Source organism: Ixodes scapularis, unplaced genomic scaffold (assembly GCF_016920785.2).
Source record: "Ixodes scapularis isolate PalLabHiFi unplaced genomic scaffold, ASM1692078v2 PGA_scaffold3__209_contigs__length_174095766, whole genome shotgun sequence".
NCBI classification, from domain to species: Eukaryota; Metazoa; Arthropoda; class Arachnida; order Ixodida; family Ixodidae; genus Ixodes; species Ixodes scapularis.
This window is the reverse complement of record NW_024609868.1, coordinates 107401446-107545624: the sequence shown is the minus strand read 5'-3', so window position 1 is coordinate 107545624 and position 144179 is coordinate 107401446. Positions and strand designations below refer to the sequence as shown.

Sequence of the window (144179 nt, the reverse complement as noted above, 5' to 3'; positions counted from 1 at the left end):
GCACAAGCTATAGAAATGATATCAGAAAAGACCTTCGTCATCACACACTTTGTTAAGGCTGATTCACAGGATTGTTAACTTTTTGTCACTTTCTAGTTTTTGAAAAAAAAGAAAAAAGAAACGTGATACAATCGCGACATAACTAATAAAAAACAGGAGAAAAGGATTTATGCACACGATCGACATCAAACAGAAGGGTCCGAATATCCTTGACAGATAATTTCTCCCAATCGAAGTTTTGTTCGGGAAATAAATTTAATAATAATTTCGGAATAGTGTATCTGAGCATTTGTGTTCCGTAGTTCGTTCTGGGAGTGACCACCTCCCAACAGCTCGCAGAACGAGTGGGATAAGGATGAACATATTGGGAAAGGCGTCCAAGGCTCACTAGAAAGCTAGTATTTCTAATTTCTTCCACTTTTAGAGTAGTGGAAAGTCTGTAGTCGTAGAGAGAATATATACTAATAATGTGGAACTTCTTGAATAGATTGGCTGTAGGATGATCAAAATCTACATTCGCGATTGCCCTCACGGCTTTTTTTCGCAAAAAATGTATTTTATCAAGATTTGTTAATGTCGTCTTACCCCAGACTAGGTGGCCGTAAATTATATGGGAATAGAACAAGGAGTTATATATTAATAATTTAACATTTGTTGGCAGTACATAGCGGTTGCGGTTTAGGATACCGACTATCTGTGATAACTTCGAGGTAACATAATTGATGTGATCGTCCCAAGACATATTCTCGGAAAAAGTGACACCAAGCAGTTTAAAAGCATTGACGATCTCAATCCTGGTTGAGTTTATTACGATATGTTTGGTGATATTTACAAGTTTGCTCTTGGGACGAAAAAGCACGGCTTTTGTCTTTGCAACGTTTATTTGTAGCGAATTGATGCGGCTCCAGACGTTCAACTTAGAAAGCGCCAAGTTTGCCGATTCGAACAGCAGATCAACGTTTTCCGCAGTGAAAAGTAAAGTGGTGTCGTCGGCGTAGTTTACAAACTTTGCTTCGGAAGTAATGTTAACAATATCATTTACAAATATATTAAAAAGAAAAGGACCCAATATACTACCTTGTGGGACACCAGAATTGATCGGTTTTGTAGTTGAGGAGTGCCCATCAATACAAACAAAGTGCATTCGGTGTGCCAGGTAAGATTTTATTAACTTCAGTGCGTGCCCTCGAATACCGTAGGTGTCTAGTTTTTCAATTAAAATTTTATAACTTAGGCAATCAAATGCCTTTGTGAAGTCTACGAAGATACCAAGAACCATTTTCTTTTCCTCGAAGCTTTGAAGTATGTGTTCTTTCTGAACAAGCAGAGCAGATTCCGTTGACTTTTGTTTTATGAAACCAAACTGTGAAGCTGTTATTAAGTTATACTTATTAGAAAAGTTAATTAGTCTTATATGAAGCAGTTTCTCGAGTATCTTCGAAAACACAGGTAGTATCGAAATTGGCCTATAGTTTCCCATATCGTTAACACTCCCTTTTTTATGTAGGACGGACACCTTTGCTATCTGCATACGTTTAGGAAATACACCTGTGGTAATACAAAGGTTAAATATATGGGTTAGTACTGGCGCCAACGCATGAACAATATGCTTCACTGGCCTTACCTGTATGCCATCCGCATCACAACTACCACTATTTTTAAGTTGCAAAACTACAGAAATTAATTCGGCGTCAACTACTGGCTCTAAAAATATTGAGTTATTTTTTCTGGTGTCACGAAACAAGGAAGAATTTACGGTGTTAGTTTTATCTGCAATGCTTATGAAATGTTCATTAAAGGCGTTCGCTAACGCATGCCCAGTTAGTTCAGCACCGTCATTGACAATCTTTACAATAGAGCCGCGGGAGCGATTTCGACCTAAGAGGGCGTTCAGTTCTTTCCATATGACATCGGCATGACCCTGCGCTGCTTTGAACACGTTAAAATGATAGCTTTGTCTAGCTCGCCGCAGGTTTTTTGTCAAGCTGTTGCGATATGTTTTGAAGACTCTTAGATCGTTTTGATCTCTGGACTTCGCAAATCTGGCATATAACGCATTTTTCGTACGAATTTTACAATGCAGTTCGGGCGTAACCCACGGTTTTTTAATGCGTTTAGAAGTTTTCATAGATTTGAAGGGAAAGTGTGTCAAATATTGCTCAGAAAACAATTCCATAAAAATATTGTAGGCCTCTTCGGCGGTATCCTGGTTGAGTACGCTATCCCAATTTATATCTGATAGAGCGGTTAAAAAATGGTCTAGTCCATCAAGTGTTATTTTTTGAAACATTGTACACTGCTTCTTATTTGCCTCACGTTTCATATATTTGTCAGAAATAAATATTGGGAGGTGGTCCCTAAGATCGCCACATACAACACCAGCTTTTATATGCTCTGTCGAGCGATTTGATATGAACACGTCTATTAGTGTTTTGGACTGGCAGGTAACTCGCATGGGGCTGTTGATAACGTTTCTGCATCCGCCAGTATTAATTAAAGTCGTAAATGTGCGTTTAACAGTAGTGTCCGTACACATATCAATGTTAAAGTCTCCACCACAAGTAACAATATACTTTCCTTCGTTGACAAATATTAAGAAGGATTCAAAGAACTCAAAGAAGATTTCAAGACTGCCACTAGGGGGTCGGTATATAACAGCAAAAATATTATCTTTACTACGAACACAAAGCATCTCGTAATCCTGTGTGGCGCAGCTGAAATCTTTTATTAATTCACAGCGAGAGTCTTTAGTCAGGATGGCCACACCGCCACCACGCTTCTCTGAGCGATTGACGTAAAAAGAACAATACGACGGCAGTTTCAAAACATTAGCTTCATCCGTGTACCAAGTTTCGGTAAGCATTATAACATCAAAATAAAAACCAAAAACCAATAACACCACGTGTATAACCTGTCATTGCCTTCCAAATTAAACAAAATTTGTGCCTTTATCATGTACGAGTACTGAGAAATATATTATGAAACAGAGAAGGTTTTCACTTTTTGTTCAATATATATAGCGTGCGACGTATTTGCCGCTACGTCGCACGCTATGTATAAAAAAAAATTAAAATTTTTTTTTGCGTTGCGCTTTTTTTTACATTCTTCTTTTACCCAGAATACACTACGTTAGAGGTATATGCACTGGTTTTGAGTTTTAAGCCTCTAAATGTGCTAAAAATGATTCTGCTCTGTTATCAACATGAATTTCGCATTAAAAATATAAAATTTCGCATTTAAAGATCTAGGTTTCAAATAGGAAGGGTATTTTACTCTAATATTTTACATTATTATTCTTTGATATTTCTAACGTAGTATAGATTATGTAGCGCATAGGGTTTAGGCTTCAGGCCTCTCCAATCATGGCACCGGCGGAAATTGTGAGAAAACCCGCTTTTGGCAGTTGCGATTTTATAGTGTTTAGACGTTTGGAATTTCAAACTGGTTATTATACGCCTAAATGCATCAATGTGTTTTACATGATTATTTATTAAACGTCCCTAAATTATTATAATAAAGAATAAAATATACAGCTATAACCAATATACCCACCATCAGCATTTGCTCTTTTTAGCATATTTAGAGGCCTTAAAGCACAAAACTAGTGCATATACCTCTAACGGAATATATGCTGGCTATTAGCTCCGTGCGCGACCGAAAGCGTCGCTGTGGTCATCCTTCTACGATTGGCCGAACGCTGACTATGACGTCGGAAAGGGGATTTATCATCGACGGATATAGGAGGAATGAAAGAACTTTAATTTTGACGGTTTTGGTGTGCCTTTGAGAACGCAATGATTTCAAGCTTCCACCATGCTAATAACAAAACCATCGAACTTGTTGTTCGCAAGGTGATGACGTCACAAGGGGGAACCGTAGGAGGGCGCCACCAAAACATCTCGCCGCTAATAAGAAGGGTGTGAAAAAAACGCGACGCTGAAATTGAACGAAAAGTGAAAACCTTCTCGGTTTCATAATCTATTTCTGTGTACTCGAGAGTATTTAAGACACATACTTTGCATAATGTTCAAGGCAATGAAAGGTTCTACACGTGGCATTATTTTAAAACGATATTAAACATAATCGACTAAAAAAAAAAGAAAAACAAATCCTCAATTTAGGTCAAAGTTTTTCGCGGAGGCATGTTTGGGGATTTTTACGAAAATTGGAGTGACGAATAATAAGTAGTAGTTATAATGTCGTTTTACTTACTTGCATATATATCACGCTACACAAATATAGACGCTCTCTTTTAAATACTTTAAGAATGAGAGTGATTCAAAAACGCCACGCGCGACAATCGTCAAAACCTCGTCGTTCTTTCCCATATCTTTGAGATTTTTTCTCAGAAACTAAACGTGTTAAGACATTAAAATAAAAATGATTGTTCTTCTTGGAACATGTGCCTCAAAATATAAAAATTTGAAGGAAAATAAAAAAAAATATGACTGCATCTCGTTACTTGAATCCAAATGAAACCGTCCATATATATGTAATACTTACATTCAGTTTGCGTTACACTGGGAGAGGTTGTCACGGTAGGCCTCACAAAAAATGTATAGAGCAAACGAGCATATAATAAAATGCTCCATCTAATTTCGTGTAGTCGGTATACGTATATTAAGACCTTTAAAAAATGCTAATTTCGAGGTTTGTCGAGTTCGATATGCAAGTATGTGGTGGACATGAATACGTTTACTGTTTTAAAAACAACAATATTGGTCACAACAATTAAAAAATACTAAATGAAGGAGCTTGTCCAAAATGACAAGTCCTGCTGTAAGGCTGATCACCGCAGGTCTCGAGATGTTCGGTCGGAGCTCGTGTCTCTGTTCTTGAGCGCCGCGCATGGCACGCGGTGACGCGCCACACTCGGGTGACTTGCCGCGCAAGGTTTCAAGCTGCCTAGCGCTTTGACGTAACAAGAGCTCCCCCCCTTGAGAAGTTTCTAGGGTGACGTTGGGCCCAAGAGACGGAGCGATGGTACTGGCGCTCGTTGGTTGGCAACGGCGATGCTTGGTGGGGCTATAGGGGGCCAACTTAGGGGCTGGAGGCTGGGTACTGTCGACAGTTCAAAGTGGTCAGGCTTAGGAGGTCGATGGAGATGGTACCCCGCCGTCGGTTCAAATCCAGCAGAAAGAACTTATCACGTCTTTCCAACACCTTCAACGGGCCGTCGTATTGTTGATCGAGCGGTTTCTTGACCGCGTCTCGACTTACAAAGACATGTAGGGCCGAGGTTAGCTCGCCGCATTCGTACGTTGCGTGTCGGCCGTGATGCCGCGTTGATGTGGCCCGAAGGCTACTCATAACTTCTCGAAACTGGGTGACGCAGCTGAGAGGATCTGGCACGGTGGGCGGATGTGATGTCGCGAACGTTTCAGGTGAGACGCGAGGCGCCTCCCCATAGACTATGTCCACGGAAGTGCATCCCAAGTTTGACTAAAGGCTGGTTCGTGGGCCTAGTAGCACGATGGGAAGTAGTGTCCACCAGTTGTTGGAGTCGTTGTGCGCTTTTAGTGCGGCCTTCGATGTCCGCTAAAACTTTTTCACCAGGCCGTTGGCTGATGAAAGATACGCTGTGGTACGAATGCGAGATGTTCGGACGAGTACTATGAGTTTTTAAAACAGCTTCGACTGGAATTGTGCAGCTCGGTTTTTAAAAATGGATAATGGGACACGGAAGCGCGATATCCAACCGTTGACGAGAGTCATCGCAATGGTCATGGCGCAGATGTCTACGATGGGGAAGGCCTTCGGTCAGCGCGTGAATTCTGTCAGTGCACGTAAGCTTACATGGCTCCGTGAGATGTTGGTAAAAAGCCGACAATATCCACGTGAATATTGTCAAAAGAAGCGGTGGCGGTGTGCATTGTAGCGAAAGCTGCAAAACTGTGTCGTTGAACCTTAAATCGCAGGCACGGCAGGCACGTTGCACGTACCGGCCCACCCTATGTAAAAAAAAACAGCTAGAAAACCAAGCTGGTCAAGCTGGTTTAGCTGGTTTTTAAGCTGTTTCGAGCTGATCTACGTGGTAATCAAGCTGGTTCAAGCTGGCACTGCAGCTGGGCAAGCTGGTACTTGAGCTGGTTCCAGCTGGTACTGAAGCTGGTTCAAGCTTGTCAAGCTGGTTCGAGCTGGTCAAGCTGGTTCGAGCTGGCGCTGCAGCTACTCTCCGAAGAGACCATCTGGTTCGAGGTAGGTACCGTGCGCAAATGCTGAGGTCTAACTGCCCTCTACCGGGACTAACCGAAAGGCGCGCAAGCAGCCGCGGCAGCAAAAGTGCGGGAGCAAAAGAAGCGAGAGGCGCGCGGGTGCAAGAACGCGGGAGCAAAAGACGCGTGGACAAGATGGCCGATGGCCATTTTGTCCACGCCGATGGCCAGCGTTAGCGACACACTTACTGTTTCGGAACGCAGGGGGAGGTCTCCACAGAGAATTGTAGCGTGAAAAATTACAGGAGGGCGTATGTTTAAGGGTTGGAGCTCACTTTATAACGATCGTAGCCTCTGTTCCAGCACGTCGGGGGGATCGGTGGCGATTCTTTTTTCGAGCGCCGAGGCGCGCGGTCAAGGAATCATGAGCTCCAGCGGAGCGCGTTCGACGGCTTACCCTAGCCGGGTTCCAACAGGTATTTCGGAATATTTGACTCCCCAGGACTACCGTATCATCCTGCGTACGCTGCCAACAGGCCGTTATTCTTTTAATTCAGTCTTCCTACATGGCGACCAATCAGCGAGACCATATCACATCGACGACTTTCGCGACGTTCTGAATGACGTCGTTGACATGAATGACGTGGCCGGCTTCGGTGCTTTCCAGTACAACCACGTTTGGATGCTCACCCTGCACAACGCGGCAGCGAAGGAGAAGCTGCTACATCCGGCAGTGCTCAACGTCAAGGGCAAGACCTGCCTGGTCATCGATCCGAATGTGAGTGAGAAATCATTCAAAGTTCCTTGGGTTCCCGTCTGCGTTCCCGACGAAGCTGTGCAAAAGACGTTCGAGTCGCACGGTAAAGTGAAATCAATCGTGCACGAGAGGTGGAGGCAACCAGGCTTTGAGAATGTGGAGACAACAACGCGAACAGTCACGATGGTGCTCAAGGAAGGCATCACAGTGGAAGCTATCCCGCATCAAATCAACATCCTCGGTATGCCAGCGTTGGTGTCCATCTCAGGCCGCCCACCTCAGTGCTTACGGTGCAAGAAGGTAGGACACATGCGCAAGCAGTGTCACACTCCGTGGTGCAGGACATGCCGCACTTACGGACATGAGGAGGACAACTGTATCCAGGCGTACGCGGCAAAAACGAGGCCTCCAACTGAACTGCAGGACTTCGATAACCTGATAGACCAAGATGAAATGGAGGAGACCATTGCCGCGACTCCGACAGGGAAGGTGTCTGAATTGTCGACTGACGTCGTCGGAGCAGCCGACTCAGCACCACCAGCAAGCAGCGTCGCAGAAGTCAAGATGACAGAGACGCCGTCGCCGAAGGCGGGAGAGAACTCGCCAGCAGGACAAGTCACACCAGAATCGGTTGAGATGAAAGACGAGGAAAACAGAAAGGCCAGCGGGGCAGATGGCAACCCGGATCAAGAAGTCACCGGAGTGCAAGCGCCAATTAAAAGGAAGGGAGAGCGATCAACGGAAAAAATTGCAACGCGTGCGACTGCGGGTAACCAACGATTTACTCTTGTGATCTGCAAGCGCTGGAAGAAAGGCACCGAACCTCAAGGACAACCATGGTAGACAGAGCGGGGTGCTTCAGCACTTGAAGAAACAGCCTTCGAAGATTGACAACGTTCTGCCAAACGTGTAAGCCGTCCCAACTCCAACACTTTATTGAATGACTAAAAACTCGAATCCTCTGAATATTGCAAACTTTAACGCTGTTAGTACTGTTGCAAGGAAACGTAAGAAATGGCTACTCAGTCTGCTGCTAGAAAAACGCATAGATATTGCTTTCATTCAGGAAACAAGAATCTCCACGCATAAGCAGGCAAAAGTCTTCGTGCAGTACTTTGGACACGTGTTTTGGTGTTTTCACACATTGACTCTTGGCAATCTGTCTGGAGGAACGGCGGTGCTTGTCAAAAAAAAAAAGTGTTTTTTCGTTGTTGATTGTGAGCTTGGCGCGGACGGTCGCGTAAGCAAAGTTGACTGCCTCGTTAAAAATAAACTAGTTCGTCTAGTGTCGGTTTATGCACCGAATGATGCTGCTGAACGCTGTCTTTTTTTTCAAGTCTTTGATACGAATCTTGGACACGCCTGGAAAAGTCATTCTAGGCGGAGACTTTAACTGCGTGTTTTCTAACCGTGACCGCTCTAATTACGCTACAATAAGCGACTCGAGTGCAACTAAGCTGAAGAGCGTGTTAGAGCAGTTTGACCTGGTTGACGTCACAAGCCCGCTGAAAGGTTTTTGTCCTCGCTTTACGCATTGGCAGGGAGCATCTCACGCTCGCCTTGACAGACTTTACCTGTCAAGCGAGATGCCGAATCAGGTGGAGGAGTACAGGGCTGACGCGGTCTCGTTCTCTTATCATGCGCTGGTTTCCTTTTCTCTCAAGTCTGGAGCAAACACTCGCAGCAAGGCTCGTAATGGAAGCTGGAAAATGAACATGAGCATTTTACAAGACGAAGAATTTGCTTCGATGGTGAAAGAAAAGATTGAGGGACTTAGCAATGAAGCTCCGCTAGATGCCTGCATGGGGGAGAACTTCAAATTGGAGTTGGAGGAACTCGCAACTGACTTTTCGCAGAAACGACAGCTCGAGCGCGAGTGAGAGAAAAGGGCGTTGGTCCAGTTCCTCAAGACACTAATTGTCGAAGAAGAACAAAGCCCTGAAGTTTTTCAGGATGATATAAAAAAAATGTAAAGCACAACTTCTCAAGTTACTGGAAGAAAAGCTAAAAGGTGCTGCAGTCCGGAGCCGAACTCGAATGTTAAACGAAGAAAGGGTACAGAACTTGAAAGAATAAAACAGAGAGGACGAGGACGGGACCAGGACATCTTTCATTTAGCAACAACATAGAATGGCACAACGATAAAACCGCCCCCCAAGCGTCTCAACGTTCTCAAAGAGGGAAAGGAGGTACTAGTTATAAAGGAAAGGGAATACACTAAAAGAAAAGTTTGAAAAGCGCATCAGTAATCTAGTTATTTTTGATTACTTAGAATTCAACCTTTGTCATTGTCAGTGATAATCAGAATTATTATTGTTTGCAGTCCAAAAAGGGAATTGTACTATAAATATAGGAGTTTAAAAGCTGTAGCGTCACGACGATACTGTCAATATTCTAGTCATCTCTGGTGTTAAGAATTCGACCTCTGTCTTTGTCAATGGTAATGAAGGAGCAGAAATGTTGTTGTTAACAGTCCCCATGGCAAATGATTCGATGATTTCTCTCCCAAATCTGTTGTTGTGCCCGCCCAGTATTTTAGTATCAGAAAAATGAGGAGTACAGTCATCGCATGTGCGGCTGTGAACGACAATGGGGTGATACGACTCAGTTGAAGCCTTTGATGATTCCAAGTTATGTTCTCTGAGTCGGTGGTTGACGCATCTCCCAGTCTGTCCAATGTACTGACTGCCACAGCTTAGAGGAATCGAATAAATCTTCCTTTCTTCGCATTCCACGAACTTTTTGGCATGTTTAACATTGCACCCTCGGGGACTGTCGCTCCCATTAACCTTTTTGCACATCTGTTTGAGGCGCATACGACAAGAAAAAACCACACTCGTGTCGAACTTGGACGCGATAAACCTTAAACGGTGCGCGTAATTGTGCATGTAGGGAATCACAGCGAAACGACCTTTCTTTTTTGAAACAACTTGCGGAAGTTGTGGCTTGATAATGAACGTCTCAAGGGTGGAGCGAAGTAGGTCAGCAGGAAAGCCTGCTTTCCTGCTGACCTACTTCGAAGAAAAGGTGGCGACAAAAATTTTCGCAATGCTGGAAAGAACAAGAGGGTAAAAAATACAATTCTGAAAGTAAGAAACGGTGATGTCATGGCGGAAGGACAAACAGAAGTTTGTCCTTCCGCCAATCTTTGTCCTGCAGCCGTCTACAGTGAGTTATTTCGAAGAGAAGATATCGACAATGACATCACCGATAGTTTTCTCAACGATCTGCCGCAAGTGTCAGAGGAGCATTAGGACCGCATGGATCAACCAGTCAGTACAGCAGAAGTCAACTGGGCAATCAAGAATCTGCCAGCAAGGCCCCGGGCCCGGACGGAATAGGCTCCGAGTTTTATAAGATGTTTATAATCCTCCTCTGCCCCGCTCTGCTGACAGTGTTTCAAGACATACAAGAAAGACAGCTACTTCCCCCATCGGTGAAAAAGAGCTTCACTGTTTTGATTCCAAAAGTACAAACCTGCGGAAAAATCCCCGCAGTAACGAACTTCCGTCCTATAAGATTGTTAGGCACAGACTACAAGATAATGGCAAAAATATTGGCACGGCGTCTGGACATTGGACTGAAAAACGTCATCGGAGAGCACCAAACCTATGGCTTGAAAGGACGGTCCATTTATCGCAACCTTCACGTCATGCGTTTTGTCTGTGAAGCGACAGCCGAAGACCATCAACCATTAGCGGTGCTGCAGACGGATCTCAGTCAAGCGTTTGATCGAGTGTCCCACGAGTTTCTCATGAAGGTTTTGGAACGATGTGGGGTGGGGCGAAGTGATGAGAGATTCGATAGCGCTGTGCTATAAAAGCATCACCACACGGCTTTTAATAAATGGGAAGAAAGGAAAGCCAGTTTCGGTTCAGCGTTCTGTCCGGCAAGGCTGCCTCATGTCACAAATCTTGTTCGCTCTACAGCTGGAGCCACTGTGCCTCAAGGTGCAGCGCAACAAGTCAATCTCCGGTCTCAACCTGGAGGAAGCATCTGTAAAACTCCTGGCGTACGCAGACAATGTTTCTTTTGTATGCTCTTCAAAGCAAGAAATCGAAACAGTCTTGGATGAACTAGAAAGCTACGGTCGGTGTTCCGGAGCAAGAATCAATAAGAACAAATCGAAAGGGAGCTGGCTCGGAGAGTGGGCCACAAAGCCATCGGAGTTCATGGGCGTCAAATGGTCTACAGGCGGGGAAAAGTACCTCGGCGTGCCCATGGATCTGTCAGTACCTACGTCACAACAATGGAAGCAGAAACTGGCGACCATACCAGTAAAACTTTTTTCTTGGACAGCAAGACGTTTGTCAATGTTCTCCAGAAGCTATGTCTGCAACGCAGTGTCATATCCTGTGATCCTGTATGTGGCGCAAGCGGTTTGTTGCGGCGCAGAAACGGTGAACGCCATCATCCACAGACATTGGGCCACGTTGATTTGGCAATCGCGAATGGAAAAGATGCGAAGGAGCAACCTGTTTTGGAGTCTGGAAAGCGGTGGCTTCGGGCTCGTGAATGTGACCCTCAAACTTTCTGTGCAGCGCTTGCTATTCTTTAGAGATCAAAGAGATCCAATTTTTACGACCGCATTCCACTGCTTAAGATATGGAAACCTGCAACAATGGATGGTGAGCACCACGAGTCGGGCGACCACGTCGAGGCATCTCAGATTTTACAAGGAAGTTGCTGACTCAATCAGGTTCTTCTTGGTTCACTTCTCTTGGGAGCATGTTTTGACGGTGAAACGGAAGAGACTTTACTGGGACAGTGTCTTAGCAGTTTTGCCAGTGCCGTTGTACCAACAGTACGTCAACGCTCCCAACTCATCTGATGTCTTTAAGCAGCTGATAAAGCTGCCTGTGCCTACAAGCAGCAAAGATTTCTTTGTTCGTTTTTATGCTGAAGTGCTCCCTGTGAAAGTGTGGCTAAATAAGAAAGGATTCTTTGTTCCGTGGTTGCTAAACTGCGCTTTGTGCGGGGCGACTGAAACCTTACATCACGTGTTTGTGGAGTGTAGCAACGCTTACCTTTTTTGGGCGGAACTAAGGTGCCTCTTTACTGTAGAGTTTGAAATTGTCTGGAACGTGTTCAAATGGTTATGTCTTGAGAGCGAGGAGCATTCTCCAACTGTGCTGCGTGTTTTAGTAGTGCTCGGTCTGCACGCGATTTGGCGATCCCGAACTGCGTATCTCGAGTGCGACATCCGTGCCAAGCGAACATGTGGTATTTTGCGGCCAAGTTGCGATGGAGTCTCAGTGTTGCGGCAAAAAGATTTCCAGAGGACAAGGAGCAGTGGGACTTAATCGAAACACGTCTCCAGAAATGGTGTATCTGAAGTGTTAGCGTATAATGACACAACGTTCAGGCTGTTCATAGTCTAACGCAAAAACAGCCGGCGTGTCGGCTGTCTGGTTTTGTTTGAAATAAGTTACCAAACGCTCAATAAACTTGATGTTTAAAAGGGGGGATCGGTGACCGAGTGGTCTAGCGCACACCAGCTCGGAGCACGTGGAGCGAAAGCTCGCGCTGCAGAACCCAAGGATATAATATAATAATAATACTTTATTTCCTCTCCAGGGAGCGGAGGGGCAAGGACAAAAAGCTGCATACAGCAACTTGACGAGGTCCCTGCACCGATACAAACGGCAGAAAGAAATGATGACATGTTCTATAATCACTAATTTACAAAAATAATGAAACAAGAAAAACAAAACTACACATATACAATGAAAATTAAGCAGTGGTCGACCAAAAAACGTTTGGGTTAAAATTTGTTAGTCAGAGCTAGTGAAAGACATAAACAGGGACATTATATGGGACTTGGTGACAGCTTCAGGTACAACGTGATATTGAATCAATTCGTTTAGTAAGTGAGGTAGATTGTAGCTTGTTGATTGATGTCCATATGATGTACGAAATGTCGGCACAAACCATGGTTCTGCATGTCGTGTATTATAACTTGTGAGATGCTTGTTTAAATTAAAAAATTCAATTATAAAGGTGTTGTTTGCGAGTAGGGCAGATCTGTAAAGGCGTGTGAGTCTGAGTTTATAAAGGAAAGATGTATTTAGAATGTTTAACTACTGAAAATAATTAGCAGTGCTCTCATTCCATGCGAGATTTGCTATTAATCCAATTGATTTTTTTTTCTGTGCACGAATGAAACTAAGCATGTTATGTTTCGTAGTTGTACCCCGTATAAGATGACAATATGTTAGATGAGGAACAAAAAGAGCATTGTATAACATCTTCTTATTATTGCATGGTAGGCTGTATCTATGTTTATTTATCAGCGCATTTATTCTGTTTATCTTTGTAAGGTTGTGATTTATATGAATGTCCCATGTGAGGTGCTCGGTAAAATAGACGCCCGAAGATTGTTTCACTTAAAACTTCTATTTTCTGGTTGTCTCGATGAAGATATGTTGGCCTACAAATTAATTTATTTCTGGGAATAAAGAAAATCGTTTTAGTTTTATTAGGGTTTATTTGCAGACAATTTGGGTCCATGTATCTTTGCAAATTTCTAAAAGCTATTTGCTTCTGAAACCATGCCAGTCGGGTAAGTACCAGTAATAAGAAAAGTCACATAATCGGCATAGGCTATTATTTTTGCTGTTTTCATTATGTTAAAAACGTTATTAATGTAAAGTATAAAGAGAAGAGGGCCTAATATGCTGTCCTGGGGCACACCTGTTGTAATAGTATCAAGTGGAGAAAAAGAAGAGTTTATACAGACGCATTGAGAGCGATGCTGCAAATAAGATTGAATTCATAATCCTGCACTTCCTTAATACAATAAGCGTGAAGTTTAAGGTTTAGTATATTATGGTTTATGTGGTCAAACGCTTTAGTCAGGTCAATAAATATACCAAGTACGAGTTTTTTTGTCTCAAATGCTTCAAAAATGAGTTCCTTTTGTGTTAACAGTGCGGTTTCCGCTGATCTCTGTTTACGAAAACCAAATTGTGAGTTAGAATACCGTGTTTGTTAAGAAAGTTAATTAGTCTTGAATGAATTATTTTCTCAAGATCCTTAGACAGTACCGGCAAAATTGATATTGGTCTATAATTAGTGAGGTTGTTTTTGTCACCTCCTTTGTGCAGCACCGTTACTTTTGCCTTTTGCATTTTTTTTGGAAAAACACTGGTCGTTAAAACGAGGTTAAAAATGTACGTGAGAGGAGGAGCAACTATATCAATGACATATTTGATGGGTTTAATTTGCGATCCATTAATGTCCTGGGATCGGCTATTTTTAAGATTTAGGAACGTGCTAATCACTTCCCTTACTGTAGTAGAAAACAAGAACATAGATTCATTAAGAACATATCGCAATGTTACCGACAGATTCATGGTATAATTTGCTGGTTGTACCAAATTTACGAAGTAATTATTAAAAGTGGTAGCAAGCCGGGTTCAATCCCCACCCCTGCCCGTTTCGATCTGAATGAGCATCGTACCGGCTTGCGGTCGTGTGTCATTACTGTGTGGTGCACGTTAAAGACCCCAGGCTAGTGGTTGTACTGCACTGGCTAAATTGCACACCTACAGCTGGGAGACTCGTCGCCCGCTGAGGCAGACCAAGTTCTAGGCTGTATAAACATACACACAACCCATTTTTTTCCAGCACGTCGTGGAAGCCAGCGCTGACTCGAGCGCCGCCATTTTTGATGCACTGGCCATGCGGCTTTTGACCGTTGTCCTGACGTCCTTCACCTTTGCATGCTTAGAAACGTGGTTTGAAAGCGATTATATTTTCTTTTTTGGTTTAACTGGGATGAAAATAGCCGCGCAGAACGTTTTAAAAACGTTTCCAAAGACAAAAAAAAAAAAAAAGGTTCATTCTGTTTTCTTTTATCTTTGTATTCTGTACAACCTGTGTTGTTGTTTTCTTTTTCAAAAGAGACGATGCCGTTGCCACAGAGACGCGTATGCGCAAAGTGGGTCAGTCTATGCGGGGAAGCGAGAACATGGCTGCTGGGAGCCTATGGAGACGCTTTTTACTACACCAACTCATGTTTACAAACAAACCGGAGCGCCCCTAGCAGAGGCCACCGGCGCCGCGCATGCGCGATGGAGTGTGGGCAAAAAGTTCGCCGTCGCCCATAAAAAAAACTATTGAAATGCGATGTTGTCGGCGTCGGAGCGAGTCCCCCTGCCCTTTTTCGCCTTCGAATTGTTGATTCTACGTCTTCCTGGATAATGCCTGACTACTTGAGCGGCCTCAGTGAAATTACCGAGGCTCGTTACACCGCAAAACTTCGCGTGAATAATGTGGGATGCGGCGATTCATTCCGCGTGGACGCCACAGAATGTACGCTAAAGCCTGATTCGCATGATGAGACTTCGCTGGCAATTTTCAGTCGCGACGTCGCTCGGGCTGCAAAAGTGTGAACCGTAGCTGAGATGGTTGACGTCGATACTGAAAATCGCAAGCAGAATCGGACCAAGTGAATCAGGCATAACAAGTCGGTGATGGCCACTGGTAACGATGATCAACATCTCTTTGTATCTAGTGTTTACATCGAGCCTGCTTACCAACCTTCACACTAAAGTCTTTTGAGGCCTGCACTACGCGGCGTAGACTTCCCATTTTCCCGGGGGGGGGGGGGGGGGGAGGGGGAGGGGGGCAGGCTGAGAAATTTCCCGGGGGGGGGGGGGGGGGGGAGGAGGTGCTTTTTCGACCAATTTTTTTTTCAACGGCAATTATCAGTAGTTTATTTTATAGGGGACATTTCACAGCGAAGGTATATCATCTTCAGCTATCATTGTAACAGCAGAGCTCTTGGTCCCTTACTTTTTCTAATTTTTACAAACGATTTGCCAACTAATATCTCTTCGCGGACGACTGAATCATCCATCGCTTCGTTGGGTGCGTTAAGTTGTGACAGCTCCGGATGGAGTGGACGCCCTCTATACAAACTTCCGGTTGTTTTATTTATCCTTTTCTTTTCTGGTGGGACATCGCAGAATTGGCAGGCTGCTGTGAAAGCAGACCGAGCGGACGTAAATGTGATCGATGCCGCGTTACCTTCTCGCCAGGACTGGAAATTGAAGCTAACGAAAGCACGCTGGGATTTCATTTCCCATGTATTTTGTCAATAAAGGCAACATGGGCGTTATTTTGTTTACATGTCACTACTAGAAGCTCGTTACATGGCACGTAAACAGCGTTTCTGTAAGGATCATGGCCCGGGAAGGGGTGGGGGGGCTCTGCCCCTCTGGATCTCACCAGGGCGGGGGGGGGGGGGGGGGGGGGGGGGGAAGGGGGCACGAGCCCTGATGCCCCCCCGTAGTCTACGCCTATGCCTGTACTTACTTCTTATCGCAAGTACCGGGTAACCATTTGGTCTGCGGCCGGTGTCGTCTAAAAGAGCAGACGACAAGCAGAAGCGTTTGAAATAGCAGACGACAGTTCGAACGATCAGGCTGCCGTTCGAACTTGAAGGTGCACTGAACTAGTCCGCAGGTAGTCCATACAACTTGACAGTTTTCCGACGTTCATGTTGGAACAAAACAAATAAATCTGATGCCCACAAGTATCCGCGAATTCAACCCGAAGTGCTTCCCGTCCAAGCAATCGTGGTCCGACGGCGTCTGGTTTTCCATTTTCACGGTTCATGTCCACGTTCTCGGACGAACCAAGCACACGAAAACTGATTTTCAAACCTTTCTCGACTCTTTTGGCACAGTCCCAGTCGCGACGTTTTGACGATAAGGTAGGTTTTCGTCAGGTTCCTTTCAAAACAACGCAGGAATACACAGCTCACTTGGGGCCTTCCGCCCACAGCCCCGGACCGGAAATGCGCCCGACGCGCCACCACCGCGCCGTGACGTAACGGAGATGAGTTCGTGTACAGACTGTCCAAAATAATTACTGTGTGTACCGTTACTTCTTAGTAAGAGATACACTCCTTGGAAAGTTTAGCAACAATATTGGAAAACAATATTGGTGCGAAAGCAGCACCATATTTGTAACATCACTCACGCTTGAGATGGTCACTGACCAAACGACTCCTTTCATATGATCAGTATAAAAGGCACATGAGCGGACTTTGGGGATGGCGATTCAATTACCGTGTGACAATAAAAAAAATTTCAATTAGTGTGTTATCGTCTGTTCGTTGTGCGTGCGTCATCGGTGTTCTAATTCCTTGTCTATGCTAAAAGGTATAATACGTGTGCAAATGCGAAATAAGCGATGTTCATTTGTGAATGTAATGAGCGTGGAAAAGATCTACCCCAGCGATAAGATATATTTACCAATTTTCAATTTGACGTTGACTAGCGCCACTTAGGTGTGCAAGGCGGAATTTAGTAATAAATAAGATAAGGACGCAATTCAGTGCCAGTGGCATAAATGCAAGGGCGCAAAAGTTAGTCCAGGGGGTTCTACTTTGAGGGACTAAGGGTAGGGAAGAAAATGTTGCTCCCGTTACCATTTCTCCCCTAGGGAAAACATTGTTGTGTCAGCGTATTTTCTCCCTTGAGGGAAATATCACGCTTCCTTTTTTCTTAGAGTGTAGCGACAGTAGTCACAAACGGTGAGACGACGACGGCGGTTCTGACGCGGGAAACGGCGATAACGGCGAGGCGGCCGGAAGGCTTCCAGGAAGAGCGCTGCGCATGCCCGTTACGCCAATCACATGGACACCGCCAAGCGCAAAGAAAAAACGTTGCTGGCGTCACCCGTGACGTTTCCCCGGACAAGTGAACACAAACAAAAGAGGGCAAATAGCCAGAGCTGAAGGTTGGAAACCCGATATTGGATAATACATTAATTAAACTTGGATGTCAATATTGGTTGTAGGACCCAGAACCAACAGTGGTCTAATGATGGCTTAGGTATTGGCTAAACTGTGGCCCACACTTGGCTTGAATGTTGGTTCAAAGACGGTCCAACAATGGCATGAAAATGGTCCAATGTCGCTTTAAATATTGGTTGAATTGCAGTCCAACATTGGCATTAGTGCATGGTACAATATTGGATCGGGTAGCGATTTCGAAAACAACCAACGTCACGCCAATCATGGAGCCAATTTTTGCCAGTGGTGGGCCGATGTTAGTCCAATAATTGTGTGCTGCTTGGATGGTCAGTGTTAAGCAGATTCAAATAGAAACATTACACGAAGCACTGTGATAGTTAAAAAGTTGTGATGTGGTAGACACGGTGTGATGAATGTTATTGAGGTGACGCAGCGCATAAAACAATTAAGGGCACAAAATCTTATACATCTTCGTGCTCTCCGTGACGTTTGAACTGCGGTACAAGAGCAATTACCCAAATCATGATGTAGTTTAGTGTCCAACGAGTGCTTACATAAAAGCTACAAGCCCATCAATCAGAACATAACAACATAATGGTGGAATGCGCTTAAGCTAAAAATAATTTATGTCAAATTGCTAGGAAATTGTGTTGCATACGTAAAAAGATCTAACATCAAAAACATTTACACTGAGTTTCTGGACGCCAAACGCCTACGTTCACGGAGCTTTTCATCCAAATGTTTAACACGTACCATTCGAGGAACAACTTGATAGTTGTTCCTAGAGTGAAGCGATACAACCGCTAAGCAGGCTGATAAACGTGGCGACCTTCCAGCCCTTATAAAAAAATGAATTGACTTTCAATTCAAAGTGTAAAGGACTCACTCAATAGACCGCAGTCAGTCTCATTTGAAACTTAATTTACTTTTTCTATTGAGTCGCTATTGATCCGTCCCAGGGTATTGGCCACTGAGTCTTAATTGAATTTTTAGCAATTGCATTTCAATGGAATTTTGGCTATACTGTATCAATAGAACTTTTGCTATCGAGTTTTAATAAAGATATTGCAATTGACTTTCAATTGAATTTTTGCAACGTGCTTCAATATAATTTATTGCAACTGCGTTTAAAAAATTGCTCTAGTTGAGAATTTTTTTGTATAATTCTTTAAAGGATGCAACATGAAGAAAACAAAGCACATGGAGGTAACGAACACAAACATCGTAACTAAGAGCCCTCACAACCCACTAATCGTACTCCCCTTGACTACCCCACCGCCTTATATACCCTATATAACAAAGGTATTCATTTGGCCGGTGACCACCTCAGCATCTACTAAGGTTCCCATTTTGCTATTTTCTCCTTGGAAGTCTCATAAATGATAAACAGTATTTCGACGTCATTGGGAGGGCCCTTAATAAAAAAAACATTGGTACAAGCAATAATCGTTCGGTGCACACGGGTGCAGCAATCCACAAACGACCAAACTCAATTGCATTCCTAATGAGTAAATTCAATAGAATCGATATTGACTTTCTTATGACCAAACTCAATTGCATTCCTAATGAGTAAATTTGATAGGATCGATATTGAGTTTATTATGAGCAAACTCAACTGCATTCCTAATGAGTAAATTCAAAAGAATGCATATTGTATTTCTAATGAGCAAACCCAATTTCATTCTTAATGAGAAATTTCAAAAGAATATATATTCAGATGTTAATGACCAAACTCAATTGGATTTATAATGAGTAAATTCGATAGAATCGATATTGAGTTTCGTATTGCCAAACTCAATTGCATTCCTAATGAGTAAACTCAATAGGATCGATATTGAGTTTCTTATGACCAAACTCAATTGCATTCCTAATGAGTAAATTTTATAAAACGATATTGAGTTTCTCATGACGAAACTCAATTGCCTCTCTAATGAGTAAATTCAATTGAATCGATATTGAGTTCTTAATGACCACACTCAATTGCATTCCTAATGAGTAAATTCAACTGAATCGATATTGACTTTCTTATGACAAAACTCTATGGCATCCCTAATGAGTAAAATCATTAGAATTGATATTGAGTTTCTAATGGTCAAACTCAATTGCATTCTTAGTGAGTACAGTCAATAGAATCGATTTTGAGTTTCTTATGATCAGTCTCAATTTCATTCCTAATGAGTAAATTCAATAGAATCAAAATTGAGTTTCTAATGATCAAACTCATTAGACACTGAGTTTATATTGAGTTTCAATTGACTCTATAGGAACACAGTAGAAAGTCATTTGAAACTCATTGATCATTTTTGTAAGGGAGGGCCTTTTATAATCCCGAGCTCCTCTCCGTCATTGCGCACAGGTGGTCAAGCTCCTCTTCGCCTACCTTACTCCCCTCGCCTATCCCTCGGGCTACATTACCCCTCCCCCCCCCCCACCCCCCCCCCCCCCCCCCCCCCCACGGCAACCAACCAGCATCGAGCACCTAACTCCTCCTCTCAAATCTCTCAAACAATCAATGTCCAGTCTCGCGGCCATGCTTTTATCGAGACTTCGCAAAATGCCAGACTTCCCTGATTGCTCTAAGTAAAGACTCACATAACTAAACGATGTTTCAAAATAGACCAAGTTGTGATGTGGCGCCACGACATTATGAAAGAATATCGCCTGGAATTAAAACCAAGACCAGATATAACGACTAATGAGCCGTAACAGATGGGTTGTTATTTTTGCTAAAAAAATATACACTATCAATAATGCACCTGAAATTTGAAGGAAGTGTGCGTCGTCCTAATATGGCTAGCTCATGTACTGTTGTAGTGGCGATGGTGCACCATCGCAACTGCAACAGTAGACGAGCTAGCCATATTAGAACGACGCACACTTCTGTACCACAATTACATAGTTATTATTCATGCTCTCGAAGCCGCGCAGATGGTTCCACTTGAATATAGTTGAGGTAACACATCACAAGCTCACCAAAACAAGCCACTTTTGGCTAAAATACCGGTTCTGTTTTTAAATGTTGTTGTGAAAAAAGTGCTGCGACAGTGTCGTGTCAATATATTTTACATTCTTGGTCATCGACTTATTAGACAAACCTTTGATGATCACGTGCGCAAGTCGATCACGACGATACCCGAAGTTGTGAAAAAATATCCTTTCTCCTAGGCATTTCCCACAGGCATCCTAAATAAATAGCATTAAGAATTCCTGCACCCTTCCTATAGGGGGCAAAACAAGGAGGCCACTGAAGGGCACATTGCGAGGGTCTTGTGGGCACATAAGGCGTCGCAACGTCATCTGACACTGTGATGTCCCGTGTCATTGTGGTCCCACGTGATGTCACCTTACGGTCTCACCATTCATCACGGTGTCATGTGACGTTACGTCACAATGTGTGGGAACCACATGTTTCCCGCATCTCTATCTAGGTCTAGCGCAGGCAGGCGGTGGGGTGTCGCCATGTCGGGGCACGTCCTGGATGCGAGGCGAGGCCATATTTCCTTGTGGACGGCTCTCCTTCGCCCTTCTCGGGTGATCTGCCGAAGGGACACCCTTCGGAATCTTGATACTTGTACGCGTCTGCCATTTAGGGGATCGAACCGACATTCAACCTCCCAAGGCGCGTCCATTCTCGCAGGCTATCTAAGACGGCCAAAACCAACAGCCAGGAACGAGTCTCGCTGGGGGAGGCTCTGCTCGACGGAGCCCTCTTTTTTTTTTTTTTTCTTCTGACCTTTCCTTTTCCGTGGTATTTCCAATAGTGGCAGCGCCGACTCCGAGTGGTGATAGTGTCAAAAGAGACAGCGCCGTTATCACGGAATTTGTTGGCCCTCGGGCAAACGTGTAGCGTTTCGTCAATAAAAACGTCATTTTCAAGACCCATGGAACTTGCTGTGTTTCAACGTGGTACCCGCCAAGGAAAAATCCACATCTGGCACCCCAACGTGAGGCCTGTCCGGCGACTGCAGACAAAGGAGCACCTTCGCAATGACAGCGAACCAGACAAACTTCCGGCCTTGGACTTCGTGGACGGATGAAGACGCAAATGCCTGAATTTCGACGCCACTCAACGGCTCTGTGGCCACGTGAGCCACGCACGGACAGAATGGGCAAGTGTCCTTTCCCTTCTCGGGGCGCGCCAGCTTTCATTGCTGAGTCAAGTCCATCCGTGACTTTCAAAGTCAACTCGGAGCTGGTCGGACAAGAGACTTTAGGGAGTTTTCGTAGATCGTTTTCGCCGTCCCTCAACATTCTCCGCAACCCGCTACGATACCCGGAACTCTACAGTCAAGGCCATCGGCGCGCACGCGCAGTAGCGGCTTCGTAGACTGTGTTTCCCTCTCCACTAAGCGCTCCGTAATGAAGAAGCCGCTACTGCGCCCGCGCGCCGATAGGCTTGACTGTAGCGTTTCGGGTATCGTAGCGGGTTGCGGAGAACGTGGCAGGACGGCAGAAACAATCTACAAAACTCCCTTGGAACGGCAGGCAAATGCAGCCCTCACAGCGTCAATCTCTTGACCTCAGACTGGCCGTCAGCTTCTCCCCACAGAGATAACACCGACGCCGTCCACGAGCTACTAGACAGCACAGCCTGCTACAAGCGCAGCACACCACTCGGCTGGCCCACACAGAGGAAACAGCCCGCCAGCCGCACAGGCGGAAAGCGATTCTCACCACAGAGAAATCACGCTCGGCCATATCACCCCCAGCTAGAAAATGCAGCTCGGGTGATCGAGAGACTGACGGGCGCACCACAAACAGCAGTTAAGCCTTCGCCACCGACACGGTGAGCGGTTAAAATTCGTGCCCCGACATACCGAGGGTACGGAGACCGAGTGAGTGCGACAGACTTCCTAGAGGACCTGGAAAAGTACCAACAGGCCATGGGAATGTCGGGCAACGAAATACTTGAACACATCTTGCCAACCTATAGTTGGTGGCCCAAGCGGCGCGGTGGCTCCGCCTAGTCGGAAGCCAGCTCTCGCCGATCGAGTAGTTCCGCAAGGCATTTCGCCAGAACTTCTTTCTTGCGAAATACAAAGGCGGGATGATATGAGCTGACAAAACCCCCAGCGCCCAATGCAGAGTGGGTAAAGCGAGTCATTCGACAATCGAACCCAAGTTTTGGGGCGTAAATCCGAAGCACTCGCCTTCGCGACTTGAAGGAACTGGTGCCGTAAGCTAAACGGTCGCCGCGAACGTCGGCGATATTTTCTAGCGTTTGGCCAATCGTGGCGGTCAGAAATCTCGCCGATTTTCTTGCCGACTCTCCAGATTAGAGCCCCTGGCCTCAGAGGCTTAGTGGGCTCAGCGATACTTTTTGGCTGCTCGAGCACATCGTCCCCCAATGCCAGCGTCAGCGGCAGAGCAGCGGTATAGAACCGCGCTGCGCGTGGATCGAGAACGCGGCGTCCCGAAACAGAAGACACGAAGTCGCCAGCTACACAGACAAGCCAAGTCGAAACACGCACATCTCAGATAGTGCGCTCGACCCGTACTCCTATGAACGACGGGCAGCAGAGACTGGGCCGGAGTTCAACAGGAGAGATCGGACCACAGAGTTACCGACGCCACGGGAGGAGACGCTGCCAAAGTGTCCAGGCACACAGGACGATAGGCGCGGCGCTCATCAAAACTGTGCGACAGGACTCAAAAAGGCTCCCGCAACAACGCTGCTTTCGCTGCAACAGCGCCAACCACCTGGTTCGCCAATGCCACAAACGGCAGAACCTCAGTTTCGAAGAGTCGGGAACCGAGCAACGTCGCCGATAACGAACCCGGTGGCTTAAAACGGCACGGAGCACGATACTAGCGAGTTTTAGCGAGTCGTTTCCACTCGAACGGTGCGTCCTCGAACGCATCGCCAACGCCACTGTGCATGCACAAGCGTGTCGTTGCGGGCTTCTGGGGGTCCTCCTCGTTGGTTTCTCCCACTCTGCCGCTGAAGTAGTCACTGTAACGCAGCCAGTATACATTCACCACTCGGGTCAAAAACGATGACAGGCGGTTTGTTCGCTGACCCAGCCGAGCGTTAGGCTTAGGACAGCGGGAAATGAATAGTCATCCTGTTACTCTGCTTCAATTGAGATGTTGAACCAAATCATGTCGAGGACTGCTCACAATGGTAAGCGATCGCCATTGTTATACACTACGCGTGCTAGTAGCATTTTGCGATCTGCGCGCTGACTAACTGCTGTGGCAACAGCGAGAGTACGAAGTGATTTGGTTTGACGGCGCGCAACGTGAGCGATCGTTCAATTTCAAGATGATGGAGACATCACCCAGCTTTGTGGTCATTCACACGTTTTACTCTATCTTGCTTCGCTGGTCTAAAATTTCGGCTGCTAAATGTTACGTCGGTCATCTTGTTTACATAAGTTGTCTACCAAAATAAACACTAGCCACGGATTTCCACGCTTCAAAATGTTTCACATGTTTACCAAAAGATGGCGCAGCCGGTTAAACGCAATCATCATCATTGTTTACATGGTTGCACCAGTTTTACGATTCGCTAAAATACGTCAAATTTCCCGTACGGTTTCAAGGATAGGATATACTTCACCGTTTATGATTTCGGAACCGTGTGCTTCAAGAACGGCACTCTAAAATTCCCTACTCTTTTGCCGTCAGCCTTCAGAACAGGCTCTCCGACCGGCACGCCAGGGCCATTCATAGCCATGACGATTGTCGGTCGGACGTCCAAGGCGCTCGACAAAGGAGCCAGCCCCTCGCTTTTCGGCGACGAATTGTTGACCCACCTCCGGCAAAACTCAGTGCGTCGGAGGGAAGGCAACATGGCCTTTCGGCTCGTGTGTCGTACCGCCCATTCAAGCGGTACTGTGCGGGTGGTTGAAAGATAAGAGAATCTAGTTAGGAAAAATACACACACACTTCCTTTGAGTCGGACCGAGTGCGAGGGTTGCTATGGCAACAACTCCGTCTGCTCCAGCAAAGCCGGTTTTTACACTGTTTTGTTGGAGAGCCGACGCAGCTGTTAAAACCGCAACCCTCGCGCTCTGTCAGACCCAACGCAAGTGTGTGAATCACCTTTTGGACGGCAGCGCGTCGTTCATCTCCCCAGCGTTTCTGTTCCGATCATCCTGGGCAGAGATTTTCTCGCCAAAACAGGGATCGTGATCAACGTGTGTAGCGGCAGCTACCGAGAGGGCACTTAAGCACCTCTGAAACCCGTCTGCGAACCCTCAACGCCAGAAAAAGCACCGGTTAATGAGGCAGGCAGCACACGCTCAGACGAGGCTGCAAAGTCCCAAAACTTGGGTATCAACCCTTCGATCTGACGCGGTTGCAAACAAGGGCCGTAGCGTCAAAGGTGAACCCCCCCCCCCCCCCCCCCCCCCCGGCTGACTGAGTCATCCAGCGGGTCAGGGCAAGAAAGAATCTGTCTATCGACATTCATGCGACGCTATGACGCAATGTTCACAGAAAGAAACGAGTGCTCATACAAAGTGTGGCACCGGATCGACACGGGCAACATGCTTCCTTAAAGGCAAAACGCACGACCAGTCAGTCTGACTATACCAATAGCCATCGACGTCTGATTGACACCGGAGTTATCCGGCGGTCAAGCAGTTCCTGGGAACTCCCCCGTTCTGTTGGTCCCAAGAAAAGACGGCAGCTCATGTCTCTGCGTAGACTATCGCCGTTCGAATGACGTAACGCGGAAAGACGCATATCCGCGACCGAGCAATGCCTCGATTTTTTCTAACCTCGGCAGCGCACGGTATTTCTTCACCCTCAACGCCAGCCGAGGCTACCATCAAGTTCAAATGCAGACTGGTGACGAGGCAAAAACAGCCTCTGTGTGTCACCGCGGGCTTTTCAAATTCTCAAGAATGCCCTCTAATCTGTGCGGAGCGCCAATGAGGTTTCAGAGCTTGATTGGCCGAGTACTGGGACAAGCCAGATGAAAGCATGCAATGGCCTATCTCGACTACATTGTCGTCTACTCCAACACCTTCGAAGATCACCTACGAGATCTGAAGGATGTGTTCGACAAGCTAAAGGCCGCAGGTATCACATTGAACAATTAAAATACAAAGATAGCCGAGACCCGCAGGTTTACGCTCAATTGCCAGTGCTATGCGCCGAATTCCGAGAAGTTAAATGCTATCCAGGAGTTCCTTGCGCCGACGGACGTCAGTTTGTTCTGTCATTATCTGGCAGCGGTGATCTTTTACCGCCAATTCATTCCAAACTGCGCATCACTCCAAGCCCCACTAATGCGGCTTCCGAGAAAGTCTGTGAGTTGAAGTTGGGGTCCCGAGCAAGAGGCGGCATTCCGCTGCACCTCTAAAGTGCTCGCGGACACAGCTGAACTAAAACCACTCGACTTGAACACGCCTTTCGTGATCCAAACGGCCGCGAGCAAACTGGGCTTGGGAGCGGTCCTGCTCAAGAGCACGAGGGTGTGTCTGGTCTGTTAGCTTTTTGCTAGCCTCTCGCTGACACCAGCTGAGGTGAACTGCGGCACATGTGAGCAAGAGCGCTTGGCCACTCTTTTCGCTCTGAAGCGTGTCGTGACTGGCATTGCGAGCGACCGCCGACTGTAGCGCCGCGACGCGCTTACGCACTCTCGCTCCGGGAGGCCAGCGGACGGGGAAACCGGCGTTTTTTGCTGGGAGGTTGTCATCTTCGTGCCGGTTGGCGAGGTCCTTTGTCCGAGGACGTACTTTGGCAACGAGGCCTAACGTTTTTTTCCCGCGCTACTGCTTGCACACTTCTGCGGCTCGTACGGCCTACCTGGAGCGGTTGCTCGCTGACTTCGTGTTGTGGACGGATCCCACCGCTGCCACCATGTCGTAGCCGTTGTTCGGGTATAACAAGAACGGTTTATTGCGGGTTAAAGGCAATACGTGTGGTCAGCGACATACAGCCCTGTCCTCGCATGGTTGCGCCGTTCTCCCCGTCTGCTGGCCCCCCAGAGCGAGAGTACTCCGTGCGTAGGCGCGTCGCGGCGCTGCAGTCGGCGGTCGCTCGCAATGCCACTCACGACACCCCCCATTCTTAGGAGTAGGGAGCCGCGCTACAAGTCCAAGCTGTCCGGTGGTCTGCTTGGTCGTCCGCTTCTAGTGACCGCCGTTTGCTGCATGTGACTCCCGGTGCGTCGTGTTAGTCCTGTCGATGTGCTTACAATGTAGGACCTTGGTTGGGCTGCTGGCCGTGCCACTGTACTGCAGGATGCCGGACCACTCAGTATGCGCACCATTGTCTTTGGCGGCAGGCGTTCACGACTTCTCACTCTGTGGCGCACGTTGTAGGTCTGCTTCGCTCGCGCCCTGTACGCTTCATTCCTGCGCCTGAAGTCGCCGACGTCCCACTAAGGTGCAAGCATCTTGGTTGTGGTTGGCACAGGCTTATTAAGGCGGCGACCCATTAGCAGTTCGCTGGGTGAAAAACCTTCGACTCCTGGCGTAGCTCTGTGCGATAGAAGAGCCAGGTTTATGTCCTTCGACTTCTTCAGGAGTTGTTTCGCTGTTTGGACCGCACGCCCTGCCACGCCGTTTCTCCGGGCGTAGTATGGACTTGAGGTTACATGGTCTGCCCCCCAACGTTCCACCAGGTTCCTGAATTCGGCTGAGGCAAACTGTGGGCCATTGTCTGTCCGCACAGTTCTTGGCGCTCCAAATCGTGCGAAGATTGGTTTCAAGAATCGAGCGATGTCTTTAGTTGCTCCACCTCCAGGAACCTGGAGTAGTAGTCCATAACCACAACGTAGTCTCTCCCTTCGAGTTTGAAGAGGTCAATGCCGATAGTATCCCATGGGTTTTCAGGCAAAGGAGTCAGCAGCAGTGGCTCAGTTGGTGGCTTTCGATGTCGTAGGCAGACAGAGCATCTTTCTACAAAGTCTTGTACTTGCGTTCCGATGCTAGGCCACCACACCGACTGTCTTGCTCTTGCGCGACATCTGCTCGTGCCCATGTGGCCGGCATGAAGTCTTTCTAGCACCTAAAGCCTCAGGTTTGGTGGGATGAGGAGTCTGTCACCCTTAAATAGCAGACCGACTACAATAAAAAGTTCACTCGCCACCTCTGCATAGCTCTTTAGTTCACGGGGCAAGTACATGTACGGTCGGCCATGACGAGGTGCACAAAGTAGCCACTCTGGCGAGTGTAGGGTCTGCTTGGATGCCTGCCTTGATTCTGTCCAACATTTGGTTTGACGCCGGCAGCTGTTCAAGTGTCAACTCCTCGTACTCTTGCACTGCGCTCTCAAGGTCTCTTTTTTCGTCCTTGGCTGGCTCTGGTTGCGGCTTTCGGGACAGTAAATCAGCAGTGTACAACTTGTTTCCAGGAGTGTGTGACACTGAATAGTCGTACTCTAGCAAGCGCATTCGAAAGCGTTGGAGACGAGGACTGAGCTCGTCTAGTCGCTTGGCTGTGAGCAGCGGCACAAGAGGCTTGTGATCCGTTTCTACATGAAATGGGGATCCCAGGAGGTACTTGCGGAAGTGTTCACACGCCCATGTGATGGCTAACGCCTCCTTTTCAATTTGGGCGTATCGTTGCTCTGTTTCAGAAAGTGAGCGCGATGCATACGCCGCTGGTGACTGCCTGTCACCTGCCTGCGGCAGAAGAACGGCTCCCAGCCAGTAAGATGAAGCATCGATTGAGACTGTATGCGACTGCTGGGAGTCGTAGTGGACGAGAACTGGTGTTGCGCAGAGTGCCTGTTTGAACCGGTCGAAGCTTTGTTGTTGAACCGGACCCCAAAGCCACTCTGCATCTTGGTGCATCAGGTCCCTAAGTGGCTTTGTAATCTCTGCCAGACCGGGAACGGACTTCGCCAAGTGATTTGTCGAACCCAGGAAGGACCTCACTTCGGACACGTCTGACGGTGGGTCAAGTTGAGCGATGGCTTCCAGCTTGCTTGGATCAGCACTTACTCCTTCTGCAGATACCACGTGTCCTAAGAACTTGACCTTGCTTTGACGAATGATTCATTTGTTGACGTTGAGGGTCACTCCTGATTGTTGCATTCGGCTCAACACCTTGTGTAGATTCTTGTAGTGTTTCCCTCATTGTCCGTTCGGAAACTATGATGTCGTCCTGCAAACACGCCAGACCGTCCAGCCCCTCCAGCACGCGGAGCATCTTTCGTTGGTAGAACTCAGGTGCTGTCGATATTCCAAAAGGCAGTCTGAGGAACTGGAACCGTCCAACAGGTGTGATGAAAGTTGTGTACTCGCGTGAGTCTTCTGCGAGAGGCACCTGCCAGTACCCGGCTCGAGCATCTAGGCGGCTGAACACTGTTGCACCGGCTAGCCTTGCGAGACACTCATCAATTGTCGGCATCAACATGCGCTCGCGGACTATCTGCTGGTTCAGTTAACCGTAGTCCACGCAAATTCTCAGTTCATTGTTCTTTTTCTTGGCAACAACCATCGGGAAGCACCACTCCGTTGCTTTTCCCACCTTCTTGATGACTGCAATTTCTTTCATTCTTTCAAATTCGTTCTCCACTTGTGAGAGCAGTGGAAGAGGAACTCGCCTTGGGTATGTAACGGCATAGGGCGTGGCGTCATCCTTCACTTCGATGTGGTATTCGGTCTTCATTAGTCCAAGTCCAGACGTCAACATGGGGTACTGTGCCAGAAGATCGGAGATATCGCTTGGTTTCGCACACGTCTCCCCAAGCGCGAGTGGTCGCCGTTAATGCCAAGAGACTCGACTGCTGGTCGGCTTAGCAATGCCTCTTTCAGTCCTTTGATGACAAAGACCTTGTCCTGTGTGCTTGTACACGCCGGTTAATTGTGGCTTCGAAGTACAGCTGCAACAGAAAAAGAGTAACACAAGTGACCGACGACCGGAGCGGCAAAATCGCGACACGCGGCGCTATTGTTCCCGAGCGCGCCGATAGCGAGAGTGCCAGTCACGTCCCATGTCTCAACGGGGGGGGGGGGGGGGGGGCCGGCCGGCAGAAAGCAGCCCATCCTAAAGCCCTCATTTCAACAGCTATCTTATCTCTCAATTTTCTGCCGGCCACCCCCGCGTTGAGACATGCAACGTGACTGGCACTCTCGCTATCGGCACGCTTGGGAACAAGAGCGCCGCGTGTCGCGATTTTGCCGCTCCGGTCATCGGTCACTTGTGCTACTCTTTTTCCGTTGAGGCTGTACCCCGCTGTCGTTATAGGCGTTTGACCTGGGCCAGTCAGTGTCTGCGCTGAGGTCTTCAGGGATCCCATGGTCTTCTTGTTGTAGTCGTTGAGTGATATAGCTGTTACATCTGCACCTGTGTCGACTTTGAACGTGAGAGACGAGCCGTTGACCATGAGAGTAACTCTCCATGGTTCCGAGATTGACCGGGTTTTGACCTCACCGAGGTAAACTTCCTCGACGCCCTCGCTGCGCTCCGAGACACGTGTCAGTTTTTCATGCTTGTCCTTTCGTGACAGGCACACTGATGCGTAGTGGCCCTTTTTTCCACAGTGGTTGCACGTCTTGTTTGAAGCCGGGCACTGCAGGTGGTGCACGACCGCACCACCTGCAGTGTCCTGCTTCTGTCTTGTTCCTGTGCTGATAGGATGCTTGGATGGGCGGTTTTCTTGTTTCCTTGCGGCGATTCTTTCTGACCTCGTCGATGGCCGGGGTCGCTTGCTCACCTCCGCGAATCTCTCTCTGTTGCTGCTTGACCACCTCGGAATTCCGCGCCTTCGTGATGGCGGTCTCAAATGTCAGTTCCGAGTCCAGTAGAAGTCTTTCACTCAGCTTAACGTCGATCAGTCCAACGACGAGACGATCTCTAACCAATTCTTCTTTCAGGTTCCCGTATTCGCGGGTTTCGGTCGCCTTTTAAAGATCCGTAACTAAGGCGTCAACAGTTTCGTGTGGCTCTTGCTTACGGCTGTTGAATTTCGCCTGCTCGTATATCACGTTCGTCCTTGGCACGAAGTGCTTTCCAAACGCTCTTGGCACCGCTCCGTAGTCTTGCTTCTCGGCGTCTGTTAGTTTCAGCGAGGCCAAGATGTCCTCGGCCTCCCGGCCCATGGCGTACACCAGTGTGTTCACTTGTGTCTCGTTTTCTTGTTTTTTCAAGGCCGAGATCACTCGATATCGTTCCCACCTTGTGAACCTTCGTTTCCAACCTTCCGGTCGTCGGAAGTAAAGTTTTTCCGGTAACTCGACCACGAACGGCTTGCTCGCTGACTTCGTGTTGTGGACGGATCCCGCAGCTACCACCATGTCGTAGCCGTTGCTCGGGTATAACAAGAGCGGTTTATTGCGGGTTAAAGGCAATACGTGTGGTCAGCGACATACAGCCGTGTCGTCGCATGGTTGCGCCGTTCTCCCCGTCCGCTGGCCCCCCGGAGCGAGAGTACTCCGTGCGTAGGCGCGTCGCGGCGCTGCAGTCGGCGGTCGTTCGCAATGCCACTCACGACAAAGCGCTTCGGCATTTATGTCGACGGGACCACGTTCACGATCGAAACAGATCACCATAGCCTATCATGGCTGTCCGGGCTTCGGGAAACCACAGAATGGTTAGCTAAATGGGCCTTGCTGCTGCATAAATAGGTATATGTCGCGCGGTACAGAAAAGACAGCACAAACGTCGTGGCAGACGGGCTGTCATGAGTCCCCGTAAACTGTACAAATCTTTCCACGAGGACCCAGGCCGAGCCAACGGCAGACTCCATGGCATGCGAAGCCCAAATTCAGTCTCAGGGGGAGAGGGGGGAAGCGGCACCACCGACCTCCTAGGAGGAGAACGTGAACCACACAGACGCAGTGAGCGCGGTGGGGATCGTGTTCAGCAAAGAAGAGCTGCTTAGAGCTCAGCCGAATGATCCATTTTGTTGAAAGGTGACCGACGGACTCTCTCTCGAGAGGGATTCCGAAGAGACGGGCTGTGCGGGCGTGCCGGAAGTACGACTGCTGGTATTGCAGTGAACGCGTAGTGTCGGGATGTATCTGGTACTGATAGTGACACGCTGGATCGATTTCTGTTGAACGCCGTCTGGATTCTGCTGAAGTATTTCCTATCTGAGAAGGCCGCAGCTGATGTGTTCAAGGCGGTAGGGCCAAAAAGTCTGAGGTGCGCTGTAATGCGTTACCATCACGACTCTCACTTTGCCCGACACGTGAGCGGCTCTAAGACAAAAGTTATGTCGCCTCGCAACCTGGCCGGGCATGAAAAGGGAGGTATTCCGCTACGCCCTCACGTGCCACACTTTCCAAGCTTTCAACCAAGAGGCGGCAAACCTCAAGGCCAAATGCAACCGATGCACAGTTCAGGAACCCACAGGAAACCAGTATCTGTTGGTTGTCGCTGACCACTTCAGCAAATGGCTAGAACTTTTCCCACTTAGAAAGCTAATTGGGAATGCTTTTGTGGACGCTTGCAAAGCTCTGGGAATCAAGCATATAACAACCAAACCCTACCACCTACAGGCGAACATCACCGAACGTTGAAACAGAAACATCAAACACACGCTGGCAGCATTTGCCGAAAAGTACCGCGACTGGGACGCAAAAATCCCTGAAATTAGATTCGATTTCGTTTCCCTGTCAGTCGTTCGACAGGCTTCACCCCCGCGCCTTCCTTACATTCGGAAGAGAATTGCGGGATCCAATGGACCGCGTCCTCAAGGGAAACGCCGGGGTGAGCGACGCACTGTCGAAACTGACTGGATATGCGCGCAAGCTACAAACCCGGATGACGGAAGCATTCTCGGAGGCCCTTCGCAATCTCAGGGTAGCGGAAGCTAAGCAAAAGGCTCAGTGCGACCGCTCTCATCGAGATCTCCGCTACGAAGATGGCGATCCTTTTGCTCAGACGAAAGCACGCTCTGAGCTATGCCAGCAAAGGCTTTTCTGCTTCACGAGCACCAAAGTGGTTGGGCCCGTACCGAGTGCACAAAGTACTTTCACCACTCGTGTACAACTTGCCTGAGAAAGACTCAAGAAAAGTCGGCATGCCGGCGTATGTCTACGATCTTAAAGGGGCAATGAAATGACCTTTTTACTTTTGGAAAATAACTTTTGCAATAAACCTTTAACGCTCACTGAACGCCGAACAGACATTCGTTTTTGTTTCCGGTTTTTTAACTTCTACACGAATAATTCATACAATACCGAATTTTTCTGTCTCCCACTCACCGAAAAACAAGCCGCGGCGGAATTTTGACGGTCGTGACGTAGTGTTGGCACCGGAACCGGAAGTTCTCTTGTCAGTTGAAGAATGGGAACGTTAGCGGCGAGTTGGCGGTGAGCCGGTTTGTTGTACCCCAGGGTTTTACTGCGATGATGGCGCCGATGCCGCCGACATATTATCGTGGGCACATCGCAGCTGAGCGAAATTCAATTAGATATGTTGCGCTACAGTGACAGAATGGGACTGGTTCCATACGCCGGCACGCCTGTTGGACAATGCGGCGAGTCTTCCGACAATGACTCCAACTCCTCGTCGGAATGGGACGAGAAGAAGTGGTGACTCCGATTTACGGAATGTTCCGATCATACACGGATGACCTTCGAACTGGGATCCCCCTCAACCCGATGAGCTTGCATCAAGTGCTTCGACGTGGTTCCTCGAGTGGCAAGCGGTGAAACTGCAGCCATTTAATTTTTTAAGCTCCGGACTGCACAAAGTGTAATTAGGGCACTTGCAACGAGCGCGTTAGCTAGGACTGCGTCCGTTGTGACCGCAGCGACCGGAACAACCGCTCTGCACCGCGCGTACACTCCTGCAGCCCCTGCAACAAGCACAACAGGTCGTCAGCACGGTGGCCGCATCTCCGCCACCGTCAGCTGTTTCCGCAGTGCCTGGAGCGCGCTACCGCTCACTGGCGTAGCAGAAAATGGAAAGACTTTTCTATGGGCTGAAGCTTTATTAATTTTTATTTTGTCAGGGTAGGCTCGCAGGGCAGAGTGGATGAAAAAAGATGCAGTACGCCGTCTTGGACGATCACGACTTCAAATAACGACTTTACCGATAATACAAATTTCGCCACATGTTTCTTCTACGTTTGCAAAAGACTTTGTAATCTTAGCAGCGATATAGCAACGTAGAAATTGATTTCGTGATCACATAGACGTTGCGAGATTTGAAGAATGCTAGCACTAATAACTTTTCTTGGGTTATAAAATCACGTCAAAATTCGCATCCTTCATACACGCCTCTAAACACATTACGCACCAGTAATGCCTTGAACTTGACCACACGGATCGAACACGCAAAATACATCCGGGTGATGTTCGAGTAGACAAATGCTAAGAATGCGCCACTGTAGTCGAAGTAAACAAACACGACGACACGAGCGTTTCTGCTGTCTTGAGGATGATGCCGCAACGTCGCCGCACGAGCACATGGATCTTCCCTTCTAGGCCGCATTGGGTTATCATCGCGACATGTCACGAGGAGAATTCAGTCAAGGATAGCGCTCTACGCGGAACGCCGAGCTTCGACCACGACGACCACGTCGAACATCACCACCGACGCTATGCTTTCTAGCCGAAAGCAGGAACCGTGCCCGGCGCAAGCGCAGTCTGATCTTTCTCTTGCTTTGTTTACCACAGGATAGATGTCGCATGGCTCCGAGCATTCTAAAATTCGGTAATTTTCGTCCCATCGCAAGTTATGCTACAAAAGTTGGATCAGGATCAGGCCATGGTAAAGAGCGTCGCCGACCAGCACCGCTCCCTGCGGCAGTCCGACGTCGTTCCTCTCTTCGTTGCTTCCGTGTTTGCCCAATCTGAGCACGTAGTGCCGGCCTTTCAGGAAGGCCTTGACAAAGTTTACAGGTAGGCTTCGTACGATATGCCGGCACATTGTGTCCAGGACTGAGGCGTGCGGCAGCGTGTCAAACGCATGTTTGATGTCCACCACCACTAGCATCCGTCGTTGCTTTTATAAAGTCTTCGCTCGTTCCTGATTCAGGTGCGTGCCCAGAATGTGTTCAAGCAGCAGGGCCAGGCTATCTTGAGTTCCGAGATGCTTCCCAAAGCCTGACTGGGTCGTGTGGTATACTCGTTCTTGCCTGTGAGCCACTCGATGCGTGCGAGAAGTACAATCTTTTCCGCTAGCTTGCACAGGACCGACGCCAGGGAAATTGGTTGAGTGCTCTGGGCTCTGTCCGGCTTCTTCCCGGGTTTGGTGATCGGGCACACCCAGGTGGGCTTCCATTCATCCGGGATGCGTCCGGTCCTCCAGATCCGCTTGATTTGTTTCAGTAGCTTGTCTTTACTTCCGTTGTCCAGGTTCTTCAGCATGGCATTGTTAAACCCCGTCTGGACCTTCAGCGCTCCGCTTGTTGCCCCTTTCGGTAGCCGTCTCCAGTTCCTAGGCGGTGAAGTCCGTCTCATATTCAGCTTCGGAGCTATGTTCTGGTTCGTACACGCTGTTGTCCGTTCGCTTCGTGGGTTGCGGGAAGAACACGTCTTTGGCCACCTTGATCACCTGTCACACGCTCTTGCTGGTACCCAGCACCAAGTTAGGTGCCGTGCTGCCGTCTTTTCGCTTGCCCTTCATCGCGTTGCATACCGTCCACATGCGTCTGAGGGTCGTGTGTTCGTTAAAAGACTCGCAAGTGCGTAGTCAGCTCACACTGCTGAGGTTGGCCGCGCATACCTTTGGGCATTCTTGGCCGGGTTGTTTGCCTTCTTGGTGTGGCATCGACGTTGATGCGGACTCTATTTCCTAAAGCATTTGACATTACGTCTTCACAGTGCCAGCAATCTCCTCTCCGGCGACGTAGCGTCTTCGTCCACTGTGGTGCGTACCGTCGCTTTGGAAGCAGCTTCGGTCATTGCTCTGGCAAGCTCTGAGATGGCCTCCTTTTCGCTGCCCTCTATTCTTGCTCTAAAGTTGTCCTAGGATATGGTTTTGGCTTCACGTTTTCGTAAAGAGCCGATCTCCGCTCCGCTCTCTTCGATCTCGGTCGGGTGATGGTCGCTGCCCCATGTGTCCGGGACGAGATAGCTCGTCACCCATGTCAGGTCCGGGGTCGTGCCTTGTTGCTTAGCGTTTGGAGCCGCTCGCGCCTTAGCATCCTGCTTGTTGAGGAGTACAAGACCGGGAGAAGTAGCACTCTGCAGCAGTTCTTCGCCTATGCTTGTCGACTTGTGTAGTCCCATTCCGTGCTCGTGGCGTTCAAATCGCCTCAGATCAGCATCGGAAGGCTCTTGTATTTCATGATCAAGTACTCGATCCAGCCGCGATCGTAGTTTATGTTCATGCGTGGCCTGTATACGTAGACAGAGACCAGAATTGCCGTCCGTTGTCCAACGTTCGTGATCACCGCCACTACCTTTTGCGCATCGTTGCACCACCGTCTCGTGTCAACTTGCAGTTGCGGGAGTCCTCGTGGGACGAGGATCACAACTTGCAGCATGACCTTGGTCTTGCCGCGCGCCGTGTACTTAATTCTCTGATGGTCGTACTTGACGTAGCTCAGCTGCAAGTCCTTGTCGTGTTGCCTACAGAATTATTGCGTTCGTAATACGGCCTTCTCTCCGTCGGCAGTCGACGTTCAGTCTGAGTCTTAGCTCCGTTTTCTTGCCCTTATGCTCCTGTAGTTTCATTGTAGAACGTTGCATGTCGTTGTCTTTTTTCGCCGCTGTCGCCGCGGCGATAGCAGCTGTTGGTCCTGCCAACACCTTCGCAGCGCGCGCGGCGTAGGCTCTGTGACTATTGCGGCCGCTGCTGGCAATACTGCTGTTGGGTCTCTGCTGCCTCTGCCGCTGTAGTCATTCCTATGCCGTGTTAAGCCAGAGTCTGCACCAGCGGTTGGAACTGCCACGTTATCTGAGTTCGCTGCTGCTGCTATTGCTGTTGCAATTATTGTTGTTGTTGAATTTCCTGCCGTATGACTTGGGTTGGGTCCTCCCTGGTCTCGCCGTTCTTTTCGGCGTGGTTTGACTCAGGCTTTTGCGACGGTGCATTGTTGTTCCCTACCGTGAAGACCACCGGGGCGTAGCTTCTGCGCTGCTGCTACTGCACGACTAGCTGCTTCTTTTTTCACTCTCCTTCCTCATGCTTCCTTTTAGCTTTCGCCGCTGCCTTGGCCTCGGCTTGAATTTTACGTTGCTCCTCTTCAGATCTTTGTTCCAGTTCGTATTCGTATTCGAGTTGGCGCAGGTGTTCGGTGACTCTCTCTAAGTCGGCCTTGGCTTGGAGAATTGCCGCGGTTTTGTCGCTTCAGAAGCATCTCGGTGAGGATTTTGGCAAATCGATCTTATTCCTACTACCGTATCGCGCCTTCAAGGCTGGGCTGCACTAGATTTCTCGTCTAGCGTACACTGTCGCCAGCCCATGGAGTGGCGGGAAGTCGTGTTTGATCACCGTATCGTATATATCAAGTCAAAGCGCTTCGCTGTCGCTGTTCTCTGTTGTTTCTGCCGTTCAGAAAGCAGTTGCTGACATGATGCGAGTGATACCCCCACCCCCGCCGCGTGCGCCGAGGGACGGCCTTCCTATTCCTCTCTCTACTCCACGAAGAGTGTTTTTTTTGGGTGAATTGATTTGACATCTTATGCAATCTAGTGCGCAGCAAGGACGAGGACAGAAGGGAGAACAGGGCTCAACGAGGCGCAACTCTCAACTGGTTTTTATTGAATACGTGCTCCGGTATTTTTAGTCTGAATCGTCGTCACAAATCAAAAAAATAAAAGATGACATTAAACTAAACAACCATCACAGAGCATGACTGAAAAAAAACAACACTATCTCGTTCTCAGGAAACCCAGTTCCTTCTCCGATAACGCAATCGACGGCATAGCAGCACACGCGTCTCCTAAATTATGACTGTGTTCGGCTTCTACGATTTAGCGTGTTAACGTTGACTTGCATTTTCCGATTTTTACGCATCCATACAACAGTGGGTACAATCGCAAGTCCTGCAATGAAAGCCAAAAGAGCCCACTTTTTTTTTTTTTTTTTAAGTTACTGTGTGTGCGATGCCGATCATTTAGGCAACGCCCCGTCTGCCCGACGTAGTGCCTCGCACAGGACAACGGAATGCGATAAACAACACCATCTGTACAGTCAACAAATTTCGTTCTGTGCTTTTGTTCACATCCGTGTTTGGGACGCACGCTAGGTTTTGATAGTTTACCTTCACGTACGATGCAATGCGATTAAATATAAAGGTAGTGTTTTCTGCGCCCAATAAGCTTATGGACCTGTGGAGACCATCAAAGCCTGGCGTGCGTGCCAAACAGGGATATGAAAGAAGCACAGAACGAAAGTTGTCGACTGTACAGATGCTGTTGTTTACCGCATGTCGTTGTCCTGTGGCAGACACTACGTCGGGCAGACGGGGGCAGCCTAAATGATCGGGTTCGCAAGCACAGTAGCAAAGAGAAAAAAAAAAAGAAACGGGAGCCTTCTTGACTTGTATTGCAGGACTTGCGGTTGTACCCCACTGTTGGATGGATGCGTAAAAAGATGAAAAATGCAGTCAACGTTAACACCTGAAATTGCAGAAGCCGAACGCATTGGTAATTTAGGAGACACGTGTGTTGCTATGCCGTCGATTGCGTTATCGGAGAAGGAACTGGTTTTCCTGAAAACGATATAGTGTTTTTTTTCCCAATCATGCCCCGGTGATGTTTTTCTTTTTTTTGCTTTTGTCGTTTTGTTTGTTGTCACTTTTTTTTTTTGTTTTACAACGATGATTCCGACTACAGATACCGGTAAACGTATTTAATAAACATCAGTTGAGAGTTGCGCCTCGTTGTGTCCTGTCCTCCCTTTTGTCCTTGTCCTTGCTACGCACAAGATTGCATAAGATCTCTACTCCACCTGTAGGTCCTTTTCTCGATGGTGGCGCCACCGCTCGGTCGGCAGCGGCTGTTTTGCGTAATTGGTCGTCCCCTTTCGCTCTGGACTGGCATCCATAGAGAAATATAGTACTGCCTAAAGAGTGGCCACTCAAGTCCTTTCCCGGCCCAGGAGTTAGGGACTCTACTGGCCGTTAGTAGGCGCAACAGTGCCACTTATCCTGAAAATTTGACAAATATATAATATTAATAAATAATGTTGTTGTATAGAGTAAACTTTTACAATTAATACGAACTTTGAAAACTTTCAAGAACGACTTCAACGGCTGTGGCTATGGCTGCAGCACGACGGTTGGCTTCGGTGTCGTACACTCGACGGAGGGCGGATACTTCGGCTGCTTGGTCTGTGTCTCTTGCCTCGATGTGTGGGTTGAGTTGGTTCCGCGGCTTGTTGTCTAGTGCGGGTTTCTAGTCATTCTTCCGTTGCGGTCATGGTATAAGGTATACGTATTGTGACTGTAGTTTTTTTGTTGACGGACATTTGCATTCGGTCGCAGAATATAGAAGCCGCTAGGCCAGATTGTTCTTCTATCGTTGCTGTATTAGTCGCATGGTCATATGTGCAAGCGCTTTTCATGGAACTTGGACTTTAATTTTTTTAAATGCCCTCCGTCATATTGCATTTGTCGCTGTAAGTCTCGCTGTAATACAGCACTTCTTTTTCAATGTCGCACTGTCGACGCGTTATTCATATATTTTGCATTAGCATGAGCATACCAACCCGGGGGGAGGGGGGGGGGGGCGGGGTATGGTTTGCCCCCCCCCCCCCCCCCCCCCCCCTCAGAAACAAGTTGGCACGCCACTGTGCATGTGTATTCTTATTTTTGTAATGTATGAATAACATATATCACTCATTGCCTTCAGAGCTGATGTTTATTTTGCTCGTCATAGTTACAAAAACAAATATATTTGTGTGTCAATCCCTGGTGTCGTCCCATGTCGCCCCTTCAAGAGAGTTAGCACAATTGTGAAAATATCCTTTTCGGTGTGCGGTCAGTTTGAATTATATGTAGCGCCGGATGGACGTTTCTTCTGCATAACAATTAAGGTATACTTATAAAGCAATCGAATCCTAAACAAAAAACATGCTAGTTACAATATGACTGACTTGTTAAACTAGAGGGCGAATGTTACTTTCCGATACAAAAATACCACCAGAATTTGCCTTGAATACATTCATTCATCTGGCCAGAGGCTACTGCGTGTGTCCATCCATTCAACACTCAACGAGGCACTATACTGGCCGCTGTGTGCACTCGTTGACACTGAACTGGGCCGCTGGGGCCTGTGGAAGTGTCCGCTCTTTACGTAGTACTATATTTCTCTATGTGGCATCTGTCTTCCAGGGCTTGTGTCCGGTAACTCGGCATTTCGGCAGTCAGGGCAGTACTTTACACGTCATCGTTCGGTGTCCGGGCGCGCCTCACCGCACTGCTTACGTCGTTGTCTGCGTGTGCAGACGGTAGCCTTGTGTCAGAGGCCGTGGTACTGGAGGCAGACTACAGCCGTCAGCTTGTATGGAAAAACGTTGAGGTGTCTTTCGTAGTATTGCACTCTTCTCGAGATGCCTTGCCCCCCAAGCGTTAACAACTACGTGCTGTTGCGGCCGATGGGACGTTAGTGGACGACCTCATGGAAGTTTGCCTCGGTGTGACTGCCGACATCCTCGGCTGTGACGTCCGACGAAATGCCGTGAATTAGGCCGCTGGATAGGGAACTGGTGGTGTACCCGTACGGGTTGACCTGAACCGTCTTGCTCGGGCCCCGCTCGTAGATTGGGATCTCCTTGATACCGAGGATGCCTTGCGCGTGTTTCTCTTCATACACTGTGATGGAGATGGTGTTACTCTTGCTGTTGCAGTTGTACGGAGGGTTTCCCTCCCCGCACGGCGAGGATATGTGTTCCGTGATGGCCTTCCACAGTAGCCTGGACTCTATATTGGGAATCTTGACTTGGGATGCCGGTTTCACGACGACCGTAATGCAAGGTAAGTGTCTGTCGACTCTCGTACCTTTTTCAGTCTTCGGCGTCCTGCGCCAGGTCTGCGGGTGCCACACGCCTACAGTGTTGTTATCATCTTCGCCGTTACCATCGCCGCCGCCGCCGCCGCTGCCGCCGCTGCCGCCGCCGCGATCGTCCACGCCGTTCCTGTTGTTTTGCCTTTTTTTCTTGTGTTCCTTCGAACCTAGCTCAGCTTCCCCGGCGTCCTGCCTCTTCTCGAGTCCTCGTTTCTTCGGCCATGCTCTCGCCCTAGGTCCTTCGGTTGCCTCCATCGCGGATTTTTTTTATGTCCGCAGCGTTCCGCATGCTCACTTGCTCGTCCACGTGCGCCGCCATAAACGGCGATGGCGAAGCAGGCGCCGCGGTCCCGGCGCCGCCGGAACGGCCCGGCGTGCTATAGGCCTAGCGGATAGTTCTAGCACCGTTGGTAAAAATAGCGTTCCGGCGTCGCTCGCCGTTTCTCCCCCGATTAGCGAAATTCGCTCATCGGTCCTTTCGTCAAAGCCTGTCCTGGAGGTCATTGGCCCCGTGAAGTTGTCCGTATAAGCATTTGGGCGCATAAAATGTTCCACAAAATGGCCAAAACAGTCGATTTTTGCAGAGCTCCAGCGAAGGCGAACTCTCACCATCACTGCGGCTCCTCGTGGGACCCGATGCTAATAGCACGCGCTTACGATGAAAATACGAAGTAATCCTCGAAAACAAAATGTCGACGAGGACAGTCCGTGCCACAAGCGCGTGCAGGGACACGCTCTTTCACGCACTTCGGAGCAAAAAATAATAATAAGCGTTGAAAAAAAAAAAAAAAGGCCGAATGTCATCACCCTAACGGCTGGTTCACACATCTGCGTTGCTTGTGTTCACATGCAACCGAAACGCCCGTAACGACAAAGTCACCGGGACAGGTGTTTGCCATACTCGATCAGCATGGCAAGCGATGCAAGAAGTAGCTTCGCGATGTAATCCATGAGTGAGGGTTGTTGCGGTGTTTTGGTCATTACGGTTGTTTCGGCTGCATGCGAACGTAACTGTTGCAAATGTGTGAACCAGCCTTAAGCAAAGCGCACATGAAGGCAACCTACTTGCGACTGGGCCAGTCCTACGTTTTGCGGTACCGCAACACGAACTTTTCCTCACACGATGGCCATGCAGCTGATCCCAAGGGTTTCCATTGCACTCTATCCGGTAGGTTCGGTTTCGCCGTAGACCCCCGAAATAAAACTTTGAGATAAGATATCTACAAAACTACATAAGGCATCAAACAAAATGTGACGCCTTGTAATTCAGGGACACTTCCACCAGAGTAAACCTCAGCAACCCTAAAATCTAGAAAATGTTCTGGAGTTATACATTTAAAATGAATGCCTCAATTTACACAATATGACGCAATGTGAGAATTTTTCGGAAACTGACATATGTCGGCTAATATCAACCGGCCGCGGTTATTAATGTTCGGAACCATAGAATTATCATACTCTCGAACAGCGTGTTGCATCCGATGAACTAGTCAGTCCCCGGCCCTGAGCTTTTCGATCTGGATGAGCATCGTACCGGCGTGGGACCGGGTATTAATACTGCGTGATGCACGTTGAAGACCCCAGGCTAGCAGTCGTACCGCACCCTCATCTACAGCGGGCGCCACAGACGCCCATTGCGGATGACTACTTACCCGCTGTCTAAAAGCACACACAAAAACTTAATAAGTGGTCTGGCCTGGTAGTCTACGATCATCACCATATTGTCACGAATGAAGGGGACAAGAAGATGAACAGTGAAACGAAAAATAAAGGTTGAATAGGCAAACTTGTGCCAAACAAAATAAGTAAATAAAGAGCGTCAAGGCAGCGAAAAAGCGGGCGGCGATTGGGTGGCGTAACAGAGAGTGAGAGCGAGACTAACTCGACAAGGTCGCGGGCAGCTGCTTATCTACAGTGCGTCACTATTTCAAAAGTTCGGCAAAGAATGTTCCAACGTCGTGCGCTCGGGGCGAGGATGAAGTGGCACTTTCGAGAACAAGAAAGCAGGGGGAAAGCTACGTCTGGTGCGACAACGAACGCGAATCTTCCGAAAGTCCGCGTCCGAGCGCAGCTTTCTCGGCCCTGCGGGTGGCAATATTCGTTTCATTCGAGTTTTATTTTATGGGTTGGCCGACTCCAGTAGCTTACAGCCATTTAGCTGTTTGTCAGTATGTATACCCGCAGGCTATATGAAGGTGAACGCCGGACCGTGCTATCAGCACCATGAAGCGGCTGCCGTGGCGGCTCGCTTTCTTATCGCGCTCTTCACCGAGGTTAATCGAGCGCTCTACTCAGCTTCGCAGCTCTGCTGCTACTCCCCGCAGAAAGCGCGAGGATTGCGGAAGGAGCCTTTCAGACGCTATCGGTATACAATGTGATTTAGTAATGTTTTTTTTGGTGATTTGTGCTAAACCGGAAAGCTGCGGAACAAATCAAAATGTAACTTATCCTTTCCGTTCCTTAAGAAGAACAGTTATTATTAGCATTCGCAGTTATTATACTTCGTTTCAGCTTAAGTCCGAGCGCGGCCGATGTAATAAGCCGAAGGGCCAATCAAACAGCGAAAGAGGCACAACGTCATGGCGTGCTTTCTGCAGTTGATAGGACCAGCCGGTATTCGCCGTTTCTCTGTGCGTGCTCCACTGCCGGCTAGTTTTATAAAGCGCAAAGAGCACGCCATGAGGCAGCGCTTTTTACGCTGTATGATTGGCCCTTCGTCTCATAACATAGGCCGCGGTCGGATCTAAGCTGAAACGAAGTATAGCGTTCTCTCATGAATCAAAAAAGCGGTTGACTCACTAATAAACCATGCCAAACAACGTCCGCTCTAGTTCCCGTGCAATGTGCAAGTCATTTGCCGGCAATGACGGGGGCCCAGCGCACACAAAAGGCGATGCCGAAATCGAAACCCACTTCCAGATTTTCTGCAGGGAATAGCATCAGAGCTGAGAACGGCGCTCAATCTAAGCGCTCGGCGAAGCGAGCGATAAGAAAGCGAGCCGCCACGGCAGCCGCATCATGGCGCTGATAGCACGCACCGGTCGCCGGTCCGCCGTTTACCTTCATATCGCCTGCGAGTGTACAGTACAGCGATACGCCGATGAACATCTGCGGCGCGCACTAAACTCAGGACGCTGACATGGTTTGCTCCTGCAGGGCAGTGTGCAAAATATGACTTTTGATTTAGCACTTACATATTTCTGTTTGAGACGATAGTTATAATACCGATAATTTACATATCAGCAGTTTGTTCCTCTTCACTGAGTGCAAAAACGATCCGATTCGGAGTACATGGAAATTAAACGTATACCGTAATAAGACTGCTGTTTTATATGATTACTAACAGCAAGCCTAGCAGCACCTTCCCGCTGGTTATGAGCCTACATCTAAGACCTTAGAGGTAAATGAAGAATTTACTTTCAGGGTGAGTTCAATTTTAGATATTCGTAGTTCAATAGCAATGATGTATTGAACGAATGAACGTTGATAGCTTTCACTTAAACAGCCTCTCTTGCAGAAGACAGCGTAAGATTTGGTTCAAATCTGAAGATCTTTATTAATTTATCACGCTTACGCAAAAAGTTCCGCGAGTATTTTTGAAGAACGTACGATCTTAGGGAACAAAACTATAAACCTATACATTTAATCGCCTTTGCTCAAATGGCTTTCTGCAGAAGTCGCAGAAGCTTGCGAGATCAAGCCAAGACCGGCTAGGCCACGTCGACGTTGTCACTGTGTGCCGGCATGTTTTCCAAAAATTTCTCTTGCAAAAGGTGAGCCACAAGAAGCAATAGGGATTTCTTCTTAGCTGTTGGGTGCAGTCGACTGCGTTTCGAATTGACTGCATGTACAAGCTTTGCGCGAACGAACTCCGCAACGTTCGGCATCATGTAATTCGAGGCTGCGTTCGAAGTTTTCCCACAACCGCTTGCGATGATTTATTGTACAACAAGCAGGTATAGAAATCGGACTATTGTTCCTACAAATATGGTTTACTGCTCTGATTAATTACACAACTAACTTGACTGGGGACCAATTTTGCGACCGCTTCGGCCGATAATCCCCCAGATCGTCTCTTCTCTCTCCATCTCCGGCGGGGCCCCCTGGGGGGCTGCGATGTTACTTCTGCCACGCAGCCGGGGCTCTCGAATGGTGTCGGGTAACGTTTTTTTAAACGGCAAGGGACACTCGCTATGGAAACGCCGGTCGTTCCGGATTGGCTGCTGCTCGAAATGGACGCTGAGTGGTCACATGCAGCAACGCCGGCAGGCGTTACGCGTGTTCGGATATCAGCGGTGCTTGCGTGGCAGAGACTCCTTGCGCCACGACTCCGGCTTGCAGCTGGTTTCGTGGAAATAAGGACGCGATTACAGATGTAAATTCCACACCTGGTTAATACGCAGGTGTGCACATTCTATAAAAGCGCTCCCCTTCTCTTGTGGACGAACGGTGCCAGAGCGTTGTGGTGAGTGGCGTGTTTCTCTTTGCACTACGTAGTTCTTCGCAAGAGAAGAGCCCGCCCGTGGAGTTCTTTCGTAAACGTCGTTACAAGGCTATAGTGTCACTTTTTACAACAAACGCCACCGCCTAACTTGCATTTTCTCATTGTATTGCGTTTCTGTGCAAAAACGTACCTGTTTTAAACTAGAAACCACACTGAACAACTGAGCAACTAGATTCTTAATTATGTTCGAATCCCGACCGAGGTGCCCGCAATATGACGGAGGCTTATTGCGGAGAAGGCGCCGTGTAACCGAGCTTTCGGTTGCACGTCAAAAGATCCCCAGGTGGTCGAAATTAATCCTCAGTCCTCCGCTGGGGCGTGCCAGATGCCCGTCGTTGGTTTGGCACGTAAAACCCCCAAATTTGACTTTAAATTTGATTTAGATTCTTAATTATGTTATTCCATCGCAGTAGAATCATGAAGATAGGTTCTATAATTCCACTGCTTCTGCCCTAGTGAGCAATAAAGCCAATGACATTGTATTCTCTGTCATGTTTCTAGAAAAATATGTTCTAATGCCCCCATTTTGTACTTTTAGAAAACAAAAACCGCTAGGTATGGCCGCTCGAATTGTGAACCGAGTAATACACTCGCCTTTTCCGGACATCGAAATTGGAAACAGCTGCGCTCCCGAACTCATAGAGCAACGCTTGAGAACATTATCGAACAAGACAATCATTGTGAGTATTGGTTTCAATCTATACATTAGTGTGGGGTTCGAAACAAATTGCATACTTGTAGGGGCACAAAATGGTTAAAATGTCTGCTGTACATGGTGGTGATGCAAGAGTATCCGCTGATGTCAAAAGTGCTTCATGAGTAGGCTACTTACATTTTTTTAAATTCACCTGCTGTTTGACTTGGGGGTCAGCACTACCATGCTCAGTCTAACCATTCTCAGCTGCTGTCTGCAGCGCATTTTTCAGACAATATCTATATATACAATCAGGACCTCAGGCCGGGCTGCTATGTTAACATAACTCTTCGTTTAGAAGTAAGTTACTGAAATGCCGATGGCATTTAGCAACCTCGGATTTTTTTTATTTGGACCGCTAAACAGAAAAGGAGCAGCCAGCTCATAGGAATGAAAATATAAAAGAACTGCAATAAGCTCAAACTAAATTAAGGTTAAGAGGTCTGCAAAAAGAGGAAAGCATTCTGCGCTATATTGTTAAGCAAATACACACACATCGAGCGCTTTGAAATAATTAGCAAACTGGGGGTAGGGTAAAAAAAAAAACGGGTTTACTATATTTGTATAAGGCCGTATCTTTCTTTTTTTGTCCGGCTCTTGCGAAAGCGTGGCTCTGTCCGTGTAGAAATAAGAACAGGATGTTTGGGCACCCGACAGGAGCCTGTTCTAAACGTGCTCCGTTCCTCTGAACTGAGCTCCGTTCAGCCCTAAGCCGAAAGTACGGAGAATGGTAGACGCTCGCCGGGCAAATCAACAGTCCCCCTTTCGTCACCTCACTCCGCTCTTTGCTTGGGTATCAGCGACAGCGCGACCACGTGGCGAAAGCGAAATCGGCCTCCACCAACGTTACTAGAACAACTCAGTTGGGAAACTGCCATATAGCCTGCTCTGAGAAAGTGGCACCGATCCGTACTCGAGAACCGAGCTAATGGAGATCGCAACGCCGCCATTTCTTCCGCAGCGGACACTCGGGGAACTGCACGGCTGCTTACATTGGTACGGGGGTATCACATTCAATAGCTTCCCTCCCCTGTTACTGTTCTATTTTGGCTTTAATCGGCGATTTTGGCGCCAAAACACATATGGTGGATTGGGTTGCAGGGATGCCATCCGCGTCTTCCAAGCGGACGCGCCGCGAATTACTACCGAAGTTAGGACGCGCCCAGGTCAGGACGCGCTACCTGAAATCACCGGTGAGACATGGTTGTACGAAAATAATATTAATCGTGCCACAAAACCTTTCAAACTAAAGATTTTAAAAGGTATCACGCGCCTGACATTATGTACTAATCTCAAATCAAATCACATCAACTTTTTTTTTTATTTCATCACATGATGGGGGATACCAAGGGAAAAAGCTGCTTATATGCAGCTTGACGAGCCCCAATGAGAGTTCCCACAAAAAGAGCTTTTTCCGTCTGTTTTTATGCAAAAACATGCTTTCTAAAAGCTTATGGTGACCACAGTAAAGATAAAAAAATTGTGCCGCTATCTTGGCACCTCAAGCCTGGGAGTTTCTGTGCTCTGGGAACATTCTGTCACTCTTGCAGTAGGCATATAAAGCAACTTTCTTGTTTCAACTCGTCGCTAAAGGATGGCGCTGTTAGCGTATTTAGCTCGGTCTCGGTGGACGCCAGAGGTCAAGATTTCAAGGGTAAGTTTCCCAACTGAGTTTTCTAGTAACGTTGTCCTCCACGTACATACCTTCCACCGCACTGCCAGCTGATGGGTGAATGCACTATAGCGTTGATTCATGTATCCCAAGGGTGACATCATATATCAGTTAAATTGACAAAAATACCTGTCCGGAAAATTCCACTAGGTCGTTAAACATTTTTTTTTTATTTGTGGGGCCGCTCAATGTACGCTCGGGTCGGCCCAGTGTTGCCGAATCGCGGGAAATGTCCAACTTTGTATGGAAAGCCTAACGTCAAAGTGTAAACGTAAACTTAATTTGAACGGATGTAACATATAAATTTTAAAAAATAAAAGCATATCTTCTTTTACGAGCATTCAAGTTTAGTTCCCCGTTGTCCCCTGGAGCAATGTTAGAGAGAAACTTCCCGCGGTTCGGCAACACTGTCGTCGAGCCTTCGCTACTTTACTTACATGCTGAAAGCCGCATCTTTTCTTCTTACTTAAAACAATGAGTTCGCAACAAACAGGTAATAGAACGAACATATAACGAAGCCGATACGTACAGCATTTTATTAGCGTCCTGTTTTTTCGTGCGTTCCTAGATTCAAGATTTGTTAAAGGTTATGCTAAATTAGGGCTCACATATGAGAAAGCCGAAGGAATGAGATTTAACTATGGTCCCTAGATAAACTATTTGTTGGTCCGGAATCTCGGGCGGTTTCCGCCCGAGTAAATATTGTCACAAAAAAGAAGACAATTCAAATAGAAAAAAAAATTTAAAATCTTTAAACTTTTTTTAGTTTTGGAAGCAGCTAGTTGAATTCTTTGTTTTGTGTTTAATTTATTCCGAAACGACATGACGCATAGGTTTCAAGTATATAGGTGGCGTTATCCATCGTTCATATTTTCGACGGGTCTGTGGTTATAGTGGTGTTCTATTAAAGAGCAGACGCGTCCAATAACGTCTTTCCAGGTTGGCTTCCCGGAACATACGTCCATTCGTCAGGACTCTGCGAGCGATCTAATTGCTTGACTCCTAACGTCGGCAGCGTACCCATAGTGCTTCGATTTGTACTTCGGATAACTTTTCCGTAGCGTTATTAAAAGATTCCAGACAGGGTAATCTAAGGACTATGACGATACCCCCTGTTTTGTTTTATGCGATCAGGCAAGGTTAGAGAAACTTTTTTTTTAAACACCTGTCTTTTACCTTTTCTTCTAGGTTGACAACTATAAAACCTTGAGTGCGTGTCAGCTGTTGGAAAAAATACGCAGATACGCTGTAGGTTTCAAACAACACGGTGTGAAACCAGGGTCCAGGGTGTGTGCTCACATTGGCAACGGAGTTGAAAATGTAGCGGCAGCTTTTGGGGTTGTGTTCGCGGGCGGGACCCTCGTCATGGCAAAGCCAAGCTCTGTGGCAAGTGAGTGCTCATTAGACACCTCCGTTTCGGTAGAAGATAAGGTGCAGCCTTTTTGAAATCAAAGAATTTCCTAATGTAAGAGCGTTTTTACAGGGGAGCTGGTCTATATAATTGAAGACTCTCACTGCACTTTCCTACTTGTCGATCAACAAACGGCACCGAATGTTGCGAAGTATATAATACCCACGTGCGTTAAGGTAAGCAGATCATGCTTTATTTATTCAGAATAAGTATTGACGAGACAAAATTAAAAAAAAAACTCTTCTCTGGCATTTATTCGTTACATTAAAGTGCAACAACTAAAGTAATTTTTAAGTCCCACGAAAGAAAATGGTTGGCGCTGTTATCGTTTATTATCCCGAAGTCGACATATTATCACTCCATTTAGGTTTAGGAAATTTCACCTATATTGTCACGAGAAATATGTGGCCATCAGTTTGTTCTGCCTGGCAACAACCACAACAGGTAAGAGCATTTTGTATTACTTCGCAGGCGGTGTTCGCCGTCGGAAGCGTGCCCAGTTTCATTGATGTTCTCCAGTTTGAAGAACTGTCGGATGCCTCATTCAAGCCCCACGTGCCTTCTGACAACGAGGAAGAGGTTGTGGTGGTACTGTACACGTCAGGATCGACGGGACTTCCAAAGGGCGTGGAACTATCACACAAGGCGTTCTGTGCCGCGTTTCATGGATTCAGGTATGCCGATCGGAGTGGAAGAAAGCGACTTATTTTTAGAAGACTAGATCAAAGTTGTGTGGTACCTGGAGACTCCCTTCTGTTATGCTTCCGTATATATGTACGAAGACAGACAAATTCTGCCTGCCACATATATAAGGTCCAAGAAGAACGAAAATGCATTTAGTACGTCTCGCGTAAAATAGTCAGATATTCAAAAAAGTGTTCGACATGCAAACACTGAGAGCTATTTTGTTACAAGCCCTACATTATAAAAAGGTTTACATTAAAAAAAACGAAAAAAAAACCGCTCACTTTCTTAAAGTATACGAGGGGGGTCGCAAGTGACCCCCTCGTACAAAAAGTCACAAGTGACGTCACGAGTGACGTCACGAAGGTCTTCACTCGTGAAGGTTACGACCTTCACGAGGCCTCCACGAGTGACGTCACGAGGGAGGAGAGAGGGACGGGGAGGGGGAAGGGAGGAGCCTAATAAGGTACTAATTCAGAATGTTGGAAAACAAACAAAAACTTAGGTAACTCTTGGGTAGGGTGGAGTCTCCCGGCAGCCGGCAGAATTATTTCCCCGAAATTCTACGAGCAGTCGTCACTCATTGGCGGTCAAATCAGTTCATCGAACGACGTGTCATCGACAGATCGTTTCATCGGCACGCGATGTAATCGCATGAAATAGATTTTCTTCCGTTAGAGGTATATGCACATTAAACATTTGCACACCTTTATACATGTAAGTGGGGTGTCCCATAACTAACACCCCTAATAAGTGTGGCAAGAGACCTTATAAAAAAATGTAAACGTCACACCTTTAAAAATGTGTGATCTTTTAAACATGTTTTAAAAATGTGTGATAATGCACTACACGTTTTTATAAAGATGTAAAACTACAATAGCCCTCCTCGTCAGGCACGTAGCCGGGAAGGGGGGGGGGGGAATAAGGCCTGCCCCCCCCCCCCCCCCCCCGAAATCTTCAATTTTGCTGGGCCTCCTCTCCCCCCTCGCCCTCATAAAGCACATTGTCATGGGCGCCCCCCCCCCCCCCCCCCCCCCCCCCCACCCTCGAAACAAAATCCCGGCTACGTGCCTGCTTCTCGTCAAGGTGTAATTACCACACGACATTTCTTTTTTGGGGTGTACACAGTGGCCCGGGACCCAATAAAATGACTGAAAAAAAGAAATTACACACACGAGTCGCCGAAACAGCACGTTGCTTCTTGGCGAGTGTCGAGGCAATTTCAGCCGAAAACCGGCTTCAATATTGGCCGGATGTACGGTTTTGCGCCTCGTCCCGACATCCGGCAGGCATGGGTGTACCGATGCAAATAAACGATTTGTCTAATAGCACTGGCACCACTGATTCCTTAGGAGGCTAGATCGCGGATAGAGGCCTGTGTTGCTGGGGTCGAGCGGCACCACCGGCAGTCATCACTTGACACGATATAATGCATGCTATAGGAGAAACGGGAAATCTTAATTTTATTACGTTAGTAAGTTGTTCTCGATAATAAAATTTCTATCGTGTTTCCGCAAATAACAGTTATTATTGTGGGTTCCCGGAAATAACAGTTAATATTATGTATTAAACGCGTTAGAATATCAACCTTGTTTAAATGAATGTTGTGTGGTTGAAGGTCGAGGGCGACTTTGTTGGGCGTTAACTGTGATGTGTTTATGAGAGAAGGGCTACCGAGAATTATTGTGGAGTCATCCATGATCTCGGAGTCATCAGAGCTCAGCAAACGATAAGTTAGAAGGCCTTTACGGGGGACATTCGCATCGTTTTAACCGCGCGTACATAGTACTTCATGGTGAAAGCTTTTTCTTTGAACTGAAACTGAAACTCGGAGCATGCCGTTCAGTCGCTGAAAGTGCCATTTATTTAGCAACCGAAGCAAGCGACATCGGTAAAGCCGGTGGTGCTCAGGCCCATTTTTTCATTTTTTTAAATCGATGTTCGAACGTTTGACGAATGTCTATTTGATCTCCAAGCACCTGATATAATCATCGCAGCACGTCATAAAAGCTCGCCCTCGAGCACCGCGCACAAGCTTCTTATTCTTGCGTGTTTCTCCCTTAGACTTGCGTGTATTGCCTCATAATGTAATACGTCAAAACAACAAGGACGAAAACGAAGGGAGGACTAGACAGCTAGGACGCGGCGTATTGCCTGTTGTCAAGCTATGGCCGCCGGTGAGGCCAGTGACGGGCTCCCGATCCGCGATCCAGACTTGCACTGTGAGAGTTCTAATGCGTTGCACCCGCGGACTGCTGCACGGAGAACCGGCCCCGAACGAACTTGCCGAATGCACCGAGTGCAGACTGATGCTGTCGCCATAGGTGTTGTAGAAAAGTACCGACCTCAAACCAAAACTAGCGCCTTTTTGTTCGGCGTGATGGGTGGGAATGCGAGAGCGCCCAGTCGTTGCCATCGTTTATCTATAAACGTTGGTTGCTGCAACGTGTAACTTATATTGCGATGACTTCCAATTAAGGAACTCGGCTGTCAGAGATATCTACGGACGGCCTAAGTTTCTGAAACCAGCTGACTACAAAATAGCATACACTTGAGAAAATTGATGGCACTGTACGCGCAAGAACTTGCTTCGTTTTAAGCATAGTATTATGAGGGAACCATTGCAAGGATACGGCTTAAATCCAGTTCTTTGGAACATCTAGCAATGCGTTTTGTAAGACTTTTTATTTCCCTGGTGAGGGCATTGAGAACGAGAGCTTTCTCAGACAAAATACAACGGGGCAAGATAGCTGCCGTTCAAATATGACTTTGCTTGAGCCTCGGGCAACGTCTCCGTGTTTAGCCTTCCCGGACGCTGAGTGAATGCGTCACAGGTTTCTGTTGTGGGAGCTATGTCGAAAGATGTTCCACTTTTCACCCATACAGAAGTGATGCTAGATCTCGCGGCCTCTGTGGTTGTCCTTCGACTTTCATTACACACTGGTAGGTTTCAGCGTTTGTACGGCAACAACGCGACTCAAATTTTGCAAATAAAACACGGGTCGTCGATTCCTCCCATCGTGAAATATAAGACGCTTACAATTCAAGCTCGCTTTTGAGTTTGTGGCCCGCGGGACGCGATTTCGAGCAGAAAACTCGCTTTTTCTTTCAGTTCCGCTGTGCGAATGCCGCATCGTAGCAGACGAATTCTCGTCGTCCGCTCTCGCTCCTCGCCTGGGCGAGGCATGACGGGATTGTCGGCACTATACTCTGTTTCATACTTAGCGTGCAACGCCGTCAAAGCTACTGGCGCGAGCGCGTGGCTTCATCTATGCTTTTGTTTGCGCGAGAACGCGTGCAAATGATCAACGAGATCAAGCCTCACGCTCGCGCCAGTAACTTTGACAGCGTTGCACGCTAAGTATGAAACAGAGTATAGAGAGCTCAAAGACAACGTACAGCGAGCGGCGTGAACGCTCGCCTCCCCGCGCTGTCTCGTGCTCTCGTGCTCTCGTGCACCGCTTAGGGATCGCGGGGGATTTTTCGTCAAAAGTTGCGAAGTTAAGCGCGCGCAGGGAGGAGGAAACTTTGCGGCATTCTTTTGGTCACTCCCCCCGCTACGTCAGAAAGCGAAGAATGTTTTGCTCCGCAAGTTTAGCTACCTTGGAAGCCACGATTAGATCCTATTTTCTCACCCTTCATGCGATTCGTCAAAGGTATAGGCCCATTGCTCTCCGCCAGGGGGCGCGAGCGCATAAGACGCGACCATGTATTGCTTGCATCAAACATAAAGCGACACTGCAGCGTTCGATAGTGCACGTAACACGGTCGTTTAGAAGCGTACGTCAGCACCTTTCTAAGCGTGGTAACAGAGAATAGGAAATATTTAAAAAAAGTTTAAACAAGCAAAAGAGAGCTCGCGTTTTCACTGTCATATCCAAACAATACAAATATCTTCCCGTAGTTTTTTTCTTGTTATTTTTTACAAAGATAACAACGGTCGCGAGCACCGTGAAAATGTGTAATAAAATTCAATCTTAAAACGCGACTAAAAAAAAATATTCGATTTTGATCGCTAGAGGCGCTGCCAAAATTTTAGAATTACATGGCTATTGTCGCACCTGCATCTGTCTAGTACTTTACGTTGTGACAGTGGAAGTGTGCCACTCAGTGTTGTCAGCATTTGCGCGACAATTTGTTCGTCGCCGGAGCTGGTCGCCTGTGGGCCGAAGGCACAATGGACAACCAACAAGAAGAAAAACTTATCTTGGTAATCACAATCGCCACTAAAAAAACAAAAAAAAACCTGTAACGGGCACGCAGCAGTTTTCAAAAAAAAAAAAAAAATGACCGCCTTTCTATGTGGTCAGTGATGTTGATTGGGGCAAAGCTCTGGTGGTGCTGATGATACTGTCACGAATGACAATTGACGAGGCGATAAAGACTGACGAAACTAAACGTTTAATGGGGGCGAACTTGTGCCCAAAAATAAAAGGGTGCAAAAAATAATAACAGAGCGTCGCGGGCGTCGAAGTGACAGCAGAGTCAAACGCTGGGGCGAAACTGACTCCTGCTTGCCACGCGGAGCCGCTTTTGTACACGCGTTGGCTTCTGGAGAATTCGATGTAGAAGGTTTGACGCGTAGAACATTCTAACCTCGAATCATCCCCTAGACGGTTCTCGAATTCACCAGAACATCACATTAAAGTGTAATCAAAAATGCGAAGCCGCGGCCAGGAATCGAACCCTGGCCCTTCGCGTGGGAGGCAAGCGCGATAACCGTTAGGCTACGGCCGCGCTGCCTACTTGGCGCGCGGCATTACTCCCCCCTTAAAAAGTGCATCGCCCCGATCCAACACAAAACAAAACGAAGCACATAAAAAGAACGGCAAACTAAAGAGTCATTTGAAACACATTAGATCCACAGTCCTATCGAGCGTAGTACGGCTTCAGGCGCACGACGTGGACGACTTCAGGTCGTGGTGGGCGGCGTGATGATGTTCTTGTTCCGTCCGGCATCACCTCGTAGTTCAGCTCGCCGAGGCGACGAAGTACCTTGTATGGTCCAAAGTACCGTTTCAGCAGTTTCTCACTGAGGCCGCGGCGACGGATGGGCGTCCACACCCACACCCTGTCTCCGGGCTGGAAGTAAACGTCCCTGCGACGAAGCTTGTAGCGGCCCGCGTCGACGCGTTGCTGGTCCTGAATCATGAGTCGGGCGAGCTGGCGGACTTCTTCGGCGCGTTGAGCAACCGTCTGGGCGTCGTCGCTCTCATTGTCAGATGGCTCATGGGGCAGCATTGCGTCCAACATGGTCGTTACCTTCCGACCATGTACCAGCTGGATAGGGGTGAATCCAGTAGTCTCCTGAACCGCCGTATTGTAGGCGAACGTGACGTAGGGCAACACCTCGTCCCACGTCTTGTGCTCTACGTCGACGTACATAGAGATCATATCGGTGATTGTCTTGTTGAGTCGCTCGGTCAGCTCGTTGGTCTGCGGGTGGTATGCAGTGGTTCGACGATGGCCGGTGCCACTGAGACGAAGCATCTCTTGCGTCAGCTGGGCCATGAACCCGCGTGCCGCGCGCCAAGTAGGCAGCGCGGCCGGGTGGTCGATGGTACTGGCTGGCTCGGGCTTGCAGGGCACGCTCGATGTTCGTCGCCTCAGTGACAAAATCTTCGACTGTTGTCGGAGGGCTAAGAACAAGGCCGCCGAAGATGCTGTCTCTCACGCCCCTCATGAGGATTCGAACCTTCTTTTCTTCCGTAGCCTGAGGGTCGGCGCAGGCGCTCAGGCGCTGAACGTCCTCCACGAAGCCGGTGACGCTCTCGTTGGGGCCCTGGGTTCGGGTTCGAAGCAGGTCTTCGGCTCTCTCTCGGCGGTGTTGGTTGAGAAATGTTGCCTTCAGCTGGCTCTTGAACACATCCCACGATGTCAAAGAAGGCTCGTGATTTTCGTACCAGTACCTGGCAGTCCCAATTCGAGCGAAAAATACGCATTTTGCAGACTCTGCTCGTCGGTCCAGCCATTGTGGCGAGCGACACGTTCGTACGGGTCAATACAATCCTCGACGTCTTCGTAGAGTTCACCGTGGAAAGGGGCAGCCGTCCGCGGTGCGACGGGCATGAAGATGACGGGAGAAGCGGTGGGGGCTTGTGACTGGTTGGCCATCGTCGTCTTCTTCGGTTTGGGCATGTCTAGCAGCAAACCGTACTCAGGATCCTCTCCCTTGGTGTGGCAGCTGGTCCGAGTTTCAGGTTCCGCGGTGAGTGGTCTTCTCACCGAGCCGGGAATCGGACTTGCACTGCGGGCCCTTGGAGGGGAACGCTGCACGGGCATGCGGTACCCCGCACCTCCACCAAAATGTCACGAATGACAATTGATGAGGCGATAAAGACAGAAGAAACTAAACGTTTAATGGGGCGAACTTGTGCCCAAAAATAAAAGGGTACAAAAAATAATAACAGAGCGTCGCGGGCGTCGAAGTCGGCGTGACAGCAGAGTCAAACGCTGGGGCGAAACTTACTCCTGCTTGCCACGCGGAGCCGCTTTTGTACACGCGTTGGCTTCTGGAGCATTCGATGTAGAAGGTTCGACGCGTAGAACATTCTAACCTCGAATCATCCCCTAGACGGTTCTCGAATTCACCAGAACATCACATGAAAGTATAATAAAAAATGCGTAGCCGCGGCCAGGAATCGAACCCTGGCCCTTTGCGTGGGAGGCAAGCGCGATAACCGTTAGGCTACGGTTGCTTTTTTTTTTTTTTTTTGCCGATTTTGACAGTGAACACAAACTCAACAATCAATGATAATTACAATGATAAAAACACGTGCACAACACATAAGGCTCGAGCATGAATGTTAAAATTCTTTCAGGTTCTCTAGAGCGTCCAATATTGGCACCCAGTCGGGCGGACACTCTAACGTGGCGTACACAGATTTCAGGCGGCTAACAGATTCCGTAAAATACAATCGAACGGGACGCGCGTCCACATCAGCATGCCTTACAGCCATTCTGCTGCACCATATTGCATGCAGGCCCAGAAGCATAACAAGGTCAACCGGAATTTCGCTGTCTTTGTGAACAGGAAGGAACCTGATACCATACGGTGTTAAAGTAAAATCTTTTTTAATAGTTCTCTGAAGAACATCCCAAAAAAGGAAGGCGTCCCAGCAGTCTAAAAATACATGTTCTGTAGTTTCGGGCTTTTTGCACAGTAGACAGTCAACGCCCCAAGGGTCGAACAGTTTTTTCTCATGAAGCCAAGTTTTTACTGGGAGAGTGTTTGTATGTAACTTAAAGAAGGTTTTAACAGAAGGTGGGATAGACATTTTCTTAACTCTTGATAACACGTCCTGCCCTGGGCCAGCATGAAACATAGAACGGTAGACAGGAACAGGAAAGACAGCATCTATAATGTCTCGCGTAAGGCGTTTTCGGGTGACAGCTGACAAGTATTCAAAAGAGAACCGTACAGTCAAAAACCGGCAAGCGTCAATCACCTCGCGAAGAAAACTACCAATTCGCCTTTGCCTTTCGTAACATGTGGAAACAACGAACGAAGGAATTTCCTCCGCGAGTCTAGTCTGAATGACAGCACGAAGAAAAGGATTAGTTTGCTCTCTAAAAAACAAAAACCGCGATACAACTTGCTTAACGAATATATGTGATAGGGACAGCCCGCCTTTCTTGACGCAGCGAAACAGATTATCGCGATATACTCTTTCCCACCCAGACCGCCAAATGAATACAGCAAAAACACGGTATAATTTTTGTACATTTACTCTAGCGCAAGCCAAAACTTGAAGTACATACCAAAATTTTGCAATTAAGAAAATGTTGCAGACAGTGGCACGCGTAAAAATTGACATATCCCACCCACCCCATTTACCCGCTTTCTCTCGCGTCTCTTGAATCACCGTTGACCAGTATTCATTCGATCGTTTATAATGTTGCAATGGAACACCAATATACTCAGTTGGCGTTGACATAAAACAGATATCTTCAAAGACTTCGGGCTTCGTGGCCCATGTCCCATGCCAGAGGCCGCAGCATTTCTGCCAATTAACGGCAGCGCCGGTTAACTCGCAGTAGGACTTTACTTCACGCACCGCTTCGACAATACTTTTCTTATCTTTGCAAAAAACAGCAACATCATCGGCATAAGCTAGGAGTTTTACTTCTATATCTTGGAGAGAAAAACCATTTATAAGTCTATTTTTAATTATGTTTCTACAAAAGGGCTCGAGAAATAAACTGAATAGCAACGGGGACAGTGGGCAACCTTGCTTGACGGATGACTCTACACTAATACGCGTTGTAAGCTTCCCGCTAATTATTAGCTGGGTAGTACATCCTGTATATGCCAAGCGAACGAAATTCAATATTATTTTGCCTACTCTAACGTGATGTAATATTTTATACAATACACTGTGCTGTACACGATCGAAGGCCTTCTCTAGGTCGATCTGAATCATGGCAACTTGATCTAATTCCTCGTCACATACCTCTAATATACTTCTTGCAATGTGAACAATTGTCAGAATTGAACGACCTTTGATACCACAAGTCTGATGCTCACCCACAATCTTACAAATAACGTTCTGCAACCGCCGGGCTAAAACTTTCATTAGAAACTCAACATTACCAAGGGCTATTCGCCTGTAATTTTTTATATTTTTTAAATTCTCTTCATCATCAACTTTGGGTATGAGAACAGTGTGTGTGTTTAAGAAAGACGGTGGTATCGTATTTGTGTCACAAGCTTCAATTATTACAGCATGAAGGGGGCCTGAAATTACGTCTTTGTACTTTTTATAAAAAGCCGCCGTCACACCGTCGGGTCCAGGAGACTTTTTCGACGGAAGGTCATCGATTGCACGCACGATTTCTTCCACACTTATCGGAGCTTCCAGCCATTCCTTTATCTCATCGCTTAGACGGGGCATCGCCGCTAGATAATCTTTAAGCTGCGAGTCACTGCCGTGCTGCCGTCGCCGAAACAGACTGCTATAATATTCGATAAAAGACTTTTCAATAACTGCAGGGCGATTAGTCGATAGGCCATTGTATTCTATCATTGTGATATTTTTTGTTTTTGCATATTTGGCTTCTGCACTTAGTGCCCGTTTGGTTGGCTGTTCACCCAGAGTGTATTTCTCCGCTCGAGCTCTTACGAGTGCTCCTTTGTACTTTTCTGTTTCAAATTCAGCTATTTTTTGTTTCACATAACTCAGCTGATCTGTAAATTGTCCGGGATGTTCACATTCTAGTTTAGAAATGCGGTGAAGATCATCTAGCAGCAGCTTTTCTTCTGCTTTCTTCCAGTACGCGAGCGTACTAGCGCGTTCTATAGCAGTTAGCTTGACCTCCCGTTTAAACCATTCCCACTTCGTACTGGGGCTCTCTGTACGGTCATGCAGCATCACTAGTAATGCATCTATAGACTCATTAATCACGTCATCCTTGAGCAGGCTATTATTAAGTTTCCACAATTCCCATTGGAAGCCGGTATTTTTCTGTTTTCCCCCGACAAAGAAAGAAACCAGCGCATGGTCGGAGAAATAAACGGGTGACACACTGTAGTCATCGTAATCAGTTAAAAGTTCAATCGACACGTACGCTCTGTCGAGACGGGCATGACTTGTGCCCTGAAAATGCGTGTACCGCAACGCCAGGTCATTTCTTTGGTAATTCGCAACATCATATAAAGTGAATTCGGAAATCATCTCATTTAAAATACCCGTGCTAATATCACGTTGCCGTGTTTTACAAGAGCGATCTCTTACGTCACAAACGCAATTAAAATCACCCAACATAATGATGTTCCTTTGGCAGTCTAGATACGTATAAATCCTTTCAAAAAATATTTTCCTAGAATTAACATTGTTTGGCGCGTACAAATTTATTATTCTGTATTCAACATTGCTCAAGCTGCAATCACAAATAACAAATCTGCCCTCGCTATCAACAGTGAGGGAGAGGTCACGCGCGTTTAAAGACTTCTTTAAAAACAACATACATCCTCCGGACAGTCCGTTGGCACGAGAGACGCAAACCTCAAAGTAATGTAAAAAAGGGGCCAACAGGGAAGCGGTTGCCTCATCGCTTTCAACCTTTGTCTCCTGAATCGCTAGGACGTCTATGCCATTATCGATTTGCAGCCTTCTAACCTGGTACTGCTTGCGACGCGAGGCAAACCCGCGAACATTTAACGTCGCTACTTTCAGACTGTCGCTAAGGCTAGACGTCCCCGCGTGTCAGTGACTTGCGTATCCTCACCAGGAGCTGGCCCGGGGACGCTTCAACCGACCTGTTTGTCCGGTTCCCTGGGTTCGGGTGCAGGTTTCGGAGAGGGTCGAAGCGGTTTCCTTTTAGGCGGTGCCGCCTTCACCGGTGCCTCCGCCAGGGTCGGTCTGCCGTCAACTTGCTTAGAGTCGGAGTCTTCGGGATGCGGGTGTTTCGTAGCCAGTCCGCTGGCGTCGACCATGTGAACCTCGTTAACCGGTGGGACCGCAGTGTTTAACTCAGGCCCTTCATTCTTCGACGTCGATGGTTTATTTCCTGTCGCTGTCTCGTCTTTATTGGTCGACGCCTCTTCCCGGTTTCCCGTAGGTGTGTCGACCGATGAAGCAGCGACGACCTTCAGCGAATGCTCAGACGCGGCCCGGTCGACCTGCGTGCCTGTGCTCCCCGGTGACTTGGTGGCGGGGCCCGTCCCTTCCAGTGCTTCCTGGGCGTCTGCTTCATCCATGACATGCTCGGCGTTGGCGTCTTGTCCACTCGAACATGTGGCCGTAGCGTAGGTCTTGATGCAGTGATGCGCGTCATGGCCGAACCGGTGGCAGGTTGCGCACTTCGGCACACGGCAGTCCCGGCGGATGTGCCCGGTCCGCTGACAGCGCAGGCAAAGCGGGGGTCTGCCCGGCACCACGACGAGAGCCGGTCCTCCGGCTATACGCAGCTGGTGGGGCAGGTCTTCCAACCCTATCCCTGGCTTGAGCCGGATAACAGCGGTGCGTGTCATCAACCCGCAGCCCATGACTCCTTCAACCCGCCACTTCTCAGTTCCAACGTCAAACACCTGGCCATACGGTGCAAGTGCCACCCTCACCTCGTCGTCGGGAACGTAATGAAGCAGCCAATGCATCTTGACTCGGACGTCCCTATTCGCCGGGTCCACGACGACGCATCGCCGTCCCTTGACAACAAGGTCGCCCGCAGCGATGATTTTCCGTTTACCCTCGGGTGACCTGAAGAGCCCAGACGTGGTTCATCTGGTATGCCCCTAAGGTAAGAACCTCGGGGAGCAGTGCCAGACGATTCAGGGTGTCGCGGAAGTCCTCCACACGGTACGGGCGTCCCCGGACATCGGCGTGAAGAAACACGGTGTTGAGCACCGTAGGTCCAGTTGGCAGAGGCGGCAAAATTATCTGATACTCCGAAGACGCAGAGTCATTCCTGTCACCGCGGCCCGACTGGGCCGCTATCGCTACTCCGGCGGAGCCTGCCATCCCACGTCCGCACTCGGTGAAAGCCAGAAGTGGAATGCGTTAGGCTACGGCTGCGCTGCCTACTAGGCGCGCCAATACTGATTTTATTGTTCATAGGTAGTGCTGATGGTGCTGATTTGTTTTTATTGGTCATAGGTAGTGCCGAGTTCCGGGTTTCGTTTCGACTTCATTATTACTGCTTTATGTTCGGTGAAATGCAGAGCCAGTGGTTCTTCTAGCGGATCAGCTTGGATCCGCTAGAAGCCGTGGAAACGCATCTCCACCGCTTAAGTCAACGGTCCATGTCAGAAAGAGAATGTGTGGTATGGATCGTGGTTAAATACGCAGTGGAGCATTTGACCACAGCGCCCTCTCGTCTTTAAACGTTGAGCCAATGCATGCAAAGTTTAACGCGATTATATACGCATTTGACCGCAGCGCCCTCTCCTGTATAGACGTTGAGCGGCTACATGCAACGTTTCATCCATGACAGCCCCAGCTCTTGAGTTACTACCGCATCCCAGAGCCCCATACTCGTCCCGCAGTCGTGGCCGAGTGGTTAAGGCGATGGACTAGAAATCCATCGGGGTCTCCCCGCACAGGTTCGAATCTTATCGACTGCGCAAACCTTTTTTCTTTTTTTACGAAGACAGATGGGATGACAATCGATGTGAGCACGGATGCCGGACGAACAAGGCTAGACCATAAGGAGCTTCGCCCCTAAAAAAAGAATTCCGATGAAGCGAGCGATGCCGGAAAGTCCAGCGGATCGAAACGTGGTTGGGAAGCAAGGAGGCTAAATGCCGAAGCAGCTCAAGCGCTAAAAAACCGTGTCCGCAAAAAGACGAAAGAAAATAAAGGAAAGGTTGGTGTGTCGCTTTCATGAGCACTGGGATATGCGCAAAGAAACTGTGTGGACTACGCCACCAACATTTCACATGTGGCGATATCATGAATGGGTGGTTGCGTGGGTCCCGCAATTGATATATTCATGTTGCTAACGCGTCGTTTACAAAACAGTTATAGCAAATATGGACTTCAATTTACTGCTATAGCTGTTATGGGATCTTTTTAACACTACAAGTGACGTCCGTTGTTGATGTTGTAGTTATTGTCGTGGTTGATGTTGTGGTTGGCGTACAAGAGCGTGGGATGTCTGTCGTCGATGTCGCTTCACCCTCGAGAAAGATCTCTCGCCGCCCGCGGGAGTCGAATCTGGGCCCGCTGCGTGCGAAGCGGAGATGTTACCACTGAGCTACCCCACAGCATTACAAAAGCCCGCGTTATATACTCTGGGGGTTCTTAGTACACGATGCCCACTGCACGTGTTCTCTGGAAAATTAAAACAAGCAAACAAAAATAAACAGCCTTTCAACATTGGTGAAGATGGCAGACCAGCGAAGCTGTACTATTGTGGGTATGAAGTAATGGCCGGCCGCAAGTCGGCAAGCCAGAGGGGAAAGGAACTAGAGTCTCCCTATGAAAAGGCTGGAAAGAGTGCGGCATCTATGAGCGACGGCGACAACCAGACAACCGGCGAGCCGATTGTCTGGTTGCTGCCGTCGCTCATAGATGGCGGCAGCTGTCCACAGTTTCGTGCCATCATTTGTTTGCTCACGGGCACGATACTGGGGAAGATAGCCCTTAACAGCTCCGCTGTAAAATAGCTGATAAGAAAATATTTGCGTAGCACTGCCAAGGTCAAAAGCTCGTGCCGTGAGAACGCGCTATCACTCGCTCCGGAACAAAAAAAGAAACAAAAAAGGTTGAAACAAAATGGTCAGATGGCTATTTTCTTCCGAACGCTTTTGTTCACGCGTACGTGAACGCGTCGCCGATGCACAGCAGTCGATCTGACTTTGCTGTGGATTAACACAGCAATGCTCAATTTTTTCCGTGTGCCGTCCTCTTGTAGGATGTGTAAAATATTTAGGGTGCTTCGTTAGGAAAAAGTCGCGTCTGCAAAGAGGCAAGATAGTCTAAGAGTTTAAGGTGGAAGTAATTGGGAGGAAGGCATATTTGGATAATTTTTCTTTGAGCAAGCATCTTTTTTTTATTATTGTCCTAGCATTTATGGTATTTCTCCCGTATTTCGACTCCAGATCTACTGGAAGTTGCACTGAAGACGATGTTTTCCTTGCCTGGAATCCCATCACCCACGCTTCGGGCTTGGCATATGACATGAATTGTATGCTGATGGGCGCGAAGGCCGTCATCGCAGAACCCTGGATTTCATATGAAGAGTTTAAGGACATCCTCGAAACATTTCAGGTGATACATTTGGGGCGATATTATAACATATATTCAAAATCGCTCGACATACTGAACTGCCTAATGCCATGCAAATTTACTGCACAGGTGGACGCAGTGACAAACTACCATGGAACATTTTTAAGCAAACTGTTTTTTTTTATCGGACACATCTTCAATTGAGTTATATTCTTTCCTTAAGCCGCTGGGATTTCTGTTGCTGAGGCGTTTTCTTCTTTTCTTTTTTTGCAATCTAGAAAAACGAGGCCCAACTAAGAAATTCCTTTAAACAAAAAAAAAAAAAAAAAGAAAAGGTTCCAGTGAAACCTTGGCGGAACTCTCGTGTCCTTACTTCCGGCAAACGGTGAAGCAACACTGATGTGCAATCCTATACCCTGTCCTCGGTTAGGTTACCTAAACAAAATTCAACGCTATATCGGCATTTAACACATCACCATCATTACCGTATAGCTATTTTTCCTCGCTTGCTCTCTAAATTTTAGTCGAGTAGATTTGAGTTCAACCCGATAGTCAAATTACATCTTAAAGCATAGCGGAGGTCAGCGAAAGGCATAGATTAGTAACCAATCTGACGTCAGTCGTTGGGCTGAGATACGATCAACGAGAACACGCGTTCCAGCGGAACGCTGACACAGCACTCGTGTGACGGTCTTCCGGCAGGGGAGTGCGAAAGCGGAAACAGTTAGGTGCTAGGCATTTTGCCAAACGGTTAGCTGCCAGGCAATACTTTAACACGTTATGTGTTGAAGTTTTAAGGAACGAGCCACTTCGATGAGCCAGTACAATTCAGTGAAGACAAGTGACTAAACCTTTAAGAGGACAGCTTGTTTCTAGGGTTGACGCCTTATTTGCCTCACGCTGATTAGGGCAATCTGGAAAGGCGCTGCCGGCAAACAATTGCTTACGAACTTACGAGTTTCTCATTTTTGCGACGGGATATAATTGTAATAATCAAATTACGGAGGCTAACTTAACTAATCCAACCACCAATGGAACAACTCCCCCCCCCTCCCCCCCATCCCCCTTCCTTCTCAGACTCAACCCCTGTTTGATCACTGCTCATTTCTGTTGTGCTAGTTCAGCTGTTTTGTGTTTTTTATTGTAAAAATGCACTTCGATATTTTAGACACATGTTCCAGGGGATAAACACCGGCTGCCGGGTGGACAAATAAACACGAGTTTTGAGTCATAATCGTATTAGGTGCTGGAGAAAATCATACATATCTGTAAAGTCCTTATATCAAAGAGTGTTTTCTTAAAAACAAACAGCCGATACGAGCAACTAATCTCACCACACCGCCGTCTCTTTCTGTCCACACGATTAAGTCAGTCTGCCATGCTCGTCAGCGAAAAAAAAAAACACAAAAAACAGAGCGTCTGCTGACTAGGAAGGAGCACACGAGGAAGACAGCAGCTAGTGCCATTTTCAGAATACCGTCTGCTAATCCACATCAAAGCGACAACGCTAGCTTGGGGCTCCAAACTAGGCCTCCAAAATAGTTCGCGCAATGCCTCGCTCCATTTAGTTAGGTGAAAAAAACATTATTATCCAAGGCTCGAGCTTTCGCAAAATCTCGTTGGAGCCGTTGAGGGTTCGGCAGGCGACCGCTTTCAGCTCTCAGCGTCGACCCCCGCACCGGCACGTTCGGCTCTGGGTAGCGTCGCCCCAGTGACTTCGCAGATGGCATTAGGAAAGCGACATCGGTAGTTGCTTGCCTCATGCGCATCGTTCGCGTATGCGTTCATTTAGCAGACGATTTGTTGCCATAGTGACGGTGACTATTGGAAACGAATTTTATCTCGCGGAAGGACACGAATATGTTGCGAGGCGATGGGGTTCCTTGGGCTTCTGCCCGCGCTTTTCGATGGGTTGAAAGTGAACGCGAGTTAAAAAGAATAACCTAATTCACATGGCCTCTTTTTTTCAGCACCCATTATTCTGACGAGCCTTATTTAAGAAGCACCTTTTTAACTCGGAGTTTGAAATAAGCTTTTTTTTTCGGCAACACAGGACTAAAATAAACTACCGATGTGCGGAAAAAATCCTATCTACTTGCAGGACTCCTGCGGCACAGTAGCAAATTATGAATTCTGCAAGCATTATATACAAAGTGCTAAACTGTTTTTACATTTTGCAGGTGTCTCTTTTACTTGTCCATTGTGCTCGGATGCAACATGTCGTGAATGAAGCCAGAAAAAACAAGGATAGTGAATTTCCTGTAAAAAAAGTAATCGTGGGTGGATCAATGGTAACGAAATCGCTTGGAAGGGGCATTCGTGAAATATTCAACGCGGAATCAATTGCCAATTGCTACGGCTTAACTGAAACGTTTGGTGTCCTGAGCATCTCGCCTGTGGGACACCTCACTTTCGACGATTGCGGATTTCCTGTCGCCGGGAGCAAAGTCAAGGTATGCCTAAAATGCCTCAAATGGCATAAGTTATATACTTATATCTTTGTTTGGCACCGATCAAAAATTGCCCTAACCATCAAGTGTTCACTGTAGTACTTACTACAATAGAGTTAAAAATCGAATTTTTTTACGAGGACCGTCCAAGGTTTGTTCATAAGGAATCGCTGAGCAAGTGCTGCATTATGAAATTTTCGAAGGACGTTAACGCAATTATTCTTGATTACGTATTTGACGCATGTGCAGCAGTTCCAGCTATTATGAACGGCGAACATTGCGCCTGTAGCTCTGGAGCAGCGGTGCATGCGTTGTCAGATTTCTGATGAAGAATACAGGTAGACGGGCTGGGAAGTTTGAGAAGATTGTAAACAAAATGTGGGGAACAAACGATATCACCGAAAAGAGTGTAGAAATGTTGTCAACGGTTAGGCGAAGGTCGATAGCCGGTGACAAAGTAACTGCACAGACATGCTCGCCCGACTACACTTAAAAAAAAAAAAGGTGTAGTAGGTACACCTACAGGGGGTGTAAGTGCTGCTGATACACCCGACTACACCCGTTTTTTCTTAGAGTGTACAGTATATTTCCACGCCAAACAAAATCGAGAAAGTACCGAAACGACGGCACAGGTGCCTCGACGTGCACGGGGGATGCTTTGGAGGATTTACATGGTTTTGTGCTTGTCGAATTTTTCATTTGCACCGTAGAAATAATAGGTCCGGTGAACTTTCAGCGACCCATGTATATGCCGCTACGGTCGTTGTGGCAATGAATTATACTCTTTAAACCGACAGCAAAACTCCGTTTCTTACCCTATTGTATTCCGATTTTGTATAGCGTTGGCCAAAGGTGGTGCATTATCTTTATGAAATTCGCAAAGAGCGAGCTTACCTGAGGAAAACGAAAAAAAGAAAAAGGCTTAACTCCTATGGAAACGCAGCGAAGCCACATTTCTTCAAACCATACGGCGCCCTTTGGTTCGAAGACCGGTGGCTTTGCTGCGTTTTCGTAGGAGTTAAGCCTTTCTCTTCTTTTTTTTTTTAATTTTTACTCATGTAAGCTCGCTTTTTGCGAATTTTATAGAAAAAAATGCACCGCCTGTGGCCAACGCTGTAGATAATCGGTACTCGATAGGGTAAGAAATTGATTTCTGCGGTCGATTTCAAGAACCTAGCCGCTATTTGGGACACGCGGTAGTATGGTACATCGAGGATAATGTCGATTGGAATGTCTAGTTAAACCTTTTATACAATTAGAAGCTCGAGAATCGGAGAAGTGTGCGCCCTAATATGTAATAGAACTTACAGACGTCGCGTTTAACATCGTAACACCGGTCAACTCAGAGTTTCGAGCACAGTGTATTATACAACTTAGGTGGATTAGTCGTTTAACTTTCTTCCGCATTTCCCGCATAAACCACAAGATGGTGCCCCAGTCATCGAGGCTAGAGAGCTTAGATTGAAGAGTGGGTCCGTTTCAAACCATCGTTTGCAATTTAATGGCGGTTGCCTTCCGCTTCGATGGTTCGCGAGTGCGCATGCACTGAATTGTCGCGTGGCAAGAAGGAAAGCAGGCGGAAAGGAAAGTACGCTCGCAGATGATCAACGCGTTCGTCACCTCCTCGCAGCTCGTATTGCTAACGAGGCTTAAAAACCACGTGACCCCGATCGAGCAGTTGGGAAATGTTCATAATACAGGCTCTCTAAGGCCTATGCGATGCCGTCTGCTACGTGGAGAGTGAAACGTTCAGCGTCTGCACCGAAGCGTTATAAACACCCCCCAAGAAAGTTTTGTAATATTTTGCCTGGCTATCTATTATGGTGTCAGAAGTCTACCCAATTAACATTTTGCTACGGCGTCACCTATACTGCTAATAAAATGAGAAAAAAAAAAACGAAACTGCTCGAAACTGAAACTGGACTGGTCAGGAAGAAGGAATATAGAGGAGAAAGTTATCGGAAGTTACGTGACTTAGCAAATTCTTTTTAAAAACAAATATATACATATTTGCAGTTTTTTAGAAGCCACAAAAAAAGTGTATCAAATTTTGTGTCTATTTTAGTGTTGTGAGTCTGCCCTCAATGACCCACGACTTCGACTATCTTTCATGGTTGTGTCTACAGTCTAAACCATAGAAAAAGCCACGTGAGCACGGAGAAGGCAGTGAGCGCGACTCAAACCTGCCAGTTCTTGATCGGCGGTTATCGGAGCCAAAGAAAACGAATTTCGAGCCAAAAAATCGGCTTCTTGGTAGTTGTGGTCTCATATATGTCACGTACAAATAAAACCCTTGGCAAGTATAAATACCCTGTCAGTGTCCCTTTAAACCGAGTGTGTTATTCCTCAGTTCTAAAACCCGCCTTCAAAAAAAAAAAAAAAAATGGCTTCCAGGCATCAAACCTGGTGTGCGAAAGGAAAAATGTAAAAGTTTTAATATGAGAATCAATCAGCACAGATAGTCATACACCTGCATTTTCGGGAATGGTACCGCCAGTTGTCTACATGAGTGAACACTATTCTGAACACTATACAACTGGTAACCAAAAATTATTTCCCAGGTTATAGACCTAACCAGCGGAAACTCACTCGGCCCACATCAGAAAGGCGAGATTATGGTTCACAGCCAAAGCGTCATGAAAGGCTACATCGGGCATCCAGAAGCTACTGCTGAAGCATTGGGCGATGATGGCTGGTTGCGCACGGGTAAAAGGCCAAATCAAATTTATATTTGCAGTTATCACAGCGAGCTCTGAGTTATGCTAGACTGGAATATCTCTTTTGTACTCGGCTAATGCCGTAACTTCGAATGCAAATACTTTTATGATTGTTATTAACACGAAAGCCTTATATGTCTCATCGTTCAGTCGAACTTCAAAGTTCTTGAGCGAAAACACGTAGGCTACAGGAAAGGTACCAAACCGTTTACGTGACCACTCAGGCGAATTAGAGGCGATGAAATTCAGAAGGATGACAAAGCGAATTAAGAAGAATCAAAGTGAGTTACGAGGAAATAAAGTGCATTAACCGTAATGAAAGAGAAGCAAGAGTAATCAATGGGAATTAAGAAGGAGTATAAAGCGAATAATGTAAAAAAGAGAATGTGAAAAAAGAGAACGTGAAACAAAGTAAATCATGTGTCTGTCTGTAATGCATCGGCGCTTGGGCTCCCGCCTTCAAGTCGTCTTTGATATAACATAAGAGACCCTTTGAATTTTTTCCGCGTGCATAAACCGCGTTCGAAAGATACCTAGAGGCCCAGATAATAACTTCGACTTCCAGGCTTCGTGTATTAAATAACGATGATTAAAACCGTGGTAAATATTCTCGACAACACCCTTCCAACACTTGTGTAAGTTGTCACCGTTATGAAACCAAAGGAAGCACTTTCCAGCAATCACAAGTATTCTATTTTGAAATATACTTTATAGTCTCTCTATCTTATCACATTGAGAGTGCGCTTTCCTGGTGATAAAAGGCTCCTGGATGTGAAATAAATAGAATGATGTAAAGTATTCATTTTCTCCAGCGGGCTATGACGCATAAAAGGAAGTCAAGCTTAGGCACATGCAACGCTAGTACCTAAACTTTTTTTTACAGATGTTAAGAAAACATATTGAAAGACTTCGAAAACAGACGTATTCATCCGAGCGTTTTTATTGTATACAAGAGAATTTGCTCTGAGAATAAACATCGCTCGCACACATGCATAGAATACTTCATCAGCCCACACGTTCTTGCACCCGAAAGCACACTGCCAAAAAAGTACGCAGTAAAAAGAAAAAAAAAAAAAACTCGTGTCTCGTCTCTTGATCTCTAGCGAACGTCTATGCCGCACATTCGTGTCTTGCTTTTCATTGCTTCCGACCCGGCTGTCGTCTAAAACGTTGTAATGCCAACTCCTGTCATTTGTATAATTTTCTTTTTTCTTATATGCACTCGGTACAATTAACGATACACTTATAGCGCGTTCGATGTTGAGGACGGAAGAGATGTTGCGACCGACACCGAGCTTAGGTGAAAACGTTCTGTTTATTCTCTCGTGCCGACGGACTCGTATCGACGAGTAAAGTCGTCGTCGTCTTTTATCGGCGGCTTGGCAGGCCGATAGGCCGCAACATAGGTCCCCCCCCCCCCCCCCCCCCCCCCCCCTTTGCAGGTATGCATGCAGCTTGTGGGGGAGGGACCGATTGAGCTTTTGCGGTTGCAGCAAGTGAGTTGGGCTGTAGCCGTTGGCGTTACCTGTAGCGAGTAACGAGGCGGCAGGTGCCCAGTCACTCGTCTGCCGCCTGCCGCTGCCGCTCCTGTCTTCGCTGCATTGATCACGGACGAGAGGGATGACGATGCGTATAAAATAATTCGGCGGACCCTGGCAGTCTGAAAAATACCATCATAATTGTCGCTGGTGCTTGGCATTGAAAACTTCGGCTGGCTTTTGCGGCTGCATGGCCCAGAAGCGGTGACATTATGATTCCCAATACAGAGCAAGCAGGCTTTGTATAGTATTAGGCTTTGAAAGCAAAGAATAATACAACGTTTTCGAAGAAAAAGCAAGAAAAAAAAAACATTTGTAATATGCCCGCTCGTTTATAAACAAAGAAAACGAAAACAAATTCTCCTAATGGAGTTTTAGTATGACAGCACTTAATGACACCAATATCCATACACAGCCACCGCAAATTCCTTTGTCCTGGAGAGGGAACATTCGCCCAATGTGCTTTAACTTCTGCAGTGCGTTGACACACAAGCACTGTCTACTTAGGTCTAGAATACGTTTTTTTTAAGCAGCGCACTAAAGTAGAGTGTTTATACCCGCATTTTTTGTTTGCTTGAAAGTTAATGTGATGCAGGTGCTCTTGAACATCTTTATATCGAAAGAAAGTCTCATAATGGCCTCCCAAATCAGGGAAAATTGAATATTCATGTTGTAGAAGAAACTTGCCAGTGCTATCGACTTAACCATGACTTTGTATTCCTAAAAAAATTTCGTTTTTACAATATTGGTTGATATCTCGCAAAGGTGTAAGGTGTATTTCACACCCGAGAGTTAGAAACCCGCACAAAAAAGCCTTCAGAGCGGAATGCACATATTTCCATGCGTAATAAGTGACCACTTAAAAAGCCGATATGGGGAGAAACTGTTTTCATAAATACGGCCTAACCATGGTTAATGCACGAGCGCTAAAAACACAGATTTTTCTACGGCATAGCGTCTCATGCGCGCACTTCCGACGCGTGCATTTCTAAAACAATCGTTAAAATTGCGTACTTCAAATCGAAGGAACATGGGAATATAAACAGGGCAAATATTTCACTTTCAGGAGACTTAGGCTTATACGACGCTGATGGACGAATTCATATTATCGACAGATTAAAGGAGATGATAAAATGCATGGATAATGCCGTCACCCCTGCTGAACTGGAAGAACTTTTATTGACCCATGAGGCTGTTGCAGAGGCCGCAGTTGTGGGGGTTCCCAGCTCCAAGTATGGCGAGGCTCCAGCAGCCTGCGTCGTTGTCAAAGACGGTTTCGAGAAAAACCTCGAGAGTTTGTCGATAGAATTAAAGGAGCTCATTGCAGGCATGTGTCATGTTCTCGATATAAAAATTTCGTTTTATGTTGTATTTCAAGGATGACCTACATTGTATCTTGTTTTAGTTTAAGTCACACGTTAATTGCACCAGATGTATTTATTTAAACAACTACTAGGCTCGAAATATGTATGATGGTCACCTATAAAAATATTATTTGTTTTTTTGTGCACGAGACCGTAAAAGTGCCTACAAATTCGAGATAAAGAATTTCAGACAAAACTAAGGAAGATACTAGTAGGATATTTTGGCAGTCATATGCAAGCCACCCTTACTTAGAAACCATCTATTATTTCTTAGCAGTCACCTCGTTTAAAACGCTACGACTACCTTTCGTAACCAGAGGAAAGTCGCACCCCCGTGTTTATGGTGAATATAAAAGATATAGTACTTTTTTTGAGCATCATTCATGGTTGGTAATAGCTACGTTCAGAGTTTGAAGATTTTGAAGTTGCAATAAAATCTTGTGACCCGGAAACAAAGCTTTCAAAGAAGCTCTGCTCCAGTGCTGCAGCGTTCAATATTAATTTGTGCAGCACCTGGTGAAGTTTCACTACTTTGATTTTAAAGTTACAATGAAGAAAACATTGGTTAACTTACTTCTTACGAGCACGAGGGACGGCGAAAAACTACAAGATCTTAAACCACACTCTAAGAAATGAAGGGGTGACAACAGTTCGACGTTCAGTCCACAGGCGTCGAACCGACGATACCAACTTCCAAGAGCGGCTTGATTGTCGACCGATACCAGTTATTAAAATAGATAATGTACGCATTAAAGGCTACAGTAAGACAACCGAGGTTTTTTTGGCACTGCTAAACCTTAAAGTTTTTTTTCCTTCAATTCTTTGATACGCTCATTAGCTATTTAGTACGCTATACACAACAGCTATAATACCGCTCGTAAAAGTTGGTATCGCCACCTCGACGTCAGTGAATAGAACGTCCAAATGTAGTTTCGGGGCGTTTAATATGGGACAGGGAGTGTACCCCTGTGGACCCCTTATTTCGGAGAGTGCGAAGCGGCTTACTGATTTTTTATCTCCGCATTGAACCAAAACAGAGTTTAATATGAGATTTCTCCAATAAATATATCATTACCTAAATAAATTATACAGGGTGTTTTTTTTTTAAAGTTTAACAGATTTGTTTTAAAAAGCCGTGAAAGTTACACTTATGCCGCTTGTGGAGGTGGGTTAGACGGCCAGGGGGACGTATGATAGGGGCTAATTAATTAAAATTTGTTAATTAACTTTTTAATTAATGAAAATATACATATGGTTCCAATTATAAACTTGCTCAGCGTCATCTAAAACCACTAAATCAGTCATTTTCACAGAAACTTTCGAGGCGTGAGAAGCGTAGTAGTGCACTAAATTTACGACTCGTGGAGCAGGTACAAGGCTGGGGCTAGATAGAGACGGAAAAATCGAGCGGGCGCCTTACTGCAACCGCTAGCTTTCTACCTGCTCCACGAGTGGTAACTTTAGTGCACTACTGCGCTTCTCACGCGTTCAAAGTCTTTCTGAAAATTACTGATTTAGTGGTTTTCGATGACGCTGAGCAAGTTTATAATTGGAATAATATGTCTATTTTCATTAATTAAAAAGTTAAGGAACGAATTTTAGTTAATTAGTCGACTGATTGTTACGATTAGCCCCCTATAATATGTCCCCCGTGGCCGTATAACTCACCTCCAAAAACGACATAAGTGTAACTTTCACGGCCTTTCTTAAACAAATCTGTTAAGCTTAAAAAAAAAAACCCAGTATAAGATGTGTGTATAAGTTATATGCAAGTTACTGTATGATTTTATATTTTCCCATATGTTTATTGGAGACGTTCAAATAATTTTACACAAGAGCTGCTCAGAAATAATTGAAGGAATGGAGTGATGAGCTTGCGGTACAGTGTACTGATTTTTTTTTTTTGCATTGTTTCTGACCTTTCTTTCTGTTTCGCAGATCAAGCAGCTGTTTTCAAGCAGCTGTACGGCGGAGTTTTTTTCATGAAATCTCTTCCCAAGTCCCAGACCGGAAAGATCCTGAGACAAGACCTCAAGTCAAAGATTGCTCATAAAAAGTAAAATCGAAAAATAAGGGCAACTGAGAAACTGTATAAGCCTTGCGTACGTCATCACTAGAGGCCGGATGTTTAGGCCCTAAAAAAGCCACTTTTTAGCACCTATAAAAGGCACTAGAAACTTCGTAATAGGCACTCATAGGCACAATTCGTTTTTATGCACAGGGAGCTTTTGAAAGCATTTAGGGCCTCTGCTATTCAAGGAAATACAGAATAAAGTGGAACAATAGTAATCCCAATTTCATTTGTCCAACATTTAAAAAAATAAAAAAAAAGTTGACTCAAGCCCACACCGGTACGAGGCTGTCCCATGCTGTACATTGTCTAACTAGAAATGATGATAAAAATTATGAAAACAATAGCGAACAAGCACCACCTCAAGATTTTTGGGTTCAAACTTCTGCCTCTTGTCGCTTAGAACCAGTTTGTACGCTGAAAAAAGCGTTCCACGTCAGCTGATGTGTGTGGGGCGTACTTGTACTTAGGAATATTCAGTACTTCCACACCCTCTGGTACCCTATAGTGTTCCCCGGTGAGGACCTTCGAGACTTCTTTGAGTACAAAAAACCACTATTTTCGCTCAAGACAGACTGAAGCTTTGAACGAACTTGTACAGCAGCGGGGCCTAGGGGGCGGCGTCGACTCGTTCTTAAACGTTCGAAATGAACCCGATGTTCGGGGTCAGAGTTTCGCCAGCACTTTCGAGGCTCTTGACTGTGTCCGCCAGAGAGGTGAAATTGGAGCACAAATACGCCAGCTCACCTTCGAGAGTGTCCTCGCGCAGGACATTTTAAGCCTTTCTGACTGAGACACTATTGTCCGCTGGACACCCGTCAATGACCATCTTCACGCCAACAAAGTTAGTACTGTAATACTCTACAGCTTTAAGCCACGTTCCCCATCGCGAGCCACGATGAATTCTGGTGGAAGGGGCACCCCTTGTAGCTGTCCCTTAAACGCACAAACACGAGACGGTGATTTAAGGAACACAGCCGTCACAGCAGCAACAAGATCGTTTACATGCTTAAAGTGTTTTCATAGCTTTCCGCAAGTGCGGTGAATGCCGTGGGCAATGCAGCGGACGTGCAACATCCACGGGTAGAAAGCCTTCAGGATGAGGGCAGCTTTGTGCATATAAGTCGCCGCATCCGTGTAAAGTAGCAACACCCTGCTGTCTTCCAATTCAGTAGGGTATTGCACCTTCAAGGACGTGTTGACAAAGCACGCGACGGTCTCCCCATTTGTTCTATAAAGCGTCTTGGAGCACACAAGAAAAGGCGTTGTTCTCTCGTCTGCTACAAGCTTCCCAACTACAATGTGCGCGACAAAGCTTCCAGTCATATCTGTCGTTTTGTCTACGGAGACTCAAATGCACGAGTCCCCAAGTTCATCTCTGATTTTCTTCAGTGGTTCCTCGTACATGGGCCGCAGGTAGCTCTTGCGCGCAGTCGACTCCGACGGTACAGTATGGCTCGAGTATTTTTGTAAGAATTTGCTGAAAACTGGGTTTTCTACTTTCGCCCAAGGAATAAGAGCGGCGACTAAGGCTTCGCCCAAGTCTGCGTAGAATGCGTTCTTCTTCCCTTCCCTGAGGTTTTCTTTCACAAATGACTGCCTAGACGTTGAGGGCACGTTGCGTTCTGAGTTGGCTTGAGGTCTTGCTGTTTTTGTCCGTGTTGTGCCAGATGGCACTCCTTCTCACATGAAATCTGTGAAAAAAAAACAAAAAAAAACATTACGATATGCTGAAAAGCGTAGTGCGCCGTCCTGAGCGGGAATGGCTTTAAGCAATATCTTCCTCGTACCTATAAATATACCGACACTGAAAATATATAAGTGTTTTACAATACTGAAAAAGCCTACTCCTTGTGCAAGCTTGTTCAGGTTTTAGTTGAGCATCAGAGCACACTGCTGCTATACGCTCCGCATCCAAAGCTCAATCTCGCGAGACTATCTCCCGTTTAGGTAACAGGGAGCAGGGCTGTTAAGTGAACTACGACTCGTGTCCAAATTGGGTGCGTGCTGTTTAAGGGGGGGGGGGGCATCATGAAATGCTGTACGCTATTCATCTGGTTTGCCGATTCTGTCGCGCAAGATAAGGGGTATTTCAGTTGCCTCGCCCCCAACGTGAGATTTAACTGTACACGCCCATCCAAAGCACGACGGGAGGCAACAAGCACGTACTAGAGATCAGTAATCCGATAGAAAGACACTGTGCGTTTTGTCTTGTTACTGAGTATAGCTAATTTATTATTTAAAATTTCAATTAGGGTCAAGAAGTTTGGGTGGCTCCTTTTGGTTGTCCCTCTCCGGGACGTTACGGAATTTTTTCCTGAGTCCCCTTGCGAACGGCCCAGTAATATTCTTCGAATATTCTTTCTGCTTGGTCTTTGAAAACTGTGCGTACAGTTTAATTCGTGCGATCCTAATATCACGGGAACAACGTCGCTTTTCTCACTGTGACGTCACGGAGAGACGCAGCAGCCAATCAGCGCGCTGCGACTACAGCAACGGTTGTGTTCGTTCTCAGGGCTACCAGATTTCGAAAATATTGTGCTTGACTGGTATTCGTCGGAAAAAAAAATTACTTAATATGTGTTTGGAGGGTCATGCCAGGATTCAGGAAACTTCTGTATCACAAATGTATGTGCCTGTCTCGGCCGCGGGGGGGGGGGGGGGGGGGGGGGAGACACAAATTTGTAGAGGCTCGCGGACTTTTCGCAAGAAATTCTTCACCAACCCATAGTCGAGTAAAACTTTTCTAAATTAATACATCGATATAATTTCTTTAATAAAGATGCGAGTGTTTTTCTTGGTTCATATTATATGAGAGAATGACGTTTTAGCAATTAGAAAATATTTGAGCTGACGAACGTTTTTGCGAACACCATTTTAGCGAACAGGTTGTTTTTCGGCAATGAAGAGCTAGGCTTTTAAACCGGCGCGGTTATCGCTTGCTGTCGATCAAGGGAAACGAAGCTGCCATTCGCTACAGCGTCATTCGCTGAAACGTCGTGGTTTCGTATTCATTCGCTAAATCATCATTCGATCAATTTTTGGTTTTTCTCCGAAACAAGGCACCTAAGGATGTCTTCTTACCTGCTTCGCTCACGGTTGACAGAAGATCATATCGAGTAGAGTAGCAAAAGGAATGTTGGGTCCATTGCCGAATCAGCACGCTCTTTGGGACCGTCATTTTTGTCCTTGTTGAGAAGCTTCAGGCAGCGAAAGCGAAGAGAAACTACAGGCCAATGGACACAATAACGAGAGTCCGGCGCGCACGCGAAAGGAGCAAACAACGCGCTTCCTATTTCCTTCACCTCACATGTAGGCTGGCATGCACACGCACACGCACATACAGACATGCACACAATCAAATACGCTCGCTCACTTGAAAAAAGAAAAAAAAAAAGCTTTTTGGTGGGCATTACGCTTTGTTTCCCGATCTTCCAATGAACCGCAGCGAATAGGACAAGCCCCCCCCCCCCCCCCCCCCCCCTATCCCAGCCAATCCAGTACTACTTTAGCTGGGCGGAGCAACACGCTGAGACTCTCCCAGCGCTGGACTGGCTGGGACGCCTCCCAGCATCCACTAAGGTCCATTTAGGGTGAAACGGAGTACAGCAGCATCCAGATCCAGACTTCAAGCCTCCGGGCAGCTCCCGGGCTCCACACAGACATGTTAAGACAATAACCCGCTTCTCTCGGGCGAGGCGAGAGGGAGAGAAAGCAAAGAAGGACGATGCGTGGGGAAGGCCGGGAAGGGCCTTCTACTAGAAGAAAGGTGGCGCGTTAGCTTAAAGGCGTGAAAAAAAAAAAAAAAAAAAAAAAAACATGTTTGTGGTGGATCTTGGGACAGAGATAGGATCAGCCTGTTGCCATGCATTGCAGCAAGATGAAAAATAGTTCGCTTGAAATCGAAACTAAACAGAAGGAGTCATTTTGGGGTACCGAAGCAAAAAAAGTCGAAATAGGCATCTATAGGCGGGAAATGATAATTTAGGCTCAAACGTCGAAATAGGCATTTATAGGAACTATAAAACCACCCTTAAAGCACTTCTTAGCTCATGATTCGGGCTCATATATAGAAAAGGCATGATAGGGACCAGAAGAACGAAGTAGGCATTTGGCCTAAAGATCCGGCCTCTAGTCATCGCCAAGCAGGGAATCATGGCGAAATGTGTGCTTGAACACTTGCGAGATCTGTACCCGAATCCATCAGGGATGTCCTAGATAAGAGACAAATGGGAAGACGAAAAATCGATTCGTCAATGTTGGTGTCGATTTTTGTATGTAACTCGAAATAAAACAAACAGTACGTTTCTCCCAGATTCGTTGTATGGCTCCAGCTTCAAACAGTCGCATGCGCCACCAAGCCCAGGTTCGACAGAACTGCTGCTTCTAAACCCACTGGTAGTTTTTGCATGTCATAATGCGGCTTTCTGAATGCCCGTAAAAAGTGAAGAGGCTTATACTTACATCCCTGTTTTGACATGGTGGGGCGTCTCGAGTAGCGAAGATTTAGCAAAGTTGCCGAGCTGAAGTACTCGGCTCAGAATTGCACGGACAAATCTCTCATCGTAGAGGTGGCACCGAGAATGAGTATTGTGAGGCCGACAGATCGTTATAAATAATTCTTAATTAATATATGAAACAAACAATCATAATGACCCAATACATTGCCCCAACACCCAAATGAAGTGTTTGCAACGTGATACGACTCGCGTGCTTTTTTTCTTTCTGGCCAGTAATATAGCCCGTGAAACATGACAAAATTCACCGTGACGACACTCCCGCCCGAATATGGACTCAATTTCAAATGTCCAGGAATATTTTTCTAGGCCGAAAAGAAGAAAAAAAAAAGCACGCAAGACGCATGCCGCATCATTTATATTTGTCACATTAAAAATCCGATATGTCTCATACACTGGGTGTCGTTTTTTTAAACGACTACATATTTCTCTAAGAATAAAAACGTGAAAATTATGGACTTGCGGTATGTGCAGGTGAGTTATACGGCCAGGCTAAAACTATAACTTGGTCTCACTCTACAATGGACTAGAGGTCAAAGCTACGGGCCACAAGGTCTAATAACGAGCCATTCACACCCCAAAAACTTCACTTCGACGTACACCGCACTGACGTCCAACTGACGGCCCCAACTTTTACGAGAGGTTTTATACCGGTGAGATATAACATTGAAACAGCTAAAGTACGTATTAAAGACTACAACACACACACACACACACACAGACACACACACACACACACACACACACACACACACACACACGCACACGCACGCACGCACGCACGCACACACACACAGGTTTTGCATTCGAGCCAAGAAAACTCAAATTACTTTTTTTTGCAGTTCAGTCACACGTACCTTAACTATTTTAATAGCCAATGTACGTGTGTGTAATGTAATCTTTGCCCCGACGGCTGCCAGTTGGGACCTTCGGCTTTGTCAAGCTGTCTATTTGACAGCTTTTTCTGCAGGCCTCCTGCATCATGTATTTTTGGTGCAAAATAAAACATTATTATTATTATTATTATTATTATTATTATTATTATTATTATTATTATTATTATTATTATTATTATTATTATTATTATTATTATTATTATTATTATTATTATTATTATTATTATTATTATTATTATTATTATTATTATTATTATTATTATTATTATTATTATTATTATTATTATTATTATTATTATTATTATTATTATTATTATTATTATTATTATTATTATAAGTTGTACAAATAGGCTATCAAGCCGCTCGTGAAAGTTGGTACCGTCGTTTCAACGTTAGTGCGCTGTACTTCCAACCTTATCTATTTAGCTTTACTTTACCTATTTTGTAGAAAACAACGATGGGTTGCGCGGCCATGTATTTCCAGCTGAAGTTTTTGAGGTGTCTTATATGTGGCAAAGGGTGCAAAAGTATACCTTTTTTTTCTGTGTGTGGGCGGTTTCCACACGCATGATGATACCAACTAACTAGCAATTGACCATCTAACCGTTAAAAAACAAATGTGTCACACATTGTTCAGGCATTCGGGGGCGAGTTTCTACTGATCGAGAAAACCTCGGTTATCAAGTGGACGACACATGTAGCGTAGCCTTCGAAAATCAAAAGAGGTAAAATTATCACAGGGAGCTGACAACCATCGGTGGGTTGAGTGGCAGCCTGAATCACGAGTGTTGGCGATAACCCGTTACGTTTTTCTGTAACGTATTGACGTACTTCCAAACAGTAACGGGTAATTCACGTTACTATTTTAGTAATGTATATGCTTGCGTCACTCGCTAAGTTTTGTTGCCAAGATTTCCAAAAGTTAAAAATAAATTACATTTACATTTTTTTTTCATGTTTCGAGACATTGAGTCATGTGTCTGTATGCACAAATATGCAAACCCTAACACTTATCTTAAGTGCCTTTCAAGCCCTGAACAACGAGAAAAGGGCAATGAGGGTGGCATTTATGTATATATGTAACATAAAAATTGTCGAACACTTTTTTCGGGAATAAGAAAGTAATTACACCCGGTGTACGCTTTGTAAGGAAAACTGGGTATTAAACAAAAAAAAAAAAAATCGCATATAATTTGGGAAAGGGGTACTTAGTAATCTCAAACCAATATCTTCATGGTGCTCGACGTTTGGAAGCCGGCTCGCCTCCTTGTTCGCGGGTGATTGTATGTGGATCCAAAGGTTGCGACCTGTCGTTATCTTCTTTTAGAGCGCAGCTCTTGGGCGCCCGTTTCCGGGTTGAGCGGCGTCGGCGTAACTGCACCAAATTTAGCGGGATAATTGACGTCACGTGACCTCGAGACCACTTCAATTCCCCACTACGCGACTTCAACACCAATTCGATTCCCCACTAAATTTAGAGGAGGTATTTAGTTTCTTCGCTAGATTTGGCGAAGAAATTCAGTTTCTCTGCCAGATTTAGCGGGAAAATTGACGTCAATTTCCCGCTAAATCTAACAGAGAAACTGAATTTGTTCATGGGGGACGTGACACCAAGTCATATGACGTCATTTTTCGCGCTAAATTTAGCGGGGAAACTGAATTGGAGGAGGAGGGTAGGGGAGAGCCTAAAGGAGGAGGAGGAAGAACATACCCTCCCCTGCCTAACCCCCACCTCCACTCAGGAGCTGCGCTCTACTTTCGCCTTACAGATTTGTAAATGGCTTTTATTTCCCTTCTGTCAGTATTGTCAGTATAGTTATGTTCTTCTATCTGTCAGTACTCAACATGTAACTCAACATCTCAACAGAGCTCTCCATAAAAGTTAAATGGTTGTTGTTGTATATTTAGATTTAAAAAAAAAGCATTTGACACAGTTAATCATAATATCTTGCTTTATAAACTCCATCAGTATGGCTTTCGGGGGAAAACGTCGGAGTTGTTTAATAGCTATCTCTTTAACCGTAAACAGTGCGTAATAATAAATAATTGTATCTCTACCCCTCAAAAGGTGTTAACTGGTGTACCACAGGGCTCAGTTCTTGGGCCCATCCTCTTTTTCTCTTTATGTAAATGATTTTCCGACGATTTTAAAATACTCGGAAGCATTAATGTACGCCAACGTTACGGCACTGATTTTTGTTGGGGACACGATAGGAGAATTACAGGATAAAATCAATGAGGAATTGACTAGAGTACTGACATGGTTCACGAGCAATCAACTTACAATCAGCCTAAGAAATCTAAATATATAGTGCTTCATTCCAAGAAAAAGGCGATTAATTACGACGACATAGTTATACAATTAGATAATACGTAATTATAACATGTTACTTGTTATAAATATTTAGGTGTTCTGTTTGATTCTGATATGCACTGGAAAAGCCAAATTAAGCACATGTGTTCCAAAATTGCATATGGTTGTTATACATTATTAAAAGCACGCGAATGTCTTGATTTATTTATTTTGCGCATACTCTATTTTGCATTCGTCCACAGTCAGCTGGTTTATTGTATTGGATCCTGGGGTTATACTTACGCTACATACTTAGATCCGGTAACTCGCTTGCAAAAACCGGCGATAAGATTTATAACATTTTCGAGAAACACTAACCCTAGTAGACCTATTTTCCAATCGCTAAACGTGTTGCCATTCAGTTGTATTTACAAATTAAAAACAGCTCAAGCAGTTCGTAAAATCATAGAGTCTAATTACGAAATGCAGTTACGCTAAGTACTTTCTAGAACGTGACTTCTTTCTTTTCTTTTGCTTCTTTTGCACATTGTACGAGTCGATTGTATTCTGCCGCTTTTTGAATTTATATTACGATTGGACCCCGGACTATCCTTAAGGGCTATGGGTCTAAACAGTTTTTGTGTATTTTGAGAACAAATATGGAAATAAAGCATTGAATGAATGAATGAATGAGTAGAAATCTGAGCCGGCTTCAAAACGTCGGACAAGACAAAGAAACTGGTTAGAGTTTACTAAGTATCCCTTTCATACTGCTTACCTAATCAGGCGGAGTTCCGCCAAAACGTTTGCATATTTTTTTCGTAATAAACACATTAAAACTAATTTTACATTACAATTACATTTACAAACACTAATTTTACATATAAACGCATACATGAGTTATGTTCTCATGTACTTATTGGAGATATTTATATAATTTGCTTTTATTTGACATGTCGGCTGAAAAAAAGGCGTTTTTTCTCTTATAATCCGTCGCAACTCAAGATGGTAGGGCGAGAAAAGGGAACGCCCGGGAGGAGGAAGCAGACGGAACGCTGGAGAGGAGAGGGCATACCTCCTCCTCTCTCCGGCGTTCCCTTTTCGTCTTCCTCGCCGGCCTTCCTTTCCTTCGTCCTAGCTTCTTAAGTTGCAACGGACTATAGATAGTTTGCCTTTTGTGCTAAGACCCACACGTACTCTAGCTTAGTTATGCAGAGCGTTACCGAAGGTACCGGGACGACAACCTAAGAGTGGGAAGGAGGATTAGGGAAGTTAATGCAAGGGCCAGGCGAGCTGATTAAGAACTGATATTGTCGGACTTGAAGACTGGGGAAGCAGACGGACAGGACAACACGAATTTTTTTGGAGAATCAAGTTGTCCTGTCCTTTTGTTTCTTCACTCTCCGTGGTAAAAAAATGGGAAAGGAGGAACGTCTCCCTCACCCTCCTATGTGTGTCCTAGACTTTGCTTTTGTCCTCCTGGCATATTAGCCGGTCCATCAAAATTCGTACAAAAGTGCGTTCCAGGCTCCCTCCCGCCCGTCACTTCGACTCTACTGCGCGCAACTGGTGCGTCTGTTTAGACTATTCGTGCTTTCGTGTCAAACAAATAGTATTCAACTCTTACTAATAAAACAATAGAAAAATTAATCTGTATTTTTGATTTAGGTCTTATTCTTTTCATTATTTTATTCGCTGAAATTGAATCCAAAATACACGTGAACGCTTTTTTTTATTTCATACGCATCGGTACCGTAGTTCTTGCAAGACTCCACAGTCACTTGTCTGTTGTAATGATCTTTCAACGAAAGCGGTGGGTGTTTCTGATATCAATATCTAGTTTAATTCACATTGTGCGCGTGGGGGCAGCTATCTTGTGCGTCAACTGCAGGGAGTTGCGAAAGCAGCACTCTGATAGTGCGAGCATTTGTTTGTATAACAAAACCCCCCGTAATGTAACCTTATCCCGACAATCACACTAGACCAGTCTGCTGATAATAAACTGTCTTAAAAGAAATCCTTGTATATAGTCCACGCTAGAAGATAGTCCGTGCAAGGTAAATATAAAATTTTTAACATCTAATTATAGTCTGCTGTCTACAGTGGTCCCTGCCTGTAAGATTCATAATGTATGAAGAATAATCCTAAAACTATGCATGGTAAACACCGCTAATCGCTCGTGTTGGCCAAAGTGTTGGGTAGTTAAGTTATTCCCGCTTTGTGGCGTTTACTGAACCGTGAAGTCAAGGGCAACACGATATCGACCGGGTCACTGTGTACGCTCTGTCTAATACGTCTACTTTTTGCCGGTTAATGTAACCGGGGCCACCTACTGTGACCGCAACTGAGCGGCGGCATTCAGGCTTTGTAACGAAAAACACACGGGGTTTGCCGGTGGGAATTTCTTGAAGTCGAAAGTGGACTGACCTCTTTCAAGCAAATCACGAAGAGGAGGGGGGGGGGGGGGGGGGGGGAAGGGAGGTACACCGCCTATACCTCACTATAAAAGCAGACTGCGGAGTCGGGATAGACAGTCAGTCCTCCAGCAACCAAGCCACAATGAGTGCTACCAGGAAGCCCACGGTAAGGCAGCGTTCGTTAAGCATATCTAGCCACTCGGTATTTTTATCGTTGTTTCGTAACCTGAAAATCCAAGCTTGTTTGTTTGTTTTGACTATTAAATCTGCCCCTGCAAGACTCGTATCACTGAAGTAAGCACGAGCCTGGCACAACCCGGCGGATAGATTCCTGGACAGGATATTTTGGCTTGGACTTGCAGGAGTAGATTAATATATTAATGTATATAATTCAATTGTAATGAGAAGACAGTTTAAAAAGTTATTCTCATTCTTCCCCGTCTATTCGCCGTCTGGTCAATATGTTTCCAGTTCATACTCAACTTTAATGGGACTTTATTATTCTGAGCATTCTGGCTGGAACGCTTAATATATATTGCTAGGGAAATGTCGGGACAATTTGACCGCTTTCAGTAAGCGGTTTTTCCAATCGCTGGGCAAAATAATTATTTATAAAAGAACAGCCTAAATTAATAATAAAAAAAACCGCATCTCCACGTGGTGAATGATGTTGATTGGGGCGAAGCTCTGGTGGTGCTTGTCTGCGCAGATGCTGAGCCGCAGCATACCGAGCCTTTCGTTCTTTTTCATCCCTGTTAGCTGTGGTCAAATGCTCAAATGCGTGTATCACCACATAACCACGTTCCATACCACACATTCCCTTTTTCACATGGATGAAAACGAACGAAAGGCTCGGCATGCTGCGGCTCAGCGTCTATTAGCGCCGAGATGTTTCGGTGGCGCCCTCTTATGCTTTCCCTCCGTGACGTCACGACTGGGATTTGCCTCGCCGTGACGTCACCAGTTGTTATTCTGGCTACTTACCATCGGGTGCGACGACGAGTTCGATGGTGTGTTTAAAAAGCACAGTGGAAGCTAGGAGCCATTGCAATCCGAAACCAACACCGTCAAAGTTGACAATCTGACAATGCTCATATGCCCATGATTTGGCCAATCCTGGAAAGCTGACCGTAGCGACGCTTTTGGCGGCGCACATCACTAATACGCAGACAAGCACCACCAGAGCTTCGCCCCAATCAACGTCATTCACCACGTGGAGATGCGGTTGTTTTTTTTTTTTGTTCTGCCCTACATGAGCACGGGAGCACGTGCTCACGTGGTCGTGAGCACGAGCACCCGACGCCGGACATCGGACGGACATACGGAGATGGCTAGCCCCTAACACCGTGGCCCCTAAGGAGTACTAGATAACAGAAAGTATAAAACAGAGAGAGGACGAAACACAGACGAGTACATTCTTTCAACTCTCAACAAAGTTTATTCCATGGGGTGCGAACGTATGTTCCCCTGCGCAGACTTAGGGAAAGGGGGAAAAGGGCAGAGGCAGAGGGGGAAGTAAGAGGAAGGAAGGGAGGGTGGGAGAGGCGGCTGGGTGCGTGGACTCGTTGGGGTCGGGCCGCTCACCGAGGTCGTCTAATCACCCCGGACAGCTCTTGGCTCAGATAATCTATCTCTCTATCGGAGAGGGCTAGCGAGGGGGAAGAGACATTGACGACGGAGTTTTTTATCGCAAAAGATTCGATAACTTCCCTGCCGAATCTCTGAGGATGGCGACCTAGCACGCGCGTTTTTTTGAACCTTGACTTACATCCTCCGCATGTGCGACGATGTGCTGCAATCGGGTGCACCGTCTCCTCGCTGGGATCGGCGACCTCTCGGAAGTGCTCCCTCAGGCGGTCATTTAGGCACCGGCCCGTTTGCCCGATATATTCTCCCCCGCAAGAGAAAGGAATGGAATAGATTCTCTCTCTCCGGCAAGGGACGAACTGCTTTTCATGTTTCTTGGGACAGGGATTTGGAGGGGAAGGATTATTGACCTGACGGCACATCTGCTTCAGTTTGAATTTGCACTTGAAGACGACTCCTACGTCGAAACGTGAGGCGAGCGCCTTGAGGCGATGGGAAGTGTTGTGCGTGTACGGAATGACGGCGAATTGTTTTCGGCGGGGTCGGGGTGTAGTGGGAGGTGTGTTGGAGGAGGTAATAAGCCTCTTTAGAGTATTTGTCGGAAGGTCTTCTGGATATCCAGTTTTCCGCAACCTATCTATTTGCAGGATAACGCTGTTTTTGCCTAGATGAGGGCAGGACCTAGATCGCGCAGTCTTCAGGAGGGACTTAACCAGGCCTAGCTTGACTGTTTTTGAGTGAGCGCTGGTGAAGGGGAGAACTGCTTTTTCTGATCTTTGTTTGAATTCCCAGCACAACCCCCCGGGTCGGAGACTAAGTTGTAGTTCTAAAAATTGAAGGGTACCCCCTACCGGGTCCTCTCTTTTGAACGTGAGGCCGGCGGGGTTTGATGTGAAGGCTTTGAGAATGATCAGAGGCTCTGTCTGTTCCTAGTGCAGCACAAGATAATCGTCTACGTACCTGAATACCTGGCACCCGGGTGCCGTCGACTCCAGTTTCGCCTTTATATCCCGATCCACATACATTAGGAAGATTTCATTAAGAATGGGCGCCAGGCAAGACCCGATGCAGACACCTGCCTTCTGGATGTAAATTTTTCCTTCGTACTCAACGAGCGTAGAGCGGAGGTAAGGGTCTAGCAGAGAAAGGAACCCTTTAACGGAGACTCCCGACGCGTTTTGGAACTTGCACATGCCGTGCTCATCTATGGCGTTGCTCACAGACCCGAGCAGGTAATTGACATCTAGATTATAATACATATCCTCGATATCTAACGAAAACAGACCGAGGGGGACAGGCGAATCGTGGAGAGGGGTGAGGTGTGAGATCAGGTCAGAGGAGTTGGTGATGCGGAAAGGTTGAGGGAGATTGAGAGCGGTTAGGTGCTTGAGTAGGAAAGATGCCAGGCGCTTTTGCCAACAGCCGTTTTCTGATATGATGCTGCGGAGCGGAACATCGGGTTTGTGAGTTTTTGCGGAGAAAAAGACAGTCAGGTACTGTTTTGAGGGGGCGGCTATCGCGTTCCTCAAGGCTGGCAGGTCAAGGTTTGTGCACAGGTCTTTAACCTTGGATCTCAAAGATCCCGAAGGTCTTTTTTTGAGCAAGATAAAGTTTTTATCTAGGGCAGCTCCCACCTTAACGCCGAAGAGGTCTTCTTCCATGATGACGAAAACGCCTGTTTTGTCAGATTCCAAAAGTTTCAGTCGGGCGCCGCGCAGCTCCTCCACGACAGAAGGCACCAGAGACCCACCCGAGGAGGGCGGGGGAGGGTGGGCACACGCTGAGCGATCCGCTGAGCCCACGAAGTCTTGACGATCCTGTTCTGGGATGGAGGCTGCAACCTGGTAGACAGAGGCCAGCTGGTCGACTCTTGAACCGGGCAGGTCTGGGGCAAACTTAGGTCCATAGGAGAGTAGCCGCACGGCGTCCGGGGAATGTTCCAAAACGCGTCGGGAGTCTCCGTTAAAGGGTTCCTTTCTCTGCTAGACCTTTACCTCCGCTCTACGCTCGTTGAGTACGAAGGAAAAATTTACATCCAGAAGGCAGGTGTCTGCATCGGGTCTTGCCTGGCGCCCATTCTTAGTGAAATCTTCCTAATGTATGTGGATCGGGATATAAAGGCGAAACTGGAGTCGACGGCACCCGGGTGCCAGGTATTCAGGTACGTAGACGATTATCTTGTACTGCACCAGGAACAGACAGAGCCTGAGATCATTCTCAAAGCCTTCACATCAAACCCCGCCGGCCTCACGTTCAAAAGAGAGGACCCGGTAGGGGGTACCCTTCAATTTCTAGAACTACAACTTAGTCTCCGACCCGGGGGGTTGTGCTGGGAATTCAAACAAAGATCAGAAAAAGCAGTTCTCCCCTTCACCAGCGCCCACTCAAAAACAGTCAAGCTAGGCCTGGTTAAGTCCCTCCTGAAGACTGCGCGATCTAGGTCCTGCCCTCATCTAGGCAAAAACAGCGTTATCCTGCAAATAGATAGGTTGCGGAAAGCTGGATATCCAGAAGACCTTCTGACAAATACTCTAAAGAGGCTTATTACCTCCTCCAACAGACCTCCCTCTACACCCCGACCCCACCGAAAACTATTCGCCGTCATTCCGTACACGCACAACACTTCACATCGCCTCAAGGCGCTCGCCTCACGTTTCGACGTAGGAGTTGTCTTCAAGTGCAAATTCAAACTGAAGCAGATGTGCCGTCAGGTCAATAATCCTTCCCCTCCAAATCCCTGTCCCAAGAAACATGAAAAGCAGTTCGTCCCTTGCCGGAGAGAGAGAATCTATTCCATTCCTTTCTCTTGCGGGGGAGAATATATCGGGCAAACGGGCCGGTGCCTAAATGACCGCCTGAGGGAGCACTTCCGAGAGGTCGCCGATCCCAGCGAGGAAACGGTGCACCCGATTGCAGCACATCGTCGCACATGCGGAGGATGTAAGCCAAGGTTCAAAAAAACGCGCGTGCTAGGTCGCCATCCTCAGAGATTCGGCAGGGAAGTTATCGAATCTTTTGCGATAAAAAAACTCCGTCGTCAATGTCTCTTCCCCCTCGCTAGCCCTCTCCGATAGAGAGATAGATTATCTGAGCCAAGAGCTGTCCGGGGTGATTAGACGACCTCGGTGAGCGGCCCGACCCCAACGAGTCCACGCACCCAGCCGCCTCTCCCACCCTCCCTTCCTTCCTCTTACTTGCCCCTCTGCCTCTGCCCTTTTCCCCCTTTCCCTAAGTCTGCGCAGGGGAACATACGTTCGCACCCCATGGAATAAACTTTGTTGAGAGTTGAAAGAATGTACTCGTCTGTGTTTCGTCCTCTCTCTGTTTTATACTTTCTGTTATCTAGTACATCGCACCAACACGCTCGTTAGGAATATAATACCCCTAAGGAGCTTCGCCCCTAAAAACGATTTCCTAGGTGGAATTGAACTGACATTTCTATCACACTGGTAAATGGTAATGGCGCCGTCGTGCACTGTGCGTATCGGTACTGCATAAAAGTATCGTTATAACTGTGGAAAGCAAAAACATCTATTTAAATACTTATAGAAGCGTTGCCGCTGTAGTCTCTAATAAAATACCCGAATTTCAAGCAGCTGCCTAAATACTTTATCAGATCGAAAATTAAAATTAATTGGGATCCATTTTTGTTTTCAGGTCGCCGTTATCTTCTTTGCCCTACTGGCCACAGCTACGGCCGGCTACCTCGGAGGTTACGGTGGCTACGGCGGATATGGCGGCTATGGAGGCTACGGTGGCTACGGCGGATACGGCGGCTACGGAGGCTACGGTGGTTATGGAGGCTATGGTGGCTATGGCGGCCACGGTGGCTACGGAGGCTATGGCGGCTACGGCGGCTACGGCTACCCGGTCGGGCGGGCCTTCGCCTACCACACGCACATCAACCACGGTTACGGAGGATACGGAGGATACGGCCTGGGCGGCTACGGCTACGGAGGACACGGATACTACGGTTGAGCCCAGGACTGGCCATTAGGTTGAACGGGGATCGGATTGTCTCAGGCTTTCTCTTGGTTCTAAAAAACTTTTTGTACAGAAAATAAAGAGCCTATTTGTACATTTCACCACTGTACACGTCGAGGGTCCTGACTTGATGTTTTACATAGGTATACATCGCCTGATGTTGGTTTAGGCCATTTTGTTCCCACTTTTACATTTATGTTTTGTTCAGAAGCGCGTGAAAGGGCGTGTCCCTGCACGCGTCTGTGGCGCTGACTGTGCTATGGCGACATTTTGTTTTCGTCAATTTCTTTGTATTTTCCCCGTGAGCGCGTGCTGTCGGCATCGGGTACTACAATGGATGCAGCAATCAAGCAATGCCGATCAAAGAGTACACCTGGACCTGATGGGATCACCGCCCCCATGCTTAAGAACGCTCCGGAGTCAGCCAGGCGAGCAATGTTGCAATGGTTCAACCAAATCTGGGACACTGGCGATTTCCCGGAAGAATGGAGGATATCCGTGGTGACGCCGATTCCGAAAGCTGGGAAACCCGCGACAGATCCGGCGAACGTACGGCCGATCTCCCTCACCTCTATCATGGGAAAGCTCATGAAGAGAATGGTCCTGGCCAGAATCCAGCACAACATACGCCACAAAGGAATACTCCCCCCCGCGCAGACTGGGTTTCGGGCTAACCTAAGTACCCACGACAGCCTGCTTATGATCTACAACGATGTTATCGATCGGCCGCGAAGCGATGGAAGTCTGAGAGTAATCGTATCAATTGACATCAAGAAAGCGTTTGACAGCGTCCCCCACGAATCTGTCGTCGGCAAGATGGAAGAGCAGGGGCTCACTGGCAAACAACTGGATTTTGTGAAATCTTTCCTTGCAAACCGCAAGTACAGAATAAAGGCAGGTTACGGAAAGGAAGCGCGAGAAGGCCCGGCTAGCGAAAACAACATCGGCGTGCCGCAAGGAGCAGTTCTCTCGCCAACGCTATTTAACATAGTTATGGCACCACTGCTCTGGCGGCTCTACAAGATCGAGAAGCTGAAAGCGACGGCGTACGCAGACGACGTCACTATATGGACGCATGAAGGTACGCCAGAGCAACAGGAGGCAGCACTGCAAGAAGGACTAAATACCATCGGCGACTTTTTGAAAGAAGTAGGGATGAGACCATCCCCAGAAAAGACTAAATACACCGTGTTCGGGGCCGGTAACGTCCAAAGAAACCTGCAGCTCACCTTCGCCGGGGACCCAATCGTTCGAGAAGAGAGCATCAAGCTTTTAGGGGTCACCTTCGGAAACTCACCCAGCATCACTGACAAGTGGATGGCCGAGATGAGAAAGAAGTGGAAGCAAGGCCTCAACCTGGTCAGAAGAATCACCCATCGACTTGGAGGAGCCGGAGAAACAACGGCAAGGAAGTTAGTAATGGCCACACTGGTCTCGAAAATCACATATGCGGCGCGATTTTATTCATTACGGTCGTGTCACAAGAACCAGTTCCGAGCTATGCTCAATGACGCACGAAGAGCCATCTTGGGGCTACCAAGAAGTACAGCTGCAACGGAAAAAGAGTAGCACAAGTGACCGACGACCGGAGCGGCAAAATCGCGACGCGCGGCGCTATTGTTCCCGAGCGCGCCGATAGCGAGAGTGCCAGTCACGTTCTATGTCTCAACGGGGGGGGGAGGGGGGGGGGGGGGGGGGGGGGGCCGGCAGAAAGCAGCCCATTCTAAAGCCCTCATTTTAACAGCTATCTTATCTCTCAATTTTCTGCCGGCCACCCCCGCGTTGAGAGATGCAACGTGACTGGCACTCTCGCTATCGGCACGCTTGGGAACAAGAGCGCCGCGTGTCGCGATTTTGCCGCTCCGGTCATCGGTCACTTGTGCTACTCTTTTTCCGTTGAGGCTGTACAAAAACGGAGAGGATGAGGCAACTCATCTTTTTGCCAGAAATTGAGGACCTACTGGTGCAGCAGACAGTGACGCACACGGCGCGTGTGCATCACACAGAGGAAGGCCGAGCAGTGGCAAGCTACATAGGCATCAAGCTCCCGGAGACCCTAGACCTCCCCCCAAGCAGGGCACCGTGGGATGTGATTAGCGTCACGCAAGGTGCGAAACCCCTTCCAAGAAATATGGACCCGGAGCGACACAAAGCCCGCAGGAAAAGGTACGCCCAACAGCACAAGAAGGAGGTCAAGGAGCTGTTGGCAAGCCAGCACAACACAGTGGTGTACGTCGATGGAGCAACAAAAGGGAAGGAGTATGCCGCAGGAGCAGTCTTCTACAGAGGCGAGGGGGCAACTCCCTTTGAAATTGCCACTAGCTGCGGACTGGGCACGGAGGTCACATCAGACACGGTAGAAGAAGTGGCTCTTCTGTTCACGTTGGGAGTATACGGGCACCTCCCCGGCAAGACGAGAAACCTCGTTATCTATACGGACTCCCAGGAGGCGGTACAAAGCATGAACAAGCTCAAGGCAACTGCAAGCCCGACGGTACACGCCTTCTTCGACACGGCGCTCAGCCTATACCGGGAGCACGGCACAAGAATCAGTGTACGATGGGTCCCGGGACACCAGGAGATCTCAGGAAACGACATGGCTCACGCAGCGGCACAGTGCGGGATGAGAAAAATTCATCAGTTGCCATCCCAACAGGCGTCCAACTGCGAAGAGTCAGTCGAACAGCCAGAAAATACGGCATGCTACGACCTCGTCGAAGAGCTGCGTAGATGTCGCAAGATGCGAAAGATTCAGCTAGCGGAAAAGTGGCAACCCGAGGACTACCCGCTTCCGGCGAAAACCTTCAAGCGAAAGGAAACGGTTCAACTTCGGCGCATCCGTACCGAAGGCGCGGTCACGCCAAGGCTCAAGTACCACATCAACCTCTCGCAATTGCGACGGACGCAGCCGTACGCGGTCCCTCCGGACCCGCGATGTCAGAGATGCAAGGATCCAGAAGCCATTCCCAGGCTCGACCATCTCCTATGGGAATGCCAAGCTCTAGCCTTGTGCAGAGTGGAAGCCATCGAGACGCTACCTAAGGAAGAAAGACCTAAGAGACTCGTGGATTGGACGGACCCGCAGGGCGAAGCCCAACGCCGGACGAGGATCCTCCAGTCGCTTCTGGACTTCGTAGCCAAGTCAGATCTTGGGGACTCCATATGAAAACACCCCTCATGACACATCGCACAGTCATCCCTCATCACCCATAATCACGCAAGAACGAGGCTGCCAGATCCGAGGATCACCGCGGCGCGGATAATCTTTCTATTCGTAGTTCTTGGTTTCCAATAAACGTTTTCTACCTACCTACCTATCGGGTACTACAAAGGGTGGCATCAGTCTAAACAGAAGGTCATTGAGGCATCCTAGTTTAGACTCTTGACTTCGCCATGTACTGTAAGCGCTCATTTTGCCTACCACCATATCTATACGTCAAGGAACAGGGAACTTTCGAGGTTTCGTGCAAAGCAAATCACATTTTTCAAATGCTTCGATGGCCGAATGACCAATGCCTTTTTTTTTGGCGCGTCTTAATTTTATGGTTAACATACAGGTGCGGTAAATAATATATCGATTTAATCTCAGAGTGTGTGATGTCATTCGAGACGGGACTGATTATGAAAATATTTTTTCGCAAATTTATGGTTTCTGCGGATGAATTCAGCTATGAACATACAGATCGATGCCAACAATCATGATCAATATCTTAACGAATAATAATAGTCCCCCACCTAAAAAATGAACACAGATTATGTTCAAGGTCAATGCTGTGATGTCGGCGAATGTTGAGAGAAGTCTTCGGCATCAAATATACATATACTTAACTAGCTATCAGGAGGGTAGCGGTTTAAATAGACGAATGCACAGAATTTTCGAAACATAGCGACCATACTTCCACACTGTGCATGTGTTTGGAGGCGGGCTGAGGGCCGAGGCTGGTAGAATGAACCAGGCTAAAGGTTGACTGCCAAAGCTCTTCACCCGGAAGAAAGAACCGGGCCCTATCAGGCCTCTGATTGCCATGGGAGCCATGAACTACAAATGACTGGAACGTCGCTGATTCGGGCGTTTATTCCTAGGTAAACTCCCGAAGCAAGTGCAATTATGTCAGCTCCGTTCGGGCAGTACGTCAATTCTTCGGCACCGTCATATTTATTAAGCGCATCGTTATACTTCTCAGGTGCATTTTTGAATGATATGGAATCTGGAAGCTACGAACGCTTTATCACGTCGTCTTCGCGAAGAGTGATAATGTTCTCTCCTTATTTAGTATCGATAATTCTGTAGTGAATAAATATGTTAGACCTTTGAAACTAAAAACTTTCATCGGGTACCAGCGTTTATTGTTAATTTTGATGCTTTTGTGCCGGTCTTGACTTACCTTTATAATTTGTCAATTAAAGGCTGTATATTTTTTTTCTCGGAAAAGTGGAAGTCAGCCATTGTAGAGCATATTTTCAAATCAGGGTACTCGGCAAATGTTAGAAATTATAGACCCGTTTCCTTACTGACCATATTTTCAAAACTGTTTGAGAGCATGGTAGAAGCGCCCCTTTCTACAGGGTGATTCATGGAGAGGCCAGGCTTGTGCAGCGTTGCCCACAGATGATGCATTTTTTGTTGTAAAATTTGCAAAGAGCGAACTTACCTGAGGAAAAAGTAAAGAAAGAAAAAGTCTTAGCTCCTATGGAAACGCAGCGAAGCCACCTGTCTTCAAACAACACGGCACCGTTTCGCATGGGAGACGAGAGATGGCGCAAGCAGTCGCGATGCCAACTGCCGCCAACGAACGAGCATGCGACGCCGAGAGGCGTCTGTAGCAGAAAAGAAACTGCAGTTCCTTGTTTTTACCGCGCCTGTTTTTGTTTCTGCGAATGTCGCTGCCTGCGGAACGCGCGCCGCTTTTGAGTCGAAAAGGTTGTCTGCTAAAGACGCCGGTTCTCGGTGCCGTATGCTCGTTCGTTGGCGGCGTTCGTTGCGCCATCTCGTGTCTCCTGTGCGAAACGGCGCCGTGTTGTTTGAAGACCGGTGGCGTCGCTGCGTTTCCATAGGAGCTAAGCCTTTTTTCTTTCTTTACTTTTTCGTCAGGTAAGTTCGCTCTTTGCAAATTTTACTAAAATTTAAAAAAAGAGAAAAAAGCACCATCTGTGGGCAACGCTGCACAAAGTCGTAGCGCGATAGGTTAAGAAACCGAATTTTGCGGTTGATTTAAAGAGTCTGGCCTCTCCTTGAATCACCCTGTAATTATTTTAAAGAAACATTAAATGAATCAATCCCCGTTTTTATTAAGGCCACGGTCCCACTGAATGTGGCAGTTTAGGTACTTTTTGGCAGGTCATTACTCATCTCCTTTTAAATACTGTTTTGTGGGGCTGATGTCATTCGAAAGGCAATGCAATCCTCTTTCATTTGATATTATGTGTGTGTTGGTTTTTCCTGTTCATGCGCATTTATAGCGATGCGAATATGATGGCGCGGACCCTCACTTGCTCCACTAGTTCATGTTTCATGAACGATCCATTAAAGATAACACGGTTCCAATATAGCAGTTTTGATAAGATGATGTCGGAGCAGAATTTAACGATACACTTTTTTGGTATTTGCACTACTTTGTTTTTTTCATCCATCCAAATATTGCCCTAAAATTGACATTTTTCAGCACAAATATGTTTTTATTGACAAGCGCTAGGACAATGAAATTAGCTACAGATGTAGTGCTTATAATTGGTAATATTCAGAAAAAAACTTAATGTTGTGTAAAATATTTTTGTTTAGATATTTTATATCAAACGTAGCACCTTTTTGTGCTTCGAGTCATGGTACTTCAAATGCCGCTGAGGAAATAATTAAACTATTATAAAATCTTCTATAACATTTAGAGCTACAATGGTTGCCCAAGAGGTGGACGATGGCTTTTTTTCATTTTAAAAGTCATAACGCTCCAGGAGCCCTTCAAACTTACCTTTTTTTGACGCATATCTGCTCTGGACATCAAACAGATTTATTGGCATCTAATAACATTTATTGTTTGGAATAGATATACATTGCGATGTATTAAATCTTCACAGTTATCTTGCTTTGGTTTTTGAATAGGTGTAGAGCTTAGCTAATTTTAAAAACAATTAAAAACTGTTTGGGTGTTTTATTGCGCTACCTGGCGGATGGCAGACAAACTGCTAATTTCTAGTGTTCAAAAAATTTCCGAGGGCGGCGTTGGCGTCTGTATCATCATCAATCTCCGTGTCTTTTTACCTTCACATTTAAAAAATATATTGGAAGATTTACTATCGATAAATGAATGGTTTAAGTACTGGGTCAGGTTAATAAATCTATGACAAAAATTACAGAAGCGTAGCGTGATATAATGTGTTCATTATTCGATATGATTGAAGTCAATAAACAATGAAGACGAAGAGGAAAAGAATACACCCGAGTTCACTTCGTGCCTAGAGTCACTAAATGAGCTTTAAAGTATCGGCACTCCGTCCCCCAAAATTGTTTTGGGTGCCGCCATTTCGGGTCTTGTTCAGAGCAAACGCAACTGCCGATCGTCATGATTCAAAAGTACGACTTCCTCAGCATTAGATGCGGTGCTAGGAAGCTGGTGCAATATTGCAGTGCTCTGTCGCGGGTTGTTTGAACATGTGGAAGACGGAAAAGCGTTTCCTGTGATATTAGATAAAGCTTCAGGTAACTGGCAACCATGATTTTAAGCCACAATATGGCCAAGTGTCGTTACCTGAACCGTAGCTAATTTACTGGCACAAGCGGGAACAATGAGGAAGAGGCAAATGTCAAAAGGTAGTGGCTTGTGGAATCCACGGGGCTTACGTCATGGCCCCTCCAGGTATTACAAGCCTCTTGAACAAGAGCATGAATAGTGTCATTAAATAAGCCACGCTTCAGAGTAGCGACACTTGGCCATATTGTGGCTTAAAATCATGGTTGAATTTTATTTGAAGCTTTATCTGAAATCACAAGAAACGCTTTTTCGTCCTCCACTTTTAACAGTGTGCGACAGAGCAAAGTAACCTTACATGAGCTTCCTAACACCGAATCTAATGCTGAGGATGTCGCACTTTTGAATCATGACGATCGGCAGTTGCGCCTGCTCTGCACAAGCACCAAAATGGCGGTGTACAGAACACTGTCGGGGAAAAGAGTGCCGATACTCTAAGCGCAGCTCATTTATTGGCTCTAGTTCCCGCGAAACTCCCTTTCCCTAACTGAAACTGAAAGTAAATATGAATAATACACCATTATTATAGCTTATTTAGTTATCACCAACTACACATAATGAAAGGAGGAAGCGGCCGGGTAGGAGAAACGCGGGTTTTATGTGCGACCGTTCTAACCGTCTCAAAAGAGAGAACGCGCGAGCTTTCGCTGCTTTAAAAAAGGAACCCAAAGAAAAGAGGCGGCACGCTGTGTTCTTTGTTATTAGGCGTCTAATTGCAAATTGTTGTGTGTATGCCTATAGAGCCGGAAGTTAGTCTGCCTTAGTGGGCGTCTGGTGTCTCAGCTGTAGATGAGCAATTTAGCCAGTGCGATACAACCGCAAACCTGGGGTTTTAATGTGCACCACGCAGTAGGGATACGCGACCGCACTCCGGTACGATGCTCTTCCAGATCAAAACGGGCAGGGGCGGGGTGGGTTCTGCAGCGCGAGCTTTCGCTCCAAGTGCTCCGAGCTGGTGTGCGCTAGACCATGCACTCGGCCACGGACCCCCCCCCCCCCCCCCCCCCCCTTGTGCGTCTAATTTACATACAGGTATAAGTATTTGAAGATCAACGATGGACGTTGATTGTCTCGAGGTAATGTAACGTAATAACATTATATAAATAACAAATTTGTTGAAGGACTGAACGACTCAATTTTTCAATTCTTGGATTGTAATATGGCGGTACCCTATTGTACTTACTGTTGATGAAGAGCAATATGAGGGGGGGGGGGGGGGCTGGAGGTAATGATTAAATGATGAGGCTCTATAAGGACGACGACATTAGTGGGTGTCGAACCACAACGTACAGTGCCAGACTTGTTTCAAGTATCGTGTACCCAAAAACTTTCTTCACCCGCAACAGAATATGGTAGAATCAATGAGGATGCTGCTTTACAACTGTACGTGGAACAGGAAAACTGCACTGTGCAGAAGTGCGGCTTATTTGTTAATATGAGGGACGGATTTCTAGCAAAATTCCCTGATTGACTACTTCGAACAAATGGCCTCGTTGACGTAAAGTGTCCCCGTTCCAAAAGATTTTTGAAGCATACTTAAACCGCAAAGGAGTATGAGGCGAAAAATAAGAAAAAGGAGCCTGGTGCGAAAGGTCCAAATCACCACCATAGCTTCTACTATCAAATACAAGGGCAGTTACACAATACACAAAGAGAGTTTTGTGATTTAGTTATATCTACACTCAAAGGCATTCGTATTCAGAGGGATGACACCTTCTGGTCAACCAACATAGAGCTTATTCTACTCAAGTTTTACATGGAAGACCGGTTTCCGCTGAAATTCCGCACGTAGAAGAGTTGTCCGACCGAATAAACTGCCTTTACTCCCGATCTGGGAATCTCTCGATCTTCGTTCGTAGGACATAGCATCATGAGATCGAGGGGTGTGGCTCTTCGTCCGCCGAATATTGCTTCGGCGGGTGCTTTTACCGTCTAATATGAGACAGTCGCGTGCTGCTGGAACAAGAACCTGGCAATTCTTCACTGAACTGCTTCTTCCGTAAGCTTCAAAAGGGCATTTTTTTGTTTCGCACACCATCTGTTCTGCTTGCCCGTTAGTTGCAGGATGGTATGGTGCACTAATGTGATGCCCGATGCCGGTTCTTTTTTTCTTCAAAAACTTGTTTATTTTATTTTAAACAAGATTTGGCGCGTTATTAGAGAAAAGTATTTTCGGTAGGGCAAAAGTAGGTCAAAGAGACCGTAGAACGTCAATGACGTGTTCGGACGTCGTGGCAGGCATCGTGTAAACTTCCAGCCACTTACAGTACGCATCGATCATGACTCCGTAGATGCGGATACGTTTCGCCACCCACCGACTGAATAGTGGATCGTTTTCAGTTACTGTTCATGATGGCGTTGGCCTCAAGGAAGACTTCGAGCCTTTCCACAAGGTTTCTGGGAACCCCCCCTATAATGTAACAACCTTTACAACACCTTCCGGACCACGTGAAACACAATATTTCGTGACGTTATTTTAGTTGTCATTAAAATGGTGAGGTAAGTACCGTAAATCGCGAAGCAGTTTACTTGACGTCCGCTTCCACTGGTGTCTTGGAAGATTGAGTCTACTGAGCGTGCATTCCTGCAGAAGAAATTTTCATTGATAGAATATTAACACGTCAATCAACATTTGATTCCTTCTTGGTAAGATTTATTGCGAAAGTCCGTTACAAACGCCGAACCGCATCTCCCTATATCAGAGAACAATCTATACCCAGCCTGACATTCTCGCATACATCCGTTTGCTGGGCCACGCTACTTGAGCTAGCTGAGCACAGCTGGCAGCGGCGCGAGCAAGTCCACGAGGGGAACGTGATGGTGCTCGAGCCATCCCACCGTGACCCAATGTTTCGCCCACCCCACGGGTGCGTGTCGCCATCTATTGGTTGAACTAACGCCTTGTTCAAGATGGCTGCCGTGGGACCGCGGCCTTAAGGATATTCTTCTCTATCTGTGTACAATATTTTGAGTCACCGGCGAGCATCATCCCCAACAAGAGAACGAAACGGCGTTGACGAACAGATTGCACGCTTTGTTCACGTGACCGCTGGATCCTTGCGTGGTAACACAAAGAACTTCCACGAACAGGAGTGAATACCGGCTTGACTTGGCGACGTAACCTTTGGCAAGTTAAAGAGCTGTAGATTAACTGCGAGAAACCAGCTCTGCTCGCGAATCCCCACGTCATCGACAACCGCACTGGCTGCCATACATATATACATATATAAAAGAAATAATGAATCATTTCATGATGTGAAAGTTGATGACCGTCGAAGCTGCTTAGCACACGACACAGACATGACAGAATTATGAACAAAGGTACGAACAAATTTTTTTTTGTCGTGATCGGTGGTCATCATTTTGCGTGGACGACTATCGCCGCCCGGAGGAGCCGGAGAAAACCACACACGCGCTACAGGACCGCCATCTGGCGAAAAGTAGACACGCGCGACGGGACCGCCACCTCGGGAGAGCGGAAGGAAAGGAAACTAGGCACGCAAGCGGCTCGGAACGACGACAAAACGAGGGCGGTGCAAATGTAGACTTGCCCGACGCGGGGTGCACAGCGGAAAATCATTTAGAAACCTTGATCTACCTGAGAGCCTACTGATCTTAAAAATGGTGAATATTCAAAACTAATCTGCTGAATACATATTAACCAAGCATCAAGGATAATGCAGTGAATGGTATTCCACGCGCTGCACGTGCCGGCGTCGGCAGAAGTAACAGTTCTAAAGCAACAGCCTAAAACAAATGACATCTTGCACGCGCGTTCGTCAGCGCTTTATTTTGGTTCTTTACTTCGAATCTTTTATACGGGGAAGGCGCGCGCGTGCGGCGCGTGCGGTGGTGCGAGCATAAAGATTTGTTGACGCACATGAAAAATCCACGGAACCCTAGCTATTAGCGGCGAGATGTTTTGGTGGCGCCCTCCTATGGTTCCCCCTTGTGACGTCATTACCTTGCGAACAACAGGTTCGATGGTGTTTGTAAATAGCATGGTGGAAGCCTGAAATCATTGCGCTCTCAAAGCAACACTGCCAACACCGTCGAAATTAAAGTTCTTTCATTCCTCTTATTTCCGTCGATGCTATACCCTTTCCGACGTCAAAGTCAGCTTTTGGGCCAATGGTGGAAGGCCGACAACAGCGACGCTTTCGGTCGCGCACGTCGCCAATAAACAGCTTCGCTGTAAAAATATAGTTTATCAAGCATAGACGTCAGTGACGCGAAGAAAATAAGAGGAGACGATTGACTGGCGAATCGATAAGAGTCTCTTTGAGGAGCATTCGTCTCTGGCTTCATAGCTTATCGCCAACCATAGGCAGATGTCACGGTGGTAAAAAATTATGCTGATCCTAGCCAGGCACCATAGCATTACGCCGAATTATCATCATATGCAGCCGAAATTCGCAAAGTGATGAATGGGTCGTGCCGACACCATCTAACATACCGTATCCTCCACCTTCTCTTCTTGAGTCATTTGAGTGTCTCTCGTTAATCGGCTATAATGGCGAGGTGTTCCCCATCCTCTGTCGTACCCAACACCAATGTTGAAAGAAAGAAATAAAAACAGTATGAAAAATAGCATGCGCTTTCTGTTTATCCGAGAAGAAAGTTTAGCTGATTCATTGATCCCTCTCTGACCAAACCCTTTTTTACTGCATCCTACCTTCCTTTTTGTCTTCGTGTGGTAGTCAGCGAACGTGTCGCTGGCTTTAAGAAAACCGAGGGGGGGGGGGGGGGGGGGGGGGGGAGGGACGGAGCGACACACGTGACTACTCTTCGCATGACAAGGGAGCTTGGACAAAAATTTGCCACGTGACTCACTTTGTCGCGTCTGGGCTGGGGCCATTGCTTCGCCATTTTCCAAGTTTTGATAAAAGTAGGGAGACAACGTAGCGGTCTTCGGCACGCCTTTTTTTTTTATGTTCTCCCGCTTTCGTGCGTTGCAGTCGCGACCGTGCTTTTTTGACGTAGACGAAATTCCGTTCATGCCAATTTGCTTGAACTTCAAGCCCCAGATGCGTTCGCCATTTTAAATTGCCGCTCTTCAAAATAGACGCTCGATATAAAATATTTTGCGCTTTCCAACTCCGTCTCTTCAAATGCAGGTTTACTGCACCACACCACCAGGATCCAAGGAACTTTGGACGCTTTGCGATAATGGCCGTTTCGTTTTATATGGACGTGCCTCGAGAATGTACTGCTCATAGTCGCCAGCGAGATTTCTGTTCAGTGTAGACGATCTTCATCATTTCCGACCTCTTTGGAGTTGTTTTGTTCTGCCTGAGGCGGCTTATGAATATATCACGGATTACAGAAGTTTGTTGGTTTCTTCTCAAGTACGTTGCAAACATGCTTCTTGAAAGTATTCCTGCTTCCCTCTCAATCTCCGCGCTCCTTCGTGTTTGATTTTGGAGTTTTGCTTGGCTTGATATTGGGATATTTGTATTTATAAATATATTTCACATTGAAGAAAAAAAAAGTACTTTCGGAAATCTGTCGAGAAAAGACTGAGTAATGACAGAGGTGTTATAAACTTCTCGTTGAGATAGAGAGTAAATTCGTTTATCCGTATTTGCGAGTGCGCTCTAAACAAAAAGGTGTGGCCTTAAGCCCTTTTGTCCAATATGATATACCACAAAACTACAATTCGACATAGAGCGCACTGACGTCGAACGAACGGCCCCAGCTTTTAAAAGGGCTTGATAACGTGCGATATGACTCATAAAACAGCTAAATTACTTATAAAATACTACAAAAAAAAAACACGGAAGTTTTGTAGCTTGGTCAAGAAAACCCCAATTTTTGTAGTAAGTAGCACGCACATTCTACTTTAATAAGTTGTACCACTTGTCTACCAAGACTCTGGTGGAAGTTGGTACTGCCGGCTTGACGTCAGTGCGCTGTATGACGAACTAAACTTTTGGTGGTTTCCTATATGAGACAGGAGATGTAAGAATTTACCCCTTTTTTAGAATGTGATTTGAAACGACTTATATTCAACCGCCGATACAAAGAAGTCGTGTTTGAAACGTCCGGTAGATACCCGAGTGATAGTTCGATTCGAAGTTGAGTAAAGTACTCTCATGATATGGGGCCGATACTAGGCCGGGGCCGAAACGACATTTCACCAATATCTGCCGGATATGACGCTATACTGCAAGCCTGGACATTCGTTCGGAATTAAAAACAGCGCGTAAAGACGAGGACCAGACAAAGAAGTGACACGGACGTAGCGCTGCGCGTACAGCGCTACGTCCGTGTCACTGCTTTGTCTGGTCCTCGTCTTCCCTTGCTGTTTTTAGTTCCGAGGTATGTGCCAACTCGCCCAAGCCTCAACTTTAGCATCGTTCATTTCTAGTACAATGGGCCCTTTTAATTGTTTCACTGTTTAGCCTTGTTTCATCGTCGCCGTCTACGCCATCGCCGTCTGCAACGCACGAAGATTCTCATTTCACGTTCGCGACCGGCAGCTTCCCTTCAGACTCCAGACATCATCCTACTCTTCGGCGGCTTCAAACCCTCGCAGGGGCACGGAGTCAGGATGTGCAAGGTCCTCAGTTTGGAATGCCATTGACAGGCCCGCTTCTACAGGGAGTGCTTTTTTCTCATGCTTCAAGGCACGACTTCTAACGGTCACAGAGGCAGGAGGTAGTGTGAGTACCGCGAACTCGCTGATGCTACTGCTGAGTTCTATTGGCGACGCATGCTTTCGGTGCTACATGCTTCGGCTCCCAAGAAGGCTGCGCAAAGCAGGTCCATCGTCCGCACGCTGGGTCAGGTCTCCTTGCCTGAGAGCATACGTCGTGTTTTGGACCGGGGTCCAAAGTTTGCCGTGGAGCCGAAGAAATCACGGCCGGAACTTCTGAGCCTTCTCCGGGATGTTGCCAGGAAAGTTCTGGAAGCGTAGGCCGAGAGGTGTGTCTCGGAGGGACTGGATATGTTGACCAGACGCACGCCTGGCGTTAGCAAGATCCCAGTTAAGAAGGTGTCAACCTTTTTGAAAGATATCTCGTTGTCTTTATTAGCCTCATATAAAGAAGGGGGGTTCCTCGTCCTTCCAGTTGGCCTTTATAAATCCAAGGCACTTGTGGCTATTTCGTCTGTGTTCCTGCCTAAGGACAGCGTTTACCTAACTAAGCAAAAATCTGAGACGAAAAAGCTGTGTAAGAGGCTGAACCTCGAACACCTGGTCAAGAAAACTGACGCTGGGAAACACCTTAGTTTGGAGCTTTTCTTTGCAGCAACGCCGCACAAGATAGATTACCCTATGCGTGTCATTGTTACGGAGGCTGGTACTTGGCAGAAGTCGGTTGCCTTGTTTCTGCAAAAAAGTTTGAAGCTGTTTGAGATTCACGATCCTTTTCTCGTGAAGAGTTCCGGTAATGTCATTTCTTTTCTTAAAGACAACCAGCAGACGAGCTTTATGACCTGTTCGTTCGATATTAAGGATTTGTATTACTCCTTGCCACATAATGGACTCCTTACCTACATTCGTGACTGCATCGATGTGTGTGGTGCAGTCACCTTTCAAAATGCCGCGGGACTTTCAGTTGAAGGCTTCATGGAGCTCCTTGATATGTATCTGAGGTCGACCTTTGCGACTTGGGAGGGTAAAATCTATTTGCAACGGCTAGGGGTATGTACTGGTTCTTGCATTGCCCCCGAGCTTAGCGACTTGTTTTTAGCGAGCCTTGACTGCATCATTTTTGAACGGCTTGGGGGAACCAAAGTTGCAAAGGTTTTCCGGTATGTAGATGATTTTCTGATTTTGTTTCATTCCGTTGCCTTATCCTTTCTTTCGTCAATGACTCAAGCTTTAGGCATTTTTAGCGATTGCCCTTCGCCACTTGTTCTGACTCATGAAGTGCCTGAGGCAGGATGCATCCGTTTTTTGGATTTGAATTTAACTATTTGTCCAGGTCATGTTTGTTGGAGCTATGAACCCCGAGCTGGGAGAAAGCCATTGTTGCCATTCGAGTCCGCTCACTCCAAAACTGTCAAGCGGGCGATTGCAAAGACTTGCAATACACATACGCTGCGTAGGTCTTGTTATCATAAACATAAACATAGCTTTGACAGGCAAACTGAACGCCTCGCAGATGCTGGATTTCCCTCCCACGTGTTAACAACGGTCGCCGAGTCTTTGCTGAAAAATATTAAGAGCAGGCCTATGACAAGTGAAGAAGAGGAAAACAACAGAAAGGGAAGGGAGAAAAGAAAGTTTGTGGTCATTCCCTACATACACGGCTTGTCCCACAACCTAAAACGCATTCCTGGCAGGTGTGACGTTGACGTTTTATTCTCTGCCCCGGACAAGTTGTCCAGGTTGTGCAGAGCTGTTAACCCTTCTTCGAGGGCGGCCACGGCTTGCAGTACGAGGCATTGAGATCGCTTCGTCTCGTGATCTGAGGGGGTTGTTTATTCTCTCCCTCTGACGTGGGGCAGGCGCTACGTTGGCCAGACGGGCCGCTGTCTCAATGACAGGTTAAGAGAGCACGCTTACAGTGTCTCCACAACCGTGTATGATCATCTGGGCTTTCAATGCCGCGACTGTGGTTGCCTACCCGACTTCCAACGGTGTGAGGTTGTTGAGCGTCATAAGGACCAGCTTACTCGGGAAATTCTAGGGGCTCTTGAGATAGCGAGGTTGGATGCAGCATGTGTAAGCAGTCCTTCTGTGGCCCTATCAGGCAAAGAGATGAATTTTCTGGTTCCCTGACTTGCTTCTTTTTTAGCATTTACTCTGTACGGCTGTGTCATGGCGCATTTTTATTTATATATAAATATACATATATATATATATATATATATATATATATATATATATATATATATATATATATATATATTATATATATATATATTATTGTTTTATTTTTTTTGGGGTGATGCATCACAACAGCGCTACGTCCCTGTCACTTCTTTGTCTGGTCCACGCCTTTCCGCGCTGTCTTTAATTCCGAAGTATGTACTATCGCGGACAATATGAGCCCAAACAGCGCTCCGGCCTGTGCACGGTACTACCTGCGCCGCCTGTCGCATCGCTCCCGAAACACGGCGCACGCTGAGGCCGAGATAAATTATCACTTGCGCTCACTGCGCCACTGCGCGCTTCCGGCCGTCTGCTAGCCCAATGTTCACGTCTTCAGCTACCATGCATTGCAGTTCAATTCAAGAAAGCGCCGAAGTGAAAAATGCGCTGTCACGCTCGTATTTCCTCGAGGAGCGCTGCCTGACGAAGCTACCTTGGCCCCTAAAAGGAACCGATCTGAATATCATCGAAAACATTTGGAGCCGCATCAAGGTAGCCATGTCACGGCGTCCCCTCCTCGCGCCTACAAATCGTGGAAAGCAATGGGAGGTGAATGGGAGTGGCTTCGGGGCTGAGCCAGACTTCGTGGCCGCGCTCTATGATTTCTTTTACCAGACAGAATGAGAGCCGTGGTCGGGATTCAAGGGAGAATGACGCGGTATTAAAATATTTTGCAAGTTTTACTGCGCCTCGGGACCCCCTGAACTGGACTTCTGCCGGTTGGAACAAAGCTTGATGCTACGGTTGCGACACCCTGTTTGATGCCGTTAACCACGCATACTTTTTGAGGGTGCCTCCTTCATCCCAATATTCTTGTAGAGTGCAGTTGAACTTCCACGCCGACTATTGATCTTTTGTGTCTGACAATGTCCTCTGCAAATATTTTTTCGATTAAGTTTCGAACTCCTTCTCTTGACAAGTATATGACTGTTTGTCCCACCTTATTAAGACTAGGCATTCGTAAACAAAAAACTGGTGTCTCGTCAGCAACTTGTTTTGCTTGAAACAAACACGTGGGCCCAGTAATGAAGAAGTAATATTTTTATACCTCTTCATACTAATCAAGGTTACAAAACCTTCTCAGTAACTTGTATGCTTACCGTTTCTTGAACATATGTGATCAGTGAAAGAGAAAAAAAAAAGAATAAATACATTGGAGCCGGACTAAATGCGGCATACAGATTTTGGCCTGTATTTTACGAAGTCCCCTTTCGTGAATGCACCTATAATCAAACACAAACAACCTGCAGCGTATTTTGATATGACTTTCAAAAACGGTAATCGCAGTTGAAATTTAAGACACTTCACTATTTTTTCTTCACCAGTCAGCGTTTTTTCTACGGGATTTTACGGGATACAGTAAATCAATACCAAAAGGGGAACGACAAGTGTAATCTTTTGTTCCCCCCGCCGCCATACTACACATGCCCGCTGTCGCGCCCACCCTCTCGCTTGCAGACAGCCGGAAGAGCGCAGTGGCGCAGCGAGCGCAATTGAGAAAATATCTCGGACTCAGGGTGCGCCATGTGTGCGGAGCAAGGCGACAGGCAGCGCAGGTAGCACCGTCCACCGGCCGGAGCGCTGTTTCAAAACAGCGCATATTGTCCGCGATAGTACCAACTCACCCAAGCCTCAACTTTAGCTGGACATTCGGCCGCTATTTGGACCGATTTATGGACGACACTGGTACGACACTGGCGAAGTATCAGCATGCTGCTGACATCATGACATCACGTGACATGATGACGTCACATCACATCACAACAATCTTGACGTCATCAGTTATTGTTCCATCACGTGACATCTTTACGTCAGGTGACACTACGATGTCACGTGACAGTGTGAAATCATAGGGTCACGTGATAAGTCATGACTACGTTGCGATATGACTCCAAGTAAACACACCAATGTTACGTTACACCGTAACGTCATATAACGTAATGACGTCCCGGGACTTTATGACGACACGGTGTCGCTTGACGACATTGACGACAAACGCTCAACATCATCATCATGCCCACAAAGGGAGGGGGGGCCGCTATCGCTGTAAAAGCCACGTCATGCGTTGAATAACTTGTCAAGACTCAAAAGATAAGCATCGTGGACTTTTCACAAAGAAAACAATTTGTTAAAGGGCAGTGACGTTTCCTTGGCCTGCTTTCAAAGGTAGTGTGCGGTTGGTGATTACCAAGGGTTCCCCGTTCTTGCCCATGAGCGCGTATTCGGACACTCTGAGGTGAGCGTCGACGCCGTAGACGCTCGAAAAGGTTCCATTGGTGGTGAACTGCATCACCCCCCGTCCGACGCGCTTAAAAAGCGGATCCCGCAGTTTTGTCACGTGGTAGTACCACAGGAATGCGCCATTGACTCGCCTCTCGTATCGAACCGCGAACCATCCGGTCACTGTTATGTCGGCCGTCCAAGGGATTTCCTGGAAGAAGACATTGTAAATTGACCTTTTTCAGAGTTCGTTGAAGCGACCGTGGCGCACCCTCGTGGAGATAATTCAAAACGTTTGCGGGCTCAGTCCGTCCTCCCGTCACCCCGTTCGCTTCCTAGACGCGATCGTTTTGGTGCGTTCGTTCTAGAAAGTTTTTCTCGCTGTGTTCCGGCTGTCGTTCTCTACAAATGGCTGATGACGATCCCGGAGGATCGAGTAAAGCAACCGTCTTCGACACTTCAGACTTTATCCGTCTGTACGCTTTTCAAGACGGATGGAGTGCCGATGCTGCATCGGTACCGGTCGTTAACACAGCGTACGTCGATCGGTACTTGGCGAAAGACTGCAGACAACTCCGGAAAGGATCGCCTTCAAAAAAGCCTACGCCAAGAAGGTCATGGTGAGCAACTTTGATCCCGACCACACCGTTCACCTTGTAAGGTGCACCTGTGCACCGTCTATGAAGCCGGGACATTACAGGCAACTGATATCGCTTTCCAAGAGCGCCGATATCGTTCAAGCGTCTTGCGACTGCGTTGCAGTGTGAGTTTATTTCTTCGGTAAAACCCGTGGCGATGTAATAATGTGTCTTAAGGATTACAGGATGCGTCAATATTTGTAAGGCGTGAGCCCCATAGTCGCTATCCTTTCGGCAGATTTGTATCAAGATCCGTGTGTGCCAGTCCTTTGATCATATTTTATGCGTGACGCGATAAGTTATTTAAAAAAAAACAAATAAAAAAAACAAGATTTGTGGTCTTCGTCTTTTTTGTGGTACTTCAGCATGCAACTAAAAAGGGCCAAGCTATTTCATCGATCTACTTATCGAACTAGGTGACGTGTTGATATAAAACTATGTAGTAGGACATTTTTTTATTCAATATTTTAATGAGCTTCATGCGTAAATATATACTTTTATGGTTGAGCGGAACATGCCATCACATAGCTGGCCTGCTCTTTACACTATGCGACAGTGTAAAGGTCTGTTTTCCGTGACAACGGCTTGGCTTCCCGCCTCTTCGCTGCCCTGCTGTACCGTGCAAGCAAACTCGGTGGGGAGGCAGGTGTCGGCTTCTATGTAAACAAGGAGGGAGCGAAGTCTGGGTGATTCTGGTCTCGTGAAGATACCCCTGCATCGTAAAAATCAGGAACAAAAACCTTGCTATGTATGATTAGCCTGCACGGAGTATGACGGGTATATCCTGAGTTCAAACAAATATGAATGAACTAACCTCCAATGAAGTGGACGCTGCAAACACGCGAGTTCGCAGATGGCTGCCAAGGCGTCCCGTCGGAGTTCTGGCGTCGCAGCGCTTGAATCCATTTTTCTCTCTTCTTGAGGTGCGCGGTAGCTTTCGGGAATCTAAAGAAGCTCACGTTCGGCGTGTTTTTCTTGCTGTTTGTACATCCAACAGCCGGGCAGCGGTGAGGCATCGCGACAGCGCCGGACAGACGCGCCTAGCAATGCGAGCGAAGCCAGGCAGCGTACGAGGAGAGCCCGCAAAGATGGCGCCTTTCCCTTTCCTACTCTCTCCTCAAGTTCGGGCATGCGCACAAAATTCTCCGAAAAAGGTCAATTATAGACATGAACAGCTTTAGGGACGCAGTGCCAGTTATGATTCTTCCTTGGTGATTCGTCCCTAGGCATTGATATCGGCGAGTACCGCAGTCTTACTAGGTACGAAGCAATCTTCAGACAACTCGGGAGTCTCCACGCTCTGTTTCTATCAACCTTTCTGAGATAATATGGCGGAAAAAGTTAAAGCGAATTCATTTTTCGAATAAAAATTTCCCAATTTTCTCTACTAAAACAAAACAAAAAAAAAAAAATTCATTTCTTTAAATTATCATAATCTCGCTAGTATGTCTAAAATCAAATTCAAAGTTGTATTACCAAAACGACAAAGGATACCTGACCAGTCCCAGCGAACGATTGAGGATCAATATCAACCACCTTCTTTTGTCACTCGACCCAAAGCTTGGTCACACGGCGTCCTCTCGACCTTTCTTTAGAATGAAACCAGCCGATTAGGCGCAGCATTTAACTTTGACTTTGCGGACACGCTTTTAGGAGCCATAATTTGGAAGGATTCGAAACCAACACTATTTTTTACTTTGCTAAACACCCGTGATACGCAATACCTGATGCAAGACACGGGGTCATGCATGTTTTCGCCGGTGACACACTTGGAAAAGCTCTGGATATACTAGGTCAGGCCTAATACCCCGAGCTTGTGAAAGTACAACATTTGGCAGGAATAGCTTTTCTTCTTTTTTTTTTCTTTTGTGGAAAGGGGGAGGGGGGGGGGGGGCGGGTTAACTTGAGCTGCATTCCCGGCATGGCATTTTCTCAAATTAGTCTCCTATTTACACTGTATGGGCTGTGCTTATTTTCATATTCCTGGACCTTCGTCGATCCAGGAGCATATGAATATATGATGCGGCAGGGTATAATAATGATGATAATAATGTTGTTTTTTTTTAAGCTTTCGGAGCCTAGTGACTAGCGAACCAATATGGAACGCGACAGCTGTTGCACCCCTCGCCATACAGTCAGCTCAACAAGACGTTGGCACTATCTGAATATTTTTTTTATATGTCAGTGTTCAACACCAGGGTTCGCTTCCCAGCCTCGCGCCTAACTTAAGAACATTTCTATACCTTGCCGGTTTTCAATACGACCGTTCGAGTTAAGAAAATAAATAAAATATCATTCTTTGCTTACGCGTGTGTCGGGCTTTGTGCAACACACAAGTAGGAAATCGACTGAGCGAATGATACACTGACATCACTATGAAATACCAGAAATAATAGTATTTTATGAAATAACTGTAAGCTCTATGCGAAATCCCCCTCCATGCTGTCATTCGTTTGTATTAGTAGCGTGTAAACATCTTGCACAGGACACGGCGGAGTTCTTGTACTTTCCCGGCACTTTTAATAAACTAACGCTGTCCGATTAGCTGTTATTCTTAATCCTACCCTAGCATCAACTGACGAGTGCAGACTTGTGCCTGTCTCAAATACTCCACTCAAGATACTGTATCTTAAATACTTTCTGGGTTATCTTGGTATCTTGCAAATGCCTTTGATGGAGAGTATTTAATACTCTATTTTAATTACAATTCCGAGTATCTTGTACTCATTATCTTAAATACATCTCTGACATTCCGCGATTTTCCGAGTTTTTCGGTATGAAGTGGGGTGGGCGTGGCACGGGCAAACCTGAACATTCTTTCGAGCAACCGAATCCTGTTGCTAGCTCCAATTAGCTACGGTGACTTTAATTGAGCTCGTGAAAATATCGCTTTTTTGCCGACTGTGACTCATATTTCAGCCCTAAGTTCGTACAAGGAAAGTTCTCCCCTCGCCTTCCAAAATCCCCTTTTGTTTCTATATAGTTTCCCCCAAAGAAATCCTCAAACCAAAGGCATCTTTATGGAAGTAAAGATGCCACGCTGAGGCGCAAGCAGACCGGGAAACGACCTACGAAAACAGTGCAGACGTAAGTGTCAAGAAATAACAAATAGAAGAAAATGAGAAGTGAACACACACAAAAAAGTATACATTTTTGTTTTGTTTTTGTATATTTGACCCCGCTAAGGCAAAGCATCGAGTTTTTTTTTGTGTGTGTGTGCTGTCAGTTCGGCACTTACTGCTCTCGCGAACACTGTCTGTAAGTGAACATTGATAAGCAGGGAACAGTACAGGAAACGAAATAGGAGCTCGGTGACCTCTCAAAATGCCAACAAAGTGTCCCCCAACGTTGAGCGCTTTTCTGAACGCAACCTATTTGAAGAAGGTGAGACCACTGCCGTGGCTATTAAGTGTGTTCTCTTTGTTATCCATTCGCTCATATCCGTGTCCTAAGTTTGTTTATAGTGAAGTATATGGAATATGGATTGTAGTTAAACGATGCGTCTAAGGTGCGCCGCAGGATGTGATATTCAGCGATGTCACTATAGGCGAAGCGCTCTGACCCGTTTGTCACCCCCACGCCTCGGTGTTTACCGAACACAAGACCTCTGCACATGCCCACAGGTCTTGTGGGCATGTTCGTGTCATATTTTTTGAATAGAGCGCGGGGCATTGTGTAATGAAAAAATACCAACAGTTAGTGAAGTGACGTTATATGCCGGATCTCCCCCGAAAGCAGTAGTCAGAGGATGCGAACTTGACCCACTTGGGCTTTTGTGCTGAGCTGGGTAGGCTGCATGCTGCATTGTTCATGCAGGCCGGAGTGGGAACAAAAGAGCCCCCTCCTTCCCCTCAACGGAAAACACGAACTCCAGCCGAACGTTGAGGCCGCGTTCGGTTAAGTCAGCCGAGCGCTGAGCCATTCTATTTGTTCTCCCCTTCAATCTAGTTCTAAAGTTAATCGATTGGGGCGCCACGGTCTGATCTCCTCCCCAATACCTAAAGCGGCCTTTTTCTTGTTGCCCTAGAAATGTTTTGTAACATCTCTCAGTGATATTGCCACGTGCGTTTCCCACTGCGCGTCGCCGAATGGTTACCGCACTTGGCTCTCGCGCGGAATCGCCGGGTTCGATACCAGAAAGCGGACGTTTCTTTTATTTATTTTTTCAACTTGACATTCTGGTAAGTTCGAGAATGTTGTCGTCTGTTCGAGTTACGAATGTTCTACGCGCCGAACTTTCTACGCCGAATGTTCCAGAAACACACGCGGGTACAAAAGGTGCACCGAGTGGCAGTCCGGAGTCAGTCTCGCCCCAGCGGTTGATCCTGCTCCTTTCTCTCTTTTTTGTTTTGGGAACAAGTTCGCCCCATTAAACGTTTAGTTTTTCCAGTTATTCGCCGCCTCATCGTTTATAATTCGTTGCAATATTTTGCTCTTTATAGTCGGACTACATAAAATAGCCCTACGATACTTTTTTTTTTTCGTTTTGCGTTCTTGCGTGCTAGTAAACCATTCTGATAACTTAGGTTTGCGTAACTGCATAATTGTCGTTGTCAATGACGTCGACACAAATTAAGCAATGCGGAAGTATCTTCAAAAGTAACTGAAATACAATTCTAAGTATTTGGACTCTACTCAAGATACTTTACAGTGAAAGTAGCTTGAGTAGTATTTTAAATACTTTATGACGCAGGTATTTAGTAACTTAACTTAAATACTTTTATCGAGTGTTTTGTCCAACACTGGATGATTGTCACCAACACGATGAGGACGGCACGCAGGTCGTAGAGTCGTCCTGCCTCCAGCGTGAAGCTTCGTGTTTTTTCGATAACGCGTGGGCGTCTCCTAAACCTCCCTTACAAACACTAATTCTGGAAGTGGAGAGAAATCATATCTAAAATTTAACGACTTTCTCAACTTCCTATCTAGTCGCGTCGTATCGAAAATTTATTAGACTTTCTATAGGCTTATTTACAAACGAAATCTATTTAGTACAGATGTTAGAAGTATTTTAGAATGTCTATTGTCACGTCTAAATAGACTTTCCGCCATATATTATCAAAAACGTTATAGACTAAATTCGATAGAATAATAAAATGGGGTGCGGTTAAGCGAAATCATACCCAGCTGGAGCCTCCTTGCGGAGGCTCTTTTTGTTTCGACTGAAGCAAATAATTATTACCTTTCGCAATGCTTTATAGTTGTACGTGCAGTTCACCCACGCTTGTAAACTACTTTCCGTATAAATTATTGGCGAAACAAAGAGCGACCTACTTCTAATCTGTTTTTACATTCTGGGATGGTCGTCGGTCAAATGAATGACTTTAAAGTTGAGGGTACATATCAAGGTGGAGCAGCGAAAAACACCAAATTAATAGTGTTGTGAGTAATCCGTGTCATGCGTATTTGTGATACCTGCGTGTTTCCACACGGCAAACGCCAGTGCATGTTTCTATGGATATATTATTCCAACCCTCAAATGAATGTTGAAATTATGTTTTTGTTTTTTGTTGCAAAAACTGACCTATCGGCGTTCGTCATTCGTTGTCGTTGGAATCTCTATCCGCGTTCTAAACAATTTATATATCCTATCTCTATACACTAAGATCTATAGGAATTTCAAACGATAGAGACAGTGTATAGAAAAATGGATTAATTTTCTTGATATCTATAACCACCATACATAATTTTCTGTAAATATAATGTATAAAGTGGATGAATATCTTTTATGAGGGCTCGATCGTGGATGAACAGCCCAATCACGACGAAAGTCAATGAGATCTAGCTGAACGCCGGGCATCTGAAGGAGGTGCCCGGCTGTTTTCATTCATTCAGTGACCATAGTGACGTAAACGGTAGGCAAGCCAGACCAGAAACTACGCGACAACTCTCAATCTTTGTTCACGCACCCTGAAAACGTCGGTGATCAGCCACTCGATCTTCACGGATCTCAGTGGCGGCACAGTGACGACCTGCTTGACGGAGTACTTCTCGGTCTCAGTGTGAGATTCGCTGTTGAGGTTTCTCAGAGTGAAATTTGTGAATGCGTTGCCAGGGATGCCCACAGATTTGTTGAGCTTGGCGTTCACGGATAACTCAAAGCCGCAATTGAACGCCCTCTCAGTGCTGAGCGCGTGCGTCGTGTTGTGCATCGTGGATCTCTTCACCGTGGTCGTCATTGAGTTGAAGGGTTGTTCATTGTGGGCCCAGTTCGTATAGATCACCTTTGGTTGGAGTGAATTGATCTTCGCCTCACCATACTTGATGGGACTCGCACGGACGAGTATCTTGCTGCTGCAACATGACACGTTGCAATGTGTGAATAATTTGCAGGTGGTCAAGGTTGGACTTTTCATTAAAGTAAAATCAGTATAAAAGCCATTTCTAAATATTCAGGTGAATCTCCGCGCTATTACTTTCAAAGTGAACACAGGATATTTCTGTCAAACACGAAAAAAAAGGAGTCTGGCAGCCTCCATCATTTCAAATAGGCCGTATTCAAAGGAGAAAAGATGGTAAGTGTCGCGTCCGCAGAGACTGAGTTCACAATTAAACCCATGGTGACATAAACAACATGAAGTATTTGTTGGACTTATCTACGCGTCGACCGGCTCAATTTGCGACAGTGTTCACCTGAGGATCTCGCTGAGTCAGTGAATCACCTTTTCACAAAACTTCGTCTCAGCTCAAGTCCAAACGCAGCCTACGCTATGAGCTCATGAGGCCAACCAAGCAGCGTCAAAAGCGAAACACACTGGGTGCATTTTGTTTGTGATTGGTTCAGCCATGATAAAAACACGTACAGAAACATGACAAACACCGCCATGGCGCGCTTTTGGCGGTGTCTGATTAATGTCCCTGAGCAGGGTTGCCAGGTGTTTGTACTCTGACCGGCCAAATTTCTCCGAGATATAGCTTAAAATAGCCAAATGATGTTTTAAAAAAAATAGCCCAAAATAGCCACAAAAAATTGACCATTTGAAAAGCATGTTTTAAACATAAGAGACACCTAATAAATTTTTATATATCAAATAGAAATATTCACACCGCTAGCATCACTAGCTCGAAGAACCAATGGCAGAGAATGGGTACATCACAACGGACAAAACGGGACACGTGTCGACCCGTTTTTCTCTGTTCCCAGTGTGAAGGATTTCAGAACATAAAAGTGAACACCTTGTTGTGTGCTCTGCAACAATGCCGAAATATCTCAGAAATGGCATCCCTTGCACGTTCGGCGAACTTCCTGAAACGCTCGTACAAGCGCATGACAACATACCTTCCACTGTATTAATGGGACGCTTAGTATCGGGGCACGGTGACCTCAATGACGTCACGGGAAAATTATGCATAACTAAACACAAGGTATAGGTCCACGCCAATCAACAGGCAACCTAAAGAGTGCGCAAAACGGATGCTGGTGGGGCCGTAAGGAATTGCGCCGTCACTGATTGAGATGGAGAAGTAACAGCACACGCTCGCATTTGGACAATATTGAAGCGTGAACAATTGCACAAGGTGCACAAAGAGCTGACAAATTTGCTTGCTGTCGCATACTTATCAAAGTTAAAAGACTGAAGCGCCAAATGCTCACGTAACTTATTCTATAAATACCATATTTCAGCCTATAAACCCATGTGCTTTGAGTCATTTCGACTTTAGGTGTGCCCAGCACAGATCAGAAATAGCCCAATACTAGCCAAATAGCCAACTACCACTTTTTAATGCCAACTTCAAATAAAACTAGCCCAATTTGGCTAATTATAGCCCAACCTGGCAACCCTGTCCCTGAATAAAAAGGTACCGACATCTCCTCCCTCCTCCTCTGACGCGCACACCTTTTATTTTTATGTTTTGCTTTTTTACACCCGCGTGTCGACTGCAGCGCCACCTGGATACGCCCAAGATAGAAGACGGCCTTATACTTGAGTCAGAGGGCAGTCAAAAGCTGAAAGACACGCAGATACATACACACAGGCTAAAAGAGCATTGTCATGGTCTACCAGACTCGAAGGATGTGCTCAAATAAAGACGATGAATGTCGCGACGTTGCACAGTCGGTGCAATTTGATTGGCGACACTGAGCTTATGTCGTGCACTGCACTCCGACATCATAGCATTCCTTTTCCCTCCTCGCCCTTCAGGCACACTCTTATTGTTATATTTTGCTTTTTGCGCTCGTGCGTCCGCGGTAGCGCGGCCTGGAACGGCCCAAGATATCAGGCAGAATTCTTCAAAGGTTTTCGCTATTTTTTTGTATGAAGGGGCATTATGTCTGATTAGTCCCACCAGCTCGCAGCTTCGGCTGTGTCTGAAATTCAGGAAAACCGAAGTACACAAGTGGAAGCTGAAAGCCTGACAGAGCATTCTTTTTCAACTTGCAATCTGAGTTTGATTGAGAAGATGACGTCAAGGATTCGATCTACAGGCCTTTCGTTGGATAAACTAAACACCATGTAGGGTGCTGGAAAGCAGCTGGACAAAGCGCCTTGTATAGTTCAATTCTCTCCCCAAAGGGAGTATTCGGGAGCTCGAGATTGTACCCTTGCAGGAAAGGTCATGCGGGACAAAAGACAAACATATGAAAACCAATGTGTAAAGGTGTTAAACGTAGGCCGAACTCACCCATAAGATTGACTACGCCGCCGCCACAAAAAGGAATTGATGGAACATTAGTCTTTCGTAGACGCGCAACAACCTCGCAACAACGTGTAGAGCGTAAGATGGCACGAACCCTCTCGTGCACTTCTGTCTACCTCCTGTGAACTAAAACGTCACGTGGGCCTGGTGGCATCGCTACCAACATGAGTACTAACTCGCCCTTCGTCTTGTTTGTACAGATTCTGATCTTCAACGCTTCCTTCGCTGAGCCCGCGGCTGTGTCTGGCTTTTGCCCGGCACGTGCGTGGTATGCTCCATCTGATTGCTCGTGGGATGACGGTGCTATCAACTCCCCTGGCCTGTTTTTCGGCGTTTCCAACGGTGCAACTATCTTCAGCCAGTTTACAAGCCAAGCGGCATCGACAGCAACGGACTCGCATATATAAACGAGGAAGCATTGACCGCACCGGACTGTGGGCCTGGTGGCATCGCTACCAAGATGAGTACTAACTCGCCCTTCGTCTAGTTCATACAGGTGCGTAATTCCTGCTGCCTTTATACAAAAAAGAGTAGTAATAGGTGTTTGCTCTTGCTACCAGGCCCCCAGTGTTGTCTTGCTATTGTGTCTGAGTGTACTGCCGTGGTACGGCACTTGTTGCTCCTCTGTGGAGATGTAGAGCTAAATCCCGGCCCTGTCACCACAGAAGCTATGATGGCGTTGCTGACTAAACTTGACGCCGGCCAAACAACTGTACTCGACGAGCTGAAAGCAATCAAAAACAAACTTACACTCACTGACCAGCCGGTCAACGCTTTGTCTGACAGAATGACGCGAATAGAGCAGGAGTTTTCTCATTTTAATTCGATCCGAAATGATCTTGATGAACTCCGCGGTGTCACGACGACCCTTACTGATAGTTCAGCGACTCTGGTTGAACGCGTAGATGACTCGGAAAATAGATCGCGGCGCTCGAACCATCTTTTTTGGCCTCCCTGACTCTGGTAAGGAAACGTGGGCACCAATCGGAACAGAAAATAATAAACCTTTGTTCACAACATCTTGACATAAACATCATGCCAGACGGCATCGAGCGTGCCGACCGACTAGGTCGATATCGTCCCGATCAGAACCGCCCGATAATTGTAAAATTTGCTCTTCATAAAACCAAAGAACGAATATTTTCTCAAGGTAAAACGTTCAAAGACACTAGCTTCGCTGTAAGTGAAGATTTCTCGCCTTCGGTTCAGCTTGCTAGGAGGAATTTGTTAACTTTCGCGCGTAACCAAGCTATGCCCTTTTCCTTACGTTTCAAAACGCTCCTCATTGGACAAAAACGGTACTTTTTTTATGACGCGTCAAACACCATAAAAGAGTGTCCTCCTTAACTAACCCGATCTTGTCGCCGCGGTCATGAACACACATTCCCAAAGCCACTGGCCTTTATTTATACAAATATAAGAAGCGTGATTTCTAAACAAGACGAGATGTGTAGCCTAATTGCATCCACCGATTGTTACATTATTGCGCTTACTGGAACATGGCTGTCATCATCAGTAACTGATACAGAAATTTTTACGGGCACTTCTGGGTTCAATATATTCCGCAAAGATAGGGCAAGTGGCCGGGGAGGGTGGGTCTTGATTGCGATAAGAGATAGTTTTGTGCTGAACCTAGTAAATTTCTCTTCACCGTTGGAAATGCTTTGGCTTTCTTGCAAGGTTCAACATGCTTCGCTCCTTATCGGTGTATGTTACCGACCCCCTCACAGCGACCCATCTTTTCTAATTAACCTTAATGAAGCTATCAACGAATTGTACCTTAATTATCCCAAATACAGTATTCTGCTATTCGGTGATTTTAATTACCCTTCTATCGACTGGTCCGCCTTATCCGTTTCAGTCCCCCTTGATACGAGAGAAGCGACTGGTTTCGTTGACCTTTGCCTCAATTTCGATCTTTCACAGCTTGTAACTAAACCCACACGATCAAGCACTCACTCTTCTAATATCCTTGACCTCATTCTTGTTTCTGATCCTGACTCTTTAAAGTCGATACACTACCTACACGAAATAAGTGATCATAAGGTGATTTACTGCACATTTTCTTTAAATATTCGATCAAAATCGAAGCGGAAGAAAACCGTAAAACTATACGAGAAGGGGGAATTACCAATGAATACTGAGCTAAGAAAATTCCTAGATGTCCCTATGATAGACTTTGATAATCGGTCTGTCTGCGAAAATTGGACAATGTACAAATCTAAAATGCAACAACTAGCTGAAAGTTTCATCCCAACTGTGACATTTTTCGAAAGCGCTTCTGCTCCATGGTTTAATGGCACCCTGAAACGTTTAAGCACAAAAAAAAGAGACTCTTTCGTAAAGCCAAAACTACGGAGTGCAACTCGGATATGGAGAAGTTTTATAGTGCCGACAGACAATTCAGAAGCGCAATCAGAACACAAAAACGAGCATTTTATAATGCTGATCTCCCATGCATGCTGCAGAGCAACCCAAAAAAAGTTTTGGAAAGTTGTTAATCCTAAACCTGATATTGCAATCAATCTTAAAAACGACGATGAGTCTTCGGTTCCTAATGGCGAATGTGCAGAAAAATTCAATGATGTTTTTTGTTCACTGTTTACACAAGAGTGCAATGATATGTTTTCTATGGCTCCTCCTGCCTTTCCTACATCCATGGTTTTGATCACGTTTGAACCGGCTGGAATTGTGAAAATCATCGACACCCTTAAGATTTCTTCATCAGCGGGTATTGAAGAAATAAATGTAAAAGTGTTAAAGGATACTAAAGATATATCTAGCGTAATATTGACAAAGCTTTTTTCACAGTCACTTTCTACTGGTTCCCTGCCATACGACTGGAAGGTCGGGAAGATCGTTCCAATCTACAAAAACGGAAACAAGTGCTCCACTTCTAACTACCGTCCCATCTCCCTAACATGCGTGTTTTGTAAACTAATGGAACATATAATCTACTCAAAAATCATTCATTACTTGTTAGAGAACAACTATATCCATTCCTCCCAACACGGCTTCCGAAAAAACTTCTCCTGTGAAACTCAACTCACGTCTTTCGTTCATGACCTGCATGTGAACCTCGACTCTAACATTCAAACTGACGCCATCATTCTAGACTTTACTAAAGCCTTCGATAATGTCCCTCACAGACGTCTCATATACAAGCTTACTCTACTTAACTTAGATCCCGCGATTTTGAACTGATCATTAGCTTTCTTACGCATAGACATCAATTTGTTACCGTTAACCAGTCATCATCCTCTATTGCCGAAGTCTCCTCAAGCGCTCCTCAGGGATCGGTCCTTGGACCACTTCTATTTCTAAGACACATCAACGACTTACCCATATCAATCACGTCGCATATTCGCCTCTTCGCTGACGACTGCGTCATCTACCACCAAGTAACTAACCCTTCGGACCACCAACTCATTCAAGACGACCTCATACGCATTCAAGCATGGTGCGAAGAATGGCAGATGTCTCTTAACGTTCACAAATGCCACCTCGTGTCATTTACACGTCGTGTAAACCCCTTCGTGTTTTCCTACTCACTTAATAACGTACAGTCTCCGGCGATATGAAAGACCCACTGGGAGCGCGTGGCCGAGGCGGTGGCTGGCGGGGGCGCTGCGAGCGCTCCGGGCAGTTCCATTCTGGTTCGAGGGGAGGACGCTCACTCGGGACTCGGCACAAACTGATAAGCGCGTTTCGCTTTATCTGAGCCCCGAGTGAGCGTCCTCCCCTCGAAGCAGAATGGAATTGCCCGGAGCGCTCGCAGCGCCCCCGCCAGCCACCGCCTCGGCCACGCGCTCCCATTGGGTCTTTCATATTGCCGGAGAGTGTACCTCTGCAGAAAAGCCTTTCCTATAAGTATCGGGAGTCCACCTCTCATCTGATCTTTCATGGGCCACTCATATCAGTCACGTTATCTCCACTGCTAATCGCTCTCTAGGCTCCTTAAAACGTAACCTTAAACTAGCCCCTCCTCATCTAAAGCTACTTGCTTACTCATCCCTTGTCCGTCCTAAACTGGAGTACGCATCTCCCATCTGGGACCCGCATCAGGCCTATCTCATCAATAACCTCGAATCACTGCAGAATCGTGCAGTACGTTTTATCTACTCAGATTACTCTTCCTTTTCTAGCGTAACTAATCTTAAAATCCGTGCAAACCTTCCTGTCCTTTCTGTCCGTCGGAAACCGGCTAGGTTATCTCTTTTCCACAAATTTTACTAGAGCCAGTGCCTCCAATCATCATACATCATATCTTCAGAACACCGGCTTCCTCGCACGGGACATAACCTCGGCGTAAGGCGCCCCAAAGCAAGAACCGTCACCTTCCAGAATTCATTTTTTTCACGCACTGCCATTGATTGGAACGATCTTCCCGAGAACGTCGTCATCACTCATGACCCGATGGAATTTAAAGAACGCTTTCTAGAGTCCCCACTTTAGGTTTGTACGAACCATCTATATGGGTATATTTCGCCTTTTACGTTTGTGTGTATTTGCTCTTTGTATGCGAGCTGCTTTTGGCGTGTTTTTTACCCTTTTGTTTTACGCTGTGTACCCACCCCTTATGTAATACCCCCAAGGGGGTCCTTAAGGTATATAAATAAATAAGGAAATAAATACGGCGAACGTGTTGTGAGATCGGCTTTTTTAAATACGGTCCGAAGGTTCTTAAGATTACTACAAGGTCCCAACAATTATGCTCGCCGCATAATAAGGACTTTCTGATTTAATTATGAGCGTCCGTTTGTAAGAATTGTAAAAAAGCCTACCGAGCTTTTTCTTTCTTCTTTAATCCAATCCTCTCCAGAACAATTAGGCGAACTTCTAACATGAGCACTGTAGTTATTTTCAGTTCGCATTTTACATTGGAAACTTTCCGAGGAGCTTCCGACCAGTGCCTCGTCAGTAAATAAATCTGATACAAATAAAAAAATTAGACCTGCGTAAATCCAGCGACACCTTATCGGACCTTAATGTATCCCTTCGCTGATGTATAAGCCCGACGTTCTCGCTACAGCGGCAAGTCAGGCTTCGCGCTTCGCTTTTTCTGCCGTTGAGGGCACCTTGCGTGGAATAGCCATCACGAATGTCCGCTCGGGGAGTGACACTGGTGATGCCATTCTCCCGAAATCGCTGCTTTATTTCGATTGCTCAAACCGTCAAGTGCGTAATTATGTTTAATGAGAAACACAATTACAACGAAAAGCAGCTGGTGTTCAAGAACTGCAGGGAGCTGAAAAATACCCTCGTGAGCGTGTCCGATGACTATTCAAAGGAGACAGTGGAAAAGCGACGGCAACTTTGGAACCCGGCACGACAAGAGAAATGGAACGGAGATTAAGTGCGACTTGTGTTTCACAAACTTTGTGTAAATGACGTAGTCTACGTCTGGGATTCAGTAACGAACACGCGCGTTCAACAGAATGCGCGCGTCATGCCAATAGCCTCTCAACAAAATTGACATAAAAGGAAGAAAGAGGTACGAATAATCACAATAAACGCACAAATCATACTAAACAAAGCACCGGAATTGGAATATATTATTATTCAGCATGATCCACATGTTATTGTTGTAACCGAGACTTGGCTACATAGTAACATTGCCGACTGCAAGGTGTTTCCAAGGGACTATAGCGTGCTACGAGGGAAGGACAGAGAAACTAGAGGAGGAGGCGTTGCCATTCTTATAAAGGACACTCTAAAATATGAGGCGTTACCTGGTATTAACGACCATGAGAGCGTATGGTGTAAACTACTCCTGAAGAGATGGTCTTCTTAATTGGTGGGGTGTATAGGGCCCCGGGCACTAGAATTCATTTCCTCGAGAAAATAGACGATTATTTAACAACTCTAGTGAAAAACAGAACTAAAATTATCCTAACGGGCGACTTTAAGCTGCCACATATCGGATGGCACGAATTAAGCCCAGGCAGAGCGGATAGATTACATGGAGAATATTTGTTTGATATAATGCTTAAATATGGACTGACGCTGGTAGTTAACGAACCAACCAGAATTCAGGGATCATGCCAATCTGTATTAGATATATGCCTGGTATCTGATTACTTTTTGAATTACAAAGTGTGTGTAGAGCACGGAATTTCAGATCATAAAATGGTTATCTTGACTCTAGAGTTAAGCAGTCTACGCTTTCAGAAAACGGACCCTAAATTTGTTTATGATTTTTCACGGGCAGACAACACATCAATATTAGGTTATCTCGAACTATCTTTAGACCACATAGATAAAAATAATGACGTAGATTGTTTGTGGGGCTATTTCTCAAAAGCAGTCGCCTACTGTCTTGCAAGATTTGTTCCGAAAAAAAAAAACAATAAAAAGAAACAAGTCTAATCCATGGATAACACGGGACATAATTCACCTTAAACGTAAACTAAAACGAAAAAGAAAGCAGAAAAATAAGAACGCTTTAGAAATTGCTAATCTAGGCCGTGAAGTACGATCAAAGGTCAAGACTGCTAGAACAGAGTTCCTTTCGACTACCTTGAACGATTACTTAAGGGACTCGCCACGCAGATTCTGGCAGTATCTGTCATGTAAGGAACATATAGTAAACGAAATCATGAAGGATGGAAAAGTATGCAGCAATCCAGCATTTGTGGCGACTGAATATAATATTTTTTTTTCATTCTGTTTTTACCGAAGATAATGATCGTGAAAGTGTCATAACTAATGTTACTGATTTGCCTGAAACAGAGATTGTTGTCTTATATGAGGGTGTTCTTTTCTATGCTACTGAATATCGATGTAAAAAAGCACCGGGTCCAGATAACATTCCAAATGAATTTTTGAGGCGCTGCTGTCTAAGAGCTGCTGAGTTTCTAGTAGTTATTTTTCAAGCGTCATTGACCCAGGGGAGGCTACCTAAGGGCTGGTTACTTGCGCGAGTAGTCCCTATTCATAAATCCGGGAGTCGGCTTGATGTTGGAAATTATCGGCCGATATCCCTTAATTCTACTGCCTGCAAAGTCCTCGAACATATTATTTGTAAACATCTCACAGACTTCATCGAACACGATGATCTGTTTTACGAAAAACAACATGGTTTTAGAAGGAAGTTATCAACTGTCACCCAGTTATTTGAGGCGACTCATTATTTTGCATCTGTTTTAAATGAGCGTGGTCAAGTAGATGTGATGTCAATTGATCTGTCAAAAGCATTTGACCGAGTCACGCACTCGAAGCTGCTAAAAAAATTTTTAGATTTAGGGGTAAGTACGCCTATTGTTTCTTGGATCAAATCTTACTTGTCAAACAGATTTCAATTTGTTGAGATCGCGGGGGAAACTTCCACGCTGCTGCCAGTCACTTCCGGTGTGCCTCAGGGCCCGGTTTTGGGGCCAATTTTGTTTCTTGCGTATATAAATGACATTGCAACTGAAATTCATCCATCTGTTGAAGTCCGCCCTTTTGCAGACGATTGTATAATGTACATCAAAGTTAATTCACAACAGAACCAAATGCTATTAAATGACTCGTTAATGGTTATGCACGAGTGGTGTCACAAATGGGATATGAAGATAAATTTTGAAAATAACTTTTGTAACAATCAAAAAAGATGTCGCCTAATACATCTCCGTATTCCTATAATGGTGCACTTGTGAAACAATCAGACACTTTTAAATACTTAGGGGGTCACAATTTCTAACGATCTAAACTGGAGGGTACATAAAAAAAATGTCTGTAGTGCGGCTTTGCGAAAATTTGGGTTTTTAAGACGGGCGCTCAAAAATACAACGCCTGAAGTTAAATTGTTTGCGTATAAGACTCTAGTTCGATCATCTCTTGAATACGCGTACGTGATCTGGGATCCATATGTCAAATATCAAATAGAACAACTTGAGCGTATCCAGCGGCGGGCAGTAAGATTTGTTTATTCAGAGTATCGCCGCACGGAATCGGTAACAGAACTATTAAAAAAAGCGGGGCCGCCAACCTTGGGTCAGCGGAGAAAAATTGGAAGGTTAAAATGTTTTTATCAACTTTACAATGGGCATTAGAACATCAGTTCGAGTGACTATATACAGCTTCCTGGTAGAAGGTCCCCGAGAGTTAATAATCAGTTTGGAGTCAAGCCGTATTTACCAAATCTCGATGTTTTTAAGTACTCTTTTCTGATAAGAACAATTTAGGAGTGGAATAGTTTGGATGGCGACCTCTTTGTTGGGATTGGCAGTGCCGATAAGTTTGAAGCTGTATTATTTGATTTATATGCAGAGCCATACCAGTATTCCTCGGTGGTGGTGACTTTCGGTGGTGTGGTTCAACCGATATTGTACTCAAATGATTGTATTGCGGTGATTGTTCTTGATCTTTGGTTCTTATTTCTGTTGTTTTATTGCTGTACACTCCTGAAACAGCCCGAAAGGGCTTTCAGTATTGTAAATAAATAAATAAAATAAATAAATAAAAAACAGCGGATTCCAAATCCAGTCTCTTTTTTACTGTTATTTTTCCTTGGAGAACGGGGCGTGTTGTGGTGTGTATGTGTGCGTGCGTGTGTGTGTGCGTGCGTGCGTGCGTGCGTGTGTGTGTGTGTGCGTGCGTGCGTGTGTGTGAGAGTGTGTGGGTGTCCGTGATGTCACATGGCGTCATAAGGTCACGCGATCGGCGTCACGTGGCATCACGATGTCCAGTGCGGACCCGACGTGACCTAATGGCCTCATGTGACATCGCGTGAAGTGACACCGTGGCACCTCGTGACGACCCGTGACTCCGACATCGTATGACGTGTTGTGACATGAGACCATGATATCACGCAACGGCCGCCATACTCCGCCCTACACTATCATATTAAGGGGGGGGGGGGAGTAGCCGATTAAAGCTATATCGATGTAAACGTTAATGTGCTGTTACAAAGCCGCAAGTTAGTCAGCCCCGGTGGGTGTCTGGTGTCACCGTTGCATCAGATAGATTTAGGCAGTGAACTACGACCGGCGGCATTATGTAACTAGCAATGCACGTGCTTTAGGCAGTAGCATAGCCTTCTATATACTGACAAAGTTTGGCAGATCGCCACGAGAAATGGCCGCCGAAATGGAAAAGTTGGAGCGGCAGACAACGCATGAAAGGACAGCCAGGTGACTAGCACCCCGCTGCTGCGAGACGCCGAAACACACTTCTCCCGAGCGACCAAGTGTGTTTCGGGTCCTCGCCGCTGCAAAAGCTGTGCGCTGATGTCCAGGCTCCCCGAGAAATTGCTCTCTGATGCTCGTTGCTACAAGATCTTCGCGCTCCGAATCTGCGACCGCGCAGTCTATGGCTCCGTCGTCGAACTGCCAGGTTTTGTGAGTATAAAAGAGGCTATGGCCGTAGCATACACGACCGCACTCAGGTACGATGTTCTTCCAGATATAAATGGGCACCCTGCATCGTCTTGATCTCCAAGTTTCGCAGCGCCAGCTTTTTCATTTTGTACTTTGAGCTCGGGTGCGTTAAAAAGTATTGGCTCCAGTGAAAATAAATCTAAGCGTCGGAATGTCGAAATGCCTGATTAATTATCGAAATGCCTGATTAATTATAAGACACAGAAACAGACGTAAGGCTCACACAACAAATCGAACCAACAAATGCAAGATGAATGGGTTGTCAACTTACGGACGTGTTCTGACCTTGAACCACTTAAGTTCCAAGTTGTTCCCGTATATGTCCCACCAGGACACTTTGACCCCGTGCTTCACCGACAGTGCGTCCACAAACTCTTGAATCTTTTCCTCGAGGTCGAATAGGAGTTGGTTAGTCGCTGTTGGTTACGTGCAATGCGAACAAATACACAAGAAAAACGAAACAAAAAATTACCACGCACTCTGACGTAATTTTCATGATAGTTCTCGAGGAAAACGAAGCGTAAGTCACGTTCATTGGACGCAGTAAACACGTTCAACTAAACAATGTCGCTCAGTGATATGACTAAACTTGCGTCCTACCGATCCGAGCAATTCCCGCAGTATAGCTGCTTCATAAACCATTTGGTTTTGTGAACAGGTGCTGCTACGTTTTGGCATCTCAGCGAACAGTGTGTTGTGTTCATTTGGGTAAAGAAATAATACAAATATATATTCAAATATCCGCAACTATTTTTTTCTTTTACTTTAGAATTCTGTTTGGTGTCAAAGAAAGAGTGCCGCCTTTTCTCTTCTGTCTTGAGGTATCTAGCTCAGCTTGAGGCACTATTTAAAACAGACGGTGACGGCGGATTATTTTGTCTTCAATTTAACGAAATTGTATAAAGTTCTACTTAAGAGGATCACCTCGAAAACTTGGCCATTTGCTACCAAACATACCCCCCAAAAACATATTTTTAGAGTATTAAATTAACTTCTTAAAATGGATAGCACATAGACAGATTTATATCGTCACTGATTCGATGCGTCGATTAATGCTAAAGCGTATGAGAACTGTAAAGGTGTGTCCAAACATTGATACTTTCAGAATGTGTGAAGCGACACTTTTCCGCATTGGAAGTGAAATTTGAAGTTCGAATGTCTGTCTCCTCTTCGGACATCCACCAGGAAAACACCATGGCTTTCCTTCTCGCCTCCTCTGCCTTTCTTTGACGTCGGTGCTCGCCAGACATGAAGTCACACGCGACCTGCCGAAGGTGTGCCTGGTGTGCCCGTTGCCAGTCCACCTGTTCTGCCGCTGCTCGCATTCTTTCTACCCCCCCCCCCCCCCCCCCCCCCCCCCAATGCAGGAATGCCTCGTATCCTTCCTTTTGCCGTTTTCGGGACTTGAACACAACAGCGGAGGCCTTCAGCGATTGACTGAATGTAAACCCAAATACTCCAGGCCTTCGTGAAGAACACGAGTGGACATTAAAGGAAATGCTTTCTACCCGAAAAAAAAAAATAAAACGGCGAAAGAGGAATATTGCATTTCATAAGGTGGACAAGTGTCGCATCCTGAAGAGTACTGTCTGGACAACCATTAAGACGTATACGCCTTACAAACAGGTTGTAAAAACACTGATTAACAATGGAAATCTAAGTTTTTTTTTGAAAATTCATTTTATTTATTCATTGTAAAAATTGCACTTTCACCAACCCACTTTCTCCCGCCTAAGTTCTCTGTACTGACTCATGCAGCCCCCGACCCAAATGCTTACCTCACAAGGTTTCTCCAGAAGCTTCGAACACATCGTGCATTTCGCACTGCCAGGTTGCTGTCCGTCCCATGCACCTTCTCTACCTTCATCGCTCATCTTCTGAACTCCGAAAATAAATTTATTTTAATTATGCCAATCAATTAAAGGTTTATTTTGCTCGTAACCACATACAAACGTATGCCGAATGGAACTGTTATGCCACAAAACGTACATTCGCTGAAAAAGGCAAATTGGGGTTATATATGCGTACATTGTTAAGTACAATATAAATAGTGTAAACATTGCTTTGGAATTATTTCTAGGGGGATTCTTTATTTCATGACAGACGTTTCCCACCCAGAGAGTTAATTTATTTTCTTTTTTTGTTTGGGATTGGGGGGGGGGGGGGGGGGGCGTGCTTTTAAAGCTTTTTACTCGAGGCTCAGAAGTCTCAAATAAAAACCTGTTTCGCAGTCGGTTCTAATTCAAAAATTTGGCTCGGGATGTACCAAATGCGTTAACCATTTTTGAACGATTTTTTTTTAAATTACACATATAAAGTCTTATGCCAGAGATACGGCTACCTTGGAACAAGCCTGGCCCTCCTTTGGGTGTAACCTGGGCCTACTACAATCTTGCACTAAGGCGTAAGTTAGTGGCATAATTAGTTCCTTTGCCGTTTCTCTGGCTCATCACGTAACTGGCAAAGTGTCAGATTTCAGCTGAAATTGTGAACCGAAGAACCACTAGTGAAGCCCAACTTTGGCGATTGTTTGGCGAATTAAGGCCAAGATACCCAGGCACTTGTCAACAAAATTTGGTTCTACCTTGACGCCTTCGGGATTTTAAAACCCTAAATTGGAAGACAAAAATATAAATTTGGACTGAAATAATTTTGATAGTACAGTACTTGTGCTATCAATGAACTTAAAAACGAACTTTGGGGGGTTCGCTGTCTCTTTGAGTGTTTAGATGCCCCTTCACTGTGAGCATAGATGGCCCAAAACATTCACCACTTTCCTTGTGTTGTCTCTTCTCTCATTTTGTATAGCTGTAGTTTTGGAGAAAAGGAAGTTAGCGTGATCTTTCTTTCAGAAAACCGACATTGGACTTCTGACCTATTAGTGAGTGGGCTATTCACGAGGGGACGAGGCATGGATTCGTCTGCTTACCAGCGCCCTGAAGCACCTGTGGGGCGAAGTTAAACATCACAATTAGACGCATTTATGCAAAAACAAATAATACGCGTTTTCGTAAATAAAAACTCTATTTCGCAAAAACTATAGTATCAATACTCTACCCTTCAATGTTCCCCATATTGCTACTTTGAGCAAAGAAGATGATCGTAAGCTGACATGCGAGATATGGTTAGCAATTCCATTTAAGCTTTGCACACATTTAAGTGTCACATTGTCTCCGAAGGCAAAATGTCTATAAAAAGCTGGCACTGACGTGACTTGATCAGATATATAGGAGGAAAAGGCGCTTGAGAGGTGGCCTTAGCTGCATTAGAGAGATGCGTCTTGCCACTAGGGGAAAAGGGCGCATGAGAGCGTAGCTTTCGCTGCATTAACAAGGCGCTTCTGGCCACCAGAAAGAAGGGAAGACTGACGACACGTGCAAGTCATGTATTGAATCGTTTTAGGGTAGCTAAACAACAGGTAACAAAATTACTGAAGCCTGATAATCAATGCTGCCGCGTGCTTGGCGCAGGTGGCAGCGCACACGGCTGCCGCACTGTGGAATGGGGTTCAAACCCTGTTTGAGTGGGTTTTTTCTCCTGCACTTTTAGAAAAAAGGGTCAGTATAGTCCTCCCTAAAGGGAGGAACGCTCTTGACACATATGTTCCTTCAGAAAGGGAGAAACTTTCGTCCCTTAAGCAGGGGAGGAAAAGTTCCTCCGTCGACTGCATCTCATTATGGCGGCCACGAATCGAGCAAATCGAGCTCGGTAAGGCTTAACGAGAACGCTAAGTCTATTGCACGAAGCGAGAGGAGCAGGAAATAAAAACGTAACACGAGCTTTCCGCGAACTGTATTTATTTCCGAAGTTTCTTTACCCCTGCAGGTAAAGAAACTTACGTTTCGAAAGCATGCAGTCACTCAGTCTTCTCATCATAAGCACTGCGATGTTCAACGGAGACAACCGGCACTCAGTTCGCGCACTTTATGTCCTACCTTTGCTATTCCTCGAGCCACAATTCCTTCGTCAACGGTTGCGTCAACCGCACATCACGGAGGAGTGAAAAACATTCGCCCGCAAAACCAAAAGCCGCTCTCAAAAAAAAAGCAAATCCGAAGCAACCTCTTGGCTTATCTCAGCACGGTAACACGAAATTATGGCGTAGCCGCGTAGCGTAAAAGGATGTTAAATCGCTTGCCACCAGATGGCAGGGTCAAGCAGAGTAATCGCACGTAGCTAGGCTAGGTGGCGCTAGGTACCGCCCAATTCATGTTTTACAAAAAAAAATATTTTTATTTCCTTACGCCACAATTGCGTTTCCTTTCCTACGGAATCTCTAACACATGTAGACACGTTGCGCACACTACAAACATCAGGTCAACATATATTGAACGCATACACAGGCATCGCACATCACTACTACCGAGCCCTGCGTTTCCGTCTTTTATAGTGGTCGTTTTGAACGTACGGAATTTTTCGGTGACTCCCTAAGCAAAAAAAAAATATTCCGAACATGTTCATTTTTTTCCAGCAATGTCATACATCTGGGGCTATTTTTAATGGCTCAAGGGATGAATCTCTTATTAAAAAGAAGACGCTCGATCATGCCATAATTATTTGAAAGCCAATAAATCGAGCCGCTTCAATGTGGTTCCAAGCCATGAGTTTGTTTTCCCGCACGGCCCTTCGTAGCCAGTATTTATATTGTGGTGTTCGTTTTTCTATTTGTGCTGTTCGCGCAAAGCTGCAACTGCCGTCTTGAATTAATCTCTCTAGAGCGGATATCCACTCAGCTGGAAGTGATGCTTCACGGGCACAGAAATCGCTTTTCGATCAACTTGAATGCAGTCAAAGCCGCGACTTGCGACAACTGTTAAGTGTACGGAGCTGCGCCGTTGCGAGCTCGAAAACTTCTAGCGCTCATCCCAGCGCGCCACTTAGAGGGCAGTTTCTACAGGAACCGTAATATATTTAAACAGTAAATTAAAGGATAGCGTTTTTTTTTTTTTTTCGATTTTGCCTGTCTTTTTTTTTTCTGCTAAACTTCCATTATAAATATACGTACTTTCCGTCATACTTTCGTAGTGTTGTCTTTTCCCCAGAGCGCAATCGCTCTCGGGGACCGAGTCACATTGGCCACTGTACGATAGGAGCTTACCGTTCAGACCAGCGTTCCAACATGACTATCCACACGTCGATCGACTGCACGTAATCCCTCAAGTGGTTTTAAACTCTTTAATGTAAAGCGAAATGTCATCCTGCGACACCCCGGCCCCTCCGATAACGGCCCGACCAGCGGCATCAATGCCCGACAGTTTACGTCATCTCATCTTGTTGTTACAGCACTGATACGCGAACACACGGTCACATCGGCGATAATTCCAGTCTTCTGTTCACAACCCACAACACTGCCATCACAATGTCGCTGACACGAAGAAATACAGAACCACGTTGACGATGTTGCTGACACGCAGAAGAATCACGTTGAACGCCGGTTGGCACTCGGCACGGGACGACGGAACCGAACTCAGCGCGGAAGGCACCCAGGCAGCCGGCAGGAAAACCTGCCTTCCTTGGACGCAGTTCCCGCGATTTCCATAACGTCGAAAACGTAGACACAGTTCCTCGTGGTTTCGCTGCTGTAGCAGGCTGTAGTTCCGCATGTGTCCCGCAAATTGGAGACGGCCGTCTTACCCAGTGTATGTAGCGCTGCTGGCACTGCTCCGGAACTTCGCTGTTTCTAGCGGCTTCGTTAGCTCGTTTGATAAAATTAGTGGTAAAAACGTCAATGCAACCGAAATGTTCTGCACGTTTGGACTAGAAGACGGAATTACAGGCGGCCTTCGCTGCCGCTGAAGCTCAATCAACTCAACATTAATTTATTAAACAACGTGCGCGATGTGCTCGAAAAACGAAACCGAAAGAAGATGGGTCGGGAGGGCGAAAGCTTTCTCCGGTCTGCCTGGAGGAGGAAAACGTCTCGGAGAATAATAAGGACTTTAATTTTCCTTTCATCGGTCTGGGTTTGTTTATATGTGTTTTGGTAAACAAAAATAAAAAAAAAACTTAAAAAAAAAAACACTTTTCTGGGGATCGAACCGTTGACCACTTGGTCAGTAGCGCGATGTTCTACCCCTGCGCCAACTGAACAAGGAGGAACTCGCCCTCCTCCTTTCATCTGAACTGCCGTTCCTCCCTTCTCTGGGCAACTTGTCGGCAACAAGGAGGAACAGTCGCTTTTGCTACCTTTCTCCTCCCTTTTTTCTTAGAGTGTGATCTTTGCTCTTCAATACAGTTCCAGATCCTCCTCGGCTGACACCGTGCGTTCTGGTTCAGAACTTTCCTGATCGTACAGCAAGTACAAAAAGAGCGCTAAAGCGCTCCTTCGGAACAGTCGCCCTTGTTTCGCCGACGTAGAATGTAGGTTCTTTTTTGCTTTAGTTTGAGGCGCCTGTTCACATCGTTACACTTTTATTTTTAATTTTATATTTATCGGTTGATTTATTTAGTGAAAATATTTACTCTTTATAGAAATATTTCGTTGGAGCTCGCCTTTCCAGATCCATTTATTTGTATAACCTTGATGTATTACTAAACGCCACTCTAGGTTTGAATTGTAGCGTCGCTCATGACGTCCATCGGCGTTCGCCTAGAAACTTCTTGCTTCATGCGCAGTCAGACTAATCTATGTTGAGGTCCGTCTTTTCTTGTGCTGTGTTTTTTCCTTTGAGGTTAGCTACAAAATAGTCCCTTGCCGCAGCTGAACATTATTTGCATCTATTTCCGAGAACGCGTAGCGTTCATTATAAGCATTTCCAAGAAAAAAATGCTGTACATTCTTAGGAGCCATAGTTTGAGAAGACAAGATATAGATAAGGCAAACTTACGATTTTGGAGGTGCAGCATATTGCCAGAAGAAGCAAGATGTAGGGAGTCATTTCTGATACCTAGGACCACGAGATTCGCGTGTAAAATCGGCACAAGCGATAGTCCCTTTTATACCGGGGATCGCGCGTCAATGCAGACGATAAGTATATAGACGTCATCGACAGATAAACTGAAAACGTGGGACGTATTTGGACCTCGGTTATTGCTAGGCCTCGTATAGGAAATACTTTACTTTGTATACCTAGTGTTCCTACGAAGACTGTCATGCGATGTAGGCCACTGTTATGCGAAAGGGGACATTCCAAGAAACTTGTGATTATGCCAAAATCCAAACTTTTAAGTAACTGGATGCTTGTAGGGTTTTACATGTGTGTAGCTAATTTTTCCGGTATTAAAGAAAAATTTAATTTGGTTTTGTGAAAGGAACGAATAGCATATTTTTATAACTTTTTGATGAAGTAGCAAGTAACAACAATGAGTTATTTCTGGAGTGGAACATGCAGAACGCAAGTATCGAACCTGGTTTTCATCCAAGCTCGCGAATGTGACATTTACGAATAAAAAAACCCAAATGTAAAAAAAAAAGATGTGCACATTCTAATACTACATCATCGTTGAGTATGTTCCTTCAACCCAATATCGGAGAATAGTCCCCTCTATACGCATGAGCCCAAAGAACGAGCACAAAGTGACTCGCTTCCTTAATCGATTGGAACATTCTCTTCAATTCTTTGGGCATCTCCCCTATCTACATTTATTTCAGATGGATAATCGTACACTTAGATGCGTTAGGAAATATGGAAAAGCCGGCGTCGGCTGTGACAGCGAAAAACCGGTATCTCAATAAACGGCAGTTAAAATGGCGCCTCAGAAAAGAACTCGTAGAAAAGTGTTACAGCAACGCAGATGCACCGTCACCGAAGGCGTGGAGCCGGCAGAGTTGGCCGCGCCTGCGCAGTCGGGGAGCGCGATGTCACCGCCGGAGCGCCGTGTGCGGTGGGAAGACGTGGCGCGGTGCTTGTAGGAATACGCTTCATGTAGGAATGCTATCGCATTCCTTTACGTAAAAAATTTTAAGTGTCCTCCTGAATTTTTTTTGAGACTGCGTCCACAAATGTATCACTCTCTGAAGGTAACATCATCGTATTCTTGCCAATGTTACGAACATCTGACGCCAAAGTCAACTGCGAGATTTTTGTTCGTCTGTTTTTCGCAAACGCACCCGATCACACCGTTTTCTATCTCCAGGGCTGCTCTGCGTCAAGGTAGAAAATCAAGAGATATCACGTGATCTCTACTCAACTCAGGGCTCGAAAATATAGTCAGGCTACATATTCATAGAGTACTATTGGATAAAACGCGAAGCAACACGCGCCATTACTCGCTTCGGGAAGAAGCCGATGTGGGATCGTCCAATTTGCTCCTCCTTGGGTCGTTGTTCGCGCAATCTCGCCTCGCTGGTCCGGGGGAAAACAATGGAGGGGGAACGACTTAGAGGGGAAGGAGGGTGCAAGATGCAAGTTTGGACGATTAATTTCAACGAGCGCTGATTAGCGAAGGGAACGCCGTGGATGGGCTTCTGCTAGGTAAGTGAACTAGCAAGCCTTCGTAGCTTCATGACGTTTGTTCATTCGCTTGTGTTCCATACAAGCCGCTACATAAAAAAAACTGATGTTGATTATTTAACTTTTACTTCGCGATGACTCAGTTGAGTTTTCAAAAAAAATTCTACTTCATTGTGCACCATGGCCTTCAGAACATCTCGATGCTACAGAAACGAATGAGGTGAGGACAACGTTTATTTAAACCTGGGAAAAACGCCAATCCTCAAAGCGGGGGCCACAGCGGTCAGACACAACACAAAAGACAGTCTCCAGACAATTTGATCGCGAGCCACCGCAAAATCCGTGCCCCGAATGGGGCGGGGCATCAGGTTCAAAGAGAAACTCGGCACGCGCCACCCGAACCACGACCACCGTGGCGACTCGCGTCCGCAAACCGCCCCCTGCACGGTGCACGAGCAGCGCGACCCCGGCCCAAGGGACCAACGCGGCGTGGTCGCTCTCAAGCGGGGCGTCTACGTCCTTGGCGGCGTGTAATGATGACGTCTATCATTATAACGATGGCCCAAGTCCGCTCCGCCACACAAAGCCGAGGGTGGAAGTCAGGACCCTCTTCCGGCGCTCGGAGTCGCCGGCAGGATGGGCCCATTCTTGCATGGTCGTCGGAAGGTCTTTTGGAAGAAGAGTAGACCAGGCTGGCTTGACGCTGGGCAAACAAAGCTGCGCACTCCCAAATGAGATGGTGAAGTTTCGGTAGGGAATCTGGGTCTTTGCATCGCTGGCAGCGAGGGTCTGGTGGGACATAGTAAGGGTCAAGTTTACGTTGCCGGGTCAGCTCGAAGCGATAGACGTGATAAAGCGTGACCGCTCCACCTTTCCTAATGCGTCGAAGCAGGGCCATCTGGTGAATACGGAACGTGTGTTCGGGTATTGTGAACTGTTCTGTGGTCCAAGAGTCGTCGAGTTGGCGCTTCCTGTCTCGAAGGACGAGGCGAACAGCATCGACTAGGTCGTACATGTAGGCTTCGTCTTCGGAAACTGATCATCGTTAGGCGACGTGGGAGACACCGGTAAGGTCCGCTGGGAGAAGGCGAAATCTCTAGACAGCTCCTCCAACGCAGCCTTGTGGGCCTTCTCGTTGCCGGCAATGCCCGCATGTCTGGGAACCCAGCGTATACTGACTCGGACGTTCGATGGCGGTACAGACGAAGTGCAGTCTCGTAAATAGCGGTGATTGTCGGACTCGATGTGAGTAGATGCGTTTTAACCGCGCGAACCGTGTTCTGAGAGTCTGTGAACACCATAAGCGTGCCGGGTTTTGGATTCCTGACCTCACACGTCTGGAATGCGAGGAGGACGGTCCGGGCTTTGGCTTGTTCGGGCGATGAAAGGGTAATATTGGTGTGTGCAACAACGATAGCATCGCACTCTACAGGATCACGGGACGGGAACACCGCAGCTGTCGCATACCGACTGGATGTGTACAGGGCAGCATCCGTATACGCTATGAGACAGGGTCCCGAGATAATGGGGCGACCTCGGCTTGGTGTTGACCGGCATAATGCTCCCGACGCTTGGCATTCCTATTTCGCGGGACAGGCCGGGCATGTTTCGTGAGATCAATGAGATCCCATGGAGGCTTGGTAGGCAGCAGGTCGTTTATGTTCGTTACCGCTACTCCGATGAAACGAGCGACTGCCCTCCCTTGAAGCGTATGCTCAAGTCGGGCCATGTGGATGTCGAGTTGCTGCTCCAGTGTCTCTCGAAGGTCGACGAGGTGCAGGCACTTGCGAAGCTCTGACGTTCGTGTGTGTCAAGGGAGCCGGAGGATGGTTCGGCGGGCCTCGTTATACAGCGTTGCAATCTTGTCGAAGTGACTCGTTTGAAGGAGTAGAAACGCTCTGCATAGGCCACCTTCGAAGCCAGTTCGGACGCGACCAGAATTTTGGTTATAAGTTCTCCCACGCCACCCAGACGATGGGAGATGCGATGGACGTGGTGTAGGCCGTGTATCCATTGCCGCGAAACAGATTTAACCCATTCGGCTTCTACTTGAGAGCTGTACCCATAATTCACGCCAAGGAACTTTATGAGAGGCTCTTTGCTTATGTGAGTACCGTAAAAAGTGAGGCCCAAGTCCAGGGTGGAATGCCCATGGCCGTGCAACATGTACTTCATTTTTTTCCCGGGACAGAAACATGCTGACGTGGCGAAGGTGGGAGTGGATGGCATCTAGACCCGCTTGCAGCACTGCCTTCTGCGTCGAAACCGAGCTTTAGCACGTCCAGATGGTAATGTTGTCGGCGTAGGCAGTAGCTCGTTGGTTCGGAGTACGATGGAGGGATTAGAATAGCGGCGCCACGACAATGTTAGATAATGTCGGTCACAATACGGCTCCTCGAGGGACTTCAGTGTTGTTCTCTTTGGCAGTACTGCTACGCGCGTCAGGGGTGTAGCCCGAAATGACGAGGTATCGGCGGCGGGCCAGAAATGACCGGACAAAATCTAGTTGTTTCCCATCTAAACCCTGCTCGTACATCGAGCAAACAACGGCTTCGTGTGGGACCGTGTCAAAGGCCTTCTTGATATCCACCGTAACCACGACCCGGAGCTGCTGGCTGTTGAAATGCCAGCCAGCGACATCATGGTGAGTCATGACCAGACTATCGTGGGCAGGGTATCGAACCAAAATTTTTATCGGTTCGGTTCTGGTTCGGGTTCAGGGCTTCCGGTTCGGCTCCGGTTCAGCTCCGGGGAGCGAAAAATAACGGTTCGAACCGGTTTGAACCGGTTTGAACCGCAAAATTGAGACTGTATTTTCCGCGTTTTTTTGGCGACAGGCACTATTTCAACAGTAAAACAAGTATCTATATAACTTTTTATCATTCGTAGAACGATGAAATTGCCTTATTTAATTTAAATGAAACAGTAAAATACTCCTAGATTAACATATATGACTCAACATCTATTTTTTTTTTTACCACAGCCGCATATATTTTGCCTGAGTCTGTAGGTTATCCGTCTGGTAGGTCGCCTAGAATACCCGTTAATGCTACAACTTTTCGTCGCAGTATTAAACGTCGAATCTTTCTATGCTCTTGAACTTACGAATTAATTACGTGCATAAAATTCTGAAATGGGAACATTCTCGCCTTACACTGTATATTCCAAAATCTAGTTTACAAACTACGTTTTCCAATATATATGATGACGACGCAACTGAGCTAAAAACAATTATATTTTCAAAATGCCAGGAATGTTTTAGGACAAATCCTTTCAGTCTACCTTTTATAGAAACACAGAGCGCGGCAATCAGAACGCCTGCTTTCCTGACCAATATTTGTTACACTTAGCCCAGTGATGCAGGAAAATTCATGCAGAAAAAAGTGACCCTCCTACTCAGATCAGATCTGGCCTAAAATAGGGCCTACCGAAGTGAACATTCTTGACATTGCTTGGCGCTTGAGGTTTGTTCTTGGGAAGATGCAGGTCAATTTAATTTGCAAATAAACATCACACTTGCTATTTTTTATACTTTTGTTAAATAAAACAAAGTATTATATTATACTCTGCTCGACATTCAAGCTACTTAATTTGTCACTTTCTGACGGTCTGCGTGAGCAATCGTCATATAGTTCTGCCAAGCGCCACACGGTACTTTGTTTTCGTCCAGCCCACAGACACATACAACACTTGTTCATCACATAAAATGAGCAACATAGTTCTATATGTTTGAGAGATTGAATATGGTGTCAGGAACACATATGTTATTTAAATCAGCTTCAAAATAAGGCATTTGTTTAAGGTTCTCCCAAATAACTTATAAACGTGCCTATCGATGATAAAAACTCCGGAAAAGATTTGCAGAGCATATTGCAGATAATTTAGAAGTGCATTTACTTATGCCTGATGTATATCCTTAGGGGGATTGACCCTTTATACATGATGTCAAGCCTTCAAACAGCAATAAAATATATTTTTATTGTCATCAATAAATTTTACTGTATGAAGTTCACATAACCGCTTGAGACGGACACGGGACGATAATGTTCGAGAATACGCCATCTGTTCAGTCTGCAGAACGCGCTTTTTTGTTTGTTGTTTGGCAGTGTAAAACACCGGGTCGCGGGCTACGCCAAAAAGGACTGTGTGATCCCATTATAGATCTGAAGGCAAATACACGAAATGTGCAGAAAGAGATATAATAAATGTTACTCTTCTAAATAATCCCATACAGGACGCCTTACTGCAAAAATAAAAATATAGTGTTGCAGGTTTTAAACGGAAACACGCTCAGCGGAACTTCGTCTGGTTGGGTCAAAATTTTGAGAAATACAGACCATCACCAACCAACTCCTAAACATTTAGGAGCCCGACGTTTATATAGATCGGGCTGAGTAGGTCGACAGCCACTTAACCATCGGCGTACGTCAACAGACTAGGGCGCTTGAAGAACAAAGAAGTTTGAGGACACCTAAGCACTTCTTATGAGTTGTGAAAACAAAATTATGAATGCCGTTCTTCTGACCCTTAGTTCGTCTGCTGCGTAGTGGCGTGGACACTCTTAAAAAGAAAGGGCGAGCAAAGGAACCAATCGCCATCCTTCATCCCCACGACCCCAGCTGCCTCTATTCAGAAGCGGTAACTCGAGCAGTTCGTCGCGCGGGCATTTTGTTGCTCCCACCGGAGTTGCTCCTCTAATGAATATTTTAGTCCCCCCGTCAATAATGGCTGCCGCAAGCTTTCGATGACGTGGACAAAGCATCACTCGAGTATCTATTTTGGAAAGAAGCCTTGGAAAAACAAGATTTTGGCCCCGGGATTCAGAAATTGTGGCTACACGCGCATATTTGGTGAATTTTTCCGGCCGTGAAAAAAAGGAGGACGGTATCCCAGTGACGCGGAGGCGCCGGTAACGAGGCTACCTACTCTCCGACTGCCACTCCCGCGCCCGATTTTGAACTAGAGGTGGCGGCTAACCCAGTTGACCTGAGGTGGTGCGGTGGTTGCCTCGTCGGATGCAGTCGGAGTGGCGACCGATTGAATGGTGAGTTTTGATTGCTTTGGCTACTTGTAGAGCTGCAGAAATGTTATAGGCATTTCAGATCGTACTTGATAAAGTCGCAGAATTACCCTGCACGATAGGCGCTCTCTCTCTGACGCGGCCGGGCGTGTACTCGCCCATGTTGGCGTGCAAACGAGGCCTAGCACTTCAAAACCATGCCCGGAGGCATCAGTTCATCAAACAAACGATGTTACACCGGCAGATCGTTTCGTCGACGCAGCAGCGTTTTAATGCAACTTAGGTTCATCGAAAAGTTCCCGTGTCCGTTTCATCGATCAACCGTGCGACGCTTCATCGAAAGCGTCTTTCCGCACAAATCGCCTCGGTCGGCGAGCAAGCCGATGCGAGCTTGGCGAAACCGTTGCGGTTCGTAATCGTATGGGGTCTGTTTCGAGTTCGCGCCTCGAGAGTAAAGTTTCGCCCTTACGCTCTTAGGCGAAAGGTATGGTCGTATCCGGTATGCGTGACTAAACATGTTCTCAATCAATATTAAAGTTTCCCCGAGTGGAGCGAGGGGTTTCAGCGCGTAGTGCGGACTGTTTGAAAGCGGTGACCGCGAATTCGTTTGTGGGGTATCAGAGTCGTCTGGGCAGGTCCGCTTTAGTTAAGGTAGGCTTGCGGCGAACGAAATTAAAGCAATAATGCAATCCCCGTGGTAAAAAAAAAAAAAAAGAAAGTCGACGAAACGTTGTAGGAGCACGTGTCCACGAAATTGAGTGGTGCCGGGAAGTCGTGCTCGCGCGTGTTTAGTTAAGCATCACTTTATGTTTTTACTTTCTCTGCGGTTTCCAAGTGTCTTTCGGCCCTCCATGTTTCGGCCGATGCTGGTCGGCTCTGCTGCACGGTTTATAGTTTGAACCATGGTCGGGAATCACCAGATTGGAAGTGAACTTCAACGCTCTAACGATACACTTGTTTAGAGCCCAGCGCGTAGGTGTTTTGTCTTGTAATACTTTTGCTTTTGAGATCCTCACTTCAAAGTTTGGTTTCGCCCTGTGTATAACTTATCTTGTGCTCGTGGCTTCGAAGTGCGTTTTGTATTGTTCAAAGCTGCTCTTGTAAACTTCGTTTTATATGTCTTTTTTTTTGTTTTTTTTTGCTTTTTTGTTTTAAGTGTGTATGCTTGCCATTTGATAGTTGTGTTTGCTTTGGGCTCTGAGCATTTCAAAAGTTTGGTTAGGACACGCGTGTCAAAAAAATTAATTTTACCCGAATAAAAACATTTTTTTACAACAATATTTATTTATTTACTGAAAGTACCCTCAGGGCCCAAAGACTTTACAGAGGGAGAAAGGCACTAACAAGTCAGTAATATTAAATATGCAACATGCAAAGACAAACAACAGGTCATGGATCACTGCTAAAATAGTTAGGGATTGCGCGAGACGCGATTGAGTCCGTAGTCACGTCCTTTCCACTTCGTTTCTCTCGGCATTTCGGGTGCAGGGAGTAGAGGTGAAGAAATTGTATGACAGCCTTATTGAGGGGGAAATTGCGCATTACCATTCCGTGACGTCATGGACTTTGCGCGCAAAATTTGAAATTAATCTCGCGCCGTCAATATTGCTAAAAAAATGTTTTTGCGTAAAATTTATTTTTTGACATGTGTCCCTTAGAAACTGTTTAAAGCAACTATGTTTTTTTCAGGGGCCCTTTAGCGTGCAATTGTCTCGTCTTAGCTGTCATTCAATTTCGCATTAATAAATTCTAGTTATGACAGACACTATGCTTTATGATAGTATTTTACATAACGCATAGGGTTATACCACGTAGCATCGTCATTTTGGAACAGAAGTAGCCGTAAACAAAAATAAAAAAGTCACGTAACAATAAATTTGCACATGCCATGAACAGTTGTCATCACGACACAAAATGTTGCTATAGCTTCATTTAAAGGACACTTTAATTTTGAGTTGGCCTAGCACCTCCTAAATACCAAATCCTTAATACTTGATCTTCTTTGTCGATTATCTTATTTCACTGCAGGGTACAAAGTGGACAGTGCTATGTTAGCATTGGCCTAGAACTCGTGTTCAGTTGGTGAGAATACGAGTCCCAGCTGAATGCTGATGCAGAACTTTTCCCAGTCTGCCTTGCGATGACCTATGAGAGGGGGTAGAATCCAGCAACACTAAGGCCTTGCGATTAGGAGCCTAAGCCGCGCGTATTTCGGCCAAGAAACGGCCAATAGCTGGGGATGGTCTTGTTGCCAAAGAGTGGCCATTCATTGGCCAATGCTTTGCCAATGGCAAGTGGCCATTCGCCACTGGCCAGAGGAAGGCCAGTCATCGGCCAATCCCTGGCCACTCTGTGTCCACTGGCCAAAGGTTCATTGTCGGCCATTGGCCAATGCTTGGCCAAATCTGTGCTATTTGGGAGGTGTTGAACTGAGTAGTATCTGAATACTGAGCTCTTTAAACTATTTATTTCGGGTTTGTAGGCTTCTTTGTCTCTTGAATGTTATCAGGGAAATACTTGTGACGTAGAAAAAATATTTGACCACAGGTGGAGAGCAGACACATGGAAAAGGGTTGATTTATGAAGAGAAGTTAAGGGCGAAAACGAGCTGGTGCTAGTTAATTAAGACTGTGTCTGCCTGTCCTTTCTTTTTCGCAATCTCGGAGTGTTTTCGCTATGTTCGAAGTTGGTTTACTTCGTTCCTTCTAATTTTCGGAAGCTGCAAGCATCCTGGCTCACGACTGAAGATCGAAATTTCATAGCCGGCCACATGGACGCAATGAGAAGAGAAAGGAAGGAAACGGTTACGTATATGGAAATGGTGAAAGATGCCATGGAGAGGACTTTCTGGGCAAAGAGGGTACATCAGCATACACTCTACAATCTCCAACATCTTAGACGACTATCCAGCCTTAAAGCTCACAGACCAGGTAATATGTTGCTTACTAACGACGTTGCTCATGCTTTTAGCAGCAGTAAGTACCCTTATAAGACCACGACCACCCCCATTATGGTGCAATCGCGCTGCTAGCGAATGGGAGCTCCCGCAGGGAGATATCATTGGCTCGGTGACGCGGTTGGGGAAAATGTTCCCCAACGCGCAGATCTGCTTTGCGGTTGCGCAGATCTGCTTTGCGGTTGTGGCTCCAATCCTGGCATAAGCGCGCCGTTCGTCCTGTCATGGTGAAGCCTGGCACCATGATGGGTCTCTTTTTTTATCCCGCTGACATCAATTACGATTTTTTTTCAACTTATAAATAATGATTTTTTTTCGCTTTTTTTTTAAAAAGAAGTTTACAAATATCTTCAAGTGGATTGAAGATGTGAAAATAAATTTTCTTGGAGATCTTTGCAGTTTTTTTTCGTATTAGTACTGGCGTCAAGGCAAAGTAGCGATTTATGTATGTTGCCTCAGAAAAGGTGCCAACTGTTCTCATGGTGACTGAGGGAAAACCAAGACCGGCCCTGTTCTGCGAGCTCATTCAGAAGCTTCATCATGCAGAAGATATAGAAAAAAGGTGCACTTTACCCTTTATTGTATTACACTTCTCCTTTTTAAGCACGTTTGCAGTAAATGAAGCCGTTGTTCGTCTTTTGCTATTAATTTCCTTCCAAACTCTCAGCTTACGGGTTGGCAGAAACTATGGGCGCTCTGGACAAGTATTTCATTACTTGACCCTGCCCTCATGCACATGAGTATTTGCAGAAAGCATGGTCAAAATTTTTATGATCCACGGCTGGCTGGATCTGAGAGCATACCCAATGTGATAACAAAGTTTAAAATGGCACTGTCCTGCCCACCTGTTACAAGTGTTAAACAAAACAAGAGAGCAAGCACACTCTCCTTGCCCTGATGCTCAATTCAGTGGAAATTATTCAAGTTCAAGATGCGTTTAAAAAAAAATTATCTTCATAGGACACTTCTTGCTTGCCTTTCTTATAGCAGCATGATAAAAAAATACTTGCGTTTAAGTTATATTTTGGCTACAAAACCGAGCAAATAGTTTTATATTTTGGGATGTTTCTCCCGCTGAGCGAGATTTGGTGCAACTGAGATGCGTCTGATCGAAACTGGCCAAACAAAAACACTACGCATTCTGCATTAGTCGGCTTATGTGGAAAATTGGGGTACTTCATACTTATTTTTATTTCTTTGTTTATTTTAAAATAAGTATTAACCGCGTTTGTCAAAGCACGGGCAAAACTAAATGTGATCACAAGCATAATGAAATCTGTTTGGAACAAATTAGTCTCAGAAAACTGATAACAATACCATAGCCTTATTAACTGGCAATTCCCTCCATGCCAAAAGCAAACACCACGACTCTTTTTTTTTATCCCATTGCCATTTTTGCCATTACGATTCTGTTTCTCATAATAAAATGGGAATATTTTCTGCCTCCTGCTTTTTTACAGGGTAGTTTACGGTTTATAGGTTGCCTAAAGGTCAACAATTTTTATTTCAGATTTTCGCTGAGTTGCATTACATCACAAGCATTGATGCCAAGCAACGCTTTCTTTTTTTAAATTGCCCCAGCAAACCTGGCGACCGTGCTTGAACTAACAGGGGGTAAGCCAAAGCCAGACATTTTCTACCAGACTGTTGAAAGGATGCACGATGTTAAAGAATCGGAGAAACAAGGTATACCTGCTTTAGAATTTAGCTTTCAATGACTGTTAGCGGAAGTCCCAATCCAGCTAGCTTTCTATGGCAACGAAATTGGTGCCGACTCAGTTCATGTGATAGGTGGATGCAAACTATGTAAATTAACTTTGAGATATCTAACAGTTAGCTGTACGGCATCTGAAATTTGAATTGCTTCTGTACATTAATTTTAAATTGTGAGTGACCGTCTGGTGATGAGTGAGATTAAAAAAATTGGTGAATGGCTGCAGTTAAAAAGAAATATATAAATTTGCATTACAGATGTGATGCTAAAATACAGCCTTCATATTTTGTGTTGCATCGCCGTGACACTTGGCAATGAGCACAATTGAATGGATTAGTTTAAAAAATAGCATGGATGATTAATCTGTTCATTAAGTGTGTGCATATGAGGAAACAAAATCAGGCCCTTATTTTTCAGCTGGTAGGCTTTGGCTGCATGGTATTACTGTTTCACCCTATGTCCGGATGCAGCGGATGCGAAGAGAAATCCCAGCCAATCGTTCTCTTAGAACATAGCACATAACACGTGTCGCTGCGCCCGCTTTCTAAGGACACACGACACTCGCACGGCTTTGGATTTGCTTTGATGGCTCGTAGCATCCGCTGCGCCCTGACTAAGGTGAAACGGAGTATGTGTAGAGACGGTGGTTGGACGAAACAATTCTGAAGTGTCGGTGCTATGTGGTAGGGAAATATTTTAAAGGAATA

The 144179-nt window shown here is 46.3% G+C and overlaps 5 protein-coding genes and 2 pseudogenes across 5 annotated transcripts; 5 read left to right on the top strand and 2 right to left on the bottom strand.

Annotated features, from left to right (window-relative positions):
- Positions 1-7038: 7038 nt before the first annotated feature.
- Positions 7039-7803, top strand: LOC115308304 (annotated as a pseudogene).
- Positions 7804-45557: 37754 nt separating this feature from the next.
- On the top strand, positions 45558-65354 carry LOC115308307 (4-coumarate--CoA ligase 1). The gene is made up of 5 exons (XM_042292827.1): positions 45558-45680; positions 48555-48756; positions 48850-48953; positions 49249-49451; positions 65309-65354. Exons 1-5 carry the CDS (start codon positions 45558-45560, stop codon positions 65352-65354), a joined length of 678 nt encoding a protein of 225 aa, XP_042148761.1.
- A 5604-nt stretch (positions 65355-70958) lies between these two features.
- On the top strand, positions 70959-73257 carry LOC121837243 (4-coumarate--CoA ligase 1-like). Its single transcript, XM_042292826.1, has 2 exons — positions 70959-71160; positions 73136-73257. The coding sequence occupies exons 1-2, from the start codon at positions 70959-70961 to the stop codon at positions 73255-73257; spliced, it is 324 nt and encodes a 107-aa protein (XP_042148760.1).
- Positions 73258-74288: 1031 nt separating this feature from the next.
- On the bottom strand, positions 74289-79250 carry LOC115308309 (annotated as a pseudogene).
- Positions 79251-83522: 4272 nt separating this feature from the next.
- On the top strand, positions 83523-89020 carry LOC115308310 (neuropeptide-like protein 31). The gene is made up of 2 exons (XM_029966177.2): positions 83523-83557; positions 88636-89020. The coding sequence occupies exons 1-2, from the start codon at positions 83534-83536 to the stop codon at positions 88954-88956; spliced, it is 345 nt and encodes a 114-aa protein (XP_029822037.2). The 5' UTR covers positions 83523-83533; the 3' UTR covers positions 88957-89020.
- Positions 89021-89955: 935 nt separating this feature from the next.
- LOC120840854 lies at positions 89956-92128 on the top strand. Its single transcript, XM_040211611.1, has 2 exons — positions 89956-90505; positions 90909-92128. Exons 1-2 carry the CDS (start codon positions 89956-89958, stop codon positions 92126-92128), a joined length of 1770 nt encoding a protein of 589 aa, XP_040067545.1.
- A 14529-nt stretch (positions 92129-106657) lies between these two features.
- Positions 106658-126067, bottom strand: LOC120840855. The gene is made up of 4 exons (XM_040211612.1): positions 125983-126067; positions 125661-125805; positions 113297-113681; positions 106658-106960 (listed from the first exon to the last, which is right to left on the bottom strand). Exons 1-4 carry the CDS (start codon positions 126065-126067, stop codon positions 106658-106660), a joined length of 918 nt encoding a protein of 305 aa, XP_040067546.1.
- Positions 126068-144179: the final 18112 nt, after the last annotated feature.

What these genes read in the sequence shown, in the direction of transcription:
- LOC115308307 (XM_042292827.1), top strand. Translation starts at nt 45,558, where the DNA reads ATGGCCGCTCGAATTGTGAACCGAGTAATACACTCGCCTTTTCCGGAC. An exon ending in TATCGAACAAGACAATCATT is followed by an intron (nt 45,681 to 48,554) that starts GTGAGTATTGGT and finishes CTTTTCTTCTAG; the next exon opens with GTTGACAACTATAAAACCTT. An exon ending in TAATACCCACGTGCGTTAAG is followed by an intron (nt 48,954 to 49,248) that starts GTAAGCAGATCA and finishes ATTACTTCGCAG; the next exon opens with GCGGTGTTCGCCGTCGGAAG.
- LOC121837243 (XM_042292826.1), top strand. Translation starts at nt 70,959, where the DNA reads ATGATAAAATGCATGGATAATGCCGTCACCCCTGCTGAACTGGAAGAA. An exon ending in ATTAAAGGAGCTCATTGCAG is followed by an intron (nt 71,161 to 73,135) that starts GCATGTGTCATG and finishes TCTGTTTCGCAG; the next exon opens with ATCAAGCAGCTGTTTTCAAG.
- LOC115308310 (XM_029966177.2), top strand. Translation starts at nt 83,534, where the DNA reads ATGAGTGCTACCAGGAAGCCCACG. An exon ending in GTGCTACCAGGAAGCCCACG is followed by an intron (nt 83,558 to 88,635) that starts GTAAGGCAGCGT and finishes TTTTGTTTTCAG; the next exon opens with GTCGCCGTTATCTTCTTTGC.
- LOC120840854 (XM_040211611.1), top strand. Translation starts at nt 89,956, where the DNA reads ATGGCACCACTGCTCTGGCGGCTCTACAAGATCGAGAAGCTGAAAGCG. An exon ending in CATCTTGGGGCTACCAAGAA is followed by an intron (nt 90,506 to 90,908) that starts GTACAGCTGCAA and finishes TCTTTTTGCCAG; the next exon opens with AAATTGAGGACCTACTGGTG.
- LOC120840855 (XM_040211612.1), bottom strand. Translation starts at nt 126,067, where the DNA reads ATGCCAAAACGTAGCAGCACCTGTTCACAAAACCAAATGGTTTATGAA. An exon ending in TTCAAGGTCAGAACACGTCC is followed by an intron (nt 113,682 to 125,660) that starts GTAAGTTGACAA and finishes GTCATGTTGCAG; the next exon opens with CAGCAAGATACTCGTCCGTG. An exon ending in TGATCACCGACGTTTTCAGG is followed by an intron (nt 106,961 to 113,296) that starts GTGCGTGAACAA and finishes GTCTTCTTCCAG; the next exon opens with GAAATCCCTTGGACGGCCGA.